Source organism: Oncorhynchus gorbuscha, linkage group LG16, assembly GCF_021184085.1.
Source record: "Oncorhynchus gorbuscha isolate QuinsamMale2020 ecotype Even-year linkage group LG16, OgorEven_v1.0, whole genome shotgun sequence".
Classification (NCBI taxonomy): Eukaryota; Metazoa; Chordata; class Actinopteri; order Salmoniformes; family Salmonidae; genus Oncorhynchus; species Oncorhynchus gorbuscha.
Window position 1 is genome coordinate 9,584,477 of NC_060188.1, and position 130,197 is coordinate 9,714,673.

General features: G+C 43.0%; 8 protein-coding genes and 1 long non-coding RNA gene across 15 annotated transcripts; 7 read left to right on the plus strand and 2 right to left on the minus strand.

Moving 5' to 3' along the window:
- The first annotated feature begins 4,036 nt into the window (after positions 1-4,036).
- On the plus strand, positions 4,037-29,519 carry LOC123998678 (calcium-binding mitochondrial carrier protein SCaMC-3-like). Its single transcript, XM_046303777.1, has 10 exons — positions 4,037-4,991; positions 21,044-21,167; positions 21,859-21,946; positions 22,040-22,151; positions 22,457-22,615; positions 22,807-22,959; positions 23,425-23,538; positions 23,676-23,843; positions 24,856-25,006; positions 26,687-29,519. The coding sequence occupies exons 1-10, from the start codon at positions 4,773-4,775 to the stop codon at positions 26,866-26,868; spliced, it is 1,470 nt and encodes a 489-aa protein (XP_046159733.1). The 5' UTR covers positions 4,037-4,772; the 3' UTR covers positions 26,869-29,519.
- A 13,167-nt stretch (positions 29,520-42,686) lies between these two features.
- On the plus strand, positions 42,687-56,724 carry LOC123998673 (pyridoxal-dependent decarboxylase domain-containing protein 1-like). Of its 5 annotated transcripts, none has more exons than XM_046303766.1 (24): positions 42,687-42,860; positions 44,208-44,317; positions 44,486-44,554; positions 44,686-44,766; positions 45,336-45,485; positions 45,563-45,752; positions 45,904-45,972; positions 48,713-48,791; positions 49,456-49,540; positions 49,651-49,699; positions 49,828-49,929; positions 50,138-50,263; positions 50,371-50,421; positions 50,739-50,783; positions 52,101-52,161; positions 52,378-52,448; positions 52,815-52,920; positions 53,155-53,326; positions 53,510-53,628; positions 53,779-53,900; positions 54,084-54,176; positions 54,285-54,381; positions 54,472-54,570; positions 54,723-56,724. In XM_046303766.1, exons 2-24 carry the CDS (start codon positions 44,241-44,243, stop codon positions 55,001-55,003), a joined length of 2,394 nt encoding a protein of 797 aa, XP_046159722.1. In that variant the 5' UTR covers positions 42,687-42,860; positions 44,208-44,240; the 3' UTR covers positions 55,004-56,724. The 5 variants fall into 5 exon arrangements, with proteins under 5 accessions (XP_046159722.1, XP_046159721.1, XP_046159723.1 ...); XM_046303765.1 differs by having other exon boundaries at positions 44,241-44,317; XM_046303767.1 differs by having other exon boundaries at positions 44,241-44,317; positions 45,339-45,485.
- A 1,600-nt stretch (positions 56,725-58,324) lies between these two features.
- LOC123998677 (eukaryotic peptide chain release factor GTP-binding subunit ERF3A-like) lies at positions 58,325-75,523 on the plus strand. The gene is made up of 14 exons (XM_046303776.1): positions 58,325-58,807; positions 60,724-60,771; positions 67,906-68,154; positions 68,543-68,576; positions 68,724-68,801; positions 68,915-69,095; positions 69,327-69,481; positions 69,780-69,920; positions 70,980-71,073; positions 71,404-71,484; positions 71,764-71,937; positions 72,079-72,168; positions 72,316-72,484; positions 74,703-75,523. The coding sequence occupies exons 1-14, from the start codon at positions 58,615-58,617 to the stop codon at positions 74,753-74,755; spliced, it is 1,740 nt and encodes a 579-aa protein (XP_046159732.1). The 5' UTR covers positions 58,325-58,614; the 3' UTR covers positions 74,756-75,523.
- Positions 75,524-76,131: 608 nt separating this feature from the next.
- On the plus strand, positions 76,132-78,175 carry LOC123998689 (phosphoinositide-interacting protein-like). The gene is made up of 2 exons (XM_046303785.1): positions 76,132-76,444; positions 76,699-78,175. Exons 1-2 carry the CDS (start codon positions 76,220-76,222, stop codon positions 77,131-77,133), a joined length of 660 nt encoding a protein of 219 aa, XP_046159741.1. The 5' UTR covers positions 76,132-76,219; the 3' UTR covers positions 77,134-78,175.
- Positions 78,176-78,697: 522 nt separating this feature from the next.
- Positions 78,698-80,650, plus strand: LOC123998690 (transmembrane protein 238-like). Its single transcript, XM_046303786.1, has one exon. The coding sequence runs from the start codon at positions 78,910-78,912 to the stop codon at positions 79,432-79,434; it is 525 nt and encodes a 174-aa protein (XP_046159742.1). The 5' UTR covers positions 78,698-78,909; the 3' UTR covers positions 79,435-80,650.
- Positions 80,651-87,080: 6,430 nt separating this feature from the next.
- LOC123998975 (E3 ubiquitin-protein ligase TRIM35-like) lies at positions 87,081-92,698 on the plus strand. Its single transcript, XM_046304269.1, has 7 exons — positions 87,081-87,358; positions 88,825-89,120; positions 90,067-90,158; positions 90,315-90,545; positions 90,689-90,711; positions 91,753-91,871; positions 92,016-92,698. The coding sequence occupies exons 1-7, from the start codon at positions 87,081-87,083 to the stop codon at positions 92,555-92,557; spliced, it is 1,581 nt and encodes a 526-aa protein (XP_046160225.1). The 3' UTR covers positions 92,558-92,698.
- Positions 92,699-93,292: 594 nt separating this feature from the next.
- LOC123998696 lies at positions 93,293-94,348 on the plus strand. Its single transcript, XR_006832314.1, has 3 exons — positions 93,293-93,319; positions 94,050-94,238; positions 94,283-94,348. It is a non-coding gene; the product is annotated as an uncharacterized LOC123998696 (long non-coding RNA).
- Positions 94,349-95,394: 1,046 nt separating this feature from the next.
- LOC123998674 (long-chain fatty acid transport protein 1-like) lies at positions 95,395-107,511 on the minus strand. Of its 3 annotated transcripts, none has more exons than XM_046303770.1 (13): positions 107,042-107,511; positions 106,459-106,626; positions 105,859-106,253; positions 104,205-104,372; positions 100,967-101,036; positions 100,719-100,810; positions 100,447-100,556; positions 100,086-100,295; positions 99,733-99,859; positions 99,403-99,540; positions 99,076-99,240; positions 98,258-98,404; positions 95,395-98,109 (listed from the first exon to the last, which is right to left on the minus strand). In XM_046303770.1, the coding sequence occupies exons 2-13, from the start codon at positions 106,623-106,625 to the stop codon at positions 97,952-97,954; spliced, it is 1,947 nt and encodes a 648-aa protein (XP_046159726.1). In that variant the 5' UTR covers position 106,626; positions 107,042-107,511; the 3' UTR covers positions 95,395-97,951. The 3 variants fall into 3 exon arrangements, with proteins under 3 accessions (XP_046159726.1, XP_046159727.1, XP_046159729.1); XM_046303771.1 differs by having other exon boundaries at positions 106,459-106,632; positions 107,415-107,480; XM_046303773.1 differs by having other exon boundaries at positions 100,967-101,009; positions 106,459-107,511.
- Positions 107,512-107,888: 377 nt separating this feature from the next.
- LOC123998683 (prostaglandin E2 receptor EP1 subtype-like) lies at positions 107,889-120,627 on the minus strand. The gene is made up of 3 exons (XM_046303779.1): positions 120,364-120,627; positions 109,189-110,147; positions 107,889-108,935 (listed from the first exon to the last, which is right to left on the minus strand). The coding sequence occupies exons 2-3, from the start codon at positions 110,104-110,106 to the stop codon at positions 108,672-108,674; spliced, it is 1,182 nt and encodes a 393-aa protein (XP_046159735.1). The 5' UTR covers positions 110,107-110,147; positions 120,364-120,627; the 3' UTR covers positions 107,889-108,671.
- Positions 120,628-130,197: the final 9,570 nt, after the last annotated feature.

The window sequence follows — 130,197 nt, forward strand, 5'->3', positions numbered from 1 at the left end:
ACGTCGACCTCCAAATGCCGCCCGACCTGACAGTACCCCCCCCCCCCCCAGCAGCGCGCCGACACCGACCTCGGGGACAACCCGGGGGGACGAGGCGCAAGGCGATCCAAATGGAGACGGTGGAACTCCCGCAGGAACGAAGGGTCCAAGACGTCCTCCACAGGCACCCAGCATCTCTCCTCCGGACCGTAGCTCTCCCACTCCACGAGGTACTGAAGGCCCCTTGCCCGACGCCTCAAGTCCAGAATGCCTTGAAAGGCATACGCCGGGGCCCCCTCGATATCCAGAGGGGGAGGAGGAACCTCCCGCACCTCAGACTCCTGGAGTGGACCAGCCACCACCGGCCTGAGGAGAGACGCATGGAACGAGGGATTAATACAGTAATCTGGGGGAAGCTGAGGGGATGAGCACGGTGGAGACCTGGTCTTGACTTTCCACCGTAGTCGCACCGATGGAAACTCTTACACACCTCCCGGAGCACTCTCGTGACCACCCCTTGAGAGTTCTCTGTTGCCACTAAATAGTGGGGTCATGACAGGCCAACCAGGGTAGGGCCAGCACCACGGGAAACGCAGGAGAATCCATAAGGAAGAGACTGATTCTGTCCTTGTGACCCTCCTGGGTAACCATGTCAAGTGGAGCGGTGGCCTCCCTAATCAGCCCTGACCCTAATGGTCGACTATCTAGGATGTGCACAGGGAAGGGCATATCCACAGGAACAAGGGGGATACCTAAACTATGAGCAAATTAATGTTCAAATAAAATTCCCAGCTGCGCCTGAATCTATGAGAGCCTTATGCTGGGAATGCGGGGAAACTCAGGAAATGAAATAAACACATACATGTGAGCAACAGAGGGCTCTGGGTGAGCCTGGTGCTGACTCACCTGGGGTGACACGATAGTGCCTTGCCTGCTGCCTCGACTCTCTGAGGAACCTCCCCAGTACCGACCAGCAGTGTGCCCTCTGGTGCAGGGAATGGCCCCTCCTCCCGTCGCCCTAAGTGCCGCACCTCCCAGCTCCATGGGCGTCGGAGCAGAGGTGCTGGGGATGGACCTGACACGTCCCGATCCAAAAGTCCACGGGCAGAAGGTTGTCCAGCCGGATGGACAGATCCACCAGCTGGTCCAACATGAGGGTGGTGTTTCGGGAGGCCAACTCCCGAACAACATCCTCACGCAGACTGCACCGGTAGTGATCGATCAGGGCCCTGTCGTTCCATCCCGCGCTGGCGGCCAGGGTTGGGAAGTCCAAAGCAAAATCCTGCTCGCTCCTCATCCCCTGCCTCAGGTGGAACAGACGTTCACCCGCCGCTCGACCCTCAGGCGTGTGGTTGAAAACTTCCCGAATGCGACGGGTGAACTCTACGTAACGGTCCAACGCCGCATCTCCTTCACTCCATACGGCGTTGGACCACTCCAGGGCTTTGCCTGAGTGGCAGGAGACGAGGGCGGACACGCTCTCACGTCCCGAAGGAGCCGGGTGGATGGTTGCCAGGTAGAGCTCCAGCTGTAGTAGGATCCCCTGGCATACGGCAGCCGTCCCATCACACTCCCTCAGGAGCGCGAGTCGAATCCCGCTGGGACCAGGTGAAGGAGGGGTGGACAGTGGGGCCTACTGTAGTGGGGCTGGTGGAGGCGCTGGACGACCTCCTCCTCTCTCCCAATGATCCAACGTCTGCAGCATGCGATCCATGGCGGTGCCCAGACGTTGCAACATGGTCGCGTGCTGCTGGACGCGCTACTCTACCGCCACAGGGAGGGCGTCTGCTCCTGCTGACTCCATTAGCAGGTGAGTCATTCTGTAAATCGTCTGTGTGTAGATGGTGAGATGAGTCAGGCGCAGGACAGCAGATGTGAGTAATGAAAGCCTTTTTACTCAAATATATCACAATACACAATGTAATAAATACAAGGCCACAAAAACGGACCGCAATACAATAAACAATTACTCACAAACAAACATGGGGGAACAGAGGGTTAAATAATGAACAAGTAATTGGGGGATTGAAACCAGGTGTGTAAGACAAAGACAAAACAAATGCAAAATGAAAAGTAGATCGGCGATGGCTAGAAGGCCGAACGCCGCCCGAACAAGGAGAGTGACCGACTTCGGCGGAAGTCGTGACAAGAGGAGAGCTGTTTGTCTCGATCGGATGCTTTCTCTGGTGAAATAGATTCGGCTTCTTGTGAACTGGTCGAAAATTATGAAACACAGATAGACAAGAATGATAAATATATTTTTCCCTTTTTTTAATTGTTCATATTTTGGGGGAATCCTGGCTTCCCTTGGCAGCCATGAATACGTGCCACTTTGTCGGCTGAATTTCATTACACTTGTGGTGTTTGTAATAGATGTCCCTTACCATTCAAATGGCGTGTGCACAGTGCACTGGTCGGATGCTGGACTTATTTTGGAGTAGACTAATGTGAGCAGGTGACCTACTTAACCTGCTTTAAAGTGATTTGTTTGACTACATGTACATATTTGTCATGTTTTGTCTTATATTGTCTTGTCATTTTGCTTTCCCTTCTGTTCGTTTTCCCCCTGCTGGTCTTTTTAGGTTCGTTCCCTTTTTTCTCTCTCCCTCCCTCTCTCTCTCTTCTCTCTATCGTTCCGTTCCTGCTCCCAGCTGTTCCTATTCCCCTAATCAATCATCTAATCTTTTCACACCTGTTCCGTATCTTGCCCTCTGATTAGAGTCCCTATTTCTCCCCTTGTCCTCCGTTTCTGTCCTGTCGGATCCTTGTATATTGTTCACCGTGCTGTGTCTTTGTCTCGCCCTGTCGTGTCGTGTTTCCCTCAGATGCTGCGTGTGAGCAGGTGTCTGAGTCTGCTACGGTCGGTGCCTTCCCGAGGCAACCTACAGTTTATGGTCGAGTCTCCAGTCTGTCCTCATCACTACGAGTGGAATTAGTTTTTTATGCTTTGTTTACCGCTCCGATTTGTCTAGGAGTATTGCATATTTCCTTTACTGGAATAAAGACTCATGGGTCCTCATTCACCTGCATAACAATATTACCTCAATAACCTAGACTAACCAGTTCCCCAACACATTGACTCTGTACTCGTACCCCATGTATAAAGCCTCACATGTTATTGTACTGCTGCTGTTTAATTATTTGTATGCTAATACCTTTATATTTTAATGCAAACACTGTAACAATACTTTTGGAATTGATTTATGATTTATTTGAAGTAGAGAATGTGCCTAAGCTGAAGTATTTAATGCGTTGAACCATCATAATTATATTGAAAATATCCACAAATATCCTTGCACCAATTAAGGTTCAAAATGTTATGGCCCCACTTAACTGGGTCTGTGCCCCATCTTGGCTACCCCATTCAAAATATTCTGGACAAGCCACTGGTGGAGAGGGGGAGAGAGAGAATCTCGTAGTCCACTTTGGTTTTATTGAGCCACTACTGGTCCATGTCAACATTTTTAGAACTGTGTCATGAGCCTCCCTCCCACTGTCTCTGCATAATCTCTCATATCCCATGCATGCTGACCGGGCGGTTTCCGTCACAGTGCCAGAGGTGCGTCACGGCGTGCAGTCACGGCGTGCAAACCCCATTATGTATCTACTAATACCCAATTAGAGCCTATTAATGGGTTCAATGGGGATGGGGCAGCCAACAGCACCCTTTACTTTCAATGTGAAAATGGAGATCACATTAATGTTCCTGCATTACCAATTCAGAATTCAGTTGAATGAAATATCCATCAAGTGATTAGGACTAAGGATACGGTGGTAGCCTGTTGTGTGGTAGAGGCTAGATTGCAATTATAGTTTGAGGGATTTGATGCTGGTGTGTGTGTGTGTGTGTGTGTGTGTGTGTGTGTGTGTGTGTGTGTGTGTGTGTGTGTGTGTGTGTGTGTGTGTGTGTGTGTGTGTGTGTGTGTGTGTGTGTGTGTGTGTGTGTGTGTGTGTGTGTGTGTGTGTGTGTGTGTGTGTGTGTGTGTGTGTGTGTGTGTGTGTGTGTGTGTGTGTGTGTGTTATGAGCAGCTGCAATAATGATAACGGCTATGTAATGAACAGAAGGAAGCATCATAATCTTACGAGAGAGGAGGAGAGGATGGACCTGCAGAGGTGAAAGTAGATGATTTTTGTTAGGCTTCTTCTCCTACAGCTACACCTAACCACTCTCACTCTGTTCTAACTTCGAACCTTTCAAGGTAAAAGGGAACTCTTTCTCTCACGAACACTCGCACACAAACACCGCATTGAGCGCGTTGTCAGAGATGACAGCATAGAAATTACACCCGGCATCCTACATGCATACACAAAGCTGTAGCTGTGGTAAAAAATATAACGAACACCGGGAGCTTGGTTCGCTTCGTTGCATGGGGGACTCACTGCCTATCCAAAAGGCAGAGCCTGTCCCCTGACCAACAGACTAATTCATTTGAATTAGTTCATGGATTTAATCATCGCCGATGTCACGAGATACGTAACGGATACGGGGATTAATATTACAGGCACCGAGAGTTTACACCGCGCCGGGTGTACTGACATTCTCTGCAACGACTCGGTATATGAAACCGGTGCCTCGGTAACGAGACCGACGGAGAACATCAGTTATTTCAGTAAGACTCTCGTGCTATTTCGATATACCATGGTTCCGGGATTTGAATAGGTAGGCTATCGTAACGAAACCCACTGGGAGTCATTAGAACAAAAAGCACTCCTTTAATTTTCTACGCCTGCTTCGCGGCAGCAGGTTGGGGTAATAGCCACCACCACCAGGATTGCACAAGTCTCCAATTCACATGGGCGAAGGCAGGGCTCGGTTCTGCTTTGGTTGGACCCAGGCTCGCTGTCAAGAACAAGACAAAGGTGTGTCGGACCCTGATAGGGAACCGGAAACGCGAGAGAGATGGGCCGAACTGTTCGACCAACTGGACCTCAATAAAGACGGTAAAGTCGACATCAACGAGCTGAGGATTGGACTCGCTGCCCGCGGTTTACTTCGCAGTGACGCGGAGGAGGTGAGAGGGATAGTGATTTTGGGGTTATTCCAATAGAAATGTGTATCCCTTGAATTATAGCCTGCATGGCACATTAATTGTGTGTGTGTGTGTGTGTTCTTGGCTGAGTAAGGAGTAAAACGATTAATTTGTAAGTCGCTCTGGATAAGAGCGTCTGCTAAATGACTTAAATGTAATGTAATGTAAATGTATGTCCTGTCAAACAACACAAACTGATCATACAGTATGTCTGACATAGGCCAGGGGTTCCTAAACGTTTTTTTCTGATAGCAAATTCACCAGGGACCCCCTCAAAATCCGAACACAACTCAGACTTTAGAGTGAGGTAAAAAATAGCATACAAGAAGTTTCATGACTGCTGCAGTTCCATGCATGGCCAGACTAACCAATACTTCAGTCATGGAAAGTAAAATGTAAACAACAATTGATGGAGTACTGTGGATCCCTATGAGCCTCCCAGGCTGTACTGTATTGCACCAACTTCTTCCACAGACCCCTTGGCCAGATTTGTGTAAATTTGTGTAATCTGTTGTTGTGACATCTGCTCTACATTTCTTAAAGTTTAAACAACACATCTAAAAAAAAATAGTTTTTCTGCTAAAGGTCCGAACAGTGAACATCATGTGTTTCATAACATTTGAGGATATTTGGATGAAACCAGTGAAAAAATGACTGTACATTAACTAAGTTGATCATGAAGTTACTGGTCCCCTCCCTCGGGTCAAACACTTGAATTCAGGGATTACTTCTGTCTTTATTGAACTAGGTAGGTCAGTTTAGAACATATTCTCATTTACAATGACAGCCTACCGGGGAACAGTGGCTTGTTCAGGAACAGAACGACCTTGTCAACTCGGGGATTCAATCCAGCAACTTTTCGGTTACGGGCCAACGCTTTAACCACTAGGCTACCTGCTGCCCCTATGCAATGCTAAGTAGGGCTGTAAATGTTATACAGTAGCGTCTTATAATCTTAACTCATTTAAATATGTAACGCCTTAAAACAGCCATCACATGTTCGCATTATACGGCTTTGTTTACAAACCATAAATAGCTCAAGTAGAACGTGGCAGAACGATACTGGTAACTCAACTTTTCATCTGTGTTGTAACTTATAACTAGCAAGTTACTTACCATCATGCCAGAAAAAACACACCGTGTTGTGACTGGATGCCATAGTGATAATTTAATATTACACTATTTCCTGAAGAATGAAGACATCCGTAAGCAGTGGCTGATTTTCATCTTGGCTGGACAGGATCATAACACCCGTGTGCAGTGCACATTTAGAGCGAAGTTGCTTCATAAATTGGGGAGAACATTTGATGTGTCTTGCCAGGAAGCTAATCATGAAGATGGATGCTGAACCATCATTGACAGTGGATCGGTTTATCTTGAAAGCACTGACCATAATGTAAGTATGAGTCTGACACGGTGGCTGTAACTGTGGCTACTTTGACGGTATATTTTCTGCAACACAGCTGATTGTCACTATATGGTTTTTGTTCTTCCATCCCTAAGCCTCCTACATTGAGTCTGAGAACTGACAGCAAACAGCTGAAATGAAGGAATGTTGTCCACAAAAGGAGTTCGGGTGTGTATAGTATTTGTAATTTACCCCTGAAAATTATATTCTGCCATTCAATTATGTGGGTTGTTGTCTTATATTTGCTGTAGCTTGTGTCATTGGGGCTCTAATGATCTACATTTTAGAAAATTCAACATCTACTCGGTTTGCACATCTTTCCAGACAACCACCGCAGCAGTAATGCCATGATAAAAAATCAGATTTCCCAAGGCAAGGGGGGATATGTTGTAAAGCATGTGAAGACTGACCAAATAAGGGGGGATATGTTGTAAAGCATGTGAAGACAGACCAAATAAGGGGGATATGCTGTAAAGACTGACCAAATAAGGGGGGATATGCTGTGAAGCCTGTGAAGACAGACCAAATAAGGGGGATATGCTGTAAAGACTGACCAAATAAGGGGGATATGCTGTAAAGCCTGTGAAGACAGATCAAGTGAAGACTAACCAAAGAAGGGGGGGATATGCTGTAAAGCCTGTGAAGACAGACCAAAGAAGGGGGGATATGCTGTAAAGCCCGTGAAGACAAACCAAAGAAGGGGAGGATATGCTGTAAAGCCCGTGAAGACAAACCAAAGAAGGGGGGATATGCTGTAAAGCCCGTGAAGACAGACCAAAGAAGGGGGGATATGCTGTAAAGCCCGTGAAGACAGATCAAGTGAAGACAGAAACAAGAAGGGGGATATGCTGTAAAGCCTGTGAAGACAGATCAAGTGAAGACTAACCAAAGAAGGGGGGATATGCTGTAAAGCCCGTGAAGACAAACCAAAGAAGGGGGGATATGCTGTAAAGCCCGTGAAGACAAACCAAAGAAGGGGGGATATGCTGTAAAGCCTGTGAAGACAAACCAAAGAAGGGGGGATATGCTGTAAAGCCCGTGAAGACAGACCAAAGAAGGGGGGATATGCTGTAAAGCCCGTGAAGACAGACCAAAGAAGGGGGATATGCTGTAAAGCCCGTGAAGACAGACCAAAGAAGGGGGATATGCTGTAAAGCCCGTGAAGACAGACCAAAGAAGGGGGATATGCTGTAAAGCCTGTGAAGACAGACCAAAGAAGGGGGGATATGCTGTAAAGCCCGTGAAGACAGACCAAAGAAGGGGGATATGCTGTAAAGCCCGTGAAGACAGACCAAAGAAAGGGGGATATGCTGTAAAGCCCGTGAAGACAGACCAAAGAAGGGGGGATATGCTGTAAAGCCCGTGAAGACAGACCAAAGAAGGGGGGATATGCTGTAAAGCCCGTGAAGACAAACCAAAGAAGGGGGGATATGCTGTAAAGCCCGTGAAGACAAACCAAAGAAGGGGGGATATGCTGTAAAGCCCGTGAAGACAAACCAAAGAAGGGGGATATGCTGTAAAGCCTGTGAAGACAAACCAAAGAAGGGGGGATATGCTGTAAAGCCCGTGAAGACAGACCAAAGAAGGGGGATATGCTGTAAAGCCTGTGAAGACAGACCAAAGGGGGGATATGCTGTAAAGCCCGTGAAGACAGATCAAGTGAAGACTAACCAAAGAAGGGGGGATATGCTGTAAAGCCTGTGAAGACAGATCAAGTGAAGACTAACCAAAGAAGGGGGGATATGCTGTGAAGCCCGTGAAGACACACCCAACAATACTGTAAGTCATAATTATTCAATTCAATTCAATTGAACATTTCAGGCACACACAAATTCCAAATACAAACATTGAAAAGTTCACTAAACGTTGCATATTTCAAAATGAGTACTTCAAAAACACCAGAAAACACATTGTAGAATGAGTAGATCACTACATCAACAAAATGATAACGTCATAACTCAGAACAGTGAATTTCACTACCCATTTAACAAACATTTCCCTTTTCAAAACCCTTACATGCTACATAGACAGGCTCCTGGATCTCCTCTTCAACAAGGTCACCCTTGATCCAGTGCCTTATGTGGGGAAGATGTGCGAGCTGTCCATCCCAGAACCCATCTGCCCAGTGTGAGAGGCCTGACAAGGAGAAGGCCATACCTGGTTTTGTCTCCAGCTTCAATCTTCTGGGTGACTGAAGACAAGTGGGTGACTGAAGTCTGCTTGATTGAAGCGGGGTACATGGGTCCCCCTCCTCTCCCGATCCCGTCCCATCAATCTCTGTAGTTGGTTGCATTTCCCAAAGTCTAAGTAATTTATATGATATCACATTTTCTTTTACATAGTTTTTTTCTATCATTTGGACGGGAGATGAGAGTTACAAATTGTAAGAATCAATGGGGTCCTGTACACTGTAGGGCAGCAGTGTGCCTATATTGCGGCTTATGGCTCTATTTTTTTTTTTTTAATGTCAAATGATGTCTCACCATTATTTCTCATGAATGTCCATGTTGATCAATATTTCAGATATGCTTGCCTAATGTAAATGAACAAATAAATGTTTGATCAATACATACAATTCTGAACATATTGTCATTTATAATGCTAATGCAGAGGCATCAATCAATTGTCCAGTTCACTTATTGTATGCTGTTTTCATGTACATTCCCTTATGTCTACGCTTCGGGGACTCAGACTTGACTAATTCTGCTGAAGAAGTGTATCAATGAACAGTGATTAGTTACAAAACAATAGAAATGCAATTGTGCATTGCTGCTGTTTGACTGATATCTAACAGTCCATTATCAGCTCTGTTGAGAACATTTTGTAGAGAAAATGGGTTGAGGAATACTATTTAGGGTCAGAATGACATGTGGCCCATTGTTTACCTGGTCATCATTGACATGTGACCCATTGTTTACCTTGTTACCTGGCAACGGCCACAAGGGTGTTTCAAAGAGCTGTCATTCAAGGAGAGCTCATAATATAAGCTCCCCGCCCACTCAGCCTGTTCTGTCGGGCTTCCTGATAGTGATAGTTAGAGATGGGAGAAAGGGTACAATTTCTTTAATTCTGAGCATTTTAATAGTGTAAAAATGTTATGGGTGATGTTTCGGTCATTCAAAGGCATTTTCAATGACGTACAGAGCACTTTTTATTTTTATACATTTCTTAATTGAACCTTTATTTAACTAGGCAAGTCAGTTAAGAACAAATTCTTATTTACAGTGACGGCCTACCCCGGCCAAACCCAGACAACGCTGGGCCAATTGTGCGCCGCCCTATGGGACTCCCAATCAGAGCCGGATGTGATACAGCCTGGATTCGAAACAGAGACTGTAGTAACGCCTCTTGCACTGAGATGCAGTGCCTTAGACCACTTTGCCACTCTGTGGCAAATCATTTGAAAGATGTATATCTCTTACTAACATTACAGAATTGTTGCGTTAGGTACAGTATTTGAACAAAATGTTTTTTTTCCCTTTATGATGATGATGTTAGTGGTAGTTTTGTAATAACAGAACTGTGGAAAAAATATATAAAATACATTGTTTTTCAGTTAGGGATTTAAAAATATATATTTATAAAAAAATGATGTAAAGTAAATGGTTGATCTTGTCATGGACCCCTTCAGTACCTAGTGGACTCCAGTTTGAGAAGCACTGACATAGGCAACTGTGTAGTTCCTGTATTTACTATAAACAAGTATATTTGTTTGTAGCCTACTAGTACAATGAACAGGAACTATAACCTGCTTCACTTATTCCGAGTGTATAGGCCTCTCATATCAAGTCTTCAACTGCCTGAGCTATGAGCTATGGTCCAGTCTAGCCGGTGTCTCAGTGCTCTATTTTGACCCTGTGATGTCACAGGAGAAGCAGGCAGTGTGTTCTACAGGCAGTGAGAGGCATTTTACTACAGATATTAAAAGAGTTCCTTGGAAGAGAGTGCTCATTCAAATATATTTATAAAGCCCTTTTTAACATCAGCAGTTGTCACAAAGTATACAGAAACCCATAGATGACCAGCAGGGTCAAATAATAATCACAGTGGTTATAGAAGGCGCAACAGGTCAGCACCTCAGGCATAAATGTCAGTTGGCTTTTCATAGCAGAGCATTTAGAGGTTGAGAGAGGTTGGGGGGGCGGGGGAGGGAGACGAATCAGCAGGTCCGGGACAAGGTAGCACGTCCAGTGAATAGGTCAGGATTCCATAGCCACAGGCGGAACAGCAGAAATTGGATCAGCAGCACTGGATCAGTGCTCCATTACCCAGACATCTGGGACCTATTTCAAAACTCCATTGCTCTCTCTAACTCAAAACAACACAACATTAACCAGTGCTATTTTCACACATCCCTCCAACTCAAGGTGCCTGTCACCAGTGCTATCTGAAAACTCTGTTGCTTCAACACAATACTGATGCATGCTTTTCTGATCTGCTTGTCCCAGTACATGACAGGAAAGCAGCACTTTCCTGAATGAATATTTTAAAGGTATGACTGTAACACAAACCTGGTGCTGCCCTGACCCCGCCTGACCTTAATATCAGTGTCTGGCGTACACACACACACACACACACACACACACACACACACACACACACACACACACACACACACACACACACACACACACACACACACACACACACACACACACACACACACACACACCATACACCACACACATCTTACCCTCAGTCTCCAAATAAAATTTTATTTGTAAAATGCTTTGTAAACAACAGGTGTAGACTAACTGTGAAATGCTTAGTTACAGGTCCTTTTCCAACAATGCAGAGAGAAAGAAAAAGTAGTAATAAATACACAATGAGTAAGGATAACTTGGCTATGTACACGGGGTACCAGTACAGAGTCGATGTGCAGGGGTACGAGGTCATTGAGGTAGATGTGTACATCTACTGTAACTAGGAAAAAAGTGATAGATAATAAACAGTAGCAGCAACGTATGTGATGCGTCAAAACAGTTAGTGCAAAAAGGGTCAATGCAGATAGTTAAATAGTTCATCAAATAGCTACCCGGACTAACTATTTATAGCTTGTGGGTAGAAGCTGTTCAGGGTCCTGTTGGTTCCAGACTTGGTGCATCAGTACCACTTTCCATGCGGTAGCAGAGAGAACAGTCTAAGACGGTTGGCTGGAGTCCTTCTTTTACAGCCTTCCTCTGACACCGCCTGGTATAGAGGTCCTGGATGGCAGGGAGCTCGGCCCCAGTGATGTACTGGGCCGTTCGCACTACCTTCTTTAGCGCCTTGTGGTCAGTTGCTGAGCAGTTGCCATACCATGCAGTGATACAGCCAGTCAAGATGCTCTAAATGGTGCAGCTGTAGAACCTATAGAGGATCTGACTGCCCATGCCAAATCTTTTCAGCCTCCTGAGGGGGAAGAAGCGTAGTCGTGCCCTTTTCACAACTGTGTTGGTGTGTGTGGACCATGATCCTTAGTGACGTGGACACCGAGGAACTTGCAGCTTTCGACTCGCTCCACTACAGCCCTGTCGATGTGAACGGGGCGTGCTCGGCTCTCCGTTTCCATAAGCCCACGATCAGCTCCTTTGTCTTGCTGACATTGAGGGAGAGGTTGTTGTCCTGGCGCCACACTCCCAGGTCTCTGACCTCCTCCCTATAGGCAGTCTCATCATCATTGGTGATCAGGCGATCATTGGGGATCAGGCATTGGGTATCACCGTCATGTCATCGGCAAACTTAATGACGGTGTGGGAGTCGTGAGTGGACATGCAGTCGTGGGTGAACAGGGAGTGGCGGATGTGTTGTTGCCTACCCTCACCACCTGGGGGTGGCCCTTCAGGAAGTCCAGGATCCAGTTGCAGAGACAGATGTTCAGTCACAGTGTCCTTAGCTTAGTGATGAGCTTGGAGTGCACTATGGTGATGAAGGCTGAGCTGGAGTCAATTTATAGCATTCTTACATAGGTGTTCTTCTTGTCCAGGTGGGAAAGGGCAGTGTGGAGTGCAATAGAGACTACCTGAGCTATGGATCTGTTGAGGCGGTATACGGATTGGAGAGGGCCCAAGGTGTCTGGGATGATGGTGTTGATGTGAGACATGACCAGCCTTTCAAAGCATTTTATGGCTACAGATGTGAGTGTTACGGAGCGATAGTAATTTAGACAGGTTAAAATGGCGTTCCTGGGCACAGGGGCTATGGGGGTCCACTTGAAACATGGATGTATTACAGACTGGGTCAGGGAGAGGTTGAAAATGTCAGTGAAGCCACTTGCCAGCTGGTCATCCCATGCTCTGAGTACGTGTCCTGGTAATCCGTCTGGCCCTGCGGCCTTGTGAATGTTAATCTGTTTAAAGGTCTTACATCGGCTACAAAGAGTGTGATCACACAGTCGTCCAGAACAGCTGGTACACTCATGCATAGTTTAGTGTTGCTTGCCTCAAAGCGAGCATAGTTAGCTAGTCTGGTAGGCTTGCGTCACTGGGTTTTGTATTAGGATTCAAACTTATCCTGACCGTAAGCCATGGATTACAGTCAACATTTGCACTGAGCTAAAGGCTAGTGCTGCCGCTTTCAAGGAGCGGGACACCAATCATGACGCTTATAAGAAATCGTGCTACACCTCCAATGAACCATCAAAGAGGCAAGGCATTAAAACAGGACTATGTACATACGGTCAAGTGGGGAAAATGTTGTCGATGCACTCATTAATGAAGCCGGTGACTGATGTGGTAAACTCCTCAATGCCATCAAATGAATCTCGGGACATAATACAGTCTGTGCTAGCGAAACAGTCCTCTAGCTTAAACTGTCATCACCAGGGATTTGGGATACTACTGTGTTAATGCACATCTGCACAATATCATGAGTTCAACTCAGCCTGGCTGGCAGAATGGCTGGATTTATGACTACTGAAGTCATCCCTTTTGCAGGACATTTTCCATTCAGTCCAGATAATATGGTTATCATAGTAGTTGACGATTGGGGATTTCTCTTCACATAAAATTCTATACACCTTGTATCTGTGGTGTGCGTAAACCGATTAGAAAACTCCCCAGAGAGCCCAGTAGAGCCACAGAGCCCAGTAGAGCCACAGAGCCTAGTAAAGCCACAGAGCCCAGTAGCGCCACAGAGCCCAGTAGCGCCACAGAGCCCAATAGAGCCACATAGCCTAGTAGAGCCACATAGCCCAGTAGAGCCACAGAGCCCAGTAGAGCCACAGAGCCCAGTAGAGCCACAGAGCCCAGTAGAGCCACAGAGCCCAATAGAGCCACATAGCCCAGTAGAGCCAGAGAGCCCAGTAGAACCACAGAGCCCAGTAGAGCCAGAGCCCAGTAGAAGCACAGAGCCCAGTAGAACCACAGAGCCCAGTAGAGCCACAGAGCCTAGTAAAGCCAGAGAGCCCAGTAACGCCACAGAGCCCAATAGAGCCACATAGCCTAGTAGAGCCAGAGAGCCACAGAGCCCAGTAGAGCCACAGAGCCACATAGCCTAGTCGAGCCAGAGAGCCCAATAGAGCCACATAGCCCAGTAGAGCCACATTGCCCAGTAGAGCCACATTGCCCAGTAGAGCCACATTGCCCAGTAGAGCCACATTGCCCAGTAGAGCCACATAGCCCAATAGAGCCACATAGCCTAGTAGAGCCAGAGAGCCTCGCCAGATTCAATGGGTGTTTCTCGAAATGTGTACTACCGTGCACTGAGCGTGTAAATTGGAGCACGGGAGGGTCGGAGTATGAGTCCAAATCAAACTATGCGAAACGAAGCACAGAGGTCACTTCTCGAATACGTACTCTGTTTGTACATCATTTGAAGTATGCATTGATGCAAGCTTCATTGCAAAGTATGCACAGAAATATGATGCAACCACATTAAAAATGATTCAACATTTCTTGAAATCAATGGTGTCCATTATTTGAGCTAAAGTGAGAGAAAATAATAATAAATAAATAATAATAATAATATGCCATTTAGCAGACGCTTTTATCCAAAGCGACTTACAGTCATGTGTGCATACATTCTACGTATGGGTGGTCCCGGGAATCGAACCCACTACCCTGGCGTTACAAGCGCCATGCTCTACCAACTGAGCTACAGAAGGACCACATAATAAACGTGAACATTTTGTAATTATGTCGTGGTGTAATTATGGCCCAAATATATTTTGGCTGGTAAAAACATTTGAGCGGCTGGTAGATTTTTCCATCTACGCCTGACCCTTTCCTACCACACCGACTGGACTTTCATGGTTGGCAGTGGCACATACAGTGCCTTCAGAAAGTATTCACAGCCCTAGACTTTTTCCGCATTTTGTTTTGTTACAGCCTGAATTTAAAATTGTTACATTAAGATTTTGTTTCACTGGCCCACACACAATACCCCATAATGTCAAAATGGAATTATGTTCTTTAACATTTTTACCAATTACTTAAAAATGTAAAGCTGAAATGTCTTGAATCAATAAGTATTCAACCCCTTTGTTATGGCAAGCCAAAATAAGTTCAAGAGTAAAACTGTGCCTAACAAGTCACATAATAAGTTGCATGGACTTACTATGTGTGCAAAAATAGTGTTTAACATGATGTTTGAATGACTACCTCATCTCTGTACCCCACACACACAATTATCTCTAAGGTCCCTCAGTCGAGCAGTGAATTTCAAACATTGACTCAAACACAAGACCAGGGAGGTTTTCCAATACCTCGCAAAGAAGGGCACCTATTGGTAGATGGGTAAAACAAAGCAGACATTGAATAACACTTTGAGCATGGTGCAGTTATTAATTACCCTTTGGATGGTGTATCAATACATCCTGTTACTACAAAGATACAGGCGACTTTCCTAACCGAGTTGCCGTGAGGAATGAAACCACTCATGGATTTCACCATGAGAAAAGTGGTGATTTTAAAAAAGTGACAGAGTTTAATGGCTGTGACAGGTGTAAACTGAGGATGGATCAACAACATTGTAGTTATTCTACAATACTAACCTAAATGACAGAGTGAAAAGAAGGAAGCCTGTACAGAATAAAAATAGAACAAAAAATGCATCCTTTTTGAAATAAGGCACTAAAGTAAAACTGCAAAAAAAATTGCAAAGAAATCAACTTTATGCCCTGAATACAAAGCATTAGGTTTGGGACAAATCCAACACAACACATAACCGAGTACCACTCTTCACATTTTAAAGCATGGTGGTGGCTGCATTATGTTATGGGAATGCTTGTCATCGGCAAGGACTAGGGAGTTTTTTAAGATAAAACGAAATGGAATAGAGCCCTCACAAATACACATCGACTGGGGCATTCTGTAATGATGTCAGTGATCACTGTGCATTTTCTTGTGTTAGAAATACAAGAAGGACCAAAGCCAAACCCCGTTATATTTTTAAAATACATTTTAGACAGTTTGATGAGCAAGCAAGTACATTTACATTTACATTTAAGTCATTTAGCAGACGCTCTTATCCAGAGCGACTTACAAATTGGTGCATTCACCTTATGACATCCAGTGGGACAGTCACTTAACAATAGTGCATCTAAAACTTAGGGGGCCCATGTAGGGGTGAGAGGGATTACTTAACCTATCCTAGGTATTCCTTAAAGAGGTGGGGTTTCAGGTGTCTCCGGAAGGTGGTGATTGACTCCCCTGTCCTGGCGTCGTGAGGGAGTTTGTTCCACCATTGGGGGCCAGGGCAGCGAACAGTTTTGACTGGGCTGAGCGGAGCTGTACTTCCTCAGTGGTAGGGAGGCGAGCAGGCCAGAGGTGGATGAACGCAGTGCCCTTGTTTGGGTGTAGGGCCTGATCAGAGCCTGGAGGTACTGAGGTGCACGTTCCCCTCACAGCTCCGTAGGCAAGCACCATGGTCTTGTAGCGGATGCTGAGCTTCAACTGGAAGCCAGTGGAGAGAACGGAGGAGCGGGGTGACGTGAGAGAACTTGGGAAGGTTGAACACCAGACGGGCTGCGGCGTTCTGGATGAGTTGAAGGGGTTTAATGGCACAGGCAGGGAGCCCAGCCAACAGCGAGTTGCAGTAATCCAGACGGGAGATGACAAGTGCCTGGATTAGGACCTGCGCCGCTTCCTGTGTGAGGCAGGGTCGTACTCTGCGGATGTTGTAGAGCATGAACCTACAGGAACGGGCCACCGCCTTGATGTTAGTTGAGAACGACAGGGTGTTGTCCAGGATCACGCCAAGGTTCTTGGCGCTCTGGGAGGAGGACACAATGGAGTTGTCAACCGTGATGGCGAGATCATGGAACGGGCAGTCCTTCCCCGGGAGGAAGAGCAGCTCCGTCTTGCCGAGGTTCAGCTTGAGGTGGTGATCCGTCATCCACACTGATATGTCTGCCAGACATGCAGAGATGCGATTCGCCACCTGGTCATCAGAAGGGGGAAAGGAGAAGATTAATTGTGTGTCGTCTGCATAGCAATGATAAGAGAGACCATGTGAGGTTATGACAGAGCCAAGTGACTTGGTGTATAGCGAGAATAGGAGAGGGCCAAGAACAGAGCCCTGGGGGACACCAGTGGTGAGAGCGCGTGGTGAGGAGACAGATTCACCTCAAGTAAATCTGATTCCCGATGGTGACACTGCCTGGGACAATTTTTCTATGAAATTTGTGTCGATTTGTGATAAGCATGCCCCTGTGAAGAAGTTAGAATCAGTGGAAGGGACAATCCCTGGTTTTCAGATAACTTGGCAGAATTAATTAGAAAGAGAAATATCTCTTGGGCTCAAGCTAAGAAACAAATGCACAGAATTGATCAGGAAGTCAATATCAGATGACTATTTAGATGCAGTCACAGAGAACCTAAACAACCCTACCAAGTTCTGGAAGCGAATCAAATCAGTGTCAGGTTCTAATGTATCCTCTGGCCTTCCTGGCCATTTAATGATGGATTCTAGTGAAGTGAAGGATAAAGCCCATATTGTAGGGGTTTTAACAAGCACTTCATATCTGCTGGTTCAGTGTTTGATAATGATGGGGCCCAGGCCTCTAATGTAAGCTCTGTTACAGTCAACTATGATATAGGCCCTCATGTGAATCATTTTAACTTTGAGTCTGTTTCTTATACTGAGGTCTATAAGGCAATATACACTAAAAAGTCTGCCGGTCCAGACAACCTGGACCCCTACCTCTTAAAGATAGACGCTGGTATTATTACTGAACCTGTGGCTCACAATTTCAACTTGAGTCTCTTGTCTCTTGACCAATTCCATACCCAGCATTTGGAAATCAGCTTATGTCCTCCCACTGCTGAAGGGTGGAGATCCATCAGATGCTACCGTCCTATCTCTAAACTCCCTATCCTGGCCAAAGTCTATGAATCCCTAGTGAACTCACAGTTGAAAAACTTCTTAATTGAAAAGAACTTACTGAGCTTTAGATCGGGGCACAACACTACAACTGCAGCTATGGCAGTGGCAAACAACATCATTAATGGACTTGATAAAAAGCAACGTTGTGCTGCTCTGTTTGTGGATTTATCAAAGGCATTTGATTCAGTTGACCATGAATTGTTGCTAGCAAGATCTATCTTTCTGACAGAACACAATGTGTATATACTGACAATCACAAGTCTAGCTTTCTTGAGATTAATAGAGGTGTGCCTCAGGGTTCCATTTTAGCTCCTGTGTTGTTCTGAATTTGTATTAATGATTTGAAATGAAATTGTCACATCTGGTGGCTTATCCATTGAATTAGTGTCATCCTACAAATACCTAGGTATTTGGTTGGATGACAAGATGTCCTTTAAAGTTCATGTGGACAATTTTGTGATAAAGCTTAAATTGAAATTGTGTTTTTATTTTCGTAATAAGGCTTGCTTCTCACTTATGACTAGAAAGATGCTTGTTCACGCCTCTTTTCTCTCTTTTCTCCATAATTGATTATGGTGTATATACATTACAGAGACTGTCCTCTGTTTATCATGCATCCTTGCGCTTTATTACAAATGCCAAGTCACTCATCCACCATTGCACATTGTACCAAATGGTAGGTTGGACCTCATTTATATGTGCAGAAAGATACATCCGTATGTGTTTATCTACAAAGCCCTTTTGGGTAAACTCCCTCTTTACCTCTGTAGTCTGGTCTCCTTCACCACCAGCAGTTACCATACCCGGTCTGCTAGGTGGTTGCTACTTAAAGTCCCCAGGACATTCACAGTATTAGGCAAGTCTTCTGCCTTCTCTTCTTGTGCACCAGAGGCATGGAATAGTCTACAATCCATGTTTCATCTAGATATGTTAGTGCCACTGAATGGATTTAAAATATTGATGGGAGACTCTGTTACAGAGGAGTGTAAATGCTTTTATTAGGCTGGATCATGTTGTTGTATGTTTTAATTCTGTAATGTATTGATTGTTGCTGCCTTCTTGGCAAGGTCTCCATTGAAAAAGAGACTTTAGGTCTCAATGGGCTTTTCCTGGTTAAGTAAAATGTTTGTTTTTTAAAGAGCTAAGCACAGGCAGAATCCTAAAGGAAACCCTGGTTCAGTCTACTTTCCAACAGACACTGAGAGGCAAATTCCCCTTTCAGCCGGACAATAACCTAAAACACAAAGCCAAATATACACTGGAGTTGGTTATTAAGACAACATTGAATGTTTGTGAGTGGCTTAGTTACAGTTTTGACTTAAATCGGCTTGAAAATCTATAGCAAATACTGTACAATCCAGGGTGCAAAGCTCTTAGAGACTTACCCAGAACAACTCACAGCTGTAATCGCTGCCAAAGGGGATTCTAACATGCATTGATTCAGGGGTGTGTTTTACTTTGTCATTATGGGGTATTGTATGTAGATATGTGAGAGAAAACAATCAATTGAATCCATTTTGAATTCAGGCTGTAGCACAACAAAATAAGTCAAGGGGTATGAATACTTTCTGAGGGCACTGTAGGTGATAGTGCACTTGCTGTAAGTAACACTCACACAGAAGCACATAGATAGCACTCCTCAGGTTACAGCTAATCAGTCATTTAGATTAGCATAAAGGAAATTAGCTTAGGAGATCACTCCACCACAGTCAGTAGTTTAGTTTAGCATCACTCCTTTCACATAGCATCATCCCTCCCCAGCCATGCAGCAGATTAGTTTAGCATTATCTCCACACTCAAATAGTAGGCTAGTTTAGCTAAGCATCACCCTCCCCAGCCATGCAGCAGATTAGTTTAGCATTATCTCCACACTCAAATAGTAGGCTAGTTTAGCTAAGCATCATCCCTCCCCAGCCATGCAGCAGATTAGTTTAGCATTATCTCCACACTCAAATAGTAGGCTAGTTTAGCTAAGCATCATCCCTCCCCAGCCATGCAGCAGATTAGTTTAGCATTATCTCCACACTCAAATAGTAGGCTAGTTTAGCTAAGCATCATCACCCACAGCTGTGCTTTTCCTTCAAATCTCCTCTGGGAGTTTTCAGACACCACAGGCAATATCCCTCTGGACCAGGATGTATTTGTCTGGCAATGCTTAAATAGACTTTGCTCTGATTATATTTGTGTCGTGGAGGAGGGGGCCAATTCAAAGCCATACTTAAAGTTATGCTTGTCATGTGTTATACAGACAGCTTCCATCAGCTACACTTAGAATTACAATTCAAGCATTTATACCTAACAGAAAGTTGAAATGGTTAGGATAAGTGGCAGGATAAGTAGGATAGTCTCATTTGAATTTCATGAGAATATGCAAATCCTCCCCGCTATCTCATTAACAATGTCAAGGATTATGTGGATTTTTGAACTGCTTATACATCGTGGATGTATTCATTAAAAATACAAGACAGACAGACTCAGAAAGAACCCCTTGATAGGCTTAGACAAGATTCTGAAAATGTTGCTGCCAAGATTGAGCAAATCTCTCCTTTCTGTGTGTGTGTGTGTGTGTGTGTGTGTGTGTGTGTGTGTGTGTGTGTGTGTGTGTGTGTGTGTGTGTGTGTGTGTGTGTGTGTGTGTGTGTGTGTGTGTGTGTGTGTGTGTGTGTGTGTGTGTGTGTGTGTGTGTGTGTGTGTGTGTGTGTGTGTGTGTTGGTCAAGTGCATTAGTTCAGGTCAGATTCCAGTAGCATGTGATTGTTACTGAAGATTAACTGGACACTGGGCACAGGAGTGAAGCGGATTATGACGAGGTCAACGTAGGGGTTCTCTCACTCTCGCTCTCTTGCTCTCTCTCTACTATTCTCTCGCTCTTTCTTTCTCACTCTATTCTCTCTTTCTCTCCCTCTCTCTTTCTTCCTTTCTTCCTCTCCTTGTTTGAGGAAGCACTAGAGAGGATGAATATAGAACAGTTCTGCTGATTGTTTTATGTTTGCAGGTTATGACCTTGTAAAATAATGATAGGCTTTGTTGTCATTTCTCACGAACTCCTTCCTGCTTCTTCCCTTCACTTTACCTCTCACCCCCTCAAACTATCACCTTACCCTAAATCTCACCCCTGGCCCCAACCCACCCCACACTTTTTCACCTTGTCACATCCCCCTCAACCTCTCTCTCACCCCCTGTCCCCTACACTGTTTGACCCTTCACCCCCTGTCCCCTACACTGTTTGACCCTTCACCCCCTGTCCCCTACACTGTTTGACCCTTCACCCCCTCCCTCTCTGCTATTTTTACCCCTTTTACCCCTTTTATCCTACTCCTGCAGATAGTACGTGAGAGTGACACCAACCATGATGGCTTGCTGGACTTTGAGGAGTTCTCTCAGTACCTGTGGGCCCACGAGAAGGAACTGCGGCTCATGTTCCACACACTGGACCGCAACCATGATGGTCGGCATGGCCACCTCACTCACACACACACATGCATACACATTTACATTTGACATTTTAGTCATTTAGCAGACATTCTTATCCAGAGCGACTTACAGTTAATGCATTCACACACACAGAAAATAAGTATTTAAATAACATTATAAACTGGGTGGTTCGAGGCCTGAATGCTGATTGGTATGACAAAACGTCTATTTTTACTGCTCTAATTAAGTTGGTAACCAGTTTAAAATAGTAGTAAGGCATCTCGGGGGGTTTGTGGTAGATGGCCAATATACCACGGCTAAGGGCTGTATCCAGGCACTCCGTGTTGTGTCGTGCTAAGAACAGCCCTTAGCTGTGGTATGTTGGCCATATACCACACCCCCTCGGGCCTTATTGCTTAGATAATCATGTATTTGAACCCAAGTCTGATCTAAACACACATAAGTAGACACATGTAGGAGGGCCATTTGGATACAATGTCCTTTCACTCGCAAAACACTGTTTAAATTGTGCATACATGCACAGTGCATTCTATGTCACATTGCACTGGTATGGTAATTTATCTGAATGTGTGGTATGACTGCATGAATGGTATGTAGTATCATACCACATTAATGCATGGAGTTCACAAAGTACTGTCTGTACTGTATGCCTGGAGGTACATATTACATATTGTGGGCACTGATGAGATTCACTGTTTACGCAGGGCGCATTGATGTCGGGGAGATTCAACAATCGCTGCACAACCTGGGACTGGAGGTGTCCACAGAACACGCCATCAAAATACTACAGAGGTGTGTGTTTGTAAGCATGTGTGTGTGTGTGTGTTTATGTTGTGCGTGTGTGCGTGCGTGCATGTGTTGACACTGCTCTGTGTGATCTCTCAGTATGGACAGGGACGGCACCATGACTATCAACTGGAATGAGTGGCGAGATCATTTCCTGTTTAACCCTCTTCACAACATAGAGGGCATCGCCCACTACTGGAAACACTCTCTGGTCAGTCAGTACTGCCTATATATGACTTCTATCTCTACACTTGACGGTTTAGATCTTTGCTTGACATGAAGTAGCACAGATATCATTACATGGAATTTTCAATTATTACAGATTAGCTATAGAAACTAATTCATTACAACTGTGACTGTTTTCTCGAACTATGTTATATAGTTTACATTGTTTCTGATGCTTTATCCAGGAATTTTAGTTTGGAAACCTTAGAGAAGGGATCATGTAATATACAGATAGTTCTGGATGTCAATCAAGTTTATTTCACTGACCAGTGTTTCTCTGTGATTTCTCAGATGTTTGACATCGGAGAGCACATGACAGTGCCTCCAGAGTTTTCCCAACAAGAGCGCCAGTCGGGGGTAGTGTGGAGGCAGCTGGTTGCCGGGGCGATGGCAGGGGCGGTGTCACGTACAGGAACCGCCCCCCTCGACCGTCTCAAGGTCTTCCTACAGGTGAAGGGTTACTGTTGTGTTTACTACAGACTCAGAGGTTAGAGGTCAGTGCAGTGCTGATTAGTGGAATTAGGTGTGCTAGAGCAGGGCTGGAACAAAAGCCTGCACATCCAGTAGCTCTCCAGGAGGAGGGTTAGCCACCCCTGATGTACTGAATGTTATTAGAGTTACTGACAATGCTGTCTCTCTAGGTGCATGGCTCCAGCTCTAGGGGGATCAACCTGTGGACGGGGCTGAGGGGGATGGTCCAGGAGGGGGGTGTACGAGCCCTCTGGAGGGGCAACGGCATCAACGTCCTCAAAATAGCCCCAGAGTCTGCCATCAAGTTCATGGCCTACGAACAGGTGAGGGAAGAGGACTGTACGCACCTGTACACAAATGTGGGTGTAAGAGGTCCCAGGGGTTGATTTGGATTTATTATGGACCAATGGAAGGAGAATACTGATACACATCTGTAAAGAAGTTCTGGTGTATGGGGTAGTCATTAGTGAAGCATAGGAATGAAGGAGTCACACACCCACACTGAGGTGTGAAATGTTGCTCACACACACACTCTGTTTCTCATCCTGTCAGACACACCCTGTGTCTCTACGTGTTGTGTCTCTGACTCTCCTCCTCCACCCCAGTGTGACTCACATATTCCCCCCCTCACCCCCATCTCCCCCCCAACCTCCCCCTCACTATGTATCCCTGCCTCTCCCACCTCCCAAAATCTATCCCCCTCACCCCTTAATCCCTGTATATCCCTGCCTCTCTTCCACCTGCCTGTCTCTCCTCTCCCCCTGTCTCCCCTGACTCCTCCATCTTAGATCAAGTGGCTGATCCGGGGCAGAAATGAAGCAGGTACTCTGCGGGTGCAGGAGAGGTTCATCGCTGGCTCTCTGGCTGGAGCCACTGCACAAACCATCATCTACCCTATGGAGGTGAGTGAGGGGAGACAGACCGACAGAAAGATAGACTTTTTATTGAATAAAGAAACATAGGACTTTACCCTTATTTGCCTTCTCTTCCTTGTACACCCACTCTATTTCCCCTTTCTCCTCCCTCTCTCGCTTCCCAGGTGCTGAAGACTCGTCTGACCCTGAGGAAGACTGGCCAGTACTCTGGCATTGTAGACTGTGCCCGTCAGATCCTGAGGAAGGAGGGGGTGCGAGCCTTCTACAGGGGCTACGTGCCCAACACACTTGGCATCATACCGTATGCTGGCATAGACCTGGCCGTCTATGAGGTGTGTGTGAGAAAGTGTGTGTGTGTGAGAGAGTAGGGCTGTCCCTGGAAAAAAAAAAAAATCTTGCTTGACCGTACATTTTTAAACGTATATTTCCATATATAAACACACCTTTATATGTTTTAATAAAATCAACTATATGCACTGAGCTTGTCTGATGCTGTAAGCGCACTGCTTGATGAAATAATTAAGACACACAAATCACTCAAGAGGGAGCCAGAGATCAAGATAACCAGAAGAAAAACATCTGTTCTCGACCCTCCTGCTGCTAGCCTTCGTAGATTCTGCCGGTACACTCCTGAAATTGCCAGTAATAGGATAGAGTGATGGACTGTGCCATCCCCATGGCCTCCGCAATGTTTTAGTCCACTGAGACAGGCACGAGTCAGTCAAGTGTCTCGTCTTCCATAAAAAAAATACATGTCGACCAACAGCCTATCGACCAAGCAATCGACCAGTCAACTAAATGGGGTCAGCCCTGTGTGTGTGTGTGTGTGCCTGCCTGCCTGCCTGCCTGCCTGCCTGCCTGCCTGCCTGCCTGCCTGCCTGCCTCTGCCTGCCTGCCTGCCTGCCTGCCTGCCTGCCTGCCTGCCTGCCTGCCTGCCTGCCTGCCTGCCTGCCTGCCTGCCTGCCTGCGTTTGATGTTTTCTGGGAAAGCTAAACCTCATCACTGGCCCTGTCCCTTGTACTCAGGGGAATGCCAGTCAGTATGTATGCTGCTGTTACTGTTGCTCAGCTCTCTCGTAAAAATGACTTTTATGTGTTTAAGTGAACTTTGAGTTTCACTTTTACTAGCAGTCAATGAGCCGTGGTTCTCTACTACGTCCTCATTTTTAATGGAATAAAATATCTGTCAAATTAACAATGTGGCCAATCTATCCCTTCCCGTAGTCCTCTCTCGTTTCCACTCTCACCCCTCTACACCTCTTCTTTCTCCTCTCTGTTTATTTTTTCCTTGTCTCTTTTCTTTCCCCTCCTCTTCTCTCTCGTCCCCTCCCCCTTTCCATCTCAGACTCTGAAGAATGCCTGGCTCCAGCGGTACAGTAAGGGCTCTGCTGACCCGGGGGTGTTGGTACTGCTGGGCTGTGGTACTGTGTCTAGTACCTGTGGACAACTGGCCTCCTATCCCCTGGCTCTCATTAGAACACGCATGCAGGCCCAGGGTGAGACTGGTGTACAACTGAACTGCAATTATACCTTCTACCTTACTACATAACATAGATGATATTACATAGATAATATAGATTCAATTACATTCTATAACATAATCTATAACAAATGAATTACTACCTACTATGTCAACCTATTACCCTATATCTACAGTGCCTTCGGAAAGTATTCAGACCCCTTGACTTTATCCACAGTTTGTTACGTTACAGCCTTCTAAAATGGATTTAATAAAACATCATCTTCAGCAATCTACACACAGTACCCCATAATGACAAAGCAAAAACAGGTTGTTAGACATTTTAGCACATGTATTAAAAATAAACACAGAAATACCTTATTTACATAAGTATACAGACCCTCTGCTATGAGACTCGATGTTGAGCTCAGGGGCATCCTGTTTCCATTTATAATCCTTGAGATGTTTCTACAACTTGATTGGTCCACCTGTGGTAAATTCAATTGATTGGACATGATTTGGAAAGGAACACGCCTGTCTATATAAGATCCCACAGTTGACAGTGCATGTCTGTGGGAGGTGACCAAGAACCCGATAGTCACTACGACAGAGCTCCAGAGTTCCTCTGTGGCAATGGGAGATCCTTCCAGAAGGACAACCATCTCTACAGCACTCCACCAATCACGCCTTTATGGTAGACTGGCCAGATGGAAGCCACTCCTCAGTAAAAGGCACATGACAGCCCGCTTGGAGTTTGCCAAAAGGCACCTAAAGACTCAGACCATGAGAAACAAGATGATCTTGTCTGATGAAACCAAGATTGAACTCTTTGGCCTGAATGCCAAGCGTCATGTCTGGAGGAAACCTGACACCATCCCTACGGTGAAGCATGGTGATGGCAGCATCATGCTGTGGGGATCTTTGTTTTTCAGCTGCAGGGACTGGGAGACTAATCAGGATCCAGGAAAAGATTAACAGAGTACCTTGACCACGTACCTTGATGAGATCCTTGATGAAAACCTGTTTCAGAACTCTCAGGACCTCAGACTGGGGCGAAGGTTTACCTACTGACAGGACAACGACCCAAAGCACACAGCCAAGACAACGCAGGAGTGGCTTCGGGACAAGTCTCTGAATGTCCTTGAGTGGCCCAGTCAGAGCCCGGATTTGAATCCGATCTAACATCTCTGGAGATACCTGAAAATAGCTGTTTAGCAAAGCTCCCCATCCAACCTAACAGAGCTTGAGAGCATCTGCAGAGAAGAATGGGAGAAACTCCCCAAATACAGGTGTGCCAAGCTTGTAGCATCATACCCAAGAAGACACAATACTGTGATCGCTGCCAAAGGTGTTTCAACAAAGTCCTGAGTAAAGGGTCTGAATACTAATGTAAATGTGATATTTTTGTTTTTTATTTGTATAAATTAGCAACAATTTTAAAAAAAAAACTGTTTTTGCTTTGTCATTCTGTGGTATTGTGTGTAGATAGATGAGGGAAAAATACAATTGAATCAATTTGAGGATAAGGCTGTAACGTAACAAAATGTGGAAAAAATACTTTCCGAAGGCACTGTATTACTGTTCCAAACAGAGTTGAATTCATTCAGTTGTATAACTGACTAGGTATCCCCCTTTCCCCTATCTATTAATAGCTATCTAACGGATATAACTGAACTGAACAACAGACGTTTTTGCCGTCTTTCACTCTTTCCACCAGCCTCCACTGAGGGCGGGCCCAAGCTGTCCATGGTCGGTCAGTTCAAGCACATCATATCACATGACGGGGTACCTGGGCTCTACCGCGGCATCGCCCCCAACTTCCTGAAGGTCATCCCTGCTGTCAGCATCTCGTACGTGGTATACGAACACATGAAGAAGGCTCTGGGTGTGAAATCGTAGAGAGAGGAAGCGAGAGGCAGAAGAAAGAGAGGGATGTAGAGTGCAGCTCTTGGATTTCAAGATGGAGAGGAAGACAGCAGAGGATTGAGGGATAGAAGACAGATAGTCCACCCTTTTCATACACATTCAGGAAGCTTCCCGTTTACACCTAGCTAGACAGATATACTCACTGTTTGAATCACTCTGCCTCTCAGCCCCTCAATGATGCTGTACCGTCATTAAGAAAGAGGGAAGAGTCTGCTATCAGGCTGAGCTGAAGTCTGTAAGAAACGGCTGTGTCCGAGACAGATTAGGAGGAGGAGGTGTGAGAGCGAGAGAGAATCTGGGCCATTCTTCAAAGTACTAACCCCACTCTTTATTTCAATATCTCAAAAGAGATTAGAATTGGATTACATGCACTGTTTGTCTTCAGTTGTTATTCTCAAAAACGTACATTCTAATGGGGGAGTTTCTAAAGTTCTTAAACGAGGAAACTTTGACTTTTACATGATGTACTGTATATTGATACAGTATGTATTTTGTAAGGGAAAGATTCTGAACACAGAGATACTTATACAGGGTCTTATACAGAGCTGTTCCTCCAACCTAGTCCATGAATGGCTTTGCACTTTTTAGAAAGGGAATGTTTCTCCCCTATTTCAAGTGGCTCTCAGTCAGGTCCAAAATTATTGGCACCCTTGATAAAGATGAGTAAAACATACTAAATAATGCACATTTTGACCTATATTGTCTGCTCCAAAAAATGTGAACATTCTATAATTTTATACTAAGACAATTACTCAGTGAAAGAGATTTTGTCTAAAGATAGAATCCTTAAATAACAAAGCGGTCAACCAAACACTTTTTTGGTAAAAAGCTGGGGGAAGGGCCTGGAGAAATGTAACCACTCTCAAATTCATAGACAGAGCTACGGATGTCAGGACTGACCATCAATGAGATGAAAGTGATAGTTTTAACCATGTTTTGAGGCTCTACATTTACATTGTTTACAAACATTGGAGTAAAACAAGCTTATATTTTGGGTTCTGATGGGGAACGACAGTTGAACTAAGCTCATGAGGCATTCATAAATTATATTCTTCAATAATCAATGGGTATATCTCATTAATTTATAAGTCCAAAAATGAATGTATCAACTAAGGATTCTTGCTTTAACAAGTTTAAAAAAAACATTTTAAAAAGGGGTCAAATTTACTGCCACCCGTTTTCATTACCTTTCAGGCACTGAGCCTTTTTCTCAAAATGTTTTATGAGATTGGAGAACACATTGGGAGGGATCTTAGACCATTCCTCCATACCACTGGTTTTCAATGGGGTTCATGTCTGGAGACTGAGAGGGTCATTGCAAAATGTTGATTTTGTGGTCAATTAACCATTTCTTTGTGGCTTTTGATGTGTGCTTGGGGTTATCGTCTTGCTGGAATATCCACTTGTAGCTAGGTTTCAGCCTCCTAGCAGAGGCAACCACGTTTTTTGGCTAAAATGTCCTGGTACTGGGTAGAATTCATGATGTCGTTGACCTTAACAAGGGCCCCAGGACCATTGGTAGCAACATTGCCCCATAACATGAAATATCCACCACCATATTTTACAGTAGGTATGGGGTTATTTTCTGCATATGCATTCTTTCTTTCCACGCAAAATCCAGCACTGGTGTGCATGGCTAAAGAGTTATATTCTCATGTCGTCCAGCAAATGTAAACGCCTGTGTCACAGTCGTCATAACGAGGAGAACAAGGTGCAGCATGATAAGAATACATTCTTCTTTAATAAACGAAGAGCACTAAACAAACTAACAAACCGATCGTGACGCTGACATGCAACTACACATAGACAATAATCCACAAAACCAAAAATGGAAAATGGCAACCTAAATAGGATCCCCAATCAGAGACAACAATAAACAGCTGCCTCTGATTGGGAACCAATTCAGGCCACCATAGACCTACATTTACCTAGACAAACCAAAACCCTATAGATATACAAAAAAACCTAGACAAGACAAAAACACACATACCACCTTCGTCACACCCTAACCAAAATAATAAAGAAAACAAAGATAACTAAGGTCAGGGCGTGATAGCCTGGAGTTTGTTAAATGGCATTGGCACTTGGATTTGAACCAGTGCTATGGTCAGATGACGTGAACATAGAGATCTTTGGCCACGCACACCAGTGGGGGGTTTTGCATTGAAAGAAATATGCATATGCAGACAATAACCCCATACCTACTTTAACATGTGGTAGTGGGTCTTTCATGTTATGGGGCTATTTTGCTTCTGCTGGTCCTGGGGGATTCACACTTCCTGGCCTCAAAAATCAGGATTATTGCCAGTTATCTTGTCCTGGTAGTTAATAGATCAATAGATCAGTCCCTGATTAGCAGTGGTAGAAAAAGTACCCAATTTTCATACTTGAGTAAAAGTATAGTGAAAATCACCCAGTAAAATACTACTTGAGTAAAAGTCCAAATGTATTTGGTTTTAAATATACTTAAGTATCATATTTAAAGTATAAATAATTTAAATTCCTTATATAAAGCAAATCAGATGCTGTCATTTTTCTTCTTTTTTTATGGATAGCCAGGGGCATGCTCCAACACTCAGACATCATTTCTGAACAAAGCATGTGTTAGTGAGTCCACCAGATCAGAGGCAGTAGGGATATTCTCTTGATAAGTGTGTGAATTAGACAATTTTCCTGTCCTGCTTTTGTGTGTCAGGGAAAATGTATGGAGTAAAAAGTACATCATTTTCTTTAGGAATGTAGTGAAGTAAAAGTTGTAAAAAATGTAAATAGTAAAGTAAAGTTAAGATACCTAAAAATACTTAAGTAGCACTTTAAAGTATCTTTACTTAATTACTTTACACCACTACTGATTAGAAGGAAAGTTACCCATCTATGATGGGTTCCCGTGTGGCTCAGCAGTCTAAGGCACTGCATCTGTTATGCACGTGAGTGAGGACCCAAAAGCGGTTTAACAAATACAGAGTCCTTTAATGTCAAAACACAGGGAAGAAATAGATCCTCTTCAGATGTATATAATGGCAAAATAGACAACCCGCAGAGAGGGCGACAAATGAATCATAAAGTCCTTCTGATATTTACAGAAGAGTCCCCTTCTTAGCAGCAGAGGAGAATAGCTGGGTTAGAGTCCCCTTCTTAGCAGCAGAGGAGAATAGCTGGGTTAGCGGCGACAGACTGCTGGTCTCTCTGGGTAGGCGCGGGTCGTAGAGGACAGAGGTACCTGATCACACGTAGCATCAGATGAACAGGCAGATTCCGACAGGACGGGACAAGGGACCAGCAGAGGGAGGCGGAGTGAAGAGAAAGAACAGGAACAAGACATAATATGACAATACATGACAGCATCTCAGTGCTAGAGGTGTTACTACAGACCCTGGTTGGATTCCAGGCTGTATCACAGCCAGCTGTGATTGGGCGGTGCACAATTGGCTCAGTGTCATCCGGGTTTGGCCGGGGTAGGCCGTCATTGTAAATAAGAATTTGTTCTTAACTGTCTTGCCTAGTTAAAACTTCTTATGGCTGCAATCACATTAACGGGATGATATGACAACAGCCAGTGAAACTGCAGGGCACCAAATTCAAAACAACAGAAATCTCATAATTAAAATTCCTCAAACATGCATGTATTTTATACCGTTTTAAAGGTAATCTTGTTGTTAATCCCACCACGGTGTCCGATTTCAAATAGGCTTGACAGCGAAAGCACCACAAACGATTATGTTAGGTCACCACCAAGCCACAGAAAAACACAGCCATTTTTCTAGCCAAAGAGAGGAGTCACAAAAAGTACATCACTAACCTTTGATGATCTTCATCAGATGACACTCATAGGACTTCATGTTACACAATACATGTATGATTTGTTTGAAAAAGTTCATATTTATATTAAAAAATCTGAGTTTACATTGGCGCGTTACGTTCACTAGTTCCAAAAACATCCAGTGATTTTGCATAGCCACATCGATTCAACAGAAATAGATATACCTCTCCTTGATGCAACCGCTATGTCAGGTTTCAAAAAAACTTTACGGAAAAAGCAAACCATGCAATAATCTGAGATGGCGCTCAGAAAAATAATCTAATTAGCCGCCATGTTGGAGTCAACAGAAACCAGAAATCACATTATAAATATTCCCTTACCTTTGATGAATGCTTGATTTGTTCGATAATGTCTGTTATTTATGTCCAAGTAGCTACTTTTGTTAGCGTGTTAGGTATACAAATCCAAACGCTCGTGCAGGTCGAGCATTACTTCAGACAAAAACTTCAAAAAGTTATATTACAGGTCGAAGAAACATTTCAAACTAAGTATAGAATCAATCGGTAGGATGTTTTTATCATAAATCTTCAATAAAGTTCCAACCCGAGAATTCCTTTGTGTCTAGAGTTCGATATCATGTGGAATGGCTCATTCAGCTCTTATTCAGTCCCACAACACATTAGAAGCCTCATTCAAGTTTCTAAAGATGGTTGATATCTAGTGGAAGCCCTAGGAAGTGCAACTTCATTCATATCCCACTGTGAATTCAATAGGGCCTGGGTTGAAAATCGACCAACCTCAGATTTCTCACTTCCTGTTTGGATTTCTTCTCAGGTTTTTGCCTGCCATATCAATCACATTTATTTATAAAGCCCTTCTTACATCAGCTGATGTCACAAAGGGCTGTACAGAAACCCAGTCTAAAACCCCAAACAGCAAGCAATGCAGTTGTAGAAGCACGGTGGCTAGGAAAAACTCCCTAGGGCATGCTGTTGTGATCTAGTGCTGAACTATGTAGTTGTATGCATTTAATTTGAATATGGGCTAGCTACAGTACGTGGTATAAAAAGCTAAATGGTCCATTCGTAAAATACATGGCAACATACAATGTACAAAACATAAGGAACACCTTCCTAATATTGAGTTGCACCCCCTTTTGCCCTCGGAACAGCCTCAATTCGTCGGGGGATGGACTCTACAATGTGTCGAAAGTGTTCCACAGGTTCATGTTGACTCCAATGCTTCCCACAGTTGTGTCAAGTTGGCTGGATGTCCTTTGGGTGGTGGACCATTCTTGATACACGCGGGAAACTGTTGAGTGTGAAAACCCCAGCAGCGTTGCAGTTCTTGACACACTCAAACCGGTGCATCTGACACCTATTACCATACCCCGTTCAAAGGCACTTCAATATTTTGCCCATTCACCTTCTGAATGGCACAAAACCACAATCTATGTCTCAAAGCTTAAAAATCCTTCTTTAACCTGTTTCCTCCCCTTCATCTACACTGATTGAAGTATATTTAACAAATGACATCATTAAGGGAGCATAGCTTTCACCTGGATTTCATATAGCTTTCATATGAGTTCTGTTATACTCACAGACATCATTCAAACAGTTTTAGAAACTTCAGAGAGTTGTCTATCCAATACTAATAATAATATGCATATATAAGCAACTGAGATTGAGGAGCAGGCCGTTTACTCTGGGCACCTTTGGGCACCTTTCATCCAAGCTACTCAATACTGCCCCTGCAGCCAGAGATTTTAAATAAATACATGTGTCATAATCAGGAATTCCATGCTCTTGGTGGAAGTGAATGTGCTGTAGGTTATCTCCCAGTCTGGAGTGCATGCTTAGTCCATGTTCTGTGTAGACTGGCTCCTGCATAATGTGTGGTAGTTAGCTAAAGATCAGACCTGAAAGAATGGGCTCAGTTTAGGGCTTGGCCAATCCATTTCGTTGTGGATATTAAGAAAGTATGTTTGTCCTCCATGACACCATTGTGTTGTGTATTTATTTAGTAGGTTTTGCACTACAGTAGTTTGTTTCCTAACTAACCAACTCCTCACTATAGTGTGGACCTCATAATAGCGTATACTGAAAGCAGTAGGATGAATCGAGGTATCTGACAGTGCCGCAAACCTTTCCATGACACCCTAATGCAAACATCTACATGTAATTCTATGAAATGCACATCATCATCATTATAATTTAATAGTCCAGGCACAATTAACTTTTGCTGTAGTTTAATATAGGGTTAGAATGAGAAAGTAGTTTAACCTTTAATTCTATGTTAAGTTATATGTTAAGCTATGTTAAGTTATGTGATTAATATAATTGTGCTACCCATACTCTGCCCTCGTTGTATTGGGATACAGTAATGGTCTCTGATGGATGTCAATAGGTTTAAATTAGAGCAGGAAATTGAATAAGCTGCTTAAGTGTTGTTACATACTGATGAGCAAAGACCATAACATAGATTCTATAAGACATTGCTGCTGACATAGATTCATATTGATTCATATGTCACACGTGTTATTTGTCATTTGGAAACCAATGACTTGCTTTCCCTGATGAGATTTCCACCATCATGTCCATCATGACTATCGAAAGCCATCTATTTGCCTAACTAACTGGTGATTCAATTTTAAATATCTTGTCTAAGCCTTTATATCCTTGCTGGCTCTTTGGCCAGACTTGTATCACATTTTAACAGGTTGGGAAATACGTGAAAGGGAGGAGTTTTAGATAGTAGTTCCTTGAAATGAAATTGAAAGGGAAAAGGGAATGAAAAGGGTAGATGAGAGAAGTTATTAAGAGATGACAGATGAGTGATGCATTTACTTGAAAAATACTGAAAGCAACTCCTGTATTTTAGATAAGAAATGACTTGAGCGTAACCTCCATAGTAAACAAATGTAATATTGTTTAAAAAAAAAAGATATATTATTAACAGTGAATGTTTGCTTCATGGAGTATTTTAAGATCATATTTTCTTTCAAAATACTTTGAATTCTTGCTTGAATGCTTCTTAGTGTTGGGATGCCTTGAATTTGCAGAATATGTCATTGTAGAGCATGATTAGTGGATGCTAGTATATTTAAAAAAAACATTAGCCTCAAACTGTATTTTATGTCTTTAGACTGCTCTTTCATAATAATTATACTTATTAACACCCTTTATACAACTGTACAGTCTAACCCTCTTCTTTATAATATGATAATATATGCCATTTATAAAGGCTACTGGTGGAAAACCCTTTCCATTCACTGACTCGTCGCCAGTCATTCCTGTTCAGTAACATCCATTTGTTCTCTCTCTGCACTTTACGAACAGCCAGGAAGTAAAATGAGCGTCTCTCTGTTTGTATTGCATGATTTGTAATTGCTTAATGACAGATGTCATTGTTAATGTTCTCTCTCTGCACTTTACGAACAGCCAGGAAGTGAAATGAGCGTCTCTCTGTTTTTATTGCATGAGTTGTAACTGCTTAATGACAGATGTCATTGTTAATGTTCTCTTGCAGTGATTAAGGCTGCTACTCCGTTCACAAGTTTGTGTTTACTTTTCTTCCTGAATCTATATTATATTTACTTCCTCTACAAACATATCTAATATTTGCTGGATATAAGTTTTGAATATAGCTGCTACCACCCCCTACCTGCCTTTTTATTCTAAGTAATAATATTCACTATCTAATCGTCGTCTTCATAACAGACATCGATGCAGGCGTAGATTGTATCAAGAAGTAAAAAATGGGAGACGAGCGAATGCACTTTTCTTTTTCTTTTTTCATTGCTTGATATTTTGAGGGCTACTGTATTGTATAGAAATCAGGGGGTTGTTGGTTCTGTCTGGTATGAAACCAGCAACTCCCATGCTGGGCTAGCCCTCTTGGCAGTGGACTAGCCCTCTTGGCAGTGGTCATAGTATGTGTATCACAGAGTTGCTACAATGTGTTTATTGAATTCTGCGTTACATATACTCTACAAGTATTATGATCAGTATTATTTCTAAAATGATCTATTGTGTATGTGTAGAAAATGATACAGAACTGTAGTTATTGTCTACAGAAATGCATTGCCATGGCATGGTTGCTTGTATGGTACTTTTATTTTCAAGGAAATTGCTATTTACCTTGTCTGGTGAATGTGGTGGATTGGGTTGGCCCAAATGGTATATCTACAAATAAATACATAATTTCAGGATTTTATTGCATGAGGTGATGCCTGTGCATCTCTGACTGTATATCTGCATTATATGCCAATAAGATGTACATACTCTTACAGGTACAGATACTGTAATTCTGAAATTGCTACAAATAAAGCTATTTTCAAGTCATTTTTCTTTGCAGTTTTCATTTTCACTGTCTGTCAAGCCTTTCCCACTTATAGGCTTTATTCTATTGACGTAACGAGAATGTTAAAACCTGCTGTATGTGCTCACAAACTGGGCAAACCACGTCATTTATTTATTTATTTAACCAGGTAGGCCAGTTGAGAACAAGTTGTCATTTACAACTGCAACCTGGCCAAGGTAAAGCAAGGCAGTGCGACACGAACAACAACACTGAGTCATTTGAACGTGGAAAATGTGGGTAATTTTTGGATGAGATCAATGAGATTTCAACCATTACTGACCCACTCAAAAAGAGAGCCAGAAGTTTGTTGAATTCACAATGTGTTATCACTATGCATTCAACCATCTAGAAGCAAAACCAAATTCTAATGGAAAAACAATGTGGGATTTTTGGTTTAGTTGTCATCTAAATGTGTTATCACTGCAATTTCAAGCATTTAAAGGGACAACAAAGTTGAAATGGAAACACAATGTCAGATATTTTGTATTTATACAGCAATGTGATATCACTGTGCTTCATCTAATAGCACAACCAAATGACCTGAATTGCAGTTGAGGTTACATTAAAAGTACATAATTACAAGGGATCAATGCTGTTCGAGATTTTGTGCAGATATTTATATTGTGGATCTCCACCTCCGACCTTTGCCTGCCATCTTGAAATTCTATGATTACATAATAAGACTTTTATAGATATAGTACCTGCAAAATGTGGCCATGGATGAGTTACTCATTTTAAGGTTGAATTAAAACCGTTACATTAGTCTGTATTACAAAAGTCATATCGAATTGTGTTAGGTTGAAAACGCAACTATATATCAACATTTAAAGGAGATTGTCACGACTTCTTCCGAAGTCGATGCCTCTCCTTGTTCGGGTAGTGTTCGGCGGTCGACGTCACCGGCCTTCTAGCCATCGCCGATCCATTTTTCATTTTCCATTTGTTTTGTCTCGTTTTCCCACACACCTGGTTCTCATTGTCCCTCATTATGTGTTGTGTACTTAATCCTCTGTTTCCCCCATGTCTTTGTGTGGTATTGTTTATCTGTTTTGAAGTATACTCACGTTAGTCTGGCTGCGCTGGGTTATATTGTCACGCCCTGGTCAAAGTATTTTGTGTTTATCTTTATGTATTGGGTCAGGCCAGGGTGTGGCATGGGGTTTTTGTATTGTGGTGTGTTTTGTCTTGGGGTTTTGGTGTTGGTATTGGGATTGTAGCTTAGTGGGGTATCTAGCAAAGTCTATGGCTGTCTGGAGTGGTTCTCAATCAGAGGCAGGTGTTTATCATTGTCTCTGATTGGGAACCATATTTAGGCAGCCATATTCTTTGAGTTTGTCGTGGGTGATTGTCCTTGTTGACAAATTACATTGAAACAATGTTGATTCATCCAGTTTGTGGCCAGTGGGCAGAATCAATACCTGATACATGTGAGGATGAGAAAATGTTATACAATACAGCTTTATTGGCCATTTGTTACAGCAAACAACAAAAATGTGTCTCCTGCTCTGTACATGTATGTGTACGTCACCAAATACAATTTGAGATGAGCACAGGGTCAAGATGCAGTGCAGCATCCCTGGATGGAGAGTGAGGTTAAGGACCTTGCTCAAGGGCTCAACAGTAGGGGAATAGCTTGAGGATGTGAACCCAGCAACCGTCCAGTTGCCGGATCAATTCTTCCCTTCTTCCAGCACCCGGCCCGGGACACCAACTCAACACTTTTCGGCTACAGGTCCAACTCCTGCTGGGCTACCTATAACAGTTGAATGAACTTTGGTTCATCTGCATTTGCATGTTTTAACAGTGCAGCTATATACATTCCCCTACATATTTATTTAGACAGTGAAGATAAAACATTTAAATTTAGCTCTATACTCCAGCATTTTGGATTACAGATTAAATATATTTTTATTTGAGGGTATTTTCAAACATATCTGTTTTACGGTTTAGAAATTATTGCACTTTATGTATCTAGTCCCCTCCATTTGAAGGTGTCATAAGTATTTGGACAAATTCACTGATATTGTAATCAATTAACTCACAAGTTTAATATTTGGTCCCATATTACTAGGAGGCAATGACTACATCAAGCTTGTGCCTCTACCAACTTGTTCGATGGATTTGTAGTTTGTTTTGGTTGTGTTTCAGATTGTTGTTTCCAATAGAAATGAATGGCAAATAATGTATTGTGTCATATTGGAGTCACTTTTAGTGTAAATAAGAATATATGTTTCTGAACACTTCTACAGTGCCTTGCGAAAGTATTTGGCCCCCTTGAACTTTGCGACCTTTTGCCACATTTCAGGCTTCAAACATAAAGATATAAAACTGTATTTTTTTGTGAAGAATCAACAACGAGTGGGACACAATCATGAAGTGGAACGACATTTATTGGATATTTCAAACTTTTTTAACAAATCAAAAACTGAAAAATTGGGCGTGCAAAATTATTCAGCCCCCTTAAGTTAATACTTTGTAGCGCCACCTTTTGCTGCGATTACAGCTGTAAGTCGCTTGGGGTATGTCAGTTTTGCACATTGAGAGACTGAAATGTTTTCCCATTCCTCCTTGCAAAACAGCTCGAGCTCAGTGAGGTTGGATGGAGAGCATTTGTGAACAGCAGTTTTCAGTTCTTTCCACAGATTCTCGATTGGATTCAGGTCTGGACTTTGACTTGGCCATTCTAACACCTGGATATGTTTTGTCATGTTTTGTCTTAGATTGTCTTGTCATTATGCTTTCCCTTCTGTTCGTTTCCCCCTGCTGGTCTTATTAGGTTCGTTCCCTTTTTCTATCCCTCTCTCTCCCCCTTCCTCTCTCTCCTCTCTCTATCGTTCCGTTCCTGCTCCCAGCTGTTCCTATTCCCCTAATCATCATTTAGTCTTCCCACACCTGTTCCTTATCTTTTCCCCTGATTAGAGTCCCTATTTCTTCCCTTGTTTTCCGTTCCTGCCCTGTCGGATCCTTATCTATTGTTCACCGTGCTGTGTCTATGTATTGCCCTGTCGTGTCGTGTTTCCCTCAGATGCTGCGTGGTGAGCAGGTGTCTGAGTCTGCTACGTTCAAGTGCCTTCCCGAGGCAACCTGCAGTTCTTGATCAAGTCTCCTGTCTGTTCTCGTCATTACGAGTAGTATTATGCCTTTTGTTTGTAAAGTAACTTTACTGGATTAAATACTCTGTTTTCGCCAAGTCGCTTTTGGGTCCTCATTCACCTGCATAACATGTTTATTTTTGAACCATTCCATTGTAGATTTTGCTTTATGTTTTGGATCATTGTCTTGTTGGAAGACAAATCTCCGTCCCAGTCTCAGGTCTTTTGCAGACTCCATCAGGTTCTTCCAGAATGGTCCTGTATTTGGCTCCATCCATCTTCCCATCAATTTGAACCATCTTCCCTGTCCCTGCTGAAGAAAAGCAGGCCCAAACCATGATGCTGCCACCACCATGTTTGACAGTGGGGATGGTGTGTTCAGGGTGATGAGCTGTATTGCTTTTACACCAAACATAACGTTTTGCATTGTTGCCAAAAAGTTCAATTTTGGTTTCATCTGACCAGAGCACCTTCTTCCACATGTTTGGTGTGTCTCCCAAGTGGCTTGTGGCAAACTTTAAACAACACTTTTTATGGATATCTTTAAGAAATTGCTTTCTTCTTGCCACTCTTCCATAAAGGCCAGATTTGTGCAATATACAACTGTTTGTTGTCCTATGGACAGAGTCTCCCACCTCAGCTGTAGATCTCTGCAGTTCATCCAGAGTGATCATGGGCCTCTTGGCTGCATCTCTGATCAGTCTTCTCCTTGTATGAGCTGAAAGTTTAGAGGGACGGCCAGGTCTTGGTAGATTTGAAGTGGTCTGATACTCCTTCCATTTCAATATTATCGCTTGCACAGTGCTCCTTGGGATGTTTAAAGCTTGGGAATTGTTTTGTATCCAAATCCGGCTTAACTTCTTCACAACAGTATCTCGGACCTGCCTGGTGTGTTCCTTGTTCTTCATGATGCTCTCTGCGCTTTTAACGGACCTCTGAGACTATCACAGTGCAGGTGCATTTATACGGAGACTTGATTACACACAGGTGGATTGTATTTATCATCATTAGTCATTTAGGTCAACATTGGATCATTCAGAGATCCTCACTGAACTTCTGGAGAGAGTTTACTGCACTGAAAGTAAAGGGGCTGAATAATTTTGCACGCACAATTTTTCAGTTTTTGATTTGTTAAAAAAGTTTGAAATATCCAATAAATGTCGTTCCACTTCATGATTGTGTCCCACTTGTTGTTGATTCTTCACAAAAAAATACAGTTTTATATCTTTATGTTTGAAGCCTGAAATGTGGCAAAAGGTCGCAAAGTTCAAGGGGGCCGAATACTTTCGCAAGGCACTGTACATTAACGTGGATGCTGCCATGATTACAGATAATCGTGAACATTGCACACTCACTAGACACTACCCACACATACTTCCACTGAGACTCCAACACACATACACACACTAAATACACTCAAAGACACAAATCCCCCACACACATGCATATTGACGCCCCACATACACACACTGCACATACACTGCTTCTATTCTGTTATTATCTATCTTGATTGCCTAGTCACTTTTACCCCAACCTAAATGTACATACACTATACAGTGCATTCAGAAAGTATTCAGACCCCTTGACTTTTTCCACATTTTGCTACGTTACAGCCTTATTCTAAAATAGATGTTTAAAACATGTTTACCTCCTCAATCTACACACAATACCCCATAATGACAAAGCAAAAACAGTTTTTTATTTTTATTTTGCAAATGTATTACAAATGAAAAAATAAAAAAATCACATTTATATAAATATTCAGACCCTTTACTCAGTACTTTGTTGAACACTTTTGGCAGCGATTTCAGCTTAGAGGTGGTTATCCTTCTGGAAGGTTTTCCCATCTCCACAGAGGAACTCTGTCAGAGTTACCATCGGGTTCTTGGTCACCCCCCCCCCCCCCCCCCCACTGTGTTCTTTGGGACCTTCACTTCAATGCCTAATACATTTTCTGGTACCCTTCACCAGATCTGTGCCTCAACACAATCCTGTCTCGGAGCTCTACGGACAATTCCTTCGACCTCATGGCTTGTTTTTTTCTCTGACATGCACTGTCAACTGTGGGATCTTATATAAATAGGTGTGTGCCTTTCCAAATCATGTCCAATCAATTGAATTTACCACAGGTGGACTCCAATCAAGTTGTAGAAACCTCTCAAGGATGATTAATGGAAATGCACCTGAGCTCAATTTTGAGTCTCATAGCAAAAGGTCTGAATACTTCTGTAAATAAGGTATCTGTTTTTTGTATGTAATACATTTCCTAACATTTCTAAAAATCTATCATTATGGGGTATTGTGTGTAGATTCATAAAGAAAATGAATGAAAAAAATATTTTGTCCATTTTTGAACAAGGCTGTAACGTAGCAAAATGTTGAAAAGGGAAGGGGTCTGAATACTTTCTGAATGCACTGTATATACCAATGTATGTGGACACCCCATAAAATTAGTAGATGTGTCTTTTTCAGCCACACAGCCACGCAATCTCCATAGACAATCATTGGCAGTAGAATGGCCTTACTGGTCAGTGACTTTCAACAGGGCACAGTCATAAGATGCCACCTTTCCAACAAGTAAGTTCATAACATTTCTTCCCTGCTAGAGCTGCTAAGGTCAACTTTAAGTGCTGTTATTGTGGAAACGTCTGGGAGCAACAACTGGTCAGCCGTAAAGTGGTAGGCCACACAAGCTCACAGAACGGCACAGCCGAGTGCTGAAGCGCATAGTGCAAGAAATTGTCTGTCCTAAGTTGCAATGCTCACTAACAAGTTCCAAACTGCATATGGAAGCAATGTCAGCACAATAACTGTTCGCCAGGAACGTCATGAACTGAGTTTCCATGGCCGAGCAGCCGCACACAAGCCTAAGATCACCATGCGCAATGCCAAGCATTGGCTGGAATGGTGTAAAGCTCGCCGCCATTGTACACTTGAGCAGTGGAGACGCGTTCTCTGGAGTGATGAATCACGCTTTACCATCTGGCAGTCCAAAGGACAAATCTGAGTTTGGCGGATGCCAGGCGAATGCTACCTGCTCGAATGCATAGTGCCAACTATAAAGTTTGGTGGAGGAGGAATAATGGCCAGGGACTGTTTTAATGGTTCGGGCTACGCCGCTTAGTTCCAGTGAAGGGAAATCTTACCGCTACAGCATGCAATGACATTCTAGCCGATTCTGTGCTTCCAACTTTGTGACAACAGTTTTGGGAAGGCCCTTTCCTGTTTCAGCATGACAATGCCCCCATGCAGAAAGCGAGGTCCAAACAGAAATGGTTTGTCGAGATCGGTGTGGAAGAACTTGACTGGCCTGCACAGAGCCCTGACCTCAACCCCATCGAACATCTTTGGGATGAATTGGAACGCCAACTACAAGCCAGGCCTAATCACCCAGCATCAGTACCCGACCTCACTAATGCTTTTGTGGCTGAATGGAAGCCAAGTCCCCGCAGCAATGTTCCAACATCTAGTGGAAAGCCTTCCCAGAAGAACGGAGGCTGTTCTTCTGAGAAGCAGCAAAGGGGGGACCAACTCCATATTAATGCCCATGAATGAAATGTTTGATAAGCAGGTGTCCACATACTGTTGGTTATGTAGTGTACTTCTGGCACCTTCAAATGGGGGGACTTGATTCACAGTCCTTTCATTTCTAAATGGTAAAACAGATATATAGGAAAAAAACTCAAATAAATTATGACAGTCTGTACTGTTGCCTCATGTTAAATGTTTTATCTCAAATTCAGAATGCTGCAGTATAGAGCCAAATTAAAAGTTCCAGCATTACTGTCCAAATAATTACATTGTAATATAATTACATACAAACATCCATATTCATTATTAGTCATCATCTATTCTAGGATACTACCACTGAGGTATAATAATAAGAACGTGTACTGCACTCTGGGAGAATCTCAATTGCATTTATTTGATTAATCACTCCCCCCCCCCTTTGACCTCATCCAATTGGGAGTGGTTTCCACGAGATAACACAAATCTGCTTTTTGGTCTTAATTTAAGGTTAGGCATCAGGATTTCTGTGTGTTTTTTATTTTATTTATTTTTTATTTAACTTGGCAAGTCAGTTAAGAACAAGTTCTTACTTACAATGACGGCCTACCAGAGAACAGTGGGTTAACCGGCTTGTTCAGGGCAGAATGACAGATTTAGCCTTGTATCGAATTCCAGAGCTGACAGCAATTGTTCAGTTACTGGCTCAACACTCTAACCACTAGGCTACCTGCCATGGTTAAGGCTAGGTTTAAAATCAGATTTCAAGAAGATACATTGTAAAATATAGCCAATTTGGACTTTTTTGTCTGTTTCATTCTCCCTTTGAAAACATCCTACTGTCACTGAAATAATCACTTATCTGTCTATGATAGACTGGTGCATTATGCACTAGATGCCCTGCTTTCATCCAAATAGATCATTACTTCAATGAATGGAGGGATTAATTACTAGGCTATTTCAAAGTATTACAGGGACTCAATTTAAAAACCCTGCACTCACTGCCTGCTTGTCAGCTAAACACCTATCAGCCAATCAAGATACACACAGCACCACATTGGTGGCGTAGCGATACGTCAGCTCTGCCAGCGTGGAATACGGAGCGCCAGTCCAGGAAGTTAACATTTACAGGAGTTAGCTGTTCAGCCGTCAATATAATAATATTCCCCACGTCCATACAGACTGGATAGGCGGCGTATCCTTTTCTCAAGCTTTTCAACTGTCTGAAGGCACCGCGTCACAAGGTAAGCACAAACGAGCTGTCAATCTCGGTGGGGTCCAAGCGGTAACGCTAGGCAAACTATGGCTAGCAATGCTAGTTAGGCTAACAGCACCAACAGCGGTAAGCCAGCTGTCATTGCTAAGTGTTACGCGGAACTAGATGTATTTACTTTATTCACGCAATGCAATGTGGCATTTAACCCTTGCATGACCTTGTTTTTTCATGGCTTATGTCGTCAATTAAGAAGCTGCCACCTTCCATTCATAAAACAATTTATCATCGTGATGACGACGCTGCTAATTTATTATGGATGGTCACGGATAGCTGATTGACTAGCGCAGTTGCCGCGTTCAAAACATCTGGGAACTCTGAAATCTCCGACTTCATCGACAACTGAGAACGCGAGCTTCCGACGCTGTGTTTTAACATTTCAAAAGGTCAATAATCATCGCTTTCAAAACCGGTTTTTGAAACATGCTGATATGCCCCTTTTCATATCAGCAATAAATATAAAATTATACACTTAAATGAGCAGTTTTCACATACCCACAAGATGTGTGCCTCCAGTCGACGAACTACACTTTCCACAGGTACGATTACACACAGATTTGGAGCATGCTAGATGGCTATTTGGCATAGGTGGCCACCTATGTCTTCCGTAAACAAGTAATGCAACTTGGAGATATGGCTGTGTAGTATTTTCATTTGATATGGAAGATACGTTCCTTATGTTTCCAAAACCGTACGGCAAGTAATGCGTGTTATAGAGCAAGCTTCTGGGCTCTTAAACTCCCCTGGTCAGAACACATTTCAGTAGACAGCCAGAGAGTCATCATGATCACGGATGTTATTGATTGGTTAACAGACATTTACTGAAAGACAAATATCTAGGCAGATCATAAATATATTGAGTGGTATGTTGTAGAAGCAGAAAATCCAGTTTGATGAAATCAGCCAGGTGATCCAACTATCACATAACAGGTGTATCCATAACCACACCCATTATCATTTCAGACAGAAATTAGGGCCTTGAGGCACCACTGGTAATGAATAGAAGTTATAGTCAGACTGTATTTACTTTCAACTGCTTCTCCAGTCTCCTGGAATTGGCAATAACATGAGCTAGACTATGGTAGAGTCTGTTACATCATGCGAATGTCAATATTTGACTAATGTTAACAATTCGATTGACTACTATACCTCTGATGCACCTCAATGTGCAGTCTAATAGGCGACAGAGGGTAGAGGGAGGATGAGTGTTAAATATAAGGCTTTAGGGGTGGAGAGAACTTAAAGATGTGTTTTTAGCTAGCCTCTGGCAATGGCTCTGTCTAACCCTGAGATTGAATGAGGTATCCATCTGCTTTAGTGTCTTTTTGCTCAGTCTGACTTCTGACCGTAGATGATGGTCGACCCCACACTCGCTGAAATGGGAAAGAACCTCAACGAGGCCATGAAGATCTTAGAGGATGGCCGAAAGTGAGCTTTTATGAATTGTTGTTTGTTCATAAAGATGTATTGATGAGTATTACACTGGCTGTTAATGACACACATCTCTTTGCACATACTGTATGTTAACACAAGTCAGATGGACACACACCTGAAGGACTATCTGACGTGTTGGTTTTGTTGTTTGTTTCTCTCCAGTGCATCAGAACCGGATGCAGATAGACGACAGTTCAGCAGGAGTAGTATCCCTGGACCCCTACAGGGAGAGTGAGTACAGTAGATACCCCTGTTTCTCACTTTCAATCTAGTATCTCTCTCTCACACGCATACAAATGTGGATGTTATTTCACAGAAGTTCCCTCAAGCAACGCGTTGTGTGTTTTGTTCCAAACTTCCAGTGGGCAGGATGTGGCCAGTATACTCCAGCTGGTCCAGAATCTCATGCATGACGATGAGGAGGAAGACAAGCCAAGCCATCGGTAGGTCTGACATTAAAACACCACTACTGAGAGCATATGTCAGTTGGAAGGCCATCTTAGAATTTTCATATCTGTATAATAAGAATTTCCATGTGAACAATAATAAGTTGTTGATAATATCAATGAAAAATCTATCCGGTTGATTAAAGTTGTAACAGGGAGACTCCTCCAGATCAGAGGCAGAGACAAGGTCTATCTGGCCTCTTGGAGACAGGCCCTTTATATTCTAATCAGACAGTACCAAGTGTTCTGTAAAAAACAGCCCAAATGGCTTGTAGGAAGTCAAAACAATTTGCAGTGACATTGTCAGCTGCTACAGAATTACACCGTGTTTCACAGAATACAGTAATAATCAGTGTCCTTGTACCTCCAGTCTGGCGTCAATCACTATCAACAGAACCTTGCACAAACAGAACGTGAAAACATAAATATGCTAAGCATTGTGTTAATCACTCTTCACTGTATATGAACTTTATTCATCTTAAATATTCCCAATACAATCAGTATAATACAGTTTATCAACATCACGTCTTTGTGACCTAACTTCCTGTGGGGGTCTTGTCCCCCAGCAGGATGCAGAATGTCGGAGAGCAGGGTCACATGGCGTTGCTAGGACACAGCCTAGCAGCCTACATCTCCGTGCTGGACAGGGAGAGACTCAGGAAGCTGATCACACGCATCGCGTCTGACACAACACTCTGGCTCTGCAGACTCTTCAGGTGTGTGTCTGGGTCTGTCTGTCGAGTGCGTGTGTGTGCTTGTTCCTGATGCTTTCCTAATTTTGATGTCCTGCCAGGTATGAGAGTGGCTCAGCATACTACCATGAAGATGACAGAGAGGGCCTGCTGAAGGTGTGTCGCCTGGTCATCAACACCCGCTATGAGGACTACTCCACAGAGGGCTACACTGTGCTCAACTCCAGACAGCCTGTGATTTACCAGAGCGCCACCTGTAGGCCTGGCCTGGGACAGCACCTCTGCAGCCAAGTAGGTGTAGAAGCAGGCATAGAAACGCATTGTGTGTTCTTACATGAAGACACACACAGACCTTTTTGATGTTACTTTAGTGTTATAATAGCAGATATTTCAGAAGTATGTAGATGTAGATTGACTTTAACAGAAATCCTCTCTTCCTCAGCTGGCTCTGCCTCTGTCCAGCCTGTGCACTGTCCCCTGCAACACCATGTTTGGATCCCAGCACCAAATGGTACATCAGCCTCATTTAGATAGGGCTCATACAATGTACACTACATTACCAAAAGTATTTGAACACCTCATTCCAACTCAAATTTGGGAGTTGGTCCCCCGAATTTGCTACCATAACAACCTCCACTCTTCAGGGAAAGTTTTCCATTAGATATTGGAACATTGCTGTGGGGACTTGCTTCCATTCAGCCACGAGCATTAGTGAGGTTGGACACTGATGTTGGGCGATTGGGCCTGGCTCGCAGTCGGTTTTCGATGGGGTTGAAGTCAGGGCTCTGTGCAGGCCAGTCAAGTTCTTCCACGCCGATCTCGACAAACCAATTCTGTATGGACCTCACTTTGTGCATGGGGGCATTGTCATGCTGAAACAGGAAAGGGCCTTCTCCAAACTGTTGCCACAAAGTAGAAAGCACAGAATCGGCTAGAATGTTGTTGCATGCTGAAGCGTTAAGGTTTCCCTTCACTGGAACTAAGGGGCCTATCCTGAACCATGAAAAATAGCCCCTGACTATTATTCATCCACCAAACTTTACAGTTGGCACTATGCATTGGAGCAGGTAGCGTGCTCCTGGTATCCTCCAACCCCAGATTCGTCCGTTGGACTGCCAGATGGTGAAGCGTGATTCCTCACCCCAGAGAAGGCGACGAGCTTTACACCACTCTAGCCGATGCTTGGCATTTCTTAGGCTTGTGTGCGGCTGCTCAGCTATGGAAACCCATTTCATGAAGTTCCTGACGAAGAGGTATTGTGCTGGCATTCCATCCAGAGACAGTCTGGAACTTGGTAGTGTGTGTTGCAACCGAGGAAAGATCATTTTTAGGCACTTCAATACTTGGTGGTCCCGTTCTGTGACCTTGTGTGGCCTACCACTCCGCGGCTGAGCTGTTGTTGCTCCTAGACATTTCTACTTCACAATAACAGTATTTACAGTTGACCGGGGTAGCTCTAGCAGGGCAGAAATTTGACAAACCTACTTTTTGGAAAGGTGGCATCCCATGACGGTGCCACGTTGAAAGTCAATGAGCTCGATTTTATACACCTGCTAGCAAAAATAGCTGAATCCACTCCTTTGAAGGGGTGTCCACATTCTTTGTGTGTATGTGTCCTTCTGTAGCTCAGTTGGTAGAGCATGGCGCTTGTAACGCCAGGGTAGTGGGTTCGATCCCCGGGACCAATATATATTATATTATATACATATGTGTGTGTGTGTGTGTGTATAAACGTATGTGTATATAAATTCAGCAAAAAAAGAAATGTCCTCTCTGTCAACTGTTTATTTTCAGAAAACTTAACATATGTACATATTTGTATGAACATAACAAGATTCAACAACTGAGACATAAACTGAACAAGTTCCACAGATATGTGACTAACCAAAATTTAATAATGTGTCCCTGAATAAAGGGTCAAAATCAGTATCTGGTGTGGCCACCAGCTGCATTAAGTACATCTCCTCCTCATGGACTGCACCAGATTTGCCAGTTTTTGCTGTGAGATGTTACTCCACTCTTCCAACAAGGCACCTGCAAGTTCCCGGACATTTCTGGGGGGGAATGGCCCTAGCCCTCACCCTCTGATCCAACAGGTCCCAGACGTGCTCAATGGGATTGAGATCCGGGCTCTTCGCTGGCCATGGCAGAACACTGACATTCCTGTCTTGCAGGAAATCACGCACAGAACGAGCAGTATGGCTGGTGGCATTGTCATGCTGGAGCGTCATGTCAGAATGAGCCTGCAGGAAGGGTAAAACATGAGGGAGAAGGATGTCTTCCCAGTAACGCACAGCGTTGAGATTTCCTGCAATGACAACAAGCTCAGTCCGATGATAATGTGACACCCCCCCCAGACCATGATGTACCCTCCACCTCCAAATCGGTACCACTCCAGAGTACAGGCCTCGGTGTAACACTCATTCCTTTGATGATAAATGTGAATCCGACCATCACCCCTGGTGAGACAAAACCGTGACTCGTCAGGGAAGAGCACTTTTTTCCGGTCCTGTCTGGTCCAGCGACAGTGGGTTTGTGACCATAGGTGACGGTGAGGACCTGCCTTACAACAGGCCTACAAGCCATCTGTCCAGCCTCTCTCAGCCTATTGGGGACAGTCTGAGCACTGATGGAGGTGTTGTGTGTTCCTGGTGTAACTCGGGAAGTTGTTGCCATCCTGTACCTGTCCCGCAGGTGTGATGTTCGGATGTACCGATCCTGTGCAGGTGTTGTTACATGTGGTCTGCCACTGCGATGACGATCAACTGTCCGTCCTGTCTCCCTGTAGCGCTGTCTTAGGCGTCTCACAGTACGGACATTGCAATTTATTGCCCTGGCCACATCTGAAGTCCTCATGCCTCCTTGCAGCATGCCTAAGGCACGTTCACGCAGATGAGCAGGGACCCTGGGCATCTTTCTTTTGGTGTTTTTCAGAGTCAGTAGAAAGGCCTCTTTAGTGTCCTATATTTTCATAACTGTGACCTTAATTGCCTACCGTCTGTAAGCTGTTAGTGTCTTAATGACCGTTCCACAGGTGCCTGCATGTTCATTCATTGTTAATGGTTCATTTGAACGAGCATGGGAAAGTGTTTAAACCCTTTACAATGAAGATTTGTGAAGTTATTTGGATTTTTACGAATTATCTTTGAAAGACAGGGTCCTGAAAAAGGGACGTTTCTTTTTTTGTTGAGTTTATGTATTTAGGACACTGGGGTGCCTATCTTTCTCCATGGGTGTTTTGCTGTTTGCAGGACATTGCCTTGCTGGACAAGCTGATCAGAGAGGATGTGGAGACTGGGAAGCTTCCATTGCTGTTGATCGCCAACGCTGGTCAGTGGGGAATTCTATCACATTTTTAATACAAGAAATGGCAGAGAACACACATCTACTCTTTAAAAGTGTTTTATTTTCTCCAAGGTTGTGTGCTTATTGAAAAACCTAGCATGGTGACACACTTAAAAAAAAATGTTACCATAATTTTACTAGTCAGTTAAGAACAAACATATTTTTTACAATAATGGCCTACCAAAAGGTCTTCCTGCGGGGATGGGGACTGGGATAAAAAATAAAATGTGTTTATGTATGTGTACACACATCACAACAAGAGACAACGCAACACGGAGACAGACCTCAGATAACAACGCAGCATGGTAGCAACACATGACAACAACATGGTAGCACCCCCCCCCCCTTTAAGATTTAGATGCACTATTGTAAAGTGACTGTTCCAATGGATGTCATAAGGTGAATGCACCAATTTGTAAGTCGCTCTGGATAAGAGCGTCTGCTAAATGACTTAAATGTAAATGTAAATGTAGCAACACACATAGTTTTACACTCTAAAGTGAAACAATGTTTACTCCTTGACCAACCAGGATGTTATTGTATGACTTACCTGGTCAAATAAAGGTTAAATCAACATGTCTATCACTGACTTATTGACCAAGACGTACAGCAGAGTGACTCAGAGCGTACTCACTGCCTGTCTTCCCAGGCACCCCTGGGGCGGGACACACAGACAAGCTGGGCCGTCTAAAGGAGCTGTGTGAACAGTATGGCATGTGGCTCCACATAGAAGGGTGGGTAACAACATTACACATACTTGTAATACTTCTAATATGTCTTTAACCAACCATATTGGAGGGGTTTGTAAATGCTTTATAACTGCTTCATCTTTTCTGTCTCTCAGGGTCAACTTGGCCACCCTGGCTCTGTGGGAGGTCTCATCTCCCGTGACGGCACGTATAGGATATGCTCTCCCATTCTGTGACCCTCAGAACTCTAAATGAATACACTGTAAGATGCCTGTATAGTACGGTAATGTAATATGTCTACTATGTGTCTTTGCCCCCTCTCCTGTCCCCAGGCGGCCACCAGGAGTGACAGTATGACCCTGACCCTGGGTCCGTGGCTGGGCCTGCCTGCTGTCCCAGCTGTCACCCTCTACAGACACGAGGACCCAGCCCTGGTACGCTTTCTCCTTCCTGTTCTCTTCTTTGGTATCCCCTCTTAACTCTCTCCCTGTCTGTAGCTGTAGGGCCTTTAAACTTGCATCCTTCCTTCTTGCCTCCCTTGAAGTTACTAGAGATCTGATATGATTTGATTAGTGTAAACTATGTGGTGTAATCTTTGGTTTCACCTATCCATTTGAGTTCTTTCTCTCTCTCCCGTTTTAGTCTCTGGCAGCTGGTTTGACCTCCAGTCAGCCAGTAGAGAAGCTGCGTGCCCTGCCTCTCTGGCTCTCCCTGCAGTACCTGGGCCAGGATGGGATAGTGGAGAAGATTAGACACGCTGTAGAGCTCGTAAGTACCTTGGGTTAGTAATTACCATGTGGGTTAGCGATCTGTATTAATTTCTATCACCTTACTGCTAACAAACTGACATGTGTTGTATCTTTTTTGGTCTGTAGAGCCAACAGCTTCTGGAGAAACTGAAGACTCTGGCTTCCATAAAGACTTCAGTAGGTCCACAACTTGCTGTTTAACTATCTACTACTATTAATGTGTGTGGAAAGCATTTATGCATTGAGGCTGTTCTAAGCAGTCATAAGCTGTTTGTTGTATTTAATAACGCACTATGGGGGTTAACGAAGGAACTATAAAGCCATTACACGTAGGGGGGTCATATGATGAAGACCCCCAATAATATGAGCTTTTGCTTGTTGCGTTTTAAGATACGATAACTTAAGAAAACAATCATAAGATCACACTCCACTCTAACACTATAACACACAGCTATAAAGATGCGGGCATTTGTCGTCTGTTTTGTCATCATCAGGATGAGCTTGACTCTGAGATCTCTTTCGTCGATGCTTTGACTATGGTAAAGAAACAGTACTGAGCCTTGCTAACAGAGACCTCCGTCATACTGTCGCTAAATGAAGACCTTGTTCACAGGCATCAGCTCTGAGCAGATAGTGACCTTTATATAATCTGAAACAGAGTGTGAATATGATTGGCACGTAGATTTTGAGATCATTGGAACGGTGCAGTAACTGCTGAAGCTGATCTGGTGAACAAGCAGAGTGTGTGGGTCTGGTTACTGTGTTGATGGTGGCTTTGAGTACCGTTTGTTGTAGTGAGTGTTGTGTGTATACTGTGGATAGTGAGCTGTTGGGTTGCCTTGGTTACAGGGTGTGGTGTCTCTCTCTCGGATCCCGCCGATCTCAGGGGGCTCTCTACGGGACTTGCTGGGCTCTCTCATTCTGTCTATTGTAGGTGGGACCAACCCTCTTTTCCCTGCCTGCTCCCCCCTTTCTTTCTCTGTTTCACTCTGTACCTGACCATGTTTGTCCACCTGAATGCCCTGAAAGGCACTGTGTTTGAGACACCGCTCAAACCGAGGGCACTCATTTGCTAAAACTGCAATCAGTCCACTCCTGGTTCCTGTCCAATCATCACAACAGGCATTTTTAGGCACAGCAGAGAATGTCCTGTCCCCTCACCACCACGTCTTCACAGAACCCTGATGACTCTAAAGTTGAACTTTGGCCCAGGTGTCATCAAAGATGGACCTCACTGTGTTTACATAACTACCCTGTTAGGGTACAACCGTAACAATCCAACATGTCACTTCAACCTGTCAATCCTGCTATGGGTACTGGGTAGTACATACCCTTACTGTGAATTGTTAGAGGTGGGGAGAAATTACCAGAAGGAAAGTAGTATTTTCTGTGCCGAGATTTTCTCCAAAACTAACATTTACCCGACTCAATGATTTTTTTTTTTATGTACAAAGTATACACAATATAATGGTCAGTTGTGGATTTGTCGTAGGTTGTAAGAGTTAGTCATGTATATAAAGTCCATGGAAAACACAGACATGTCCATTGTCAATGGAAGTCATAGGCATTGACATTTATGCCCAAACATTTTACTTTAAAATTATTATTATTATTATTATTTAAAGCTGCATGATTTAACAATCTCCATGCAGACTACTTTGACTGCTCAAACAGAGGATGTGTGTGTCACAAACCCAGGCATCTCCATAGCATCACATCACACAGTTTCTCCGGCCCATTCTCACACAGTACACCTGTTTGCATGTTAATGACAACAGTTTTTTTAAAGGTCAAAGGTTATGATCCTGAATGTGTGGAACCTCACCTGTGTGTCTCTCACCTTTCCTGTGCTGCAGGTGGAGGATGAGCTCAACTCTCCAGTAGTAGTGTTCAGGTTCTCCCAGGAGACCAGTGCAGGTGAGTGGTTAACATTACTCTTCCTGTTCCAACACATTTTCCTCAACTAACCTGGAACTCTTATTCAGCTGCATCCAACTTACTTTAGATGCAATGTGTTCATTCAAATTATGTAATAATGCATTCAAATGAGCATCATGTAAATGTACTATGGGTTTGAATTTGGCATGTTATATGTAATAGGTCATAATGCTATGCCCTCTTCCCTCTACTCAGAATCCAGTGGCGCTTCTGTGGAGGGCTACTTTGCTGGAGAGAGAGAAGTGCTAGATTCCCTCAACAGATGGGTGAGCATTTGTATACATGTGTAATGGGTGAGACCATGTTGGTTGGTTGGTTGATAGGTTGTGTCTGCCTGTAGCTGTGTGAGCGGTTGTATACATGTGTAATGGGTGAGACCATGTTGGTTGATAGGTTGTGTCTGCCTGTAGCTGTGTGAGCGGTTGTATACATGTGTAATGGGTGAGACCATGTTGGTTGGTTGGTTGATTGGTTGTGTCTGCCTGTAGCTGTGTGAGCGGTTGTATACATGTGTAATGGGTGAGACCATGTTGGTTGGTTGGTTGGTTGATTGGTTGTGTCTGCCTGTAGCTGTGTGAGCGGTTGTATACATGTGTAATGGGTGAGACCATGTTGGTTGTGTCTGCTTGTAGCTGTGTGAGCGGTTGGCACAGATGGTGCCCGCCAGCGGGGTAGACATAGTGGAGTTGGAGGACGAGGGCACCTGTGTCCGCTTCACCCCTCTTATGACCGCCGCAGGTAACACACACACACGGACACACACACACATCATAAAGGCACACACTCACCTGTAAAATAAACATTCACATGTGAGAGACACACCTGTTAGATATACCATAATTTGTATTACACACACTCACCTGTACAGTTAATGAAGAACACCTGATCATTGTCAGTCAGGCACAACTCTCCCTTTGTTGACCCTGTAGCTGTTGACCTCTGAACTCTGCCCTCTGACCTGTTCCCTCCCAGCCCTGGGGACCCAGAGGTGTGACGTGGATCTGCTGGTGGAGCGGTTGATTGAGCTGATTCCTGTGCTGAACTGTACGCTGCGTCTCAGACTGGACTTCAGAGAGGAGGTGTACCGCCACTCTGCCCTCAGTTACATAGAGGACCTCAGCTGGCCTGGCCTGGGAGCCATCAGGTAGGAATATACTGTTATTCATTCAGTATTTATATCATTAGTAGCTATTTAATTACCATTTTACCATGCCATTTCATAGGAGGTACGTGGTAATTTCTGTACAGTAAAATAATGTGCAACTGCAACAAATGTTTTGTGTAAAGCAATGTGACTTGTCTACAAAATGATTGTGTGTACACTCAGGTATGAGCCGAGGGTTGAGGAGCTGACTGACACTAAAAGAAAGCTGGAGGTGGAGAAGATCAACAGTGAGCTGCTGGTGAAACTAGGGGAACTGGATGCAGACCTCATCTTCTCCACCGGTCAGTACAGTGCCTGTCCACAGCACAGAGCTCCTTTTATCACATCTGACACTCAAGGTTTCATTATTTCCCTCAATTCAAGGAATGATTCAGACCTGGTTCTGATTCTGCCTGCTTTACCTCTTTTAACTTCTCTCCCTCCATCCTCAGGCCTGGAGTTCGGACCCGAGAAGGACTGCATATTTATTGGCATGGCAACGGAGGACCTAGACGTGGCAGAGCTAGTGGATACGATAGCCGCCCTGGGGAGGGACATAGAGGAGAACGGCAGGGTAAAGCTATCTCCTTCTACTCCGTTTACCTACAGTCTGTCACTTCCTCCAACATGGCTGGTACTTCCAGATTATATAGATTTTTGATGATAAAATGTAATAAAGAATCTATGCAATACTACAATCCTATTGCATTGATTGAGTTGTAAAGGACTATTTTCTTCTGTCCCTTCTTGTCACTAGCTATTAGAGAACATGACAGAGGTGGTGAGGAAAGGCATCCAGGAGGCAGAGCTCCAGCTCCAGAAAGACAACCAGGACAAACTCATGGAGGAGGTGTGTGTACGTTTTTGTATATATATGATATCAATCAATGCTTTGTATACGTGCACATTTTATCGACTGATTTGTATAAATTTTTTTGCACCATCATCTCTCTCTCAGGGTGTGTTGAGACAGATTCCTCTGGTCGGCTCCGTGTTGAACTGGTTCTCTCCGTTCCAGAGCACTGTGAAGGGCAGAACCTTTAACCTGGCTGCAGGTACACAACTGTGTGTGTGTGTGTGCCTGCTCATAGGTTGCTCCTGTACATCTGCATTCCGATGGTATATTAAGTGACTGTTTCCGATAGGTTCCCTGGACTCCACAGAGCCCACCTACTCCATGAAGGCCCAGACAGGTGGGCTGGCGTCGCCAGAAACCCCTACCTCCTCTGCCAAGAGACTGCCGGGTATGGTCTCACAGAATCTATAGATGGGATATTCTTGTTTTTTCGCAGTCATTCTCTTTTAAAATCAAGGGACATATTTTATTTATTAGAAATACTGAAAATCTTAGACTACTATTCTCTGGTTCCTCCTCCTTTTCCTCCTCCACTTGCAGGACAGAGGCTGTTCCGGCGCGAGGGTGCGGGGGGCTCTGACTCCTACAGTGAGACCAGCTCCGTGGGCCAGGCTGAGGATTTCTCCAGGGAGAGGTTCCCACAACCCACCACACCGTCCCCTGTCCCAGATGAGGCGGTTTCCGTGGTCCCTGAGAGCCCAGAGACCCCCCAGGTGCCGGCTGAACCCGAGCCCACGCAGGAGAACTGTGAGGTTGGTACACAAGAGGAGGAGAGACAGCCTGATGGCCAGGACGCACCAGTGGAGGAGACAGGCAGATAGGACAGCCCTCAGAGCAGGGTTATTTGAAACCAGCTCTGAAAGGCTCCAGGCCAGTCCAGCAGGTGTTGCAGAGCAGGGATTCATTCCGTTCTCAAATAATTCTCCCTTGCCTCTTTTCTTGACAACTGTCTCCTTATAGATCTAAAGGGACTGGAAACTGTGATGAGAGATAATTAGACAGCAAAGGCTTCACTTAGCCTGTATCTCTACTTTATTCTTTCTTTCCCGTCCCTTGATGAATGACTGGGAGAGGTCAAGGACAAAGGGAAGGAACCAGGTTTTCAGAATGGAATCCAGCCTTAGTCTCTAGGGTTGTGTCTGAGGACTCGATCACTGTGGGTTAATAAATAACTATGTAGGAGTAGGACCTAAGAATTCTGGTCAAGCAGGAACGACACCTGAGGCAGGGAGTCAAAGGTGAAGGGTCGTCTGAGGACTTCCTGGTTCATGGCCTCCACTACTTCAGTCGGACTCGTCATGGCCCGGAGGTAAAACAGCTTATATGCAAGCCAAGTAACGTGACTAACACTGGAAATAAAACCATTTTATTTTGTATGTAATGTATGCGCACCTATTTCTATCCACTCAATCACCATCATGATCAGTAAAACCAGATCTATATAGAGGGAAATGTAGTAGAAAAATGAAAGCATACTGTGATATGAATTGAACGAGAGAATACACACACCCACCTGCTTCTGTGCACTACCCCAATAGACCCTCCACGGTTTGTCAAACACCCTCCTGTTAATTTTTTCACATACTTGGGTCTGATTGGTGAATGTTTTTTTTAAACAATATAAATGTATGTTTTTAATAATATGACCAATGGGGCTAACCATTTCCTTACATTCACAAGCAAAGTCTTGCTTTACATGCATTTTGAGGAAATAGTTTATGTTTTTTTTGCTCAAAAAATATAGCGGCTGTATGTTATGTTTATGTTTCCTGTGAGAAAGACATACTGTAGCTATTATAATGACTAGACTGATGATAGCATATTTGCAGGTTAAAGGATTTTGTTTCAATGCAGGGCTGTTTAAAAAAAATATATTCCTTTTGTTCTGTCCATTTATTACTGCACTACCTTATTTAATGTTGCACAGTATTTGTTAATCAACTTTTTAAATTCATTTATTTTTTAATTCTCTTAACAGTCTAATTTGTTGCAATAACTACTTTGATGAAGAATTCTGATTCCTGACTTGAAATGACACAACAATATTTCCATCCTGCTTCCATTATGATCTCTGATTTCACATGCCCTTTCAAGGATCCAGTTTTATGTTCCTTCTATACCATTGTCATCAAAAGAGAGAAATTCTCTAGATAATTTAACTATTCTCAACCTACAGCTCTAAGGGGGTTTACGACATGTTTTGTACACAGTTATAATTATTGAAATGATAGGTGTTACTTTCTCGTTGTCCAATCATATTTCTGCTATGGAGTCATAAAAATTGGGAGAACTTTAATGACCTAGGGTGTCAGTAGACTACTGACATTACAATGCCTTTCAAATGTGATGAATCATTTGCTTATAAAACTGCTTTTGTATCCACTGTACAACACTGTGCTGTTAGACATTTTTCTATCCAAAGCAGACAGAATGGAATGAGCTTCTACTTTTTCTTAACTTAGAATGTGCATTTAACTTGAAAATACAACCATAATTGTTGTCTTCTGAATTGATACTATAAAGATGAGCTTGGTTCACTGTACTCTGTTATAATTTCCATTTGTTTAATGTCATAAGGCTTTGTTATTATGTCTTTATCACCTTACTTTATTGAGGACATTGTTTTCATGTTCATTAAACATGTCTGTACACGTTACTTTTTATTCCGCTCATAATCAACAATTCTGGTGCAATCTACTCATAGCAAAGGAGAAAAATAACTGATATTTGTTGAACCAGGAGCGTTATTTTTGATACACCATTAATTTAGTTTTCTGAAGTAAAAATATTTAATAGATGTTTTAAGGACATAGGTGGTTGAAGTACTGCGCTAGTCTCATTGAATGAAGTGCAATGCCTGTTTCTCAAAGATGTCTGAAAAAACACTGGTCAAATGTAATTTCATGGGATGGAAATAGGGATGTATTGAAGAATCCAATCAGCTTTATTAAAACATGATCTAAAACAGTTTTGTGTCATCAATCATTTGCAGGGACTCTTTAATTTACAAGTCGAAGGTGTTAATCAAATGGTTAGTTCCCAATTGATCAGTAATTCCACAGTCAACATGATTGAAATCCTGATTTAGTACCAATGTCAGGTTGACGTGTTTCTCCCCGTCAGAAATATCCTATGGAATCAGTATGGGGAATTAAAGAACCCAAATACACACTGCAATGCTCAAACTTTTTCCTCAATGTTGTTTCGCCCTGCCTTCGTTGATGCACCGTTTTGTGCTGCTGGACATTGTGCTAGACATTGTCTCTCCCTAGTGGCAAAACTAGTACTTTGCACCAAGGCCTCAGCTGAACCTCAGCAGTGTCCTTACAGAACAAAATTATAAACGCAACTTGTAAAATGTTGGTTTCATGAGCTGAAACAAAAGATCCCACGAATTATCCATACGCACAAAAAGCTTAACTCTCAAATGTGCAAACAATCCCTGTTTGTGAGCATTTCTCATTTGCCAAGCTAATCCAGTCACTTGACAGGTGTGGCATATCAAGAAGTAGGAGTATTTCTGTCTATAATAAAGTCCTTTTGTTGGGAAAAACTCATTCTGGTTGGCTGGGCCTGGCTCCCCAGTCACGTTAAATCCATAGATTGGGGCCTTATGAATGTATTTCAATTGACTACTTTCCTTCTATGAACAGTAACTCCGTAAACACGTTGAAATTGTTTCGTTTATTTTTTTTCAGTATGGTTGAAAATGAACTAAACTTGCATATGTTACCTATGTGAATAGGACTGCAATGCCATTAGATACCCACTGTCTGTCAATAGAGAAGGCCTACAGTGGAAAGAACTCAGAAACTCAGACAGGCCTATACACATATCTAATGATAGTTTGTTGCAGATGCACTTCCTAGATTTTTTTGTGCGAGATATCAATTTGAGGTAATGAAATTTAAGTTTAAACGGGATACGTGTGTTCTGTAAATAATTATTTTCAGTGTTCAGACTGGCTTTTGAGTGTCTCGTGCAACGTTTGCCGAATCGGAACTAAAAAATGTTGAACCTGCAAGATGGGTCAGCAACGTTGACATAAAAAGTGTGCTTTCCGTGTGTATGGAAATGTAGTTTTCTCGCTTCCTCCATTACGTTCTTTTGAATTACGGCGACACCTGCAATGCACAGCATCTCCCAGTATGCAACGGGTTGTCGCTCCCATCGGTTGGGGAGAGTCAGCAGCACACGAGGACTTGCTGGGAGTGCTGAGTCGAATCTTGCTTTCGCGTATCCCTTTACCGAGAGAAACCGGCTATTTTATTGCAAGTAAATCGAACCCATATTAGACAGAGAGGGGAAGTTTGATCAATTTTATAGGGTGACCTCAACAACGGGTTAATAATAGGGGTGGACACTAGCCAGTTCAGCAACTGCGTAACGCAAGTATTTATCCACAGTAGTGAACATCTAGCAAAGACCCACGATGGACCCGAGAGACGCTGCCCCTGATTCCTGGGAACAAGAGGATGATGTTGAGGCCCCGGTCGACGGGAAACTCGATTCCGAATTCGCCGCCCTCAACGTGAATGCCAAACCGTTTGTTCCCAACATAAATGCCGTCGAATTTGTCCCGTCCTTCTTTCAGAAAGGCCCCTCGGAAGATCCTGATTCTGGTGGTAAGTTCGCGGTCACTCACGTTTGCGTTTGGCTAGATGGTTAGCCAGCTTGTTAACTTGCTAACTTAGCTAGCTAACAAGCTCCACAACACACATGCGTCTACACTTCAGAGACAGTAGCTAGTTAACGTTAACGGCAAGCATTAGTTACCAAATTAACGGTATTTAGCTAGGCTAGTTAGTTAGCAATCGAACGTTAGTTTGTTAGTTAAGTTACTGTAACGTTAGCTGTATTCGGTAGTTGGATTGTTAATGTCTTGTTAGTTTAGCTAATATTTTCGGTAGGTTTTAACTATTAACGTTATGTTCCTAGCCACTACTTACTAACTAGTTGCCGGTTAACTTGCTTTTAGCCAACTGTCGCCGACAGTGTCTGTAGTTACATACGCTATCTAATATTAACTTTGAGGTTTTGGACATTCGAGGTTTTAGTTAACTAAGTAAAGTAGCAAACGTCAACATTTTAATAAATGTTACTTACTGCCATAACTAAGTTAGCGTTAGTTAGCCTATCCTATGTCAGTCGTGTGACAATTGTGTACCTAACGTTGGTAAGACAAACGGCCCCACATTTGTTTTTACTGTCTACGTGGGCTATGTAGTCAGAAATGTCTAGCTAAGATTTTCTTGGCCAATTGTGTGTTTTTTGGTCTATACCCTTCCCACAATGTAAGTTAGGATTTCAAGATATGTACCCAACTAGATACTGTAGATAGATAACTAGTAATTATTTGAACGGGTACAACCTTGCCCCTTATAAATTGCAAGACATGACAACTTTAGGAACTGGTAACTAGTGTTGACATTATTGGTGTGACGTGGACGATCTTTCTTTACATACGGTCCATAAGTGGAAGACACACTTGTGAACAAAGTGTCCCATTTGAGCAGACCAAGAAAGGAGAAATAACTAGTCAGAGCCATTCATAGATGTTACTCTTTTACGTTTTGATATAATGAAAATGACCTGTGGCATGTTTTGGTCAGTTCTGCCAAATCGAATATGGAGAGGAATATGTAAGGTGCTTTGTCTTGAAACATACATTTACCATCCTTTCTAGAAAAGCTTTTAGGTTGTGGTGGTTATTCATGATCTATTAGGCAATACTAACTTGTAAGTCATGAGGGGATTCAAATCTAGCTATTTTCCCAGTCTGATTTTTGACCTGCGGCTGTTTTCTTATCCTTTCACCTCAGCTTACCTGTTAACCTGCCGAACACGTCTGTACAGGCTTTCTGCTGTTGATGGACATCACCAATGTGTGTTTATACTAAAGATATTCAACCGCTCTTGAGGAAAATGGTAGCCCAGTAAAAGTATAGTAAACATCAAGCTGTTGGTGGGTTAACCTCTTCCGGGGGAGTGTTGTTGCGTATAGATGGGTTAGCTGACAATGTCACAAGTGGTTGACGCTTCAATGGCGCAGAAGTCAGATGTTGTGATTCTGGTTGGCCAGATTGCTACCAACATTGACAAGAAACTGCCATGTGGTGGAATCGTGACTAATTTCAGCTTGTTCTTGAGACCATGTCTTGTGTTAAGGTGTTTTAACTGATTCCATGTTAACTGAAATTTGCTACATAACCAAGAACTGTAACAATGTATGTGAGATCACAAGTGCTGATTGAAGAACATTGAAGAAATATAGTTTACATGTTGTCAACAATCTAAGCCAACCCATATGTTTTGCCCATAGTTGCACAGGCTTTGGTTGTTGCAAAACAACCGTCCTGTCTATAGTACATATCGCAAACCAGTTTACTGGGGGAACTGGTGTTGCAGTTTGTTGGCCTCATAAGAACTGAAGAGCGCTGGTCAGTAGATTTCACACCAAGCCCACCTTACATTTTATTTGATGAAAAATGTCTGATGAAAGAAGCGTTAATGTGAATACGCTCTACCTCTTCTTTTTTAGCTGACGTTGAAGCAGTTGTTGCCACCATGGAGGTCGCAGAAACTGCAGGTATGTATACGTGTGTGTTAAACCTGTGGTCATTTTGCTCTGTTCAGCATTATCCATGAATAGCTTAGCTAGCCTCACAATCTATGGGTCTGGCCTCTAACAAAGACCTCTGTAAATCCTGTCAACCCACTGTTCAATGTCCACCAAGCAACTGTCACTGGTATGAATCACTAATTGATGCTTGTGGGCCTCAGTCTTCTCAATTAGTAGTCACAAAGTTCTGACATGTATCTAGTACAGCTTCTAGAACACATTTTTTGTGCACATTCATTGTTGGACACTGATTTGGCTGAATTTTTTATGTTTAATTTTTTTCCTACACCTTTATTTAACTAGGCAAGCCAGTTAAGAACACATTCTTATTTTCAATGACGGGCAGAATGACAGATTTTCACATTGTCAGCTCGGGGGATCCAATCTTGCAGCCTTAGTTAACTAGTCCAACTCTATAACCACCTGCCTCTCGTTGCACTCCATGAGGAGACGCGAATGCAGTAAGCCAAGGTAAGTTGCGAGCTAGCATTAAACTCGTGACTATGATTGATTGTTTTTTATAAGACGAGTTAACTACACATGGTCGATGATATTTCTAGTTTATCTAGTGTGCCCTGCATTGCATATAATCTGACTGAGCATACAAGTATCTGACTGAGCGATGGTAGGCAGCAGCAGGCCTGTAACCATTCATTCAAACAGCACTTTCGTGAGTTTTGCCAGCAGCTCTTCGTTGTGCGTCAAGCATTGCGCTGTTTATGACTTCAAGCCTATCAACTCCCAAGATGAGGCTGGTGTAACCAAAGTGAAATGGCTAGCTAGATAGCGCGCACCCCGCTAATAGTGTTTCAGACGTCACTCGCTCTGCATGGGTAACGCTGCTTCGAGGTTGGCTGTTGTCGTTGTGTTCCTGGTTCGAGCCCAGGTAGTAGCAAGGAGAGGGACTGAAGCTATACTGTTACACTGGCAATTCTAAAGTGCCTATAAGAACATCCAATAGTCAAAGGTTAATGAAATACAAATGGTATAGAGAAAAATAGTCCTAATTCCTATAATAACTACAACCTAAAACTTCTTACCTGGGAATATTAAAGACTTGTGTTAAAAGGAACCACCAGCTTTCATTTGTTCTCATGTTCTGATCAAGGAACTTAAATGTTAGCTTTCTTACATGGCACACATTGCACTTTTACTTTCTTTGTAAGAAAACAGCATAGGCCTACACAATGTCTGAGTCATGTTTACATTTTGATTTTACACACATATTGCACTTTTATTTTAGTGTTGATTGGGTAGTCGTGTGTTTTTCCTTTAAGAAAATACAAAGTGTTGGTATTCCTGATTGTTCTCTCATTAGGTATTATGACTCATGATCCTATATGGAATTGGTAACTGTTGGCATTTCATTTTCCGCTTTACTGAACCGTGACCCCAAAACTGCAACACCCACCTAACTGGGTTTGGTGAACCGTTGCAGCCCTTGGCAACAGCGATTTTTAATATGCAAACGTTGGCTATTGGGAGGCAGAGTTCTTTATCAGTAATTATGTCGGCATATATCGAAAGATTTCATCACAAAACTGAACGTTTTGCGCCAATGCAAAGTGCAGACTACGTCTTGCTTGTGCTACAGCAATATGTTACAACAGACAGCTTTCATATATATTTTTGGAATGTTCGTTTCAATCAGCTTTCCAGAACTGAGGCAGAGAGACGAGCTACATGTCAATCAAATTGGTTGAGGGTTCACTAAAGTGTGAGTAAAGCATAGTTTATTTCACTTTTGTATATTATCTACTTCACTTGCTTTGGCAATGTTAACATATGTTTCCCATGCCAATAAAGCCCCTTGAATTGCGTAAAGAGAGACTTGAATGTGTGTGTGTGAAATAAAATGCGCAGAACATGATTCGGCTCATTCGTTTTGAGAAGTTAGAGGCGGGGGTGGAAACTCTGTATTTGTAGCCTCTGCATTTGTAGCCTCTGCCTATTTCATTTTCCACTTTACCCCAAAGCGTGCACTTAACCTTATGGAGAAGTATAATTAAAGTTTTACTGATGAAACATCTGCATACCAACCATTTGATCTCAAATCAGTTTCACGGGGATTTTCATTTAGATCTTGAGTTCTACAGTTTGGAAGTAGCCTACAGTTGTCTAAAATGATGAACAGTAACCAGGTTTCCCTCCATTTTTTAAAATTAATGTGAGTAAGTACATCCGTTAAATCTAGTGACAGGCCTGTGACTTTCAAAATATCGACAGACTAACTACGCTAGACAATGTGGGATCTTTTTGTTTGTTTAACTGAATTATATGAAATGTCGTGTGCGCAAATATTGATATAATAACCATCGTGAAGTTTGAGTCAGTCGATGACATGTTTGGTCCTCCCACTACGACTCGTTGGGAAAGCATGCGATTTCGGCCTATTAGACTACAGATTAAATAAGTTCTGAACTTCACAGGGTGGTGAAAGTAGGTGATGAGCTTCATGCTCCTTTCCTATAAATATTAAATATTCTGGTGACATGATGATCAATGCTTGGTTACTGTTTTAACAAATTTAAAATGATCTCTCTTTTTTGTCTAAATAATAATATCAGGTAGGCTATATGTGCTCTTTAGCCAAAAGCATGCAGACAGCGCTGTTGGCTAGGGCGCGCGTGCCAATTCCATTACGCATGTTTTTTTTTTGTGAGAGAAACCCATTTAACTTGTACCACAAAGGGTATTTTTATGTGCGCGGTCATCACGCACAGCCTTATAGCTGCAAGAGGTACATTTGATGGAAACGCATCTCTGGTGGGGAAATGTGCATGTTGGTTTTTATACAGATTTGAGAATGTTAGCGTGTACCCGTGGCCACTTGGATGGTAACCGAGCCAGTGAGAGGAGTTTGAAGCAGATGGTGTTAAGAAGCTGTAACTTAGCCTACCTGTGTGTTTAGTTTAAATCAAAGCACTTATTATGAGTTTTGGACAAGAGTAACTAGTAACATTATACTAGTTATTATATTATGTAGAAGACTATCATTATGTGATCTAGCAGACATTGAAATCTCTTTGATCTAACTTTATTGAATGAGCACCATTCGTCTGAGTAGAGCAGAGACCTTTCGCTGTTGGGAAGAGGGGTCCAGAATGATCCCCAGCCACTCCATTCAATTAGTCTGACTTTTCCTGTGACTGGCAAAATGACTTCAGCCTTCCTTACATCGTTTACATTAGGCTAAAAGTTGTGAATGTGCAGGATGGAAGAAAGGCTTGAAGTCCAGCCAAACATGTCCAGGGCCAGGCTGCCTTGGAGCACTCACTGACCTCTGACCCATATTCTACTGCAAGTGTTTCCTGGTCCTGGGGACCCAAAGGGGTAGACATTTTAGTTTCTCCCCTAGCATTACACACCTGCTTCCACTAATCAGCTAATTTAACCTTTGGTTAAGTGGAATCAGGTGTGTAGTTTTATTTTTTTATTTATTTCACCAGGTAGGCTAGTTGAGAACAAGTTCTCATTTGCAACTGCGACCTGGCCAAGATAAAAGCATAGCAGTGTGAACAGACAACACAGAGTTACACATGGAATAAACAATTAACAAGTCAATAACACAGTAGAAAAAAATGGGCAGTGTATATACAATGTGTGCAAAAGGCATGAGGAGGTAGGCGAATAATACAGTTTTGCAGATTAACACTGGAGTGATAAATGATCAGGTCATGTACAGGTAGAGATATTGGTGTGCAAAAGAGCAGAAAAATAAATAAATAAAAACAGTATAAAAAACAGTATGGGAATGAGGTAGGTGAAAATGGGTGGGCTATTTTCCTATAGACTATGTACAGCTGCAGCGATCGGTTAGCTGCTCGGATAGCTGATGTTTGAAGTTGATGAGGGAGATAAAAGTCTCCAACTTCAGCGATTTTTGCAATTCGTTCCAGTCACAGGCAGCAGAGTACTGGAACGAAAGGCGGCCAAATGATGTGTTGGCTTTAGGGATGATCAGTGAGATACACCTGCTGGAGCGCGTGCTACGGATGGGTGTTGCCATCGTGACCAGTGAACTGAGATAAGGCGGAGCTTTACCTATCATGGACTTGTAGATGACCTGGAGCCAGTGGGTCTGGCGACGAATATGTAGTGAGGGCCAGCCGACTAGAGCATACAAGTCGCAGTGGTGGGTAGTATAAGGTGCTTTAGTGACAAAACGGATGGCACTGTGATAGACTGCATCCAGTTTGCTGAGTAGTGTTGGAAGCCATTTTGTAGATGACATCGCCGAAGTCGAGGATCGGTAGGATAGGCAGTTTAACTAGGGTAAGCTTGGCAGCGTGAGTGAAGGAGGCTTTGTTGCGGAATAGAAAGCCGACTCTTGATTTGATTTTTGATTGGAGATGTTTGATGTGGGTCTGGAAGGAGAGTTTGCAGTCTAGCCAGACACCTAGGTACTTATAGATGTCCACATATTCAAGGTCGGAACCATCCAGGGTGGTGATGCTAGTCGGGCATGCGGGTGCAGGCAGCGATCGGTTGAAAAGCATGCATTTGGTTTTACTCGCATTTAAGAGCAGTTGGAGGCCACGGAAGGAGTGCTGTATGGCATTGAAGCTCGTTTGGAGGTTAGATAGCACAGTGTCCAATGACGGGCCAAAAGTATATAGAATGGTGTCGTCTGCGTAGAGGTGGATCAGGGAATCGCCCGCAGCAAGATCAACATCATTGATATACACAGAGAAAAGAGTCGGCCCGAGAATTGAACCCTGTGGCACCCCCATAGAGACTGCCAGAGGACCGGACAGCATGCCCTCCGATTTGACACACTGAACTCTGTCTGCAAAGTAATTGGTGAACCAGGCAAGGCAGTCATCCGAAAAACCGAGGCTGTAGAGTCTGCCCATAAGAATATGGTGATTGACAGAGTCGAAAGCCTTGGCGAGGTCGATGAAGACGGCTGCACAGTACTGTCTTTTATCGATGGCGTTTATGATATCGTTTAGTACCTTGAGTGTGGCTGAGGTGCACCCGTGACCGGCTCGGAAACCAGATTGCACAGCGGAGAAGGTACGGTGGGATTCGAGATGGTCAGTGACCACTAAGTTAACTAAATGTGCAACCCTTTGGGTCCCCGGGACCAGGATTAAACACTACGGATTTCACTGTCTCATAGTTGGAATGATGAGCCATGCTCTCTAAGTGTCAGCATGGTCTGTCATCACTACTACGGTCTTTAAAGCCCGTAGGGAGCTGAATGATTACATAATTTCAAATGTTAAATGGCTTTTTCTAGAAATCAAAGAAGGAAAATTGTATCAATGTTATTGGAATGAACTCTGACCTTAAGCTCTAATGTTCTGTAGATTTGGGATTCTGTAGTTTTGGCTGTAAAATCTTGTCAAAACTGATGCCAGAAGTTTAGCTGTAGTAACCATTAACAAGCTTCGTAGAACAATACCCTCATGGGTAAATAATATGCTCTAACTGTACTAGAGGTCGACCGATTATGAATTTTCAACCGATTATTGGAGGTCAAAAAAAGCCGATACAGATTAATCGGACGATTTTTAAAATTTGTGTGTGTGCATACACATTTTTGTAATAATGACAATTGCAACAATACTGAATGAACACTCTTTTATTTTAACTTAATATAGTACATATGGTCTTTTGGATGGGTGTTCTTAAGGTGATTCCACAGGTTGGTGGTATTTTTTTGGTTTGGCCGTTGCTGACCCCATGCTTACATCTTTATCACAAATAAGACACCTGGTTTCCCTGGTGCCAATTCCATGTAATAGTCTCACACTGGTGCTCTGCTTTTCCCTGCCATCTGTAAAACACACACAGCTCTGAAGTGACAATGACACTGAAGAGTCTGCTTAGAAGACAAATACTCTCAACTGTTTGAATAAAAATAGAGTTTAAGTTACCTGTGATGAATGTTGAAAACAAAAACTGTAATTTCTATATGCAGGAAATCCTATTTTAATAATGGACATGGTAAGAATTGACGACCAAAGTAGGAGTCATACTTCCCATGACAACTTCTAGCAAAATCTGCTAATCTTTTTTTTGTAGAGTGGATTTATGAAAATATTTTGACAAACGTTACCTTATCCTAATGAGATTTACACGGGTACCAAAACGCTAAGGCGGTTTAAGCCTGCACGAAACGGACATTATTTGAAGTAGATCAAGGCATTCTCTATGGAAGACATGAACGGTAAAATAACGAAGGAACTCCTTTCAAGTTCAGCCGCAAGTTATTACAGGAATTATAACGTGTCGACTGTTTCTCTCTAAACCATATACCTTTGACTATTACCTTTGACTATTACGAGCCTACCACCCCTCAGTCAGACTGCTCTATCAAATAGACTTAACTATAATAAACACACAGAAATACGAGCCTTAGGTCAAATCTGTAAACTATCCCCTTCGAAAACAAAACGTTTATTCCGTTCCGTATTGTATCTAATGGGTGGTATCCATGAGTCTAAATATTCCTGTTACATTGCACAACCTTCAATGTTGTGTCATAATTACGTATAATTCTGTCAAATTAGTTCGCAAAGTGCCAGGCGGCCCAAACTGTTGCATATACCCTGACACAATTTCACCTGGATAATATTGCCTGCTTACCTGGCTTTCTTTTAGCTAAATATGCAGGTTTAAAAAATATATACTTGTGTATTGATTTTAAGAAAGGCATTGATGTTTATGGTTAAGTACACACTGGAGCAATGACAGCCATTGATTGTTTTTTTATAAGATAAGTTTAATGCTAGCTAGGAACTTACCTTGGCTTACTGCATTCTCATAACAGGCAGGCTCCTCGTGAGGCAGGTGGTTAGTGTTGGACTAGTTAACTGTAAGGTTGCAAGAATTGATCCCCGAGCTGACAAGTTCAAAATCTGTTGTTCTGCCTCGTTCCTAGGCCGTCATTGAAAATAAGAATGTGTTCTTAACTGACTTGCCTAGTTAAATAAAGATTAAATATAGTTGTAAAAAAAAAAAGACCTCAACTGTACTGTATGAGTAGCTGTTTTTACATCAGACCTGAGACCAGAGGAATCTATTTTCAAACTCAAATCATGATTATTTATTCCACACCACTAATGCTCTGTTCGGTTTGTCCCTGGTCAGCCCCGGTGGAGAATGGTGACTCTGAAATGACCACAGAGGAGACATGGGACCTGAAAGGGGTGGAGCCCAATGAGGAAGAACCAGGAGGAGGGCCTGGTGGCGACGGGGGACCAATAGTTGTTGAGGAGATTCTGGAGGAGGAAGTCCTAGAGGAGGAGGAAGACGTGCCAATCATACCTAAAGTGGTTGCCCTCCCACCAGACGCGCCCAAGAAGGAACATGTGAACGTGGTGTTCATCGGTCATGTTGGTGAGTGGGGGCACATCTGCTTCTTTCTTCTTCTTTTTCATGGCTATTGCATTGGTTTCACATACTATCACTTATGTGTGTGGGTCATCTCGGTGTTGCTCTGTTATTTCTTGGTTTCATTTGATCCAATAAAACATGTTTATTGGCAGCCCTATATAACATCCATCATGTATAGTTGTCACTGTCACACCTGGATTGCTGATTGGGGGGGTCTGTCAAAGAAACAATTCTAGGGGAAACTATGCTATTGCCTTAATAGGAAACAGTGGAAAACCAGGCAATGTTTTTTATTTATTTTTCATTTAATCAGCCCTGTTACAAGGCTAGACAGCACAGGCCATTTTGTATCTGCTCTCACCACTCCCTGTTGTCCTTCATCTCTCCCTAGATGCTGGCAAGTCTACCATTGGGGGACAAATCATGTGAGTATCTCTTTCTGTTTTGGTTATGATTCATTCAGTCCAATGGGGCTTTTAACACCTGTTGCATTTCTCACCACCCCTCCACTCTTTACTCCTTCTCCTTCTCTCTTCATCACTCCCTCTGGTTATCCTCTTCCTCACTGGTAGGTATTTAACAGGCATGGTAGAGAAGAGAACTCTGGAGAAGTATGAAAGAGAAGCCAAGGAGAAGAACAGGGAAACCTGGTGAGTTACACTTGCTTTTTACCAGGGTCTACTGCAAAAAGTATATGAAATGGCATGACTGAAGCCTGTCAGTATAACAAGGGTTTAACCCCCTCCCTTCCTCTGTCTGCCAGGTACCTCTCCTGGGCCCTGGACACTAACCAGGAGGAGCGAGACAAGGGGAAGACTGTGGAGGTGGGCAGAGCGTACTTTGAAACTGAGAAAAAGCACTTTACCATCCTGGATGCGCCAGGCCACAAAAGCTTTGTGCCCAATATGATCGGAGGAGCGTCGCAAGCTGACCTGGCTGTGCTGGTGAGTCCATGGTGTCGTGCTGCTGTTTTTCAGGGGGGGGGGGGGGGGGCCGAAATAACTCGTGGCTGCAAATACCAAAATATCCAGCTGAGACAAAGATCTCTTGAAATGGTAAATATACAAATAATGATTTGAAATTAAGGAATTGATTGTAAAATACATTGTTTTGAAATCTACACAGCAATGTCATGGTTCCTTGAAATATTTTCAAAGTGTATTTCTCCTGCCTAGGTGATCTCAGCCAGGAAGGGAGAGTTTGAGACGGGCTTTGAGAAGGGTGGACAGACACGGGAGCACGCCATGTTGGCCAAAACGGCGGGGGTGAAGCATCTGATCATCCTCGTCAACAAAATGGATGACCCCACAGTGAACTGGAGCCTAGAGAGGTGCGCATTTACCATTTAGAGCACAGAAATCACACCAGGCTACGGGGAACTGGTAGTCATGAGTGCGTCCTCCAGTTTACATCAACAAGAAAACACCCATTACAGACAAGATGATCTGGCGATGGTCAAAGCCTAGGGTGGAATCCTTTGTTGATGTAGGGTCTTTGTAGAACCTTAACGGAAATCATGCATACATTGACATCATTACAAGATTTGCTCAAGATTTTAACATTTATTCTCATGTATCTGAAATCCAGCTCAAGCCACAATTTATTTTTTGTTTAACCTGAAACCTCAGGTATGAAGAATGCAAGGAAAAACTAGTGCCATTTTTGAAGAAGGTTGGCTTCAACCCGAAGAAAGACATTCACTTCATGCCCTGCTCTGGCCTCACAGGAGCCAACCTCAAGGAGCCTGTTGAGTCGTGCACTTGGTATACGTGAGTATCACCAGCTTTTACACTGCGGTTCCTGAACTGTGTTCATTAGGTACGAAACGTAAGAAAACAGTCCAAAATGGAGAGGTACCATCTGTTCTTATCCAGTAAGAAACGCTCCTTTACTTTACGGAAAAAGCAAACCATGCAATAATCTGAGTACAGCGTTCAGACAACAAATCAGCCAAAAAGATATCCGCCATATTGGGTAGTCAACATTAGTCAGAAATAGCATTATAAATATTAACTTACCTTTGATCTTCATCAGAATGCACTCCCAGGAATCTCAGTTCCACAAATGTTTGATTTGTTCATTTATGTCCAAATAGCTTCTTTTGTTAGCGCGTTTGGTAAATCCAAGCGCGTGCAGGTCCAGCCGTCGGATAAAAAGTAAAAAATATTATATTACAGGTGGAAGGAACATGTCAAACTAAGTATAGAATCAATCTTTAGGATGTTTTTGTCATAAATCTTCAATAATCTTCCAACCGGAGAATTCCTATGTCTGCAGAAAAGCAATGGAACGAGAGCTAACTCTCTCGTGACGGTCCGTCACGAGCATGTGGCACTCTGCCAGACACCTGGCACATTCCCCTCATTCGGCCCCACTTCACAGTAGAAGCCTCAAACAAAGTTCTAAAGACTGTTGACATCTAGTGGAAGCCTTAGGAAGTGCATCATAACCAATATCCCACTGTATCTACAATAGGGGCTGAGTTAAACTACAAGCCTCAGATTTCCCACTTCCTGGTTGGATTTTTCTCACGGTTTCGCCTGCCATATGAGTTCTGTTATACTCGCAGACATCATTCAAACAGTTTTAGAAACTTCAGTGTGTTTTCTATCCAATACTACTAATACTATGCATATATTATCATCTGGGACAGAGTAGCAGGCAGTTTACTCTGGGCACCTTATTCATCCAAGCTCCTCAATACTGCCCCCCTGTCAACAAAAGTTAATGAAGCCACACGAAAGGTACTATAACATTCTAATGTGAATGGATTGAATATTCTTCTGACGCTACTGTCCTGACCTGTTTATCTCCTCTCTGTCTTCCAGAGGGTTACCATTCATTCCACATCTGGACAGTTTGCCAAACTTAAACAGAGCGAGCGACGGACCAGTCAGATTACCCATCGTAGACAAATACAAGGTGAAGACGACCACATTATGAAACCTTAATATTTTTATTCTATTGCCATTAATATGGCAACCAACCCATTATATTTAAGTGTTTATTTAGATATGGTTGTCCCTTACATGACAGTATTTTAATTGTCAACAACTGTAGTGAGCCGTGTCATTCGTACTGCCCACATCAGCAGCTACACTGTACATCCTGTACATGTAACATCCTATTTCCTGGTAATAAAAAGCCTATTAAACCACACTAGTTTAAGTCTCTCACACAACTGTAGAAGACCTATTTCTGACTTGGGTTACTTAATCTGGCCTCTTTCTACTGTTGTTCCCCACTCTATAGGACATGGGTACTGTCATCCTGGGGAAACTGGAGTCGGGGTCCATCAGTAAAGCACAGCAGCTTGTCATGATGCCAAACAGGGTAAGACATTCTCCAGCATTCTGCCATGGAACATCCAACGCCCATCAGATCATTGGAGCTATAGCTAATCCTAGGTAATGGGGTGGCAAGTATCTTAAGCCAGAGTTTTTTTTTTTTTTAAGTCATGGGTATTTTCTTCTCGTATTTACCATTTATCTGTGCCACACGGTATCGCCCTCTGTTGTTTGTTTTTTTACCATAAAGGTGTTCGCTCCATCTCTTATTATGAACTTGTGTTAATGGCTGCGTATCTCTTCCATCCTCCATCCCTCCCTGTAGCACACCGTGGAGGTGTTGAGCCTGCTGAGTGATGACGTGGAGACAGACGATGCTTCTCCTGGAGAGAACCTGAAGCTGAGACTGAAGGGCATTGAGGAGGAGGAGATCCTGCCAGGCTTCATCCTCTGTAACGCTGAGAACCTCTGCCACTCTGGACGAACCTTTGACGCCCAGGTACGCCAGTCACCACGCCACCACAGATACTAAGGCAGTTGGAGTTGGACCGTAGTCCAGTCTGAATGTCGCCTTAATGGCAAACATATTGGATTTATTGGTGGTTGTTTTTACTCCGTGTTGTGTTGTGTGTTCTCACAGATTGTCATCATTGAACACAAGTCCATTATCTGCCCTGGTTACAATGCTGTCCTCCACATCCACACCTGCATCGAAGAAGTGCAAATTACGGTAATGATACTGTCATAATGTCATAACCTTCAAAAGGAACCTTCTTCATTTTGAATCTGCAATGTATTCCCTTTAAACTGCACCTGACAAATAGTGTTTTAAAGACCTGCCAGTATAGTTATTGTGATGGTTCTGCTCCACATCTAGGCCTTAATCTGTCTGGTAGACAAGAAGTCGGGAGAGAAAAGTAAGACGCGACCGCGCTTTGTGAAACAGGACCAGGTGTGCATTGCCCGTCTGCGCACCGCCGGAACCATCTGCCTTGAAACCTTCAAAGACTTCCCCCAGATGGGACGGTTCACCCTACGGGATGAAGGTACGGGCCTCTGCTATCACTGGGGCTGTTAGTCGGCGGCAGGTAGCCTAGCGTTGAGCCCGTAAAGGAAAGGTCTCCCGGTCGAATCCCCAAGCTGACTACTTGAAAAATGGCAATTTGCCCTTGAGCAAGGCACTTAACCCTGCTTACTTATATAATTCGCTCTGGATAAGAGCGTCTGTTGAATGATGAGAGTATATATGTAAAATGTTAGTAGTCCCTAAATGGCCATGCTGGAAGGAACAATGGTTTAAATGTAGTCCAAACTGAAACCAAGGTTAAAGTAGGGCTGGGTGATATACCATATTTTATGATATACCGGTGTTGATGCAGGGACCGGTTTGGGTTTTTCTTTACATACCGGTATTTGAAGGTTTGGTTTGTTAAATGTGATACGCCATGTGTAATGTCATTTTTTATAGGTTACTTCACTACTTGTCATCTCTCTGCTCTTTCTCTCCTTGCCACTTTCCATGCAGACCTAGCCACGCCCCTTGTCACTCAAGGAGCACATTTGATGTTCCTCAACCACTAGACACTTGCGTTCAGTCTGCATGGTCAATGCAGCACATGCAACAATGTTGATGACAACGATGCTGTTTTCACTTTGCTTCTTAATATAAATCCACTAGCGTTCTATAATGACACTATTAGTTTGTTTCTTACATCAGCAAACAGCTGGTTTGTCTTTTCGTAGCAAGTTGACCCTAAATCTTGTGAGACACTAATTGTTAGCCATTAATGCTAATAGCTAGCTAGCTAATAAATGTACTGAGTAAGAGCAAACGTAGCTAGCTAATACAGCCTGATAATACCAGTGCTGGTGTAGACCTAAATCAGCATGTTTGTGCAACAGTATCTTCTAAATCAAAGAGGAATATGCAAAGCAAGAATATGTTAGCTACATGAAGTAGTTAAGGGAGAACATGCAATGTAGCCAAACCTTATAGGGTTCCCTAGGAAACACGTATCAACACTTTAGTTCCTTCCCTGTCACAATAACTCCTCCCTGGCATTTTAATTTGTTGTCATCTCAAACACTGTATTCAAAGTGCCCACTATTATATTCTAACTATAGAATTAGAATAGTCTTTATATTTCCATGATTCAAACAGTTTTACTCTAATTCGCAGGTCAAGTCGCAATTGCAACATTTGGTTAAAAATAAGTCCTTGATTAAGTTCCCATATCGTGCAGCCCTACATGGCAGTATGGAAATTCTCAATTGAGCACTGGTGTAAAAATACTTTCAAGTACTAGTTAATCTGTTTGTTTTTTGTAATCTGTACTTTACTATTTTTCATTTGACAACTTTTACTTCACTACATTCCTAAAGAAAATAATGTACTTTTTACTCCATACATTTTCCCTGACACCTAAGAGTACTTGTTACATTTTGAATGCTTAGCAGGAGAGGACAATGGTCCAATTCACACACTTGACAAGAGAACATCCCTGGTCATGTACTGCCTCTGATCTGGAGGACTCACTAAACACATGCTTTGTTTGTAAATTATTGTTGAGTGTTGGCGTGTGTCCCTGGCTATCCGTGAGCAAGAAAATGGTGCCGTCTGGTTTGCTTATTATAAAGCTTTTAAAATTATTTTTTTACATTTGATACTGAAGTACATTTGATCAATTACATATACTTTTTATACATAAGTATATTTAAAACCAAATACTCTTACTGAAGTAGTATTTTACTGGGTCATTTTCACTTTAACTGGGGTCATTTTCTAGTAACATATCTTTACTTTTACTCAAGTATGACAATTGGGTACTTTTTCCCACCATTGTAATTGAGTGCAGGAGATGCAGAAATGATAAGTGCTGACATTTGTTTTGGTTGAATTGAACAGTATAAAACAATCAGAGGGCAAATGTACAACTATTTATTATTCAAAACTAAAAACAGTCATACTGTAATTTATTTATTTAAATACAGTGATAGAATATTTTGGTCATATTGCCCAGCTCTAGATTAAAGTCTGTTCGCTGTTGAGTTGCATTCGTGGTGAAAAGTACTGTTGGTTGGGGAGTGGGGTAGAGGGGATGGGTCATTCATTGGGATCCTAAAGAAGGAGAAAGTGTAGGAGGGGGTCTGAGAGTGGAGGGTCTCCACTTATGACGTTTTGATTTTAATTTAAAACTAGCCCATTTGGACATGAGTAGACGGGGGCTTTGCTGTTAACCTATGTCTCTTGTGTCCTGTCCCCAGGTAAGACCATTGCCATTGGTAAGGTGTTGAAGCTTGTTGCTGAGAGGGACTGAAGCGGTTGCATGGGAGTCCCCGGTCATAGTCCGGCACCATGGTGGGGTGAAGAGTGGGGTCAGGGGTCATCGATGGGAACACAGGCGGCGGTGCCGGCAACTCTGCTCGCGGCCCTACTCTCTTCTCTCCCCCCTTGACCTATCGATGATCAGCTTAAAAAACTTATCTGAAAAAGAAACCTGTTTTTAAGCAAATGAAAAACGAGATCAAGTACACACGAGTCAGCTTTCTCATATTGAGAGCTCAGCTATGCCATTTTTGGGTTAGGCCCTGCCCCCAAACCCATTCCCTCACACCCCTACTCTGGTCTACTCATGACTCACAATTGTTTCTCTTCGTTTTTATTTTTCTTCCATTGAACGTTTAAAATGGCAGCAGTTATCTCTGTAACCAGACAAGGACCAGGATTTGCTTGTAATACAGAAAAATATATTATTTACAAAAAAAAGATGTTTGAGAATTTAACAAGTTGAAACCAAAATGTTATTATCTTGGTTGTATAAAGGGTTGAAAATATCCACTAACTTCCCAAAATTCAGAATCAGGGGGAATAGGCAGGAAATCCAGAAACCTCCAGCCAGGATTTCTGGAAAACCTGGGAATTTTGTGAAAATTAATTAATTTTTGCAACCCTAGTTGTACATGTCTCCCATTGCTTTTACCCACTTTTGGTTTCTCTTATATGGCGTTCTGGCAGTGTGCTTGAGCGCCTTCACATGTTATTAAAGCAAACTACTATGACAATAAAATAAAAAATTGGAGAAGTGCAAGTTCTTTATTTGTGCTGTTTCACAGAAGTGTTTAACCATAGAGGAAATATATAATTAAGTTGATATGAAATTTATAATTTAATCTTTATCATGCATACCAAAAAAATTAATCTTTACCCTGTGAGAAAGATGGAATTTAGTAGAGCTGTTTCATGGCACAAGTGTGTTCAGGCAATCCTTTTCAAAGCCTAAAATACTTCATTTCAACTCATACAGAATGTGCCCTACAGCTGGATAGTTGCCTGTGTGTAATGTTGACCACTTGTGTACCTTTTGTACTCTACTAAATTACATGACCAGTAGGTGGCGCCTCTCTTCTGTCTTTAGAGTTTTACTCTAATGAATATTGTTTTAATCATAGATCAATTTAATAAATCAAACGTGACTTGTATTTACTCTATCCTAATTATCCACACACAACTGACATCTGGACCCAATTAGAATGTATACTCTCCCACACCATAAATTACCCATAAATTACCCATTACCCATCTCTATAAGCATCATGCCCTTTTCAAACTTAAATTCTATCAATTTGTAACATTCAAATGTACAATATTCAATTGGTTTTATTTGTAGAATTTGGCCATCAGGCCCCATCAAAAAAAGTAATGATGGCATGCCCCTGCCATAGCCCTTCCATCTGACATCTTAGAATAATGTACTGTTCCATTTTCCCAAGCCTAAAATGCCATGTGGGGAGAATATACTGTATGTCAACAGGGCACAAGCTGTAGCAAAGCCGAGATCGTCATAACATGGTGGCGGGACACAGAGTGGGATAGAGAACTACAGAGTGGGGTCACTGTTCTGTGTGGGCGTGGCTTTGGCCGTAGTAGTGGTTTTGACAGTCATCAGAGGAGCAGCAAGCCTCTGACCAACACTGGGCAAAGAGCAAGAGATAACACAGGCCTAATGGTAAGTGAGGACATTTTTTATGGTTTTGAATTCAATTGTAGACTACAGGATTTGATTGATTGTAAAAATGGGATGGATTTTTTCTGTGTATTTTTATTGCAATTTTAACAAATCAAATAGGATCTGAAATGGTGAGTTCTGCCATGACAGATTGGTTGATAAAATAGTACATCTCTGAATGTATGTCTGTGAAGTATCAGTGCTTGATAAAGTCCTATACTTTTAAGTGGTGTCCTGATTTGTTATCCCTTCAGCACAACCCAAGGATGCAATCCACAGTGGTCACTGTGTCAGACATGGATCGTAAAACCAGCCGCACCAGCACCAACCATGAGACCCAGGACACTGAAGCAACGACCCCACTGAACCATGTCCCTGACGGGGTCATCCTGGGCACTAAAGTCCCCTGCTGGTACTACTTCACCAGGCCCATCCTGGCCATCCTTATCGGCGGAGTGCTGTTCGGCTTGGGCACGGCCCTCTCCCTGCTCTACTTCACCCAGGTGGGGAACGTGCCCTACCTGCTGGGTCCTGTGTTCCTTTCTGTGGGGCTCATGTTCCTGGTCACGGGGCTGGTGTGGGTGCCCGTGGTGAAACAGAGACTAGAGCACATGGCTCTGACCAAGGTCCATGGCAAGGCGCTCCAGGTGCACAAACCGCACCGAAGAGCCATGGACTCTTCCAGTTAAAGCTATGTTGTTGTAGAGTAGGTCAACCTTGTTCGTGGTGTTTTCTCCCAATTCTCTCCTTAATTCTGAAAAGCACACTTCCTAAAATATGTATAAATGTTTTTCGGGGGCAGGTGTAACCTAGATGGATTTGTATTTATTAAACCTTTATTTATGCAGGTTAGTCTTGTTCATATAGATTCCATTTTGCAAGAGAGACCTCTGTGAAATGCACTGTTTATCTTCTGTATGTAGCTGTCCTCTATCTAGGCCCTAATACAGATATGGGATTGCATGACCTCGTCCTGTAAAAGGGAACATCATGTGATTGTTCTGTTGGGGGGTTTTAACATGATCGGAACATGGCCGTGCTGCTGCGGCCCAGGCTATCCCATCTGTCTGTCTGATTGTGATCTGTAATAGTTGTTGTTTTTCCACCATAAGCTGCTGTTTTCCTTGTAGCTGCTGTTGTAGTGGATTGCTAAATCCTTTAGAAACAAGATTACAGAGTCAGAAAATTCTACTGGACACTACTGGACGGTTGGACACTGAGTGGTAGTGGGTGCACCCTCGCTCTGTCCCTCAATACTGCTGCTGGATTAAATTGTCTAACCTTTTATGTTTCTGGGTCAAAAAGGCTGTGTCCATCTGGTCAAAACCAAAAAATGTTTCAAGGAGGTGGGGCCAGTGGGATTTGAATTCGGTCTAAGTTAGCCAAAATGTTAACATTTTTACCTAAACTTGAGATGTTAGGTTTCCATTGCACTGTGCATTTGATCATTCAATCATTCATGTAGGCTACTCTGATTCCATGTGATCTCCAACCTTGTGAGAGCAGCCAGTCTTCAGGTACCCTTTATCTTTTTTCTAAATGTCTCATTTTATTTATCAACATAATGCAGCAATTGTGTAATGAATAATAAATTAGATTTTATATATTAGTCTTTCATTTTCAATGTACAGTAATAAATTGTATGGGGGCACACGTTTTTCTGTACAAAAGACCACAAGGTGGCAATAGGCCTATATGCCATTATTTAGCAGTCAGGTGAGCGGTTGGGTGTAATCACATTAAACTAAGGCTGCAGACAGACAGTCCAAATCAGATCTTTTTTTTCCACTAATTGGCCAATCAGATCAGCTCTGATAAGGATCTGTGAAAAGATCTGATGAGATTGGTCAAACGAGTAATAGTGGAAAAAAGATCAGAATATGGCTGCCTGTGTGAACAGCCTTAGAGGCTTTTGTGTCTGTCATTAACTTATAGAAACAATCTGGATGTGAATAGATTTCTTCCATTATGTTCTTTAGAAATGAGGGAGAGAAACACATAATGAGTCAAATGTTGTCCAGAATGTCATTCCACAGGTGAACAGACATTAGTGTGCCATGTTTGGCGTCTCTGCATATTGGACTGATGACCGATATCTAGAAAATCAGAACCATCACGGCTCCTTTATACAATGTATGTCACACATGTCCTACCTCCTTTACAGTATTAATATGGCTGGTGTCATGCCAGTATCCCGTCTACACAGCCCTCCCTCACCTGTCTACGGCTGCCAGGCCCCACCTCTCTGTGCTGTGCCCTGTGCTGTGACACAGGAAAACCTGAATAGGGGCGAGCTTCCTCACCTGTCTCACCTTACCTGTTCAAACAAACGGCTCCGTTTGAAACTCTACCCCAACCGAATTCACCGAATTCCAGCAGGAAACCAACCGCAAATGATAGTTAGAAAACAAAAGGTGGTCTAAACAAAGTATTTGTTAGGCATATCTCCAAGCCAATTTAGAGACATGGAGCCAACGTACCGCGGTCTAGGTCGCTGTTCCTGCGCCTTTTGGTTGGCAGTGTCCTTCGACATATTCGGGCTGCTTGTTCTTTTAATCGGTGTTTTTGCGGACATATTCTTCTATGACTTTTTAATCTACGCCGGGGCCATCATCATCTTCCTCAGCCTCGTCTGGTGGGTGTTCTGGTACACGGGCAACATCGAGGTCCCCCCGGAGGAGCTGGAGGATGACGTCGGGCTCTTGAAGAAGGAGCGGGGCATCGCAGGTGCGGTGAGGCGGTTATCCAGCCGTCTCACCAACAGTGTCAGGAACTCTCTGCGGCGGAATGGAGGCCCCCCCCGCGGGGTCGCGAGAAGGGCAGGGACCGGGCTGTCTACGACTCACATGAGGGAAGCCCCACAGCAACCGAAGCCCCCGCCTGTCGTATTGACGATGGGGCCGCTTGATGAGGACATGCACACGGTGTCTGCATCCTTGGACACTGACATACCTGTTCCGCACACAGCTACAGAGACCTCGGCCATATGATGCGCAATGCGCACAAGGTCAGCCTATTATTTCCAATCGGTCATTAAGCCATTTAGGCTATAGCCTAGGGATACATTTTGTTATTGGATAGGCCTAACTTTCATTAAACATGTGCATAGATTATAGGTTTTATAGGCCAACTTCATTCTAGGCTATTGTTTTTGCTTGATAATAGCCCACAACTTTGATCCACAATTCAGTAGGCTATAATGTTCCTTAAAATAAAATTAAATGACTATGTGTTTCAGTGAATGAGGAAAGAAACTGTGATCTAATGGAAACGGACGTCCTTTGTCTTTCTGTTAACCATTAACGTCATTGAATGGCAGTGCGCGCCTAAAGAGAAGCCCTGTTCAAACAATAAAACCGTTTCTGAGAGGGCGAAGTAGAGCTGCTGCTACATGAAACAAAGAAACGTAGGTTGACCATGAATTGTCCATCTTAGGAGTTAGGACACATTTTTGACATCGATCTAAACGGATGTAAGCTACAGTATGACTGTATGTTGCAACTATGACATCATGAGGTGACCATATATTTTGTCCACCAGAAGTTAGAGGCTTGGCAGCACTGAACCCGATAAGGACATTTCACTTGTCCCCATCGCACAATTTCTACAAGTACACTTCGATTTTAATATTGTCCTATGGGCTTTTTTCTTTGAAACATTTCGTTTTTTAAATCAAATTATGCTCCTCAGTGAGGACTTTTTGTTTGTTTTATGTTAATTTTGTGAATACTTTGTGGATAATTGATGCAATATTTCAATAATACAGAGATTTTTTCTAGCAAATATGTCAGTCAGACTTTCATTTTTAGGGCTAAGTGCTACTGAGAAGGTGCTTGTTGTGAACTTGACTTGGCACCTGTATTCTACATCCCCGTCCACAGTGGTGATAAGCAATATAGCACATTAACGACCTTTGTACCCTATGGATTTCCCTACATTTATTTATACAGACATTACTTTTGTATGTCCATATGGCTGCCTCATCATGCTTTATGATTCCGAAGGTGAAAACAAAACCTTTTACCTGTTTGTATTTCCAACTGACAATTCTCAGATTTTTGCCAAACACAGTACCTACACATTGACTAGAATAACATATGAGTGTTACTGTGTGGAATGACAACACTTTGATTATCTACAGTAGGCTAGCTTAGACCTTGACACCTTGTTACTCCACACAATAAAGTATGGGAGTGGTGTACTGTACTATGTTTTTGAGCTTCAGTCAGGGTACTTTTATCACATTGACAGTGATTATATGAGGAACTGCAAAGTTATTTTTTAATGGCTGAGAGGTACTACAGATGTAGGATCTTAATTTGATCACCTGGTTGCAGGAGAACTTTCCTGGTTTAAGAAGGCTTCTGAAGTTTGAAATGTCAAACTTGTCCATTAATTATAATCCACATAACTATTCACATTTCTTGTTGCTGCAGGATTATTTTCCTGCTGTAGCAAACTGGCTCAAATTAAGATTCTACTTCTGTAGGCTACCCTGCCAAATTTCAGGTGGCTGAAATTTTTGACATTTTACATATACTACATGATAGACTTTTGTATGAAGAAATAATCGCACAGATCTCAAATCATTAGTCACCAAACAAATGATCAATCGCAAACAAACGCTTTGTCAGTCAGCAACAGTGGCGACCTGCCATTCAGCGCAGGTGGTGCTTTTAAGCCCCACATTTTTAGCAAAAGAAAAGCCGTTTTTTTGGGCGGGGGTTGCCTATTTTGGTATTAATGTGTGTCACATATCAGTTTGTAAACAATGTAAAAAAAAATGAAATAATAATAATCATTGACTTAATAAAGCCGCATACAAACATGGTCTATTTTTTGCTCTCTGGAGTAAGGCAGCTCCAAAATGTAGGTGTTTCAGCCTAGCTCAGTGCTTTCTGTGGTGGTGGGGCAGCCAGCGGAAAATACGGAGCATAGGGCTTGGCAGTGTTCTCTAGTTGCGCCTTAATTTGCTTCGTTTTCTCTCACTCATGGTGACACTACGTCACAGCCAACTCTAAACCCTTTGGGTGCTGCCATAGAGTTACATTAAAAGTGCCCATCCAAGAAGGCTCATGGTCATTGGCCACAGATAAAATGTCAAATCACGTTATATCTACGGTAGCTTTGAATGGACTGATCATGTCAACGTCATACTTTCAAAATCTTAGCTAGCAGTCATCATCATTAATCAAGTCGACAATCTACAGGGAAATCCTTTTTTATCCTTGTCATATGAAGATAAATAATAGCTAAAAACGTATCGGTACTCATCGGACATTGGACATAAACACTACACATCAAAGTTGGAAATCACAAATTCAACAATGGTTTGGAAGTGATTTGGAAGGAATCAGTGGCTAACTGCAAGCATTGCAAAGCAATCACTAGCCTGCTATTCAGTGGAGTGGCTGTGTGGTCCCAAGTCTGGGTTTAAGGTTCTATTTTCCAAGCTGTCAATCCAGCATGATTTCTGCCACGCTCAAAACAACTGTTAACTCAGAACTGAGAAATCTGACTTCAGTGAGTTCAAGACAAGTGGAAACTCTGGGGGAAAAACAAAGCTCCGACTAGGAAAATACGTTTTGAACGATCATTCAACTCAGAATTGTTAGTCGGGAACTCGGGCCTCTTTCTAGAGCTACAACCTGAAGATCTCTGACACGTTCATGATTCAACCTTGTTTTTTTCTGAGTTCCCAGTTTTCTTGATAGCACCATAAAGCCAAAGAATGAGAGACTTTAATGACAAAATTTGCCCACAAATGACCCCTGCGCCACCTTCCTGTTCAAGTGAGCACAGCACAACAAGGTGAGTCCAAAAATGTATTGTATGCTGCTGCATAAATGATGTAATATGACAGGGAGATATGTATACTGTAGCTAAGACAGTAATATTAAGTGTATGTTGTGTAGTAAGCTGTTAGTAACCCATGTGCCTCAACCTAATAATTTGGTCCATTTTCCCCTCTTAATTTCGCCTACTGTTCTGACTTGGTGGTACACATGTAGCCCATAACCTGTTTTAGAGAAATGTAATCATTGAATATTGGAAGAGTTTTCATTGTGGTTTATATGTCCCCTTTATTTACCCTATGGTTCTGACTTGTTGTACAGGGAGTACACTGTAAGAACAGCCCATGTTCTGAATTCTGTCACTACATTTCAAAAATAGTTATATTGACTATGTCTGTCCTAGCTTTCTCATTAATGTCACAATTGAAATTACGGATTGCCTCTTATCCGCTTGTAGTCCCCTTATGCCATAGTTTGTACATCTCAATTGTCAGTAGAAACCACATTTGTTTAAGCAAGTCAGCCATATCAGCAGTAAATGAGGCTCAATGAAATGTTTAGCTGCCAGACAAGGCTCAGCTGATAGCCAGGTGTAGCAGTGGTAAGGTGTTGGGACTGCTGTTGGGACTCTGCTGTTGGGACAGATTTATGTAGGACCTAACAGTTTGTGGGCTCAAGAAGAGGCTATGGGTTCAACAAGAGGCAATTATGCTATGTTTTGGTATGGAATTCCCCTTCCTGTAATTATATCTGGCCTGCCAGCCATGTACATACCGTACATACAGTGCCTTCGGAAAGTATTCAGACCCCTTGACTTTTTCCCCATTTTGTTACATTACAGCCTTATTCTAAAATTGATTAAATCGTTTTTCCCCCTCATCAATCTACACAGAATAGCTCATAATGACAAAGCAAAAACAGGTTTTTAGAAAATGTTGCACATTTATATTGTCAGGCATGTGCGTAATTGTGCTGAAGTCAGGTGCAGGAGAGCAGAGAATTGTGAACAGGCGCACACTCTATTTCGACAGGAGAGATATACAGACGGACGCAACCGCATCCAACAAAACCTCCAGCCAACAAGGCAAAGTGTATAATGCGCAAAACAGTCACAACACATCAAATGTATACAAAACATGCTTTGTGAAAATAACACGGGAAAAACGCACACAAGCCTAGTGCTTTCAAAAACACGTAACACACAAACAATCTTCCACAAAGACATGAGGGGGAACAGAGGAATAAATACAGTGCCTTGCGAAAGTATTCGGCCCCCTTGAACTTTGCGACCTTTTGCCACATTTCAGGCTTCAAACATAAAGATATAAAACTGTATTTGTGAAGAATCAACAACAAGTGGGACACAATCATGAAGTGGAACGACATTTATTGGATATTTCAAACTTTTTAACAAATCAAAAACTGAAAAATTGGGCGTGCAAAATTATTCAGCCCCTTTACTTTCAGTGCAGCAAACTCTCTCCAGAAGTTCAGTGAGGATCTCTGAATGATCCAATGTTGACCTAAATGACTAATGATGATAAATACAATCCACCTGTGTGTAATCAAGTCTCCGTATAAATGCACCTGCACTGTGATAGTCTCAGAGGTCCGTTAAAAGCGCAGAGAGCATCATGAAGAACAAGGAACACACCAGGCAGGTCCGAGATACTGTTGTGAAGAAGTTTAAAGCCGGATTTGGATACAAAAAAAATCCCAAGCTTTAAACATCCCAAGGAGCACTGTGCAAGTGATAATATTGAAATGGAAGGAGTATCAGACCACTGCAAATCTACCAAGACCTGGCCGTCCCTCTAAACTTTCAGCTCATACAAGGAGAAGATTGATCAGAGATGCAGCCAAGAGGCCCATGATCACTCTGGATGAACTGCAGAGATCTACAGCTGAGGTGGGAGACTCTGTCCATAGGACAACAATCAGTCGTATATTGCACAAATCTGGCCTTTATGGAAGAGTGGCAAGAAGAAAGCCATTTCTTAAAGATATCCATAAAAAGTGTTGTTTAAAGTTTGCCACAAGCCACCTGGGAGACACACCAAACATGTGGAAGAAGGTGCACTGGTCAGATGAAACCAAAATTGAACTTTTTGGCAACAATGCAAAATTTTATGTTTGGCGTAAAAGCAACACAGCTCATCACCCTGAACACACCATCCCCACTGTCAAACATGGTGGTGGCAGCATCATGGTTTGGGCCTGCTTTTCTTCAGCAGGGACAGGGAAGATGGTTAAAATTGATGGGAAGATGGATGGATCCAAATACAGGACCATTCTGGAAGAAAACCTGATGGAGTCTGCAAAAGACCTGAGACTGGGACGGAGATTTGTCTTCCAACAAGACAATGATCCAAAACATAAAGCAAAATCTACAATGGAATGGTTCAAAAATAAACATATCCAGGTGTTAGAATGGCCAAGTCAAAGTCCAGACCTGAATCCAATCGAGAATCTGTGGAAAGAACTGAAAACTGCTGTTCACAAATGCTCTCCATCCAACCTCACTGAGCTCGAGCTGTTTTGCAAGGAGGAATGGGAAAAAAATTCAGTCTCTCGATGTGCAAAACTGATAGAGACATACACCAAGCGACTTACAGCTGTAATCGCAGCAAAAGGTGGCGCTACAAAGTATTAACTTAAGGGGGCTGAATCATTTTGCACGCCCAATTATTCAGTTTTTGATTTGTTAAAAGGTTTGAAATATCCAATAAATGTCGTTCCACTTCATGATTGTGTCCCACTTGTTGTTGATTCTTCACTAAAAAATACAGTTTTATATCTTTATGTTTGAAGCCTGAAATGTGGCAAAAGGTCGCTAAGTTCAAGGGGGCCGAATACTTTCGCAAGGCACTGTACATGTAGTGTAATTGAGGAATGAAAACCAGGTGTGCAAGGAACAAGACAAAACAAATGGATACATAAAAAATGGAGCGACGATGGCTAGAAAGCAGATGATGTCGACCGCTGAACGCCGCACGAACAAGGAGAGGAGCCGACTTCGGCGGAAGTCGTGACATATATATATATTGTGGAAGGACCACCAGAGGGCAGGCTGGACTCACGGATAGTAGCCCAACTAGGCATGTGAGTCAAGGGAACGTGAGACAATTAAGCCTAAAATATATTTTTCTGGGGTTTGTATCATTTCATTTACACAGCATGCCTACCACTTTGAAGATGCAAAATATATTTTCTTGTGAAACAAACAAGAAATAAGACAAAAAAACAAAACTTGAACATGCATACTGCTCCCCCCCAACCCCCCCCAAAAGTGAATACTTTGTATAGCCATTTTTTGCAGCAATTACAGCTGCAAGTCTCTTGGGGTATCTATAAGCTTGGCATATATAGCCACTTGGGTTTTTGCCAATTCTTCAAGGCAAAACTGTTCCAGCTCCTTCAAGTTGGATGGGTTCTGCTGGTCTACAGCAATCTTTAAGTCATACCACAGATTCTCAATTGGATTGAGGTCTGGGCTTTGACTAGGCCATTCCAAGACATTTAAATGTTTCCCCATATACCACTCAAGTGTTGCTTTAGCAGTATGCTTAGGGTCATTGTCCTGCTGGAAGGTGAACCTCCTTCCCAGTCTCAAATCTCTGGAAGACAGAAACAGGTTTCCTGCAAGAATTTCCCTGTATTTAGCACCGGCCATCATTCCTTCAATTCTGACCAGTTTCCCAGTCCCTGCCGATGAAAAACATCCCCACAGTATGATGCTGCCACCACCATGCTTCACTTTGGGGATGGTTTTCTCAGGGTGATGGGAGGTGTTGGGTTTGAGCCAGACAGCGTTTTCCTTGATGGCCAAAAAGCTCAATTTTAGTCTACTCTGACCAGAGTACCTTCTTCCATATGTTTGGTGAGTCTCCCACATGCCTCTTGTCGAACACCAAATGTGTTTGCTTATTTTTGTCTTTAAACAAAGTCTTTATTCTGGCCACTCTTCTGTAAAGCCCATCTCTATGGAGTATACTCCAATCTCCGCTGTGGAGCTTTGCAGCTCCTTCAGGGTTATCTTTGGTCTCTTTGTTGCCTCTCTGATTATTGCCCTCCTTGCCTGATCTGTGCATTTTGGTGGGCGGCCCTCTCTTGGCAGGTTTGTTGTGGTGCAATATTCTTTCCATTAAAAAAAGGATCTAGTGGTGCTCCGTGGGATGTTCAAAGTTTCTGATATTTTTTATAACCCAACCCTGATCTGTACTTCTTCACAACTTTGTCCCTGACCTGTTTGGAGAGCTCATTGGTCTTCATGGTGCTGCTTGCTTGGTGGTGCCCCTTGCTTAGTAGTGTTGTAGACTCTGGGGCCTGTCATAACAGGTGTATATATACTGAGATCATGTGACACTTACATTGCACACAGGTGGACTTTATTTAGCTAATTATGTGACTTCTGAAGGTAATTGGTTGCTTCCAGATCTTATTTAGGGGCTTCATAGCAAAGGGGGTGAATACATATACACGCAACACTTTTCAGTTTTTGATTTTTTTAAGAAAAAGTCATTTTTTCATTTCAATTCACCAATTTGGACTATTTTGTGTATGTCCATTCCATGAAATCCAAATAAAAATCTATTTAAATGACAGTTTGTAATGCAACAAAATAGGAAAAACGCCAAGGGGGATGAATACTTTTGCAAGGCACTGTAGATATTCACTTGGGCTGCTATTCAATGTCACTATAAAGTTCACACTTGATTCACAAAGCTTGGAGTAAAATAAATGTCAGAGAGGTGAAGGATCACAGGCCAGCGTAACCATATCTGAGCCACTGCGGCCTATTATAGATGCATACCGGAGTGCAGCTCTAGCTCTGTGGGAGAATGGAGGCCAAATCTTCCACTCTCCTGGAGGATGATGATCTCTCCTGTGCTGTATGTAGAAAGGTCTTCTCTGTTCCCGTGGTTCTCAGCTGTCATACCTGTGGCTGTAGCTTCTGCAATCTCTGTCTGGATGAGTTCTGGGAGCAGCAGGGTTCAGAAATATGTCCTCTGTGCATTATCGACTACCCTGGAGGTCCTCAGAGAATGTGTGAGGAACACAGGGACAAACTGAAGATCTTCTGTGTCACAGACCTGCAACCTATCTGTGATTATCATTGGTCAGTTGACCATAAGGATCACAAAGTGTATCCAATAGCTGAGGCAGTGGTGTACTGCAAGGTAAGCTGCGACAGCTAATCTATTTAGTGTTTAAATCTATTCCCAGTGCAGGAGTTGATCCTTCTGGGCTAACTCCCACTATCCAAACTACTAGGTTACTATAATAATAGTTCCGGCAACCAGAATGCACATTCAGCTAAATGCCACTAAACTTGAATGACTTCGTCCCCAATAAATAGTCCCTAAGTGTGCCCAAAAGTGTTGCTGTTTTGATGTTCCTCTTGTACAACCCATGATTCTGATTTGAATGAGAGCATCAGGCACCAGAAAGCTGGACAGCAAAATGAATACATTAAAGGGATAGTTTGCTTTTTGGGCTTGTTGGGCTTGTTTTCAACTTCCCCAGGGTGTTGTTGTTTCCACCAAACTGTTTTTAAATGAGCTTGCTGGTTATTTAGTAACACCCAGAAACAACAACACCCTAGCTTGAAAATGAGCTAATCTTTAAAAAAGCAAACTATCCTTTTAAGACATTATAGGTCTTACAAATGCATTACAACCACATCATAATGCATTATACCTGTAGGCTTTGGGTAAAGTGTTACCAACAAATGCAGGTTAGACATTTACAGTGACTTAAATGGACTTATTTAGGACAAAATAAAAATAAAAGTACATTTTGGCCCGTTTGTACAACAATTTAGTATTTTAAGACATTGCAGACCCTGGGCTGTTTTTAGGGCAGGGATTTGTCAAATGTTAGACCCAGCACTTAGTCAAGGCTAAGTTGGACTGGGGAAAACTTTGCAGGGGTCAGTGGAGGGGTATTTTCTTACCCTCCTCCCTCCCACCTAATACATTCTCTCCTTCTATTAATACTCACCGTCTTCCCATCTTTTCTTGGTTATTGTGTTTGATCCCAGATGGAGCGTATCATTCTTCTGGAATACGCTGGCCCCACCAGTCTTGTGACTTATTAAATGATCAAATTATTATTGCATCACCCTCATCAAAATGTTATTGGCTGTATAAGGCAGACCCCCTTGCATCATCACTCTGACGTGCCAATCTCCACCTTTCCAACAACACTGATCTCAGAACACTGCGTCAATGAAATGGGACTATCACTCACTCTCTGGTCTTCCTCCAAAGATATCTGGTGGATAGCTGTGATTTATCATGTTGTGGGAGGTGTTTATTTGCATATCCACTACTCAAGCCGATGGAAGCCCTATGGATATATTCATTTCCTTTAAGCATTAAAGTTTAACTGAGGTAGACCCCAGAGAACCCCAGCAACAGCGGTGGGAGGAGCATAGTAACCTTATCTGACCCTGCTGCTGCTCCAGCCCTGTTTTAAAAACCTGACAGGCAGAATGACGTCCAGGCACCGCGAAGACAATCTCTCCTGCCCCCTCTGTGGAATTATCTTCAACCAACCCGTTGTGCTCTCCTGCAGACACAGGTTCTGTAAAACATGCCTTCAAGACAGCTGGAGTACCCAGGACAGTGAGGACGACTGCCACTTCTGCCCTCTATGCTGCAGACGTTCCTCCATGAATGAGATTGTGGTAAACACCATTCTGGAGAAGACCTGCGAGTCCTTCAGGAAGGAGATGAGCAGCAGGAATAACCCTATGGGGTGTAAGGAACACGGAGAGACGCTCTCACTCTTCTGTCTGGACGATCTGCAGCCCATCTGTGTTGCGTGCCAGACGTCGGCGGTACACAAGGGGCACAGGCTCTACCCCATTGGGGAAGGTGCACACGACTGTAAGGTAGGCGAACACAACCTTGGTTGTCTTCACTGTGCCGTCAGTGTCACTGTCACTGAATGTGTCACTCATCATCCATACCCTCGCTCTTAACTTTGCTTGTCAGAGGGAAACTAACTTTCATCTGTATGTTCAGTCTCATCTAACCTCCAGCTGCCATCCTTTACCGCCCGCATTGTCAAATAATGCTCAAAACTTTCACAAGTTACTAAACCAGCAGCACTTCTTTCATCATGAAAAGGAATATATTACTTTTTTTGTTTTTTGTTTGACAGTTTTGTTTTGTAAAAACGTGTGTGTTATAGAAACCATCTTTGACAGTGGGATGGTTAACAGGGGGGTTTGGAAAAGTTGATCATTCTATTAATACATTCATATGTTGGGTTGGTTGATGCTTGGGCCCCTGGGAGGAATGAAACCAGATCCCAACTCTCTCAAGTGTACCCCTCTACGTTCCCCTCCTCCCCTGGCCCACTAGCTGTCCTCGACCCTGTTCTAGGAACAAGAAACATTTTAATGTTAGAATTGAATTCTCAAAGACAACATCAACAGAGCATGGATCATGAGCTTCAGTGTACCTCAATGCAGAAAACACCATGTCCAAACGTTCCACATTGCTTTGGCACGTTGACTTTCAGAATCTGTGTGTAGTCTTTTGTTTCATCATCGTCGCCACCCTCGCTGTCACTTAGTCACATGACCCAGACTCTGTTAATGTTGCCGTGGCATTAGCAAGGTCCAGCTATCAGTTGATCTGGATATTCCAGTCAAGGAGGTACTGAGAACCTTTACACATGCAGCTGAATGCTGTGATGGGGGCTGCGATGCAGAGGTACCTGTCAGTTGAAAGCAACACATTGCGCTGCTGGCTTATGGCCAGCTTTACCCTGTAGTATGTGTTAAAGTGTAAATATCTTGCCTTTACATTCCAGGAGGAACTCAAGACCGCATTGAGCCCATTGAAGGAGAAGCTGCAGCTGTTCAAGAAGGCTATGGTCGTGATCAAACGGCAGAGCACATCAAGGTGGGGTATTGTATTTCTAGCACTTTAGAAAGATTTTGATGGTGTCCTTTCTGGATCAATACATCTTCTAATGCTCATGGAACCCATCATCAGTAATGTAACCTGGGTTCATTGAGGGTTTCAGGTCTTTCATGTCTTAAACATGTCTAATTCCAGAACCAGGTTGAGCATACTGAAAGGCAGATAAAGGATGAGTTTGAAACCCTTCGCCAGTTCCTGAGAGATGAGGAGGCAGCCAGATTGAATGCTCTGAAGGCAGAGGAGGATCAGAAGAGTCTGCTTCTAAAGGAGAAGATTGAGGAGATGTCCAACGAACTGACGTCCCTCTCAAACACCATCAGAACCGTAGAGCAAGAGATGAGGTCTCAGGACATCCCATTCCTACAGGTATACACAGTATGAAGTTAAACCCTACTTACAGTACAAAGGGAATTCCCAAAGCAAAATAAAGACTCAAATATAGAAACATAACATGCATGTGGAATATTGTAGCTGTCCATCTAAACGTGATACATTTACTTGCTTTTCAGAACTACAAGGATATCATCAAGAGGTAAGTGGAGTCATTTGAGCCACGGGTTGATGTCATGAGCTAACAGAAGCAATATACAAAAATAGACAGAGACCCATACTGCCTCACTATCATGTGCCCATAATATACTACTGAAAACAGTCATCTAGCTAGTGAATGTGGCAGACACATCTAAGGCTAATGTGTGTTTCAGATTCAATTATTATCTTAACTTATGCCTAGAATCAATCAGATCAATCTTTAACCAGTGATAGGCGACGCCTGCATTGCTGATGTTTTGGCGGTATCGAAGGTGTAACTGTGTAGGAGCTGTCAAAATGGTGAGCAGATGCTCTTGCTCATAGTCACAAAGCCACACCCCTCCCACTCACGTCGAAAGTTTAAAATGAGAAAGTTTAGGCAATATAGAAATAATGACAGTCAAATAGAAAATCATCAAACTAAATAATGAGGATTTGTATCAGCCTAATTCAGGTGTAGATTACATCTCAAACTCCAGTATTCAAAATTGTAAACAAGGCAACTCCGTGCAGCCAATAGCAATGTCCACTTTAGGTGTAATGCAAGGAGCCGCTTGTGTATTTGACAGCTCTAACACAGTTCCACCTCCAACACCGTCAAAACAACAGCTATGCGGATGTCGGCTTAAGAGTAACTGATGGAATAGAGCTTTTAAAGGTAGACTCAGCGATATGAAGCATAGTAAACAGCATACAACAACTAAGAGCGTTGAAGCGCGAGGCTATACTTCTTAGCTGTTTTGGTACCTACCACGCTTTAGCAGCATGAAGCGAACCCATGCACATATAGATACTGTGTATGACTGTGTGAAAGTTGAATCTCGCTCATCGCAATATCTGCGGTGCTGCTCGTGGCAATGTAATTTCACGGAGTCTACCTTTAATAAAAACAGATCATCATGTTAAAATGAACTTTACTTTTACACAAAATAGCAATAAATATGATACAATCAATCATACATCAATTTCATGGTAAAAGAAGATATATTTTCGCTGGTATAATAGAAAGGATTTGATTAATCACTGAATGTCGTCATTCCAGAACCTGGCATATGCCGCTGGATCCAAAGATGATTCCTGGGACTCTGATTGATGTGGCAAAGCACCTGGGTTCTGTAAAGTTCAACATCTGGGACAAGATGAAGAGCATCATTCAATATAGTGAGTATTAATCAAATATGAGTCGGTAGAAGTGACTGTACTGTTTCCTCACAGGAAATAAAGTTCTTTAATTTAATCTCAGTTCTGCTCTTTCTATCATCTCTGTCTTCCATTTGAGGCTCATATCTTCCCCGCTCTCCCCAGCTCCTGTGACTCTGGACCCCAACACAGCCGCTAGCTGCTTCCTCCTGTCTGAGGATCTGACTGTGGTCCAGTGCTGCTCCCAGGTCTTCAAGCTCCCAAACAACCCCGAGAGGTTTGACATCAGTGCTGAGTTACTGGGCTCTGAGGGGTTCTGCTCTGGCCGCCACAGCTGGGAGGTAGAGGTAAAGGCTAACACATACTGGGTGGTAGGTGTGGCCAGCGAGTCCATCAACAGGAAGGGCAAGCACGTGCTGACGCCAGCCGAGGGCTTCTGGACTATACGCTTCCGCAACGGCGAGCACAAGGCGTGCACGGCACCGTGGGCGCCCTTGACCATGATGAGGAAGGAGCCGCAGGTCATCAGGGTGGTGTTGGACATGGACAGGGGCAAGGTGACCTTCTTTGACCCCCGGGAGAGGACGCCCCTCTATACGTTTACAGACCTCATCTCACCCCGGGTGTTTCCTTACTTCTGCACTGCCTGTAAGGAACACCCACTGAGACTGCTGCCCGTCAGGCTGTCTGCTGCTGTGGTGCTCTAGAGGGCTCCATGGGGGTTCATTACTAACAAGCAGTGGAGGCTCAATTACTTACAGACAGATCCAGTTGAGTTTACTACCTAGTCCAAGATGATGAAGGCTGATCACTTGGGACCGTCTGGAATAAAGCATGTAATGGTCTTATGTTTGTGAGTATTATGTGTCTACAGATGATATACACTGAGTATACCAAACATTAGGAACAACTTCCTAATATTGAGTTGCACCCCTTTTGTCCTCAGAACAGCCTCAATTGGTCAGGGCATGGACTCTACAGGGAGTCGAACACATTCCACAGGGATGCTGGCTCATGTTGACTCCAATGCTTCCCACAGCTCTGTCATGTTGGCTGGATGTCCTTTGGGTGATGGATCATTCTTGATACACACAGGAAACTGTTGAGCGTGAAACACCCAGCAGCAGTTCTAAACACTCAAACCGGTGCCACTGGCATCTACTACCATACTCCATTTATATTGCCCATCCACTCTCTGAATAGCACATATACACATTTGTCTCAAGGCATAAAAGTCTTTCTTTAACCCATCTCTTCCCCTTCATCTACACTAATTGAAGTAGATTTAACAAGTGATTTAAATAAGGCATCATAGCTTTCACCTGGTCAGTGTATGTCATGGAAAGAGTAGGTGTTCCTATTGTTTTAGACAGTCAGTGTATGTCATGGAAATAGTAGGTGTTCCTATTGTTTTGGACAGTCAGTGTATGTCATGGAAATAGTAGGTGTTCCTATTGTTTTGGACATAGGTGTTCCTATTGTTTTGGACAGTCAGTGTATGTCATGGAAATAGTAGGTGTTCCTATTGTTTTGGACAGTCAGTGTATGTCATGGAAATAGTAGGTGTTCCTATTGTTTTGGACAGTCAGTGTATGTCATGGAAATAGTAGGTGTTCCTATTGTTTTGGACAGTCAGTGTACGTCATGGAAATAGTAGGTGTTCCTATTGTTTTGGACAGTCAGGGTACGTCATGGAAATAGGTGTTCCTATTGTTTTGGACAGTCAGGGTACGTCATGGAAATAGGTGTTCCTATTGTTTTGGACAGTCAGGGTACGTCATGGAAATAGGTGTTCCTATTGTTTTGGACAGTCAGTGTACGTCATGGAAATAGGTGTTCCTATTGTTTTGACAGTCAGTGTACGTCATGGAAATAGTAGGTGTTCCTATTGTTTTGGACAGTCAGTGTATGTCATGGAAATAGGTGTTCCTATTGTTTTGGACAGTCAGTGTACGTCATGGAAATAGTAGGTGTTTCTATTGTTTTGGACAGTCAGTGTACGTCATGGAAATAGTAGGTGTTCCTATTGTTTTGGACAGTCAGTGTACGTCATGGAAATAGTAGGTGTTCCTATTGTTTTGGACAGTCAGTGTATGTCATGGAAATAGGTGTTCCTATTGTTTTGGACAGTCAGTGTACGTCATGGAAATAGTAGGTGTTCCTATTGTTTTGGACAGTCAGTGTACGTCATGGAAATAGTAGGTGTTCCTATTGTTTTGGACAGTCAGTGTATGTCATGGAAATAGGTGTTCCTATTGTTTTGGACATAGTAGCTGTTCCTATTGTTTTGGACAGTCAGTGTATGTCATGGAAATAGGTGTTCCTATTGTTTTGGACATAGTAGCTGTTCCTATTGTTTTGGACAGTCAGTGTATGTCATGGAAATAGGTGTTCCTATTGTTTTGGACAGTCAGTGTACGTCATGGAAATAGGTGTTCCTATTGTTTTGGACATAGTAGCTGTTCCTATTGTTTTGGACAGTCAGTGTATGTCATGGAAATAGTAGGTGTTCCTATTGTTTTGGACAGTCAGTGTACGTCATGGAAATAGTAGGTGTTCCTATTGTTTTGGACAGTCAGTGTATGTCATGGAAATAGGTGTTCCTATTGTTTTGGACATAGTAGCTGTTCCTATTGTTTTGGACAGTCAGTGTATGTCATGGAAATAGGTGTTCCTATTGTTTTGGACATAGTAGCTGTTCCTATTGTTTTGGACAGTCAGTGTATGTCATGGAAATAGGTGTTCCTATTGTTTTGGACATAGTAGCTGTTCCTATTGTTTTGGACATAGTAGCTGTTCCTATTGTTTTGGACATAGTAGCTGTTCCTATTGTTTTGGACAGTCAGTGTATGTCATGGAAATAGGTGTTCCTATTGTTTTGGACATAGTAGGTGTTCCTATTGTTTTGGACAGTCAGTGTATGTCATGGAAATAGGTGTTCCTATTGTTTTGGACATAGTAGCTGTTCCTATTGTTTTGGACATAGTAGCTGTTCCTATTGTTTTGGACAGTCAGTGTATGTCATGGAAATAGGTGTTCCTATTGTTTTGGACATAGTAGGTGTTCCTATTGTTTTGGACAGTCAGTGTATGTCATGGAAATAGGTGTTCCTATTGTTTTGGACATAGTAGCTGTTCCTATTGTTTTGGACATAGTAGCTGTTCCTATTGTTTTGGACATAGTAGCTGTTCCTATTGTTTTGGACAGTCAGTGTATGTCATGGAAAGAGTAGGTGTTCCTATTGTTTTGGACAGTCAGTGTATGTCATGGAAATAGGTGTTCCTATTGTTTTGGACATAGTAGCTGTTCCTATTGTTTTGGACATAGTAGCTGTTCCTATTGTTTTGGACATAGTAGCTGTTCCTATTGTTTTGGACAGTCAGTGTATGTCATGGAAAGAGTAGCTGTTCCTATTGTTTTGGACAGTCAGTGTACATGTTGACTTGAGAAGTAGCAAGTCTTGAAATAGGTAGACCTGAAACTAGTTAGCAGCTCTAAAACGGTACAAGTTTGTCCTAGAATGTCAGAGTCCTTACAACACTGGTGTCTTTTATAAACCTTTATTTTGAGTTACACCTAAACAAATGTATGAAAATGGAGACGTAATGTTCCCAATCAATTCCATCTACAATATTACTCTGAGAAATTGCTTTATTACATAATAATAGGACAACCATGATCGCTGACTAATTGACAGATTTTGAAGATATTGTTTAAATAATGTTCTTATGTATTGGAGTTCCCTAGTCAGGTTGAGCATAAAACCCCAATAGTTCCAGGACACACAGGGCTTCCACAGGGTTCCCACAAGGCACATAATATCAATGTGTGTGAACCTGAGTGGTCAGTCAGTGCATATCATCCATTACTTCAAACATGTTACGTAATCAGGTTAAGTTTTACATTAAAGAAATGTCATCTCAATCGAAACTCCTACAGTTAGTGTTCGGAATAAGAGGCATGTTCAGCTGTGGCATGTTCTATCATACTACTAACACACAGGTAGCAACACTTCATCCAACATGGACACTCAAGTATTGCTAAAAATCTGTTCAGTATTTTGTTCTTTACAAGGTGGCACACTACTATTACAAGGTTGGGAGCAAATAGCCTGGAACACAATCTTCAAGAGACTGGTATCTCAACGACTGTGGTATATTCAGTCCCAGCTCTCATTGCCTTTACACTCTCATTGTAACAAACAGACAAATGCTGTCATTGTAACAGACATCCTGGTTTCATGTGAAAACTTGCTCTGCTCTGTGCATCGTAGTGTTGAAGGCTTGAACGTTTTCATTTGGCTAAACTAAGAAACAACACAAATGAAGAAATACAAAAGGGGAAAATGCCCTCATCCAACCTTGCCCTTGGATGTTATTGATACAGTGTTAAAAGATGGTTTTGTAACAGTACTAAGGTTTCCCTATTGATTGACCAGTAGCCCTTCAGTCCCCTGATCTAGACTAGATCCAGGGAGAAACACTAATACATGGAGACTTCAGCAATAACACTACTTAAAGCCTGCAGGTGTACTGCTTTATAACGTGTTCTAAGCACAGATGAGCCTTTATAATACTATGTTATTTTTCACAAGGTATGAAAATATCAACTGACAAAAAATTGCTGGATGTTTAGACAGGATCATTATGAGTTGATAAGACATTATAAGGGGTCATGCATGCTTATGACAAGTCTTACAATGCATTATAAAGGCATGATAAGGCTGTTCCACTCCAGCATATCACAGTCTCCAGTATCTGACACCTTGACAGTCACTTTCCTAAAGCCGGTGTGCACTACATGACTTTCATGATCCTAACATGGCTGAGCCTCTCGCACTAAACGACCGTCTTTCCTGTAGTATTTTGTTGTCTTGCCAATGTAGTGGTGCCACACTAAACCATGTGGCACAGACAGGGCTCACACACTAAACCATGTGGCACAGACAGGGTTCACACACTAAACCATGTGGCACAGACAGGGCTCACACACTAAACCATGTGACACAGACAGGGCTCACACACTAAACCATGTGGCACAGACAGGGCTCACACACTAAACCATGTGGCACAGACAGGGCTCACACACTAAACCATGTGGCACAGACAGGGCTCACACACTAAACCATGTGGCACAGACAGGGCTCACACACTAAACCATGTGGCACAGACAGGGCTCACACGCTAAACCATGTGGCACAGACAAGGCTCACACGCTAAACCATGTGGCACAGACCGGGCTCACACGCTAAACCATGTGGCACAGACAGGGCTCACACGCTAAACCATGTGGCACAGACCGGGCTCACACGCTAAACCATGTGGCACAGACCGGGCTCACACGCTAAACCATGTGGCACAGACCGGGCTCACACACTAAACCATGTGGCACAGACAGGGTTCACACGCTAAACCATGTGGCACAGACCGGGCTCACACGCTAAACCATGTGGCACAGACAGGGTTCACACACTAAACCATGTGGCACAGACCGGGCTCACACGCTAAACCATGTGGCACAGACCGGGCTCACACGCTAAACCATGTGGCACAGACAGGGTTCACACACTAAACCATGTGGCACAGACCGGGCTCACACGCTAAACCATGTGGCACAGACCGGGCTCACACGCTAAACCATGTGGCACAGACCGGGCTCACACACTAAACCATGTGGCACAGACAGGGCTCACACGCTAAACCATGTGGCACAGACAGGGTTCACACACTAAACCATGTGGCACAGACCGGGCTCACACGCTAAACCATGTGGCACAGACAGGGTTCACACACTAAACCATGTGGCACAGACAAGGTTCACACACTAAACCATGTGGCACAGACAAGGTTCACACACTAAACCATGTGGCACAGACAGGGCTCACACACTAAACCATGTGGCACAGACCGGGCTCACACGCTAAACCATGTGGCACAGATAGGGTTCACACACTACAAGATTCCTCACTTGGTCGTGAGGATTGTCCATACCACAGTGTCTCGTGAAAACAGTTGTGATTAGATTTAACGTAGCTACAACAAGCTGTGGCTCAAAGCAGTCTCATAAACGTGTTGTGTAAACCCATCTTAAAATAGTCCATCTCATAGAGCCATTCTACCCTCCACTATAGCACTGTGTAGCTCCTCATTCACAGCCTCATAACGCCCTGCTCTGGAGTTCAAAAAGTAAATCTGATCAGTTGATAAGCGCGGATCGTATCCCTCCCTCTGCAACCGGGTCTTCTGGATTTTAAAGGTACCTAGGAGGAGGGAAACAAAGAAAATGGGTCATTAATATATTTGATTATTTCTTGGAATGAGCATTAGACGCTTTATGCAAGGCCTTGTAAAAAAATACAATTGATGGATATTTCACATTAGAATTAGCCTTGTGTCCAGTCCACTCACCTGTGGTGTCTACTTGTGGGGAGATGCGTAGGAACACGGGACGGGCGTAAGGGGGCAGGGCCTGTTGGACCTCTCGCAGGAACACATCACAGTCAAATGTCCCTGTTGGGTCTGCGATGGCAGCCATCCCTGCCTTCCCTTCCACATCTACGGGGAGACAAACAACACGCCAGGCTTTTCACAACACCATGCTGCAAATGGCCAAAGTCTTCCTAATCACTCAACCTCCCTGTAGACTGGTCCATTTATTTAACAGGGACAATGCTGTCAAATCAACATTTAAAAAGGACCAATACAGCTGTTCTTACATCAATATCAAATCATTTCTGGGTAACAATTAATAACAATAGTGATGTTTTTCCATTAAATTTTAAAAAAATAAACAAACTGCTTCTTTTTTCTTTTTAGCAAAAAACAATTTCTCAAGCAAGAATTTGGCCTGGGAGTGGTTTGAGTGTAGAGGAGACAACTGAAAACTAGCTGTTACTGGCAGAGAGGTTTGGAACTCTTATTGGTCGATTAACTAGAATTACCACCTGGTGATGTCACCAGGCAAGCCGAAACTCCCCCCATGCAAAACCTGCTGATTAGATGTTCCTGTGTAGATTATATTTTCAACCAGAAACTATCAGGAAATAGCACTGGTCAATTTTGTTAACACTTACAGAGTTTGTTTCATCAGCTGTACAATGATACAAAACACAGGAAAAACAGAATTTTGACTGCACTGGGTCTTTAAGTGGAGAGTAACTCCTGGTTTCAACTCCTGTCACTATCATACATGTAAGATGGTGCACATAATGTGAACTTCATCTCACCTGGTACAGATACCCCATACACAGCCACATCGGCCTGGCCCAGCAGACCACTCAGTGTTCCCTCCACCTCGGTGGTGGAGACGTTCTCTCCTCTCCAGCGGAACGTGTCTCCACTGCGGTCCCGGAAGTACATGTAGCCTAGCTCATCCATCACCAACACATCCCCTGGGAGGAGGCAGAGAGGTGAGTTGATGACAAATCACATTGTGGTAAAAATAATAAAAAAGATAATGACTGATATAATAGCATTAATTCCAAGTATGATAATCGAAATAAACATTAAATCGACAATTATTGTTTAATCACACTAAGAGCCTGTGGGTTTACCTGACAGATATGCCGAGTCATTTTTCTTGAAGACGTTGTTGGCAATCTTCTTCCTGGTGGCATCCTGGTTGGCGTAGCCATCAAACCTCCGTAGCGGGTCCTGTTGGTTGATCCTTCCCACCAGCAGCCCTGGCTCCCCTGAAGAGAGGAGTCGTACATGGAGAGGTCAATCTATCCAAGTGTAGTTATGAATCCCTTTTTACATTTTTTCACAACATGCTTTACAGTTACCCAGGTTAACATTCACACAGTTGGTTTTGTAAAAGTCCTATATTTATCGATATTGTGTCTAAAAATGTAGACTTTCGATATCGGTGCCCATTTACTTACCAGGACGGCAGGGCACACACAGGCCGTGCTTGTCCCTCACCAGCTCTGTGGTCTCCTCATCCACTTTCATGAGGCAGATTGGGTACACATTGGGCAGGATGCGGCTGTTGAACCCACAAGCTCCCACCTTGTCAGTGGAGAAGACATAAAAAGTATTTGATACCACAGAAAGAGCCTTTTATGTAAATGTTATGTAAATAAGAAATAATAATGGCCCAAGAATAGATCATTGAGGTACACAGCATTGTATTGTGGCTCTATAAAAGTTGTCGTCTTTAGCAAAAATATATTGCTCTCTATTATTTACATACTTGTTGATTAAGGCAGTTGACAACATTACCCATGACCCCTACCTTGCCGTCCATGTTGGCGATGCTACAGTTGCATTCGGTGGCTCCGTAGAACTCCCCAACCTGGGCCACCCTAAAGCGCTCGGTGAAGGCCTCCCAGACGCTAGGGCGCAGCCCATTCCCCACCGCCAGGCGAACCCGGTGACCCTTCTCAGAAGGCCGCACCGGCTGGGACAGCAGGTAGCGACAGATCTCCCCTATGTACTGCACCACCTAGTGGACGGATGGGGAACAGCGTAGACATCAGATTTAAATTCAATGCGGATTTCAATCAAAAATCTTATAGCTGCACATCGACCACCTAAGAGTCAGGATGTTCTTCCTATGCTCATAGAAAATAATACACAATCTTTTTTCTACTTACAGTGCAGTTGTGCTTGATGCAATCTTCCCAGAAGCGACTGGCTGAGAATTTCTTCTTCACCACCACAGTGAGTCCATTGATGAGACACTGGCCTACACCCATGATATTACCTGTAAAGGAAAGGAACATTGGACAGCCAGTGAGGGTGACAGGTTGAGGAGGAGAATCAGGACCACACTGTCAGACCAAACCAAATGACTCCTGAAAGACAGTGGAAGGTGATGGGACAGAAGCAAAAGATGGAGAGATGGATGAAGAGAAGACACACACACCTGCAGAATGGTAGAGAGGAAGGCAGTCATAGATGATGTCATCCTGGCGCATGCGGAAAGCGTGGTAGCCAAAAGCAGCGATACGGTAATACCTGAAGATAGAACAACGCAAAAAGGATTCAAGAATCAAATAAATGAATGCAGTGGGTGCTAAGCTATGCTATAGCATTGGGAATTACTATATGCAGAAATACACCAGACAAGTGTCTCGCTGCTGGATATTAGAATGCTGAGACTGAGAGACTCACCGACTGTGCACCACAATGGCAGCTTTCGGGAGTCCTGTGGTGCCTGAGGTGTATATATAGAACAGACGATCTGTTGGTGTTGGTGGTTGTGGGGGAGGATGGAGAGAGGAAAGGGTGAAGGAGAGGGTGAAGAGAAGGAGAGGGGGGGAAATGGGAGGGTGGAGGAAGGATAGAAGGGAGGGAAGAGGGAAGCAGGGGAGGATGGAGAGAGGAAAGGGTGAAGGAAGGATAAAAGGGAGGGAAGAGTGAAGCAGGGGAGGATGAAGAGAGGAAGGGAAGGTTAAATAACATGACATTCTATTTACAACAGTGAGACTGATACTCACAACCAGAGAGACAAGTGGTAACTGGTACCCATGCAAACCAAGATGCGGACCCCCACTCACACTGTCATAAATGAGAGCACAGAGACCCCAGATATTTAGCAAAATCCTGGCATCTCCATAATACTCTCCGGGGTGGCCAATTGACTGACGGGGCTGCCCACTGATACACCTGAGACTGACTAAGCAATACCCTAGAGAAAGGTCCCCAAACTTCTCCTCGAGTACTCCCAGCCTGTTCCACTTATTCAATCTATTCCCGTTCTAGCACACCTGATAAAAATAAATAAATATATACAGTTGAAGTCGGAAGTTTACATACACTTAGGTTGGAGTCATTAAAACTCGTTTTAAACCCTCCACAAATTTCTTGTCAACAAACTATTGTTTGTTTTTGCAAGTCCGTTAGGACATCTACTTTCTGCATGACAAGTATTTTTTTAAACAATTGTTTACAGTAAAATTATTTCATTGTATCACAATTTCAGTGGGTCAGAGGTTTACATACACTAAAGTTGACTGTGTCTTTAAACAGCTGGGAAAATTCCAGAAAATTATGTCATGGCTTTAGAAGCTTCTGATGGGCTAACTGATTGGCTAACTGACATAACTTGAGTCAATTGGAGGTGTACATGTGGATGTATTTCAAGGCCTACCTTCAAACTCAGTGCCTCTTTGCTTGACATCATGGGAAAATAAAAAGAAATCAGCCAAGGAATCGGAAAAAAAATTGTAGACCACAAGTCTGGTTCATCCTTGGGAGCAATTTCCAAACACCTGAAGGTACCACGTTCATCTGTACAAACAATAGTACGCAAGTATGAACATCATGGGACCACGCAGCCGGCGTACCGCTCAGGAAAAAGATGCATTCTGTCTCCTAGAGATGAACGTACTTTGGTGTGAAAAGTGCAAATCAATCCCAGAACAACAGCAAAGGACCTTGTGAAGATGCTGGATATCCACTGTAAAACGAGTCCTATATCAAAAGGCCGCTCAGCAAGGAAGAAGCCACTGCTCCAAAACTGCAATAAAAAAAGCCTCTGGTCTGTCCTCTGTTCTGATGAAAGAAATATATAATTTTTGGGCCATAATGACCATCGTTATGTTTGGAGGAAAAAGCGGGAGGCTTGCAACCCGAAGAACACCATCCCAACCGTGAAGCACGGGGGGGCAGCATCATGTTGTGGGGGTGCTTTTCTGCAGGAGGGACTGGTGCACTTCACAAAATTGATGGTATCATGAGGTAGGAAAATGATGTGGATATATTGAAGCAACATCTCAAGACATCAGTCAGGAAGTTAAAGCTTGGTCGCAAATGGGTCTTCCAAATGGACAATGACCCCAAGCATACTTCCAAAGTTGTGGCAAAGTGGCTTAAGGACAACAAAGTCAAGGTATTGGAGTGGCCATCACAAAGCCCTGACCTCAATCCTTTAGAAAATTTGTGGGCAGAACTGAAAAAGCGTGTGCGAGCAAGGAGGCCTACAAACCTGACTCAGTTACACCAGCTCTGTCAAGGGGAATGGGAACAACTTAATGTGGGAAGCTTGTGGAAGGCTACCCGAAACGTTTGACCCAAGTTAACTTCTCTAGGGTAGGGGGCAGCATTTGGAATTTTGGATGAAAAGCATGCCTAAATTAAACTGCTTTCTACTCAGGCCCATAAGTTAGGATATGCATATAATTAGTAGATTTGGATAGACAACACTCTAAAGTTTCCAAAACTGAAATAAATAATGCCTGTGAGCATAACAGAACTGATTTGGCAGGCGAAAACCGGAGAAAAATCCATTCAGGAAGTAAGATTTTTTGTTGTTGTTGTATTTTTCTATTCAATGTCATTACAGTATCCATTGACTCAGGACTCAAATTGCAGTTCCTATGCCTAGATGTCAACAGTCTTTAGAAATAGTTTCAGGCTTGTATTCTGAAAAATGAGGGAATAAGAGCAGTCAATAAGTGGACCCTGCCGTGCCACAGTGCTTTTTCATACGCGCGACCGAGAGAGTGCCTTTCTTGTTAACCTTTTATATTGACGACATTATTGTCCGGTTGAAATGTCCGGCTAAAAACAACCTGAGGTCTGCAATCTCACTGGATGTTGGGCAGGTGGGATGCTAGCAATGCAGTGCCTTAGACCGCTGCGCCACTCAGGAGGCCTGATATATCTAATCAAGGGCTTGATGATTAGTTGACAGGTTAAATCAGGTACGCTAGAACTGGAATAAATCAAATACATGGAATTGGCTGAGGGTATGTGAGGAGAAGTACATTTTCCCTGGAGATAAGTTCATACCAACAACACATTATTTACTCAAAGCTCAGCTGATACCTGGAGCTGTCAATCAAAGCCACATCTGCCCTAGACTGAATCTGTGACACGCATACCAAAAAATAACCAGGACTGAGTAGAATACAAAATCACCAGGAAATTGCGATAGATCAATCATCTTAGGGAAAGAGCTTCCAATTTAGTCTTGGTAATTGCAGCTCTTTGTCTGAGCGAGACAGTGAGTGACAAGGAAAAGTGACTGAACTGTTTTATTTCACTTGAAAAAGTGAGGATGACAGTGGAATATTCATGTGGAAAACACACCATGCATACAGATCCATTTTTTTCTTGTGGCCATATTTTACCCATCAGCTCTGACCTACTAAGCTGTCAATGTGAGATGGGTATTAGCTGATAGTTGTTTTACATATGGCGAGATACATTTTATCTTGTTGGAGACTGGCCAGAGATTGTGAGGTATATGTTACCTTGGCAGTAAGAGAGCATAGTAGTGTGTAGTATTATGGTGTTATACACAATATTACATTCTGAAATGCTTCAAAATAAGTGTCCAGCCACAGGCTGTAAGTTATAGGAGACTGGATGAAGAATAAGATGTGAGGGGAAGGAGGACACTCACCATTGAAGCTCTTGGGTGGGATGCAGGAAGGAGGGGGCAGTGTAGGGGCCGAGGCCAGGATATAGTCCAGATTCTGGGCAGACAGGGAGGCCAGACAGTCTACACTGAGCTCTCCTGTACAAAACCGCACCATCGACGGGCTCAGGGATGAGCTCACCTCCAACATGGCTGAGGAGACAAAGAAAGAGAGGAGGGAGAGATAGGAGTGCGAGAAATAGAGGAAAGAGGCAGAGAGATGAGGCAGAGAGAAAGGGGGAGAAAGATGGGAGAGAAAGGGATAGAATAGGAATAAAATCTAACGTTTCAGTTCCTTGCTCAGAACATGAGAACAAATTAAAGCTGGTGGTTCCTTTTAACATGAGTCTTCAATATTCCCAGGTAAGAAGTTTTAGGTTGTAGTTATTATAGGAATTATAGGACAATTTATCTCTATACCATTTGTATTTCATATACCTGACTATTGGATGTTCTTATAGGCACTTTAGTATTGCCAGTGTAACAGTATAGCTTCTGTCCCTTTCCTCGCTCCTCCCTGGGCTCGAACCAGGAACACATCGACAACAGCTACCCTCGAAGCATCGTTACCCATCACTCCACAAAAGCCGCGGCCCTTGCAGAGGGGAACAAATACTCTAAGTCTCAGAGAGAGTGACGTTTGAAACGCTATTAATGAGTACCCCACTAACCATTTCACATAGGTTACAACAGCCTAATCTCAGAAGTTGATAGGCTTGAAGCCATAAACAGCACAATGCTTGAAGCATTGCGAAGAGCTGCTGGCAGACACACTAAAGTGCTGTTTGACTGAATGCTTACGAGCCTGCTGCTGCCTACCACCGCTCGGTCAGATTGCTCAATCAAATATCAAATCATAGACTTAATAATAACATAATAACACACAGAAATACGAGCCTTAGGAAAATGAATATGGTCAAATCCGGAAACTATCATTTCAAAAATAAAAAGTTTATTCTGTCAGTGAAATACGGAACCGTTCCGTAATTTATCTAACGGGTGGCATCCATAAGTCTAAATATTCCTGTTACGAGCCAGGCGGCCCAAACTGCTGCATATACCCTGACTCTGTTGCACAGTACGCAAGAGAAGTAACACAATTTCCCTAGTTAAAACACATTCATGTTAGCAAGCAATAGTAACTAAACATGCAGGTTTAAAAATATATACTTGTGCATTGATTTTAAGAAAGGCGTCGATGTTTATGGTTAGGTACACATTGGTACAACGACAGTGCTTTTTTTGCAAATGCGATTGTTAAATCACCCGTTTGGCGAAGTAGGCTGTGATTCAATGATAAATTAACAGGCACTGCATCGATTATATGCATCGCAGGACAAGCTAGATAAACTAGTAATATCATCAACTATGTGTAGTTAACTAGTGATTATGTTAAGATTGATTGTTTTTTTCTAAGATACGGTTAATGTTAGCTAGCACCTTACCTTGGCTCCTTGCATCACTTGCATAACAGTAGTCAGCCTGCAACGCAGTCTCCTCGTGGAGTGCAATTTAATCGGCCATGATCATGTCCAAAAATTCAGATTACCGATGTTATGAAAACGGCTCTAATTAATTGGCCTTTCCAATTAATCGGTCGACCTCTACCCCAAACCCCACATTTCCAAATCCCACCTACCACCAGCCAGCTCGGCTCCGAACACGATCCCTCTGGACACAGACACTCCAACACAGTGCAGGAGAGCGTCCCTCCGCAGGTTGAAGTTGATGAGTGCTGCCTCCACCCCCACCTTGGCCAGGCCCAGCCAGAGGGCCACCTGCAAGGGCCGGCTCTCCATGAAGAGGGCCACCACATCCCCCGGGGCCCAGCCCTGGGCCAGAGCCCATTGGGCCACAGCATTAGACAGCAGGTCCAGCTGGGTGAAGGTCCACGTCTCTCCTGTGGCATCGTAGATGAGGGCGGGTTTATTTGGGTGCTGCCTCACTGTCTGGGCAAAGATGGAGGGGATATTGCTGTTGCGCCGTAGGTGGTGCCACAAGGCTATCTTGACTCGTAACAACACGTAAAGGCCACTGGAAGGAGTACAGAGAGGGAGATTAGTGAGGGAATGTTACTATTTTACCATTACCTATAGTGATGATGACTAACTAGTAAAAAGGTACATTTCCTGAAGAAAATGTGTGTGCTTGCTTCAGCAGTCTAAATGTGTTTTTTTTTAATGGTAGTAGAAGTTGACGCAAGCACACTACATATTGTTAACAAATTAAAGGCACTCACTTTAGGTCTCTTTTGGCAGTACGGACTACGATGTAGAGGTACTTCCAACCACCTGTGCCCAGAAAGACCCCGAAGCCTGCTGCTAAGCTCCAGGACCAGGGGACCCCGAAGAGACGCAGCAGACCCAGCGATCCCAGAGACAAAGAGGCACTCGCTGCATTGCGCATCCTAGCAGTGGAGAGGAGTTTCAAAGGGTTATAAGGGTGGGATAAGTGAGCGAGACAGGCCTACAGCATGGTGTTCAAATGTAATGGCAGAGGGGTAAGGATAGAGGGTGTACTACACGTGGCAGTGGAGGACAGAGGTAAGAGTGCTTTTGGACCAGTCTCTCTTATAAAAATGACTAACTTGACTGCCTAACTTGACTAATTTCAACAGTGAAAATGTAAATATATGTAATTAATTAAAATTAAATGCGAGGTAGCCTCGACCTTATAGCATGGCTTATAGGATTACATACTGTATAGTTGGTGTTTGAACCGTGATTTATTTGTTATTTTAGGCAGGCTAGTTAAAGTGCACTGTGCAAAAATGTTATCATATAATGCAGCGTTGCCTACAGAGCGTAGGCCTGGTCTCTTACTTATTATCATACACGACCCGACGACGAACTATTTGAGAGCGATGTCCCTAACCTTTCACCTAGTAACCGAGTATTCTTCAAAACGTTCAATAGCGCTTTAACCACTACCAGGCTTGTATACAAATTCGAATCGCCACCACACGCTGTTGAGTTCGTTGCAAAGATAACATTTATCATTTGAAATATTGCTACATTAATACGTATCTAAATGTTACAACAGTTTAACTGTCACCGCACCAAATTGCTATTAGAACAACGCCTCATGTAACAATGCATCAATTTATGAACATCAAATGCATAGCCTACGCGCTCTAAAGAATTCTGAAACAGATTCACTAAATGATGAACGACTAGACAGTTAATGGATACTTATCTATTTGTAGTAGCCGAAATATAAGAATCACAGTACTAGGTACTCCATATTGAATGTTATTGCATTGCGACGACCCCCAACAGCACCGCCCAAATAGTATCGTCCTTTCTCTGTGAACTCAGCCATTAGCTCCTCATCGAATTACCGACTCAATCCCATTGGCCGATGTTATGATGACGAAGGAGAATCCGCCTCTTGGCCCGCCTGTTTCAGGTTCACTTCATCTAGTTGACCAATGATTGCAAGTGTTTCTACATATTGAGACTATTAAATCAAATTCAGATAAATACTGTGTACTGTATACAGATATCCTACTGATACGATATATGTGTGTGTGATGCAAAAAGCCCTGATCTATTCTCTACTTTGTCATACAGAGGCTCTCAGGTAGGCTATACCCTCCTTATGAGTCAAATAGTTTTGACCTCTACAGTAGCCTAATTCGTTCTACAAATGTTGAAATTAAACTTTGTGAAGGAGCAGCTGTTTATTTTGAATCACAATGAAGCAATTCTATGCCGCAATTTAAAGTAAACATAAACATTACAACAGTCTGGTGAGTTACAACAAAGATGATCTATTATATTGACAAGATAGTCAAGTGGTCGATCTCACAATGGACATACATGTCCTCAAAGATGGAAAGCAGGTGCGGGAGGCGAGATCAGGTGGAACCATTCTCGCCAATGAGAGGGCAGAAAAAGCGTGTGAACAACAGGCATAACTGATATAAAGATATTGTTTTTCCAAAGTTGCCGAAATACCACGTGTAACAACCTAACCATTACAAAACGTATATTCGATCAAATAAGCCTCATGTAGCAAAATAGCAATTACATTTTTTTGTTGACCATATTTGTCACTGCCATTGACCATTCAAAAATTCCTCACTTCGTGGTCTTATTTTCATGGAAAGATTTTGGACAGAGTAAACCCTGTCGCTTCGCCTCTTCTTCACTATTTAGAAGCATTTCAACACAAATACAGTAGTACAAATTAGAGACTGATAAGCTTGCAGGTGTTTACAGGTCACTAAACTAAGTGAAACATCTCTAATGTGTTTATGAGTTGACCAACTCATGACTGCCAACTGCCCTTCTGCTATGAGTACATGTCCACATTCTTGTACTGTAGGCCTATGCATCGATGTGCAGTATCTAAAACCTGTTTCACTTGGTGTTTTTGAGTTCTCTCTTCACCCAGTTCATCACAGAGAGTGTATCCACAAATGGGAATATCTTTACACACATGCATGGTTCAATGTAGTCCAATCCCCTGTCTGCGTGAGGCTGTAGTGCAGGAGCTGCTCTGTGTCAGGGTGGACCTGGAGTCTGGCTGGAGGACGCGGAAGACCCTGCGCAGCACAGCCCGTCTGAGCAGGATGTAGACCCAGGGGTCCAGGATCTGGTTCCAGGTGGCCATGCGGAGGCCCAACAGAACCAGCTTCTCTGACTGACGTACTGTGTGGCTGGAGCCTCGCCCGCCGCGGCAGAACTGACCCACCAGCAGAGAGATGGAGATCTGGTGATGGTGGACAGAAAAGCCACTATGTTAGGGACATAAAAGCCACTGTGGGTCATTGAAAGGCACACTGTATATGAGACAGGCCTGAATACAGGAGGTGAATATGTTGTATCCTACTATTAATTTTAGAAGCACTTATGTGTCTGTGTTTAAACAAGCAAAAGCCTTGTCTACAATAAGCAGGCTACCAATGTTAAACCATCTACAGTATAAACAAGGTCAAATGTCAGTGGAGGCGCTAGCTACTCACTAGAAAGGGGCTCCAGCACACACAGGACACCATCGTGATCACTGTCAACTGGGCCATCATCTCTACATCCAGCGAGCGTAGGGGAGAGGAGGAGGTTCTTCCATATCGTCCTGGCGCTGCTGTAGTGTTTGTCCTGATGCCCTGGGAGCTGAGCCTGGCCTGCAGCAGAGCCAGCCCGCTCAGGGTGTTACAAATCAGGGAGAGGCTGAGCGCCGTGAGCCCCAGGCCGGAGAAGGTGAGGGCCAGGCTGACGTCGGCCGTGGAGAGCGGCCCGTGGACTGTCAGAAAGCACCAGGTACCAGGGAACTGGGTTGTGTAACTACCCACGTCCACCAGGGGGAGCCCGGCCAGCAGCAGGGCTAGGGAGGACAGCAGGAGGACAGCCAGACGCATGTGGGCCACCGTGATCAGGGCAGAGTGGAGGAGGGGCTGGGTAATGCCCATACAACGCTCCACGGCCATGGCACTGCCCAGTAATAGAGGGCACAGGCCGAAGAACACCAAGCTGGCACCGAACAGTTGGCAGAACATCCCGGCAGGCTCGGTGGTGTCACGCATTCCTGCAGCCACCCTGTGCCTCCCACTCTGACCCAGGTGCAGATGGAGGGCAAAGGCACCAGGGATCAAATTACCAGCCAGGTCGGTTAGCAGTAGAGCCCCCACTAACAACAGGAACGGAGCTTTGGCCCGATGTCTGAAGCGTACATAGGACTTGGCCAGGATGCCCAGGGCGCTTAGGTTGGAGAGGCCACCCAGGGTCATGGTGAAACAGGACAATCCAAAGGAGGGAGGGTTGATGAGGGGTGGCAGTGTGGTGGCATTCAGGGTCTGGATGGATGGACAGGGGCAGGAGGAGAAGTTGAGCTCTGGGAGGTGATGGAGGACAGAGGGAGAGGAGGGGGCAGAGACTGTAGCCATGACGTCATAGAGGAGCACAGAGTATTCAGCTTCAATGCCATCTGCAAAGAATGAGCGATATTAAGTTGAAGACTGGTTCAAATGTTTGTAAGCAAACAATACTTGAGTATCAGATCTATGTAATCCAGCCTGGTCTCATAGACTAGATGTAACATAGTACATGTAAATCCAGGGCACACAAATTTGTATCATATATTACATTTGGTATGGGTACATAAGACAGATGATTGCTTAAGTTGGGATGGATGGGTGCGTGTATAACGCAAATGTCTAGCAACCCAAAGGTTCCGAGTTTGAATCTCATCACGGACAACTTGAGCATTTTAGCTAATTAGTAACTTTTCAACGACTTACTACTTTTTAGCTACTTTGATATTGATTGCGCTACGTGCATGGGCAAAATCCTCGATCACTGCTACTCTAACTTTTGCGATGCTTTCAAAGCCCTCCCCCACTCCCCCTTCGGCAAATCTGACCACGACGCCATCTTGCTCCTACCGTCTTATAGGCAGAAACTCAAACAGAATGAACCAGTGATGAGAACCATTCAGCTCTGGCCCGACCAATTGGTAGCCACGCTTCAAGATTATTTTGATCACACGGACTGGAATACGTTCCGGTCAGCCTCAGAGAACAACATCGACCTATACGCTGACTCGGTGAGTGCATTTATAAAGAAGTGCATTGGAGATGTTGTACCCACTGTGACTATTAAACCCTACCCTAACCTCGGCCTCCCGGGTGACGCAGTCGTCTAGGGCACTGCATCTCAGTGCTAGCTGTGCCACCAGAGACTCTGGGTTCGCGCCCAGGCTCTGTCGCAGCCGGCCGCGACCAGGAGGTTTGTTGGCATAGCGTCGTCCCGGTTAGGGAGGGTTTGGCCGGTAGTGATATCCTTGTCTCATCGCGCACTAGTGACTCCTGTGGCGGGCCCGGTGCAGTGCACACTAACCAGGTTGCCAGGTGCACAGTGTTTCCTCCGACACATTGGTGTGGCTGGCTTCCGGGTTGGATGCGCGCTGTGTTTAGGAGCAGTGCAGCTTGGTTGGGTTGTGTTTCGGGGGGCGCATGGCTTTTGACCTTCGTCTCTCCCAAGCCCGTACGGATGTTGCAGCGATGAGACAAGATAGTAACTACTAACAATTGCATACCACGAAATTGTGGAGAAAAGGGTATAAAATGTAATAATTACAAAACATAAAACCTACCCTAACCAGAAATTGTGGATGGAAGGCGCAAAACTGAACCATGGAAAGAGGTCTGGGACTATGACTTCCTTCCGCAAGGATATCAAACAAGTGAAATGCCAGTACAGGGACAGCAATTCATCGGCTCAGACACGAGACGTTTGTGGCAGGGTCTACAGGAAATCACGGACTACAAAAAGAAAGCCAGCCACGTCTCGGACACCGACGTCTCGCTTCCAGACAAACTAAACACCTTCTTTGCCTGCTTTTAGGATAATACAGTGCCACCGTAGCGGCCCGCTAACAAGGACTGCCCCCCCATCCTTCTCCGTGGTTGTTAACCCTTGCAAGACTGTCTCTTATTCATCCATTTACATTTGTGTGTATAAGGTAGTCATTGTGAATTTGTTAGATTACTTGTTAGATATTACTGAACTAGAAGCACTAGAAGCACAAGCATTTCGCTATACTCACATTAACATCTGCAAACCATGTGCGTGTGACGGCATCCCTAGCCTCGTCCTCAGAGCACACACAAACCAGCTGGCTGGTGTGTTTATGGACATATTCAATCGCTCCCTATCCCAGTTTGTTGTCCCGACATGCTTCAAGATGGCTACCATTGTTCCTGTACCCAAGAAGGCAAAGATAACTGAACTAAATTACTACCACACCATATTACCCACTTCTGTCATCATGAAGTGCTTTGAGAGACTAGTCAAGGATCATATCACCTCCACCTTACTGGCCACCCTAGACCCACTTCAGTATGCATACCGCCCCAACAGGTCCAATGATGACACAATTGTCATCACACTGCACACTGCCCTATCTGCCCTTCTGGACAAAAGGAATACCTATGTAAGAATGCTGTTCATTGACTATAGCTCAGCATTCAACACCGTAGTACCCTCCAAGCTCATCAGTTTACTGCAAGCTCAACAGCAGAGGGAGCACCCCGCTATCCACATCGAAGTGACAGCAGTGGCGAAGGTGGAAAGTTTTAAGTTCCCTCGGCATACACATCACACATCACACCCACACATACAGTGTGGTGAAGAAGGCGCAACAGCACCTCTTCAACCTCAGGAGGCTGAAGAAATTTGGCTTGTCAACCAAAACCCTGACAAACTTTTACAGATGCACAATCAAGAGCATCCTGTCGGGCTGTATCACAGCCTGATATGGCAACTGCACCGCCCTCAACCGCAAGACTCTCCAGAGACTAAACTACCTGCCCTCCAGGACACCTACACCACCCAAAAAAATCATCATGGACATTAACCACCCAAGCCACTGCCTGTCATGTTTGTCATTTATTGTCATGTCTTGTCCCTGTGCTCCCCATGCTATTCGTTTCCCTCTGCTGGTCTTGTTTGGTTCTTTCCCTCCTTCTATCCCTCTCTCTCCCCCTCCCTCTCTCACTCTCTCGCTCTCTCTTCTCTCTGTCGTTCCGTTCCTGCTCCCAGCTGTTCCTATTCCCCTAATCATCATTTAGTCTTCCCACACCTGTTCCCGATCCTTTCCCCTGATTAGAGTCCCTATTTATTCCTTTGTGATCCGTTCCTGTCCCGTCGGTTCCTTGTATTGTATTCACCATGCTGTGATTGCGTTTCGCCCTGTCCTGTCGTGTTTTTGCCGTGATTGTGTATCACCCTGTCCTGTCGTGTTTTGTGCCTTCATCAGATGCTGCGTGTGAGCAGGTGTCTCAGTCGACTACGGCCTGCGCCTACCCGACCTGCAGTCTGTGGCCGCTTCTCCAGTTGTTTCCCCTCTACAAGTCTAGAGGATTTCTGTTATTCCGTTTTGGACTTTAATAAACTCTGTTTCTGTTAAGTCGCTTTTGGGTCCTCTTTCACCTGCATGACAGAAGGAACCGACCAAGGAATGGACCCAGCGACTTCAGACGCCGTTACACTGCCGTCGAGATCCAAGGAGCCATGCTCGGCAGACACGAGCAGGAATTGTCTGCTGCTCGCCATGCCGTGGAAAACCTGGCTGCTCAGGTTTCCGACCTCTCTGGACAGTTCCAGAGTCTACGTCTCGTGCCACCTGTTACTTCCTGGCCTGCCGAGCCTCCAGAACCTAGGGTTAATAACCCACCTTGCTACTCCGGGCAGCCCACTGAGTGCCGCTCCTTTCTCACGCAGTGTGAGATTGTGTTCTCTCTCCAACCCAACACATACTCTAGAGAGAGAGCTCGGGTTGCTTACGTCATTTCACTCCTTACTGGCCGGGCTCGAGAATGGGGCACAGCTATCTGGGAGGCAAGGGCTGATTGCTCTAACGAATTCCAGAACTTTAAAGAGGAGATGATTCGGGTTTTTGACCGTTCAGTTTTTGGTGGGGAGGCTTCTAGGGCCCTGGCTTCCTTATGCCAAGGTGAACGGTCCATAACGGATTATTCCATTGAGTTTCGCACTCTTGCTGCCTCTAGTGAGTGGAACGAGCCGGCGCTGCTCGCTCGTTTTCTGGAGGGACTCCACGCAGTGGTTAAGGATGAGATTCTCTCCCGGGAGGTTCCTTCAGATGTGGACTCTTTGATTGCTCTCGCCATCCGCATAGAACGACGGGTAGATCTTCGTCACCGGGCTCGTGGAGGAGAGCTCGCATCAACGGTGTTTCCCTGCTCCGCATCGCAACCATCTCCCTCCTCTGGCTTTGAGACTGAGCCCATGCAGCTGGGAGGGATTCGCATCTCGAATAAGGAGAGGGAACGGAGGATCACCAACCGCCTGTGCCTCTATTGCGGAGTTGCTGGACATTTTGTTAATTCATGTCCAGTAAGAGGCCAGAGCCCATCAGTAAGCGGAGGGCTACTGGTGAGCGCTACTACTCAGGTCCCTTCATCTAGATCTTGTACTACTATGTCGGTCCATCTACGCTGGACCGGTTCGGGTGCTACATGCAGTGCTTTGATTGACTCTGGGGCTGAGGGTTGTTTCATGGACGAAGCATGGGCTCGGAAACATAACATTCCTTTCAGACCGTTAGACAGGCCTACGCCCATGTTTGCCTTAGATGGTAGTCATCTTCCCAGTATCAAATTTGAGACACTACCTTTAACTCTCACAGTATCTGGTAACCACAGTGAGACTATTTCTTTTTGATTTTCCGTTCACCGTTTACACCTGTTTTTGGGTCATCCCTGGCTTGTATGTCATAATCCTTCTATTAATTGGTCTAGTAATTCTATCCTATCCTGGAACGTTTCTTGTCATGTGAAGTGTTTAATGTCTGCCATCCCTCCCATTTCTTCTGTCCCTACTTCTCAGGAGGAACCTGGCGATTTGACAGGAGTGCCGGAGGAATATCATGATCTGCGCACGGTCTTCAGTCGGTCCCGAGCCAACTCCCTTCCTCCTCACCGGTCGTATGATTGTAGTATTGATCTCCTTCCAGGGACCACTCCTCCTCGAGGTAGACTATACTCTCTGTCGGCTCCCGAACGTAAGGCTCTCGAGGATTATTTGTCTGTGTCTCTTGACGCCGGTACCATAGTGCCTTCTTCTTCTCCGGCCGGGGCGGGGTTCTTTTTTGTTAAAAAGAAGGACGGTACTCTGCGCCCCTGCGTGGATTATCGAGGGCTGAATGACATAACGGTTAAGAATCGTTATCCGCTTCCCCTAGTGTCATCAGCCTTCGAGATTCTGCAGGGAGCCAGGTGCTTTACTAAGTTGGACCTTCGTAACGCTTACCATCTCGTGCGCATCAGAGAGGGGGACGAGTGGAAAACGGCGTTTAACACTCCGTTAGGGCATTTTGAGTACCGGGTTCTGCCGTTCGGTCTCGCCAATGCGCCAGCTGTTTTTCAGGCATTAGTTAATGATGTTCTGAGAGACATGCTGAACATTTTTGTTTTTGTCTATCTTGACGATATCCTGATTTTTTCTCCGTCACTCGAGATTCATGTTCAGCACGTTCGACGTGTTCTACAGCGCCTTTTAGAGAATTGTCTCTACGTAAAGGCTGAGAAGTGCTCTTTTCATGTCTCCTCCGTTACTTTTCTCGGTTCCGTTATTTCCGCTGAAGGCATTCAGATGGATTCCGCTAAGGTCCAAGCTGTCAGTGATTGGCCCGTTCCAAGGTCACGTGTCGAGTTGCAGCGCTTTTTAGGTTTCGCTAATTTCTATCGGCGTTTCATTCGTAATTTCGGTCAAGTTGCTGCCCCTCTCACAGCTCTTACTTCTGTCAAGACGTGTTTTAAGTGGTCCGGTTCCGCCCAGGGAGCTTTTGATCTTCTAAAAGAACGTTTTACGTCCGCTCCTATCCTCGTTACTCCTGACGTCACTAGACAATTCATTGTCGAGGTTGACGCTTCAGAGGTAGGCGTGGGAGCCATCCTATCCCAGCGCTTCCAGTCTGACGATAAGGTTCATCCTTGCGCTTATTTTTCTCATCGCCTGTCGCCATCTGAGCGCAACTATGATGTGGGTAACCGTGAACTGCTCGCCATCCGCTTAGCCCTAGGCGAATGGCGACAGTGGTTGGAGGGGGCGACAGTTCCTTTTGTCGTTTGGACAGACCATAAGAACCTTGAGTACATCCGTTCTGCCAAACGACTTAATGCCCGTCAAGCTCGTTGGGCGTTGTTTTTCGCTCGTTTCGAGTTTGTGATTTCTTACCGTCCGGGTAGCAAGAACACCAAGCCTGATGCCTTATCCCGTCTGTTTAGTTCTTCTGTGGCTTCTACTGATCCCGAGGCGCTCGGTGAGTGGGGGGGTACTGTCATGTTTGTCATTTATTGTCATGTCTTGTCCCTGTGCTCCCCATGTTTTTCTCCATTACGAGAGGACAAAGGTTACAGACCATGTTTTTCTCCATTAGGAGAGGACAAAGGTTACAGACCATGTTTTTATCCATTACGAGAGGACAAAGGTTACAGACCATGTTTTTCTCCATTACGAGAGGACAAAGGTTACAGACCATGTTTTCTCTCAATCACGAGAGGACAAAGGTTGAGACGATTGCTGAATCTTTTAACCATACCACGTGGTTAAACTCTTAGACTATCGATACCGACAGAATTAGAACAAGTCTTTGATATTAATTACTAGTCTGCAGCTAGAAATTTGGTATTGGTATCATTGAACGCGAAGAACGACAACCGCCGAGACATCCATTCTACAACAACATGAATGAATGTCACTCTGAACTACCCACGACAGAGAGAAAGAGAGAGAGGACGGAAACTCTTCAACATAAACTAACTTTTCAGCAGAGATCCCGACGACACACTGAGCGTAAATATATATATATATTGATTGCAGTTGTTCCCGAATGAGTGAGCGTTCATGTGCAAAGGATTAGCATTTCAATTGTTATAATTATCAACTGTGCGTTGTCTTCTCAGTCGACCCCCACTTCCCTTTTGTACACCAAGCCGCCATGCTGGTTTAGCCCACTAGGGCATATTCCCCTGTCATTTCTGGTAACCATTTTTACTTTGTTTGTTTGTTTATGCATTTCTGTGAATTACTTAGTTCGTAAATAAATGATTTAAGACAATTGATGTATGTATGACTCATGTTGAAGACTGGGTTCGTGCAGATAACCAACACTTTACGATGGTTGGAATGAGACTAACGTGAGGTAAAGCAAATAATTAATTAATTCGAAGACTAATTGATCAGATATAAAATATCTGAAAAGTTATATTAGGAAATGATAACTTTGTAATCTAAATATTTTCCTTGGTGCCCCGACTTCCTAGTTAATTACAGTTACATGATTAATCAGTTTAATCGCGTAAAACTAATTACAGAGAATTTGATAAAAACTAGAAGTCTTCATTTAATGATAGTAAAGACATGACACACATGTATATACTGTATTTTATACCATCTATTACACCTTGTCTATGCTGCTCCACCATCGCTCATCCATATACTTACATGTACATATTCTCATTCACCCCTTTTAGATTTGTGTGTATTAGGTAGTTGTTGGGGAATTGTTAGATTACTTGTTAGATATTACTGCACTGTCGGAACTAGAAGCACAAGCATTTCGCTACTCTCACATTAACATCTGTTAACTATGTGTATGTGACACATAACATTTGATTTGATTTGAAAGCACTATGTATGCATAGTTACACACACCAGGCATGCACGCACACACATCGAACCCGATAACTTCAAGCCGGCCCTCAAATCTTTGCCTTAGTGTCACTCTGCACTCTCCAGGCATACATATCCCTTTTTCCAAGGTCCTCTGTATTTGTTGTGACGGAAATGACACATGGCAAGACCCATGGGGCACCCTGGGAGCAGATAGCCGTGCGAATGGGTGATGATTACTCATCATCACAGAACTGAGTACTAGTTTCATGGTTTGGCTGATAAAAAAGAAAGACAGAAAGTCTCACACTCTAAATACTGTATGCTCCCAACAATTGAATGGGTTAACCTGATAACCAAGGATGATTTTTGGGGTCTGATTTTAGTGACAGCTGTTTTTGCTGAATAGTTACAGGGTAACAGACTGGTTTGTGGAGGTTGTTTTCAGCCCTTGCTTTGTGTATGCTTAGTCCTTGAGTAATGTTAGTCTTTTCCTGCACATCCTAGTCTCTTGCAGGGAGCATCGGGCCACATTAATGAATTGACAGACCAGTTAGAGAGATTGTTTCCGTTCCATTTATTGTAAATATGGACAACCAAATACTTCACGAGTAACTTTGAGGCCACCTCTATACATCAAAATAACAAAAAAATATCTCTTTAAAAATAAAGTGGTTTATAAGGTCACAATCCTACAATGACAACCATGTATGGTAAAGAAGTAAGATAGAAGGTTATCTCTCCAAATAAATGTACATTTCTTATTTTATTTCACCTTTATTTAACTAGGCAAGTCATTTAAGAACAAATTCTTATTTACAATGATGGCCTAGGAACAGTGGGTTAACTGCCTTGTTCATGGGCAGAACAACAGATTTTTACCTTGTCACTTCAGGGATTCGATCCAGCAACATTTAGGTTACTGGCCCAACGCTAGAAAGGACAACCAAAAATGACTAAAAGTAAGTTAGATGTTCTCCATACATAGAAAACACACAATAGTTTATTATTTAAAAAATATATGCTTTTGGTGGAAAAATACAAAAATGTGGATCGTTCAAGTGAATCAATTTGGCTATTTCAGACAAAATATGACTTAATTTCAAATGTGTATACATGACATGATATTTTCCATCACGTGTACATGCTTGTGATCCATTTTGATGTAATTTTCATTTTATTTCACAATTCTGTTAATACACATACCATTGAAGCCCAATGTTGCATTTTTGCAACGTTTCCAGAAAAATGTTCTACAAACTTGAAATTCCCAAAATATATATTTTCATAATCAGAGGCCTATTAAAAGTATTTATTTTGCATTTATAATTTTTAATTTGGATATATGCTTGGGTCTCAACAGGTTGAAGAAAGAGAGTGAAAAACAGATTGCTTACAGGGTACTTCTGAGCAGCTCAGAACAGAAAATTGATGCAGGGTTATTGCTCTGTGCCCGTAGTCAACACTTGAATGAGAAGATGACTGATCTCATCACTGAACATGACCAGCACTCAAGTCTTCATTCATTTCCTCTACAGTCTGCTAGTATAGCTGCCCAATCCACTACAGCCATGCTAGCCTGGCAGAGGATAATGATGTTTCACACTCATGAGCCAGCTCTTTTCAAACAGCAAATTACAAATTGCATCCTTCCTTACCTTTCCTTCCTTCTGCTGGGGTAAAATTACACCTGGCACAATGACAAAATGACATCTCCAGGTGGGCATGGGAATAATCAGTAGCTTTGTAAACTTACTGGATCGCTTTTTTCTCTCACTGTACTCCTTTATCCCTCTTTCTTTCTGCTGCAGTTTTTTACACCCTCGTCACTCCCCTCCCCTTCTTTTAGACGCTTCCTTGCCAATGGAGGTATATCCACGGAGGAACCAAGGTGAATATAAAGCTGAACATTTCAACTTGAGAGAGTAAGTAAAACTGACAAAGAACCACCTCCCTGATTATAAGACCACAGGCTTCATGTTAGTAAAGGCAGGGCAGTGACAATGACCTAAGACGAGCCATTAGTCGTCATGTCATCTGAAGTGAATACATTACGTTTCCCCTTGATTGTCTTCACTGCGTTGTGCTCCTGTTTGAATCACAGTACACAAGTGCTCCCTATCAAACCTAACTGCAGATGCAACCATCCTATAACAACTGCAAACACATCTCCTCCCCTCACAAACTTGAGAAGAGCTATCGTAGCTAAAATACATATGAAACAGATGGGGGTTCAAATATTATGTCGGGTATTTCACTTACTTTCAAAAAATGTACAAAAATCGACATAAAAATCATTACATTTAGAGATATCTGTTATTTTGCATGTCTCAATTAAACATATCCACCTATGTTGTCCTTCCTCATCTGCAGTGGAAAGTGGCAGAGCGACAGTGCTGTTTGTCAGACCAGGAGACATCCCTAAAAAGGGTTTTCTCACCAAACCGTCTATAGCTTCTGAACCGTTTGGGCTACAAACTAAGATGATGCCACTGTGAAAGGGTAGGCTCTTCTGAAGGTAACCCATACAAACCAATGGAAGTATGGAGGTAGTTTTGTGCCAACAAAAATAAGGGGTTAAATATGTGTAAAAAAAACAGATATCTCCTAGATATAGGACAGACACTTCAAAACTGTATTTCTTTTGATTTATTTTTTTTACTCTCTTTTATTTTATTTTTGAATGTGTTATTCAATGCGTTTCTATGAGCTATGGTAGTAAAGGCCAAATTCAATATTTTATCAAATCATTTTTTAATATACATTTTATATATACTTTCAACAATTCTAAATCAAATAGCTAAATGATCCATAGTATGAACATCTTAAAACAATTCCATATGTTAGCTTAGTAACCCCCTCCCCCATTTTGATTGATGAGATGACAGTAAATTAGAACCTAATTGTGGCATAGCGAATTAAAATAATTGAACCAATGTTTTGAATATTTTATTAAGCGATTGCATGCCTAGTGCCAACATGATTATTCCTGAGTTAATCACACTTACCTTACACAATCAATCAGGCATGGTTCTTCATATGAATGTCACTTTGTGGAATGATACAGAATGCAGGATTGATGGATGAGGTGTGAAGGTCTTACCCATCCGATACCCAAATCAGCCTCTCTTGTCTGCAGCTGTGCCAGCATGGGTCTGTCAAACTCAATTCTGCAGGCAGAGGAGCACCGTCTCTTCTCTCATTACCATAGTCCAGTCACTGAGACACTCATTGTGACACTCGTTTCCTCTCTTTCTCTCTAAGTCTATATCTTCTCTCTCACTCTCTCTCCCCCTTTCTACCACTCTCTCTGACTCTTCTGTTGCTTTTATCTGATCTTTGCCCACAGGACCTGCGTAATCTTCTCTCTCTCCACTCTCTCTCCCCCTTTCCACCACTCTCTCTGACTCTTCTGTTGCTTTTATCTGATCTTTGCCCACAGGACCTGCATAATATTCTCTCTCTCCACTCTCTCTCCCCCTTTCCACCACTCTCTCTGACTCTTCTGTTGCTTTTATCTGATCTTTGCCCACAGGACCTGCATAATATTCTCTCTCTCCACTCTCTCTCCCCCTTTCCACCACTCTCTCTGACTCTTCTGTTGCTTTTATCTGATCTTTGCCCACAGGACCTGCATAATATTCTCTCTCTCCACTCTCTCTCCCCCTTTCCACCACTCTCTCTGACTCTTCTGTTGCTTTTATCTGATCTTTGCCCACAGGACCTGCGTAATCTTCTCTCTTAGCCCCTCTCTGGGTGTCTGAGCCCTCCTACTGTCCATCTATTTATAATTCTCACATATTTTATCATGTTTTCTCTTTATCACAGACATCATCACCAGGATGGTCTGCCTAATAAAGTCTCTGGTCTGTCTGTAATAATGATTATAAGTAACAGTTGGGCTGCAGGGAGTCAGATGTGTGGCTGTGTGGTCCTGTCACCGTTTTGCCTCCACAAATAATTGTAATTGGTTTCAGTATAAAAAGGCTGTCAAGTAACATCTTAGATACATTTTTCATTCCAGTCTCTTCATAGCTGCTCAGGCAATTTTCTAAGATACAATATCATTTAGGGAATAATACAGATTTGTTTTAATGGTAATATTTTAGTTGTTTCACAGTAGTACTATGTGAGGAGAAAAGTTCAAAGATAAAATAGCTTCTTCATGGAACTTCATGGAAAAAAAATTGATTGGTACATATTAGATAATTGTTTGACAATTACATTTCAAAAGGAACTGTAGAGCACCCATAATTAAAAGTATAAAGTATCAGATAAAACAATTTGCAAACATTCAAAACCACCTTCAGACCATTTACTAGACAGAACAGATTTATTTTTATAATTTTTTTCCACATAAAATCTTTAAATGATTTGTTAATTTCTTTACAGGTCTGGTAGGTAACATAAAGATAAGGCAATGTAAACAAAACGGTACAGTCCCTCTACATTCCAGCTGAATCTCTTGGTGATAAAGCCATTTCATTTCTCTTTGTTTTCTGTCCCTGAGTAGCAGTCTAGCTCAGAGGAACGTGATGCTGTCTCCTCCTGCATGCACTTCAATTGGCGGTGCCTGAGAGGATTTTGGGTGAGAAGCAGCAGTTCCATATTCTCCATCAGTCTCCAAGGCACCTGTGGGGAATCCTGAGAAAGAACAACAAAAGAAAACCAGTTAGCATAGCAACAAAAGAGCCACTCGCTTCAGTCAACTCCTGACTGGGGTAATCATTTGAGCTTACAGTTAATTATCCTACCTCCTTCCGTGAAGTTTAGAAATAAGCAGTCACCTTGAATGTTCAATCTTAAAGGAGCAATCTGTAGCCAGCTGTAAATGAACAAACCGCTTTGTTAATGTTTTAAAACCTCTTAAGGATCCAACTTTTTAAAATGTTTAATTTTCACCTAAAATGACATAACCAAATCTAACTGCCTGTAGCTCAGGACCTGAAACAAGGAGATACATATTCTTGATACCATTTGAAAGGAAACACTTTGAAGTTTGTGGAAATGTGAAATTAATGTAGGATAATATAACACATAGATTTGGTAAAAGATTATACAAAGATTGTATTTCTTTTGTACCGTCATTGTTGAAATGCAAGAGAAAAGCCACAATGTATTATTCCAGCCCAGGCGCAATTTAGATCTTTACCACTAGATGACAAAGTTTTAGATTGATCCAATGAACCATTGCATATCTGTTCAAAATGTTGTACCAAGACAACCCAAATGTGCCTAATCGGTTTATTAATACATTTTCAAGTTCATAACTGTCCACTCTCCTCAAACAATAGCATGTTATTATTTTACTGTAATAGCTACTGTAAATTGGACAGTGCAGTTAGATTAACAAGAATTAAAGCTTTCTCCCCATATCAGATATGTCAATGTCCTGGGAATTGTTCATGTTACTTACAACCTCATGCTATTCATATTAGTCTACGTTAGATTAACCGTCCCGTGAGGGTGTGGGGACACACACACACCAATCCTGTAGAGGTTAACTAAGGATTGCTCTGCGATTTGGGGTGTATAAGTCAAATAGGTGTATCCAATTTCTGCTGGCTTTATGACCGGCTTAAAAAGAAACCCATCTATTTTCTACACACTGATGCTTTTTTAGTGGAAATGTGATTCTATCTTGTTTGTGCCCTGTGGTTGTTGTTGCTGGCGCTGCTGCAATCCTTGATGCAAGTAGTCACTTGCCCACATCTCTGGCATTATTAATCCAGAAACTTGTAGTGTATAAGAGACATCCATTCCATTCAGTCCTGCCCTGTGTTCACCCACAATACAGCACAATGACTTTTTGAAAAGGTCTGTCCCACTGGGCACCAACTGGTTGAATCAACATTGTTTCAATGTCATTTGTCAACGTATTGTGTCAATCAAACAAGACGTAACATTCACATGATTTACACAGCAAAAAAACAATGAGCAAGTAGGGAGGGATTGATACAGCAGTTCAAGATACAACCATTGAGAGATAATATTACTACCCAACAAAGGTCTTTGATGGTGGAGATGCACTAAAGCTTACGTAGCTGAGCCATGCAGCTTAGCTGTGGACTTCTCCAGAATAACAATGTTTAAAAAAGTATACTTTCCAGGAACATTGCAAATAAATGTTTGGATCAAACCAATTTTTTTTATTGCATTTTTGGCAGGGGTTATGGCACACATGAACAATTTCATTGAATGCCAAAATTAATTCCTAGTAAAACAGACGAGGCGAAATATATACATTTACCTCTATCAAGGTTTGAAGAAGGTATTTAATGTATGTTCAGAGGTCAGAGACCACTGAGCATTCCCAAAAACACATGTACAGTATCTCAGTATTCACACCCTTCTTTTATCCCACATTTAGTTGTGTTAGAGCTTGAATTAAAAATATGTGTTTTGTCACTGGCCTACACATCGTATCTCATATTATCAAAGTGGAATTATGTTTTCAATTTTTAAAAATCAAATTCATTAAAAATGAAAAGCTGAAATGTATGGAGTCAATACATATTCAACCCAGTTGTTATGGCACGCTTAATTACGTTCAGGAGTAAGAATCTGCTTAACAAGTTACATACTAAATTGCATGGACTCACTTTGTTTGTAATAATAGTCTTAATGACTACCTCATCTCTGTACCCCACATACAATTATATCTAAGGTCCCTCAGTCGAGCAGTGCATTTCAAACACATATTCAACCACAAAGACCAGGGAAGTTTTCCAATGCCTCACAAAGAAGGGACATATTGTTCATGGGTTAAAAAAAACAGACATTGAATATCCCTTTCAACATGGTGAAGTTAATAATTACACGTTGAATGGTGTATCAATACAGCCAGTCACGACAAAGATACAGGCGTCCTTCCAAACTCAGTTGCCGGACAGGAAGGAAACCGCTCAGGGATTTCACCATGAGGCTGATGGTGACTTCAGAACAGTTACAGAGTTTAATGGCTGTGATAGGAGAAAGCTGAGGATGGATCAACAACATTTTAGTTACTCTGCAATATTAACCTGACTGAGTGAAAAGAAAAAACCTGTACAGAATCCAAAACATGAAGCCTGTTTCCAACAAGGCACTAAAGTAATAATGCAAACAAATTGGTAAAGCAATACACTTTTTGTCCTAAATACAAATGGTTATGTTTGGGGCAAATCCTGTAAAACATATTTTCTGTAACGGTTCTCCTCGCCATCTGAGGAAGAGTAGTCAAGATCGGACCAGTGCGCAGCATGGTATGTGTCCATGTTAATATTTAATAAATCACCTGAACACTGAATAACAAAACAACAAAGAGAGTGAATGAAACAGTCCTGTAAGGTACAAACACACAAAACAGAAAACAACTACCCACAACCCATAGTGGGAAAACAGGCTGCCTAAGTATGGTTCTCAATCAGAGACAACGATTGACAGCTGCCTCTGACTGGGAACCATACCAGGCCAAACCAGAAATACAAAACATAGAACAAAAACATAGAAAAAATAACATAGAACCTCCACCCTAGTCACACAATGGCCTAACCAAAATAGAGAATAAAAAGCCTCTCTGTGGCCAGGGCGTGACATTTTCAAGCATAGTGTTGGCTGCATCATGTTATGGATATGCTTGTAATCGTTAAGGACTGGGGAGTGTTTCAGGATAAAAAATAAATGGAATAGAACTAAGCACAGGGAAAATCCTAGAGAAAAACCTGGTTCATTCTGCTTTCCACCAGACACTGGGAGATGAATTCACCTTTCAGCAGGACAATAACTTGAAAGACAAGGCCAAATCTACACTGGAGTTCCTTACCAAGAAGACAGTGAATGTTCCTGTGTGGCCGAGTTACAGTTTTGACCTAAATCTACTTGAAAATCTATGGCAAGACCTGAAAATGGTTGTCTAGCAATGATCAACAAGAAATTTGACAGAACTTGAAACATATCGAAAATAATAATTGGCAAATATTGCACAGTCCCAGCGTGGACAGCGAGTTACCCTGAAAGCTGTAATCGCTGCTAAATGTACTTCTACAAACTAAACTATTGAATCAGGGTGTGAATACTTATGTAAATTTGATATTTCATTTTCAATACATTTGCAAAAATGTGTAAAAACATATCTTCACTTTGTCATTATGGGGTATTGTGTGTAGATGAGTGAGAGAGAGAGAGAAAAAATCTATATAATTCATTTTGAATTCAGACTGTAACACAACTAAATATCTAATAAGCAAGGGGTATGAATACTGAATCAAGAGTGCAACCGTTGAAGATACAGTATTATCATCCAAGTTTTATTGAGAAGTAACAATATGGTGTATAATTATGAGAACATTGTTCTACATCACCTTCCAGTTCACCTGTTCTCCAAATTATAGGAGCTAACTGTTCCAGATGGAAGTAACCGCAGGTGCACTTTTTTTAGTCTAGTTAAGTTTGAAGGAAAGAGTGGAGACCAGGCCAACAGATTTGGGAGTATTCAAAAGAGTCTCAATCCAGGGTGTGTGTGGTGATAAGGGAATCCCAGGTACTCCATAGGCTTTTAGAGCAGAGCGGAGCCTAAGGTTAAAAAATAAAAAAGGAAGTCCCTGGGAGATTATATAATTATTTGAGGTCTTGAAAAGTTTGAAGACCTGAATTGTCAAATAAATTATTTCTACTAGACCATTGACGAAAAAACAAGGGTTTTGAGCCTGATAAGATTAGGCTATTATTCTTGTGAAAAGGGAATAAGCTCATGAGATGTCTATTGGCCTGTCTCCACATCCACTCCATTAGCAATTATTGGACCCATTTGGAGACAGAGAATACGTCTTGTAGTCTAATGGGTTTAATTAAAGCCTCTTCGATGGGATACTTTGTGCAGTAAACAAGTAATTTTTCCAACAATTGTTTACAGACACCATAAACACCATGGGACCACGCAGCCGTCATACCGCTCAGGAAGGAAACGCGTTCTGTCTCCTAGAGATGAACGTACTTTGGTGCGAAAAATGCAAATCAATACCAGAACAACAGCAAAGGACCTTGTGAAGATAGTGGAGGAAACCGGTACAAAAGTATCTATATCCACAGTACAATGAGTCTGACATAACCTGAAAGGCTGCCCAGCAAGGAAGAAGCCACTGCTCCAAAACAAAGTCAAGACATTGGAGTGTCCATCACAAAGCCCTGACCCCAATCCCATAGAAAGATTGTGGGAATAACTGAAAAAGTGTGTGCGAGCAAGGAGGCCTACAAACCTGACTCAGATACACTAGCTCTGTCAGGAGGAATGGGCAGAAATTAACCCAACTTAATGTGGGAAGCTTGTGGAAGGCTACCCAAAACGTTTGACCCAAGTTAAACAATTTAATGGCAATCTACAAATACTAATTGAGTGTATGTAAACTTCTGATCCACTGGGAATGTGATGAAAGAAATAAAAGCTGAAATAAATCAGTGATAACAGTGATAACACGTTAAGTTGTTTTATAAATAGAAAATATCTGACATTATATTCCACTTTGAACTTTGTTGTTATTTAAATGGTTGAAACCACATTGATAACAGATTTTGATGACAACTACACCAAAAATCAAACATTGTTTTTCAACTGGAATTTTGTTGTGCTTTTAGATGGTTTTTAGATGGTTGATAACACATTGGACGTATTCAAGCAAGTAAGAGATGGCCTTATTCTGCTGGGTAGACACTTGTAAGTAGCAACATTGGATATGTTTATTGATTATTGGTGTTATTGTTATAGCTAGAATGTGTAGTTATTGCTGTAATTGTTACTTACATAGTGCATTCAGGATTCATAGAACACCATTGTATCCGGTAACATAAGACACATTATAATATGAACACAAAGTTCAGATTGAAATATATTATGTAACAAAATGTGTCTGACATGTAAATATGGAATTCTGTCAGCTCTGTTTATGGCATTTATTTTGGTCACAGAAAATGTATAACTTTATCGCCGGAGAAAATTTAACTAGAGATGCTAGTCTGCCAAGAGGCACAACTAGCAATTCCATGACTTCCTGTAAATTGCGCTTGCGAAATGAAGATTCAGACAGAAGTCAATGGAAAATAGTCACGTTCTAAACTACAGGAAGTAATCTTATTTTGAGTAAAACTTGAGCATCATGTTTTTCTATTTAGTTTAGCTTGCGCAAGTCTGAAAATCTTATATCGACTACTTTCCATTCCCTGTCCACTTTCATAAAAAACATGTTCAATATGAATTGTTCAACAGCATAAGCAGTTTGAAGCACATTTGATTGGAAACAAGTTGCTGTGATAATGTTAGGCCTGTCTGTCTTAGGGCTGGCTAAGGCTACCACACATTTTGGGGATGTTTTGCTTCCGCTGGTACCAGAACATTCAAGCCAAAAACCTAGTTGCCTCTGCCAGCAGGCTGAAACTTGGCGGCAAGTGGATCTTCCAGAAGACGACGACCCCAAGTACACATCAATATCTACAAAGAAATGGTTAATTGACCACAAAATCAACATGGCCATCTCAGTCTCTGGACAAGAAACCAATTGAACACCTGTGTTTTGAATTGAAGAGGGAAGTCCATAAGAGCAGACCGAAGGACATCAAGGATCTGGAACAATTCTGTATGGAAGAATCTCAAAAAACATTCGAAAAAGGCTAAGTGCCATTATCCTCGCAAGGGGATTTTATTTTTAATAATTAATTTTTATTTCACCTTTTGAGAACAAGTTCTCATTTACAACTGTGGCCTGGCCAAGATAAAGCAAAGCAGTGCGACACAAACAATACAGAGTTACACATGGGATAAACAAACGTACAGTCAATAACACAATGTAAAAATACAGTGTGTGCAAATGTAGTAAGATTAGGGAGGTAAGGCAATATTTAGGCCATAGTGGCAAAATAATTACAATTTTACATTAACACTTGAGGCATGGATTTGCAGAAGATGATGTGCAAGTAGCGGTACTGGGGTGCAAAGGAGCAAAAATAAATAACAATATGCAGTTGAGGTAGTTGGGTGGGCTATTTACAGATGGGCTCATTCCAGTCATTGGCAGCAGAGAACTGGAAGGAAAGGCGGCCAAAGGAGGAGTTGGCTCTGGGGATGACCAGTGAAATATACCTGTTGGAGTGCGTGCTACGGGCGGGTGCTGTTATGGTGACCAGTGAGCTGAGATAAGGCGGGGCTTTACCTAGCAAAGACTTATAGATGACATGGAGCCAGTGGGTTTGGCGATGAATATGTGTCACGCCCTGACCTTAGATATCTCTGTTTTCTTTATATTTTGGTTAGGTCAGGGTGTGACTAGGGTGGGTACGCTAGTTTTTGTATTGTCTAGGATTTTTGTATGTCTAAGGTTGTTGTAGGTCTAGGGGTTTTTGTATTTCTATTTTGTCCTGATATGGTTCTCAATCAGAGACAGCTGTTTATTGTTGTCCCTGATTGGGGATCATATTTAGGCAGCCATTTCCCCTTTGTGTTTCGTGGGATTTTGTCTATGTGTAGTTGCCTTTCATCACTCGTTTGTATAGCTTCACATTGTGTTATTTTGTTATCTTGTTCAGTGTTCATTCTTTTAATAAATAACAATGTACGAATACCACGCTGCGCCTTGGTCTCCTTCATATGATGAACGTGACAATATGAAGCGAGGGCCAGACAACAAGAGCATACAGGTCGCAGTGGTGGATAGTATATGGGGTTTTGGTGACAATACAGATGGCATTGTGATAGGCTACATCCAGTTTGCTGAGTAGAGTGTTGGAGGCTATTTTGTAAATGACATCGCCGAAGTCAAGGATCGGTAGGATAGTCAGTTTTTGCGAGGGTATTATATGGCAGCATGAGTGAAGGATGCTTTGTTGCAAAATAGGAAGCCGATTCTAGATTTAATTTTGTATTGGAGATGTTTAATGTGAGTCTGGAAGGAAAGTTTACAGTCTAAACCAGACACCTAGGTATTTGTACTTGTCCACATATTCTAAGTCAGAACCGTCCAGAGTAGTGATGCTAGACAGGTGGGTAGGTGTGGGCAGTGATCAGTTGAAGAGCATGCATTTAGTTTTACTTGCATTTAAGGGCAGTTTGCGGCCACTGAAAAAGTGTTGAATGGCATTGAAGCTCATCTGAAGGTTTGTTAATACAGTATCCAAAGAAGGGCCAGAAGTATACAGAATGGTGTCGTCTGCGTAGAGGTGGATTAGAGAATCACCAGCGCAAGAGCGACATCATTGATGTATACAGAGAAGAGAGTCGACCCGAGGATTGAACCGTGTTGCACCCCCATAGACTGCCAAAGATCTGGACAACAGGCCCTCCGATTTGACACTGAACTCTACCTGAGAAGTAGTTGGTGAACCAGGCGAGACAGTTCAGGGAAGTCAGGAACCAATACACGCAGTCAGTCAGGAAAGCTAAGGCCAGCTTCTTCAGGCAGAAGTTTGCATCCTGTAGCTCCAACTCCAAAAAGTTCTGGGACACTGTGAAGTCCATGGAGAACAAGAGCACCTCCTCCCAGCTGCCCACTGCACTGAGGCTAGGGAACACGGTCACCACCGACAAATCCATGATTATCGAAAACTTCAACAAGCATTTCTCAACGGCTGGCCATGCCTTCCGCCTGCCTACTCCTACCTCGGCCAACAGCCCCGGCCCCCCCGCAGCTCCTCGCCCAAGCCTCTCCAGGTTCTCCTTTACCCAAATCCAGATAGCAGATGTTCTGAAAGAGCTGCAAAACCTGGACCCGTATAAATCAGCTGGGCTTGACAATCTGGACCCTCTATTTCTGAAACTATCCGCCGCCATTGTCACAACCCCTATTACCAGCCTGTTCAACCTCTCTTTCATATCGTCT

Excerpts from the sequence above, each read along its gene's own strand:
- LOC123998678 (XM_046303777.1), top strand. The coding sequence starts at position 4,773 with ATGGGCGAAGGCAGGGCTCGGTTCTGCTTTGGTTGGACCCAGGCTCGC. Across the intron at positions 21,947-22,039 it reads GCCATCAAAATACTACAGAG|TATGGACAGGGACGGCACCA; the intron begins GTGTGTGTTTGT and ends GTGATCTCTCAG. Across the intron at positions 23,539-23,675 it reads CCATCATCTACCCTATGGAG|GTGCTGAAGACTCGTCTGAC; the intron begins GTGAGTGAGGGG and ends CTCGCTTCCCAG.
- LOC123998673 (XM_046303766.1), top strand. The coding sequence starts at position 44,241 with ATGATGGTCGACCCCACACTCGCTGAAATGGGAAAGAACCTCAACGAG. Across the intron at positions 48,792-49,455 it reads GCTGTTGATCGCCAACGCTG|GCACCCCTGGGGCGGGACAC; the intron begins GTCAGTGGGGAA and ends CTGTCTTCCCAG. Across the intron at positions 50,422-50,738 it reads TGGCTTCCATAAAGACTTCA|GATGAGCTTGACTCTGAGAT; the intron begins GTAGGTCCACAA and ends TGTCATCATCAG.
- LOC123998677 (XM_046303776.1), top strand. The coding sequence starts at position 58,615 with ATGGACCCGAGAGACGCTGCCCCTGATTCCTGGGAACAAGAGGATGAT. Across the intron at positions 68,155-68,542 it reads GGTGTTCATCGGTCATGTTG|ATGCTGGCAAGTCTACCATT; the intron begins GTGAGTGGGGGC and ends ATCTCTCCCTAG. Across the intron at positions 72,485-74,702 it reads GTTCACCCTACGGGATGAAG|GTAAGACCATTGCCATTGGT; the intron begins GTACGGGCCTCT and ends TCCTGTCCCCAG.
- LOC123998689 (XM_046303785.1), top strand. The coding sequence starts at position 76,220 with ATGTGGGGAGAATATACTGTATGTCAACAGGGCACAAGCTGTAGCAAA. Across the intron at positions 76,445-76,698 it reads GAGATAACACAGGCCTAATG|CACAACCCAAGGATGCAATC; the intron begins GTAAGTGAGGAC and ends TTATCCCTTCAG.
- LOC123998690 (XM_046303786.1), top strand. The coding sequence starts at position 78,910 with ATGGAGCCAACGTACCGCGGTCTAGGTCGCTGTTCCTGCGCCTTTTGG.
- LOC123998975 (XM_046304269.1), top strand. The coding sequence starts at position 87,081 with ATGGAGGCCAAATCTTCCACTCTCCTGGAGGATGATGATCTCTCCTGT. Across the intron at positions 87,359-88,824 it reads CCTATCTGTGATTATCATTG|GTTCTGTAAAACATGCCTTC; the intron begins GTCAGTTGACCA and ends CTGCAGACACAG. Across the intron at positions 91,872-92,015 it reads GAAGAGCATCATTCAATATA|CTCCTGTGACTCTGGACCCC; the intron begins GTGAGTATTAAT and ends CGCTCTCCCCAG.
- LOC123998674 (XM_046303770.1), bottom strand. The coding sequence starts at position 106,625 with ATGCGCAATGCAGCGAGTGCCTCTTTGTCTCTGGGATCGCTGGGTCTG. Across the intron at positions 100,811-100,966 it reads GCCATTGTGGTGCACAGTCG|GTATTACCGTATCGCTGCTT; the intron begins GTGAGTCTCTCA and ends TTCTATCTTCAG. Across the intron at positions 98,110-98,257 it reads CCCACAAGTAGACACCACAG|GTACCTTTAAAATCCAGAAG; the intron begins GTGAGTGGACTG and ends CCCTCCTCCTAG.
- LOC123998683 (XM_046303779.1), bottom strand. The coding sequence starts at position 110,106 with ATGGCTACAGTCTCTGCCCCCTCCTCTCCCTCTGTCCTCCATCACCTC. Across the intron at positions 108,936-109,188 it reads TGTGCTGGAGCCCCTTTCTA|ATCTCCATCTCTCTGCTGGT; the intron begins GTGAGTAGCTAG and ends CACCATCACCAG.